This window comes from Procambarus clarkii, chromosome 90, assembly GCF_040958095.1.
Source record: "Procambarus clarkii isolate CNS0578487 chromosome 90, FALCON_Pclarkii_2.0, whole genome shotgun sequence".
Taxonomy (NCBI): domain Eukaryota; kingdom Metazoa; phylum Arthropoda; class Malacostraca; order Decapoda; family Cambaridae; genus Procambarus; species Procambarus clarkii.
In genome coordinates, this window is record NC_091239.1 from 19,285,691 (window position 1) to 19,429,869 (window position 144,179).

A 144,179-nucleotide genomic window follows, 5' to 3' on the forward strand; every position below is an offset into this window, starting at 1 on the left:
GCCCATATGTTAAGGTGGGCCTTAGTGTATAAACCATTATTAGTACAGGGCATCCATTTTACATGCTTGGTAACTTGCATTAAAGGAAATTCTATAATAATATTAAAAATGCTTTTACAATTTGTGACTGAAGAACCCTCAAATCAATTAGGCAAAAATTTTCAAACAAATGAATTAGTACAGCATTAGACATCTGGCTATATCTTACAGATCATTCATGATAAAGTAATTTTTTTTTGCCCTTATAGTATGTATCAATCTTCACAGGACTATTTTATAAATGATAATTGTCATTACAAAAACTGTTTCTAACTAATAATTTTCCAATGGTGTTCTCATATAATTAAACAGTAAATATGAATTAAATTCAAAGCCATATAAGAATTATTTGGCCAAGGCCAAATATGAATTAAATTCAAAGCCATTATAACATTTTAAAACCCAGGAAATTATGGGAACAACACATTTTTAAGGCAGATTTTTCAAGTAATGATTCTGTTATGATATGTTGCACAAAACTACAGCAAACTTCCAAATAACTAAATAGGTAGCAATTCCAACAGAATTAATATTTTCAACCATCTAAAAACTGAACTCAAAATGAAGAACTCTTAAGACACGTACAAGAAAAAAATTATTTTTTTATCATGTGCCCAGAAAAGTAGTGTACATGCGAGAAATTGATGGCAGGCTTTTATATACACTGTATTTAAGAGAAAAATCTTCCTTATGAATTACGATATCAAGAAATACCAAACATTTATCAATTTAAAATAAATTTTATAGAAAGGATTTTCTCATCTTGTAAGTACGGTCAGTTATAAGTCGAGATGCCACTGTAATTTTTGCTAAAAATTTGTCTGAACTTACAAATGACGATATTTTGTGTATTTGACTAAGTGTAAATATAGACTTTGAAAAATATTAGGGACCTATGTAATATTTGCTCAAGGATATACTGTAACTCCTTACAAGGCCAGGAGGCAGGCAGGAAATGCCAAATAGTCCTGTTGAAAAGCAGATGTGCATGCAATGGGTACACAGAATTTTATGAACATAGGGAACCAAGAATTTTCAACACCCCTTCCTCTGCACATAAGGGGCATAACTAGCTGACCTCTCTTGGTGTTGAAAATAGAATTTTGTAAAAACGCCTTGATACATGCCTGATGAGGTTCTGGGAGTTCTTCTACTCGCCAAGCTCGGCCTGAGGCTAGACTTGACTTGTGAGAGCTTGGTCCAACAGCCTGTTGCTTGGAGCAGCCCACAGGCCCACATATCCACAATAGCCCAGTTGGTCTGGAACTTCTTGAAGAAAACTATTTAGTTTCCTCTTGAAGTCCACTGTTGTTCTGGCTCTAGGGCCTACTGCAGATATCCTCCAAAGGATATCTGTTCACTTGTGTGGACCAGAGTGGTCCACACAAGTGAACGACTGAGTTTCAACGATTTTCATTCACTGATTTGTGGCACACGCATCTTTGTAAATTAATTTAAAGGCTGAATCGTGAATAGCTAGCTAATGTGTTGAAATCTTCTTATATACATTTTCTGTGATGAAACAAGATGAGTGAGGGTGGACAGATAAGGGAATACTGTACTGTAAACCTCACTTTACAGTGAGGTTTCACTCACTTTCGTCTGTGTCATCATAGTTCAGTGACCCATGACTTTGAACATTTCACATTAATAAATCATTTCTAAAACTGGTGTTTTAATAACTCTTTATTATCCTAATTAAACTAAACTAAATAAAACCAAAAATATACTGTAATATGATAGATATCTGCCATTTGAGAAATTATTCATGTTATTGGCAGCTCAAGTCCATCGCGAGTGGACAGGTCTAAACCATGTGCACACAACACCATGCTTGTTTTGTTCGATTTCGTCGCCACAGTTCAGTGACCTACGGCTTCAAAATAATAAAATTAATAACTCAGTTCTAAAGTATTTTTATAGCTCTTATTATCGTAATAATGTTGCTAAACTAAATATATAACCCAAAAATATATAATTTGATGAAAATCCAATATTTGAGAGAAATTTATGTTACTGGATCTGGCTTAAACACCAGCCTACTGTTGGGTGTACGTATAGACCTAGTCTGCGTTCGTACAGTATGCACCCGGTGCCCTTAGCTTTGTCTGCGATTGACATACAATATTTAACCACAGGTGGAAGAACAATCGTGGAATTTACAATTTTTTTACTACAGCTGTATTGATATACAACAAAATGTCTCAGGGGTTTACTAATAGTGCCTTATTAATGCCAAAAATGAAGCAATATTTTGCAGGAACTAGCAGCAGAAAATCAACCAGCATGAGCACAGCCGTACCCAGCACGAGAACAGCTGTACCCAGCACGAGAACAGCCGTATCCACCATGAGAACAGCCGTACCCAGCACGAGAACAGCCGTACCCAGCACGAGAACAGCCGTCCCCAGCACGAGCACAGCCGTACTCAGCATGAGTTTTAAGTGTGTAAATAATGTTAAAATTAAAGTTGCAGTAATTTTAGTGTACAATAGTTTTCATAAACTGTATTGTAGTACTCAACATACAGCAGAACTACTTAATCAATACAGTGCTAACGGCATAATACACTTCAGTACGTATTTACTGTACAGCATTCACAACTCTGAGACTTCAAGCTGAACATAACTCCAACAATAAGGTAAATAACAAATATAACAGTATTTTTTAGTAGGGTAATAATATATAGGTACGGTATATAATATGATAATGCATTTTTATTGTGTTCAAGAAAAAAAAACACACTGACACAAATGCCTCCTGAAGGTCACCTCTTGCAACACATCCAACGCATTGGGGTTGGTCCCATATAGTACATTGAATGGAGGTTGTACTGTATGATTTCTTATGTGCATTATTAGATACAGTTTTAGATTTGATTTGTCTTTTTTTTTTTACACATTTAACACTGATCTGGAATTTCTCCTGTATGAATCCTCATGTGCCTTGTTAGAGACAATTTACGGGAAAATTTTTTTGGACACTCTGAACAGTGATATGGTTTCTCTCCTGTGTGAATCCTTGTGTGCTTTGTTAAAGCTGATCGATATGAAAAATGTTTTAGACACACTGAACATTCGAATGGTTTATCTTCTGAATGAACCCTCATGTGCTCTACTATTTGTGATTTTTCTGCAAAGTCTTTTAGACACTCTAAACAGTGAAATGGCTTTTCTCCTGTATGAACTTTCATGTGTCTCGTTAGAAATGCTTTACGTGCAAAATCTCTTTGACATACAGAACACTGATATGGTTTCTCTCCTGTATGAATCCTCATATGCTTTGTTCGATCTGATTTACTATAAAAAAGTTTTTGACACTCTGAACATTGATATGGTTTCTCCCCTGTATGAATCCTCATGTGCTCCATTAGATGGGATTTTTGTGCAAAGTCTTTTTGACACACCGAACACTGATAAGGTCTTATTCCTGTATGAAGCCTTAAGTGCTTGTTTAGAACCGATTTACAAGAAAACTCTTTTTGACACTCTGAACATTGATAAGGTTTCTCCCCTGTATGAGTCCTCATGTGCTCCATTAGATGTGACTTTTGTGAAAAATCTTTTTGACACTCTGAACATTGATATGGTTTCTCTCCTGTATGAACTCTCTTGTGCTTTGTTAAATCTGAATTACATATAAAATCTTTAAAACACACTGAACATTGAAATGGTTTCTCTCCTGTATGAATCTTCATGTGCTCCATTAGATGTGACTTTTGTGCAAAAACTTTTTGACACTCTGAACATTGATATGGTTTCTCTCCTGTATGAACTCTCATGTGCTTTGTTAGTCCTGATTTGCATGATAAGTCTTTTAGACACACTGAACATTGATATAGTTTCTCTCCTGTATGAACTCTCTTGTGCTTTGTTAAATCTGAATTACATATAAAATCTTTAAAACACACTGAACATTGAAATGGTTTCTCTCCTGTATGAATCTTCATGTGCCTTATTAGATGTGATTTTTGTCTTAAGACTTTCAGACATATTGAACACTGATTTGGATTGTTTTCTAAATGAGTGCTCATTTTTAACATTTTGAATTTTTAAGTGTATTAAAACATTCCCAGGGTATTAAAATTAATTCAGCTATAAATTCTCACAGGCTACTTGAGTTTTCAGATATTGTGGTTTTAAACTTCAACACTGATGTGGTATTTTTTTTAAATAAATTCCTGCATAATTTACTTATTTGTTTTAATGTAAAGTTATTTTAGCATGTTATCAATGACATTTATTTTATTAGTAAAGTCTTAGTCATAATTATTTCTGTCCTAAATAGGTTTTTATTTGCTTTATTAATATTTGAGCAAAGGCTTAATACCCTCTATTTGTGTTATGCCTGACTACTTTGACAAGTTTTTGTACAATAATAAGGCAAATTTTGTTAAAGCTGCTGAACACTTGGAATGTGATACTGTATACCTAATATTACTTGGTGACCAGCATAGAGCAGCAAGTTATGAAGTTATGGCAAGTTATGACACCTCTGTTGTCAATAGAGGCAATGAAGCTCAAAAGAGCTACTTGAAAAGATCACATTTCCTTTGGCATCAATATATAGGAAATGGATTACTTGTTAACTATCTTGAGAGATAGATATGTTAAGACATACAAGAGCATATAAACGTTTAAAAATATATAAACCAGTTAAGTCACTGATTAATATTAGACAAGTATTTTTGTGATTTGTAACATTAGAGAATGTTAGACATACAATACTAGACAATAATGCTCATAAATAGTGTAAATGTATCTACACAACTACATACTCTGCCACATGTGGCTGTAGTCTCAAATTCAGGACATGAGCACAACTTTGTGAACACACTAGTCCAATATTAGGGTAAGATTATCTAAAATTTACACATGCCACCATTTAATTTTTAATTCTTTCAAAAGAAAAATATAGTAAATATTAAATATAGTTGCAGCACAAGTCAAGCACAACCAGGCCTTAAGTGGTTAGTCTTTTTTGAAAATGTGTTTGTGGTATTTATGTAAAGTATACATACAATGTACCATGTACAAAAAAAATACGTGCTATATATGTATTTTTTTGTAATCCTCTACACTTTTTTGTAAATAAATACAAAAAATATATATGCACATATGTACATTTTAAAAATGTCCTCTTTAACACTTGCAAGTTACCTGTTATATGAAGTATTTATTTTATTTGATGTTTTACAATGGAACTTTATATATTAATGTTTATAATATAAGCACTGAGAATACATTTACACTGTAAAAATAATTAATTTACATAACCTTCAAATGTTTCCTCCCAAAATAATAATATAAACTTAAAACACATACACAATATATTAACAAATATGAAATCTTAAAATAAAGAAGACACCAAATTTAATGTATATACATGCACATTTATCACTTGTTACAATGGTGCTACAGTGCATGAGCTGTTGTAAATACATGTACACTTTTCATATGAAATAATGTTTATTACAATGGGTGATAAGGCTGCACAGGACAATATTTGAAAAAGTGGAGTAAACATTCATCCACAAGGTGTTGAGGAAGAGATTGTAATAGTCAGGATTCTGAAATGTGCTCAACACACAAAGTGTTGCCACTGCATATGGAGTATTTCCGACACTATGATGTGCTTTATAACACTGCTGGTACTACCATGTATGAATTATTTCTGATACATGAGTTTCACAGCTGAGTGGACAGTGCTTCGGATTGGTAGTCCCGAGGTTCTGGATTCGATCTCCCGTGGAGGCGGAGACAAATGGGCAAAATGTTTCTTTCACCCTGATGACCCTGTTACCTAGCAGTAAACAGGTACCTGGGAGTTAGACAGCTGCTATGGGCTGCTTCCTGGGGGTGTGTAACAAAAAGGAGGCCTGATCGAGGACCGAGCAGCAGGGGCGCTAAGCCCAGAAATCATCAGCAAGTGTAATTCTTCTGGTGATAGCATGAGCTGGAAAAGAAAAAGAGAGAGAGAAATCATCAGTGCTTGATGTCAACTATACAATATATAACTGATATATCTAAAACAAGAATCCTAAAATACACACACAAATTTTAAGGTAGCATATAAACACTAGACAAATTTGGGTATTCCTGAAAATAGGCACTATAGATATTGTTCCTGAAAAACCATGTGAGTAAATAATTCACTTAAGTGGACATTAACCCTTTAACAGCACAAATTGTATTTATAAAATTTTTGGTTTATCTGCTTGCACGGCGCACATCGTATGTGAGGGAGTGGTCTCTCAAGAATCTCCCACAGCTGACTTGAATGGCTCATTGCAGTTGCCTTTTTGAGAGTAGGTTTGCAAGAGGAAGACTGTGATTTTACAAAATTTCTCTGGATAAAGGATCCTAGCGATCCTAATAGTGAAATCATCACATATAGATTCACGTCAGTCCTATTTGGAGCTACATCATCTTCATTTTTACTCCAAGTGACCTTGGATACTCATTTGAAGAAATCTATTAGTCCATACAAGACAGAAATTAGTAACAACCTATATGTCGATAACTTCCAAGGAACTACTTATGATGAAACCAAATTCGTGGAAATTTATAATGAGGCTAACCACGAGTTACTGGGAGCCAATATGCCTTTACAGTCGTGGGCCTCTAATAATCAACACCTGAATCAAATACAGGAGCACCTCGGTTTGCGAATTCAATCCGTTCCTGGAGACGGTTCATAACCCGAAAATTCATAAACCGAAGCGAATTTCCCCACAAGAAATAATGGGAAATGAATTAATCCTTTCCTAACTTCCCAAAAAATTCTCTTCAAAGTAAATTTTATACCTAATTCATCCAAATCTTCACTACAAAAGTATGTACAAGTTATTACTTACCTTTACTGATGACTCCTGTTGGCATATGGAAGACGGTGAGGAAAGGGGGTGGGGGGGTGGGGAGGAGAAGTGTTACTATTTAGAAGGGGAGTCCCCTTTCATTATAGCATCAGGCAGTGATGACTTCTCTGGGGTACACACTCTGGCACGTTTTGCCTGCATACCACTATGACCTGCTTCTGGCTCACTGCATGATTTTTTCATTTATTCTTGAAGATTGTTTTTCCCTTCTTTGTAACACTTGTCTGTAGTGAGACATCACATTGTCATTAATAAGTTCAATGCAACGGCCTGCTAAAGTTTTATCTGGGTGATTCTTCTCAGCAAAACTTTGCAGTTCATCCCTTACTGCACACATTTTCTTAATTAACCCTTAAATGGCGCATGGCTATATACCATTTGACACCCACAGGGGCATACCAAACAAAAAAAATCTTTTTTCTTCCTAACCTGTTAATTTGTGTTCACTGATCATGGGAAAAATAATTAAAAAATCCTAAATGGCATATATTGCCCGCTATAGGGCGGGGAAGTCTGGCAAAAAACAGGCGCTGACTCAGCGTGCGTCCCAGGCGGTCTGTTGCTCGCGAGCTGTCAGGCTGGAGTTGCCACAAAGAGATAATTACCTCATTATTTCAATGTCTTCTATTGATTTTTCGTAGTTTTTTGCTGTAATATTATTCAATAGTGTGTAGTGTGATATATTTATATAATAAAATGAGTGTGAATCATCGCTGTACTCACAATATGATGTGCATATTGTTGATTCAATTATGTTCATCAAGCAGTGAACAACTACTTTGTCGGTTATTACACTATATACACAGGTTATATATAAGTATCTGCATGTTTTGTTCACTATACCGAACCACTATGTTACTATTATGAGTCAAAAAGTAGTGAGGAGTGACCACTGTGTACCAGCCAGCCACTCCCTCCCTCAACACCTTACTCGCCCACATTCTCCTCCCACCATACTGTTTTTGCTTTTATTCACTATATACAGGCGTTATATAAAAGTATCTACATTCGTGTTCACCATAACGAACCACTAAGTTGGTATGCTGAGTGGCAGGCAGTGGCAGCCCGCCACTGGCTGCCACTCCCTCCCTCCCTCACCTCACCTGACTTGCCACCATTCTCCACCCACCATACTGTTTTTGCTTTTATATACAGACGTTATATATAAGTATTTACATGCTTTGTTCACCATAAATGTACATCTAAGCTTGTATGTTGAGTAAAGGCACAAAGACGTAGCTACTCACACAGTCAGTTGATGGCTACCGACCTCAAGGCCAGGCGCACTAATATTTCTCCTCCAACAATACTGTTTGTGGTGTTATTACGCTATATACACACATTATATATAAATATCTACCTGTTTTATTCACCATACTTGTACAAGTTAACTGGTATTGTGCCCACAGACCATCGTGGTCACTAGGAAACAACATGATAAATCGTGCAGACGATGCCACCGCACTCACCAAAATGGTGGCTCCCAACCTACTCCTCTTGCTGTTTATACCCTCTATACACACGTTATATACAAGTATCTACATTTGTGTTCACCATAGCGAACCACTAAGCTGGTATGGTGAGTGCAGTCAATAAAAGGTGGCCACACACAGTCAGAAGACAACGCCACCACCCTCCCTCCCACAGCATTACTCCTCCCTCCATGGAGCACAGTGCTAAATATCACCACAATCCTGCTATTATCAGAACCCTAGTCAGTTTTATCACAGTCAGGGGTCTTCTGTAATAATATCATCGGTACATAATAGCATGAACAAGTATATTATGGCATTTTTAGGCGATGCTGTGGTCACAATTTGAACAGCAGTGCTGTAAGCTAATGCTGCGTGCATCAGAATTGGTTGCTCACTCAATATTGAGGCCCCTAACACCCGGGAATTTGGCCCACAATTATTTTTTTAAATGGTGTCTGTTTACAAGAGCCCTGATGAAGGTGTGGCCCGTGTATCCGCGGGCCGTTTAAATCTTGCGTAGTATTCCAAAGCATCATATGATGCAATGCGCAATTTAAGGGTTAATGAGGAAGGGACATCCTCTACTGCCTCCTCTTTCCCTGAAGATTTATTATACTGCCTAGCTAGTTCAATAACACGTGTACCATTTTCATGTTTACAAATGATCTCTTGTTTTTCCTCTATGGTCATTCTCACAAGTGTTTTCTTGCCTTGAACCTTACCACTGGCTTTCTTGAGATCCATGGCGAGCTATATAATAACAACTTTGATGTTCAAATATCCAAAAATCCGAAAAGAAACTGTAAATCCTTGCAATGAATTCAGGCGGGATAGTAACTAGGCAGGAGGCACTGGGAAACTGAGGCGCGATTGCCGTGCCATCACACGCTTGGTTGGCCATACGCGTATCAACAAAATCAACAAACTTGTATCCCAAGGTAAAGTTCGTAACCCGATTCAAATTTTGCGAAGAAATCGAGCTCGTAACCCGAAAAGATCATAAAGAGGAGCATTCTTAAACCGAGGTACCACTGTAATCGAGGATGATTTCCCAGAGTATCAAGTACCACATAAATTGAAAGTTCTAGGCATGGAATGGAATACTTCCACTGACAAATTAAACATTAAGTCTGTGGAAACTAATAATTCTCCCTTAACCATGAGAAAATTACTCTCGTATGTCAGTAAACCATTTGATCCCTTAGGCTTACTTAGTCCGATTTTAATTAAGGGTAAGCTCCTCATGCAGGAGTGCTGGCAGACTAATATAGGTTGGGATGATGCATTACCTAACAATCTGCAAGATAAATGGCAGCAACTAACTACGGATTTCAACAAGCTTAGTATTCTGAAATTTCCTCTTAATGCTTTAGGACCCAATTTACCAACAACTTTGCATGTGTTTTGCGATGCCTCAGGCAAAGCATATGGCGCAGTAGCCTATTTAGTAAACACTAAGCAATCCTTTTTACTTACTTCTAAGGCTAAACTGGCCCCAAGTAAGAAAAGGTCATTACCCCAAATGGAGTTAACTGCTTTATTAGTAGGTGTAAGACTGGCTCAGTATCTGATAAAGACACTCGGTAATATTCACTTTGGTGACATAGTAGTGTGGTCAGACAATGAGGCATTCTTACAATGGGTAAAAAAAAAAAAAAAAACTCCCTACATCAGTAATAGAGTTAGGGAAATACGAGAACTAGCAGCTGATTATAAATTGAGATATGTCCACACCAAGGACAATTCAGCTGACTACTTATCAAGAGGATTAACCTTAAAACAACTAGTGAAAGCCGAGATGTGGTTTACAGGACCCCAATGGTTGGTCAGTAGGTCAGTGGCCCAAACAGAAGCCACTAGTCATAGTGACCAATATCACTGTACCCACTGTGGATCCAGAACCACCTCGACCTTTAGTGATTGATCCTAACCATTATTCTAGCTTAGGTAAATTACTAGGAGTTACTCAAGTTGTATTTGAATTCTTTAATAAGCTAGGAATTAAATATCACTTTCCTAGTCCCCTCAAATACTGGGTCAAACAAGCTCAAATGGAGACTTATGGAAGAAATTATGAACATCTTCCAGACAAATTAACCAAGTCCCTGTGCATTTGGTTTGATTCTGACAACATCATCATCTTATGGTGTGGAGGACGTCTGATTCATGCGGAAACTGACTTAAAAGCAAAGAATCCTATGCTTTTGCTTTGTCACCACATCATAACTAAACTTATAGTTCTACATCGCCATGAACATAATACATTGCACGGAGGAGTGCTAGACACTCAAACTGATTTACGACAGAAATTTTGGCTTCCCCAAGGTCGCCAAACTGTCAAATCCCTTTATTAAATCTTATGTGATCTGCAGGAGGTATGATGCTCGAGTGTGTCCTTTCCCAGGACCTACACCATTTCCTAAAGAGCGAGTTGTCCACCTTCATCTTTTTGAGACCACAGGTGTAGATTATACAGGAGCCCTTATTTTAACAGGCACTCCAAATAAAATTCCGGTGAAAGCCTATATATGCCTCTTCACGTGTGCAACCACACAAGGTTGCACTTAGAAGTAACTTCTGACATGAGTGCAGAAGTGTTCCAACAAGCCTTTCATATGTTTGCAGCACGTCGATCTTGTCCCAAACTGATGATCTCTGATAATGGATCTAATTTTGTGGCAGGAGAAGCTTGCTTGAGAAAAATATGGAATCATCCAGAGATATGTGCAGTCTTAAAGCAAAGACAGTGCCACTGGAAATTTATACCTCAACGAGCACCGCAGCAAGGAGGATTTTACGAGCGCATGGTAGGTACTGTGAAGAAATGCTTAAGAAACGCTTTACACAGACAGAAGATTAGCCTTACCAAGTTGCAAACCCTTGTCACATATATAGAAGTATGAGTCAACAACAGATCATTAACCTATCTTTCAGATGATTTCTCCCGAAGAAAACCCCTGAGTCCCTCTCATCTGATTCATGGTAGTCTTCTGAGCCCTCTGATATCTCTAGAGGATGAGGATCCAAAAGACCCCTCATGTGTTGGAAGAAGTGACTCAGTGGAAAGTTACAAACATCTCTCGAGAGTGATAGGCAAGTGGAATGAAGTGTGGACCCATGAATATCTAACTGCTATGAGAGAGTATCATTATTGAGCTACAAGCTCATATAACAAAGTTCACCTAAAACCAGGTGATCTAGTCATAGTTGATAGTGATGGATCCAGGTCAGATTGGCCTATAGGCAAAATTGTTGATGTCCATCCTGATTACCAATGTATATTAAGAAGAGTTAGGGTTCAGTGTCGAGGCACGACCACGCAAAAAACTCTAGAAAAACTAGTACCTCTAGAACTAGCAGAACATGAATATTCTTCAGAGGTAAATTCACCCCAAGTTTCAGAAAACAGCAGCCATGTCAACCTGAGCACAAGTCCATCCAGGATGCCTGCATAACAATGCAGGTTGAAACTGAAACAATTATTTGATTCTGCCCAAGTTGCAGATAACCTTCTCCTGATGTTAAGAAGATTTCTTGAGTCTGCAGACTGATTCAATGAACAAGCTACTTAACCAGTACAAGTCCTTGAGAGACAAATTTACTGTAGATTTAGAAATTTCTTAACCTTAGAAGATTTCATGTTTAGTATTTAAATTAAGATATGTACCTCTAAAGACTTAGAGTCACATCTGTTTCACAGATACGGGACTTCCATTATGTACCTACTAACAAACTAATCCAAGGAATCTACTTCAGAGTAGAGACAGGTACATCAGCATTGAACCAATGAACTGCGACCCCATGTTTTCACCCCCCGGAGTTATGTTGGAAATTTACAACACTTTATTACTAATAATTAGTACCTTAACCCTTAACATGCTCGGGGTCTAATATCCTGCCATCCGCACAGGCGCATGTCATTTTGAAAAAAAAAAAAAAAAATTTTTTTTTTTGCTAATCTGTTAAGTTCTGTTCACTGATCACGGGAAAAAAAAAAAAAAATTCTATTGTACTTACTTTTGTTGCAATAGAGCCGAGAAGCTCGGTGATGACGTCACAATCTGCATGTTCGCTCATGCAGTACACGCCTGGGAGGTGTTGCGCGCGGTCCTCAAACAGCCAGAGTTGCCACAAATATATTTTCGCGCTATTTATTTACAATGTCTAAGCGCATTTTATCTAATTTTATTTCACTAATTGTGTTTCAAATACTGTTTGAACATATTTTGTATCAATAATTGTTGCATATTTGAGTATACACAGGCGCACACAAATGTTTTCAATTACGGCAATATAATATGTCATTACAGTCTATTATATTGTATGTTCTGCTTATATTTGTATATATTTACACACACGCACACGCTATCTGCTTATATGTTTACATATTTACACACTCGCACACGCAATACACACTTTGAAGCACAATTTGAAGATTTCTAGACTGTGGTAGTCATTGAAGCAGTCCACAGCACATAATGGGATACCACACGTTTCACACCATGTTTGCACAAGCTTCCGTTTCTTGTCTCTACGTGTCGTTGTTTTACACACCAAGCAATCACGTTGGGCTATTGCACGCTTCACACCAGGTGGCAAATACTTAAGTTTGTGTGCTAGGAAGCCTTCAGTGTGAGCGAGGCGTGGAGTACCAGCATGCTGCAACAGTGGGTTTATGATGGGCCGCTGAATACCTGGGACATCTTTTGCAAACTTTCCTAATAACTGTATTGCAGCATCAAATACAAAGTCACGGAAAGTGGGCTTACGTCCAGTTCTCACAAGGTACATGTTGAAACAGTTCAGCATGCTCATGTCCACAAGATGGAAGAACACTTTTTTCGTCCACCTACATGTCTTCCGCACACACTCTGCAGTGCCAATCATCATGTCTGATTTATCAATCAACCGCATGTTGATATTATAGTCTAAAACACAATCTGGCTTATATAGTGGTGCGTTTGTTTTATGGCTCACTTTCCCACTGTTCACCATTGTTCCATCATGAATTGTTGTCAACAAGTTCACCTCTCTTTTGTCTTTCCACCGAACTGACAGAATGTTATCACTTTTCCTTCTCTGACACTCACCAACTGCAATGTCGTTGTCAAACACAGGCATTTCCCTTCGTTGTGGCTTTACTGTACCAACCAATCCGGTTCTATTTTCTAGCAAGAACCGAGCTAGCAAGGGACTTGTATAGTAATTATCTGTGTATAAAATGTGTCCCTTGTTCATCCACGGAGCCATGATGGTCTTCACTACACTCCCCGAGAATCCATGTTCGTCGTTACCGGGAATGTCTACATCACTAGCCGAGTACAGAATCATGTGTAACACGTATCCTGTCTCACAAAGAACAAAAAATTTCAGGCCAAATCAGTTTCGTTTTGAGGGAATGTACTGTTTGAATGGAACACGTCCCTTGAAAAGTATGAGAGATTCATCAACCACCAGCTTCTGTGCTGGTACGTAAAAATCTCTGAATTTTCCAATAACATTGTTCATGTAGTGCCTCACTCGCCACAGTCTATCATCAGGTGTTCGGTCCTGAACACTTCCAAAATGTAGACACCTGAGGAGTATTTGAAACCTGTCTCGTGACATATATTTCCCGAATAAAGGTGTTGGTATTGTCTTGTCCTTGCTCCAATAGTCATTTATTGCATGTTTGTGACAGTGCTTCATCAACAAACAGAGTGCCAAAAACACATACATTTCCGCCACTGTGGTATTTTTCCAACGCTGCAGTCGTGAAAATTCTGTGATTTCCCTCTCAATCAGGTAAGCAGCATGCAGGTTCGTTTGGTGTACAATGTATTCCATGAGTGGTTCAGCATAGAATGCTGTAAAATATTCCATCTCAGCCATGTCCTCACCTTGATTAGGGAAAAGGTTTGTAATCCCTACATCTTTATCGTCGAAGTGAGGAATATTAGGAATAAAATCGTCACCATCACTCCACTCAAGTACACCAGGCGTCCTGCGAGATGCAGAGGAAAGACGGCGAGGAAGCGATGCATACCGGCGACCAGGAGCTGAATACCGTCTGCGAGAAGCACGGCGGCTACGTGCACGTGAGGTGGGTGCACGTGAGGTGGGTGCACGTGAGGTGGATGCACTTGAGGTGGATGCACGTGAGGTGGATGCACGTGAACACGAGGGTCTTGGTCCCTCATGTGGTGCCATGCGGTGGCGCTTGGCCGGGCGAGATGCTGCTGACGCGACAATTTCTCGCCCAGTTACACCACTGGTACCAGCCACAGGCTCAATAAAACTTTGATCTGAGTCACTAAACCCAGAAAAGGAGTCACCTCCCTCTGACTCGTCACCCTCAAACAGAAAATATCCACAGGAACTGTGAGGTCGTGGTAGAATTGGGGTAGAAAATGGGCGAGGAGGCATGGGAGAGCGTATAGGCCTCGCCAATGCATGGCGGTCATTCTCACTTTCACTGCTGTTGCTACTATCACCCGACAACTGTGTATAATCCTCATCGTTGTCTGAATCGTCAAACACACTTTCTTCACCTTCAGAGAATAATTCGTGGGCTATTTGCTCTGGGGTGAGGGACTGAGTGGTGCGTGCCCGTGAGGCGTTTGACCGTGCGCTCGCCATGGTGACTCTCGCTAAACTGAGGCCTCCCATGCCTTCGGATCATGAGCGGGAATTTTTTTCAAAATGGCCGCTGTGCAACGTATGGGACCCCCAGCTACACCGCGGGCCATTCAAATCGTGCGCGGTACCCACACACTTCATATGAAGTGAAGCGCAGTTGACTGGTAAAACGATTTACACTTCATATGAAGTGATGCGCACTTTAAGGGTTAACATGCTAGGGGTATAATATCCTTTGTTCCCCACAGGTGCATGTAATTTAAAAAAAAAAAAAAAATCTTTTTTCTTCCTAACCTGTTAATTTGTGTTTACTGATCATGGGAAGAATAATAAAAAAATCCTAAGTGGCATATATTGCCCGCAATAGGGCGGGGAAGTCTGGCAAAAAACAGGCGCTGACTCAGCGTGCGTCCCAGGTGGTCTGTTGATCGCCAGCTGTCAGGCCGGAGTTGCCACAAAGAGATAATTACCTAATTATTTCAAAGTCTCCTATTGATTTTTCATAGTTTTTTTGCTGTAATATTATTCAATAGTGTGTAGTTTGATATATTTATATAATAAAATGAGTGAATCATCGCTGTACTCAAAAATATGGTGTGCATATTGTTGATTCAATTATGTTCATCAATCAATATAAGTATCTGCATGTTTTGTTCACCATAACAAGCCACTAAGTTGCTAATATGAGTCAAAATGTAACGAGGAGTGAAAGCCATGTACTGGCCAGCCACTCACGCCCTCCCTCAAGTCACCTGACTCACCACATTCTCCTCCCACAATACTGTTTTTGCTTTTATTCACTATATACAGACGCTATATATATGTATCTACATTCGTGTTCACCATAACGAACCACTAAGTTGGTATGCTGAGTGGCAGTGGCAGCCCGCCACTGGCTGCCACTCCCTCCCTCCCCCACCTCACCTGACTTGCCACCATTCTCCACCCACCATACTGTTTTTGTTTTTATATACAGACGTTATATATAAGTATTTACATGTTTTGTTCACCATAACTGTACATCTAAGCTTGTATGGTGAGTAAAGGCACAAAGACATAGGACCTCACACAGTCAGCTGATGGCTGCCAGCCTCAAGGCCAGACGCACTAATATTTCTCCTCCAACAATACTCTTTGTGGTGTTATTACACTATATACACACATTATATATAAATAGCTACCTGTTTCATTCACCATACTTGTACAAGTAAACTGGTATGGTGCCCAAAGACCATCGTGGTAACCAGTAAACAACACCGTCGTCTGCACGGTGGTGTCGTGCAGACGACGCCACCGCCCTCACCAACATGGCGGCTCCCAACCTACGCCTCTTGCTGTTCATACCCTCTATACACATGTTGTATATAAGTATCTACATTTGTATTCACCATAGCAAACCACTAAGCTGGTATGGTGAGTGCAGTCAATAAAAGATGGCCACACACAGTCAGAAGACATCGCCACCACCCTCCCTCCCACAGCATTACTCCTCCATGGCGCACAGCGCTAAATATCACCACAATCCTGCTATTATCAGAACCCTAGTCAGTTTTATCACAGTCAGGGGTCTTCTGTAATAATATCATCGCTACATAATAGCATGAACAAGTATATTATGGCATTTTTAGGCGATGCTGTGGTCACAAGCTGAACAGCAGTGCTAAGTGAGTGAGGCCCCCTAACACCCGGGAGTTTGGCCCACGATTTTTAAAAAAAATGGCGTCTGTTTACAGGAGCCCTGATGAAGGTGTGGTGAACCCCGTGTATCCACGGGCCGTTTAAATCTTGCGTTGTACTCCAACACGTCATATGACGTGATGCGCACTTTTTCGGTAAGTTACTCAACACGTCATATGACGTGTTGCGCAGTTTATGGGTTAAACTGCACAACACATCATATGATGTGTTGTGTAACTTGCTATAAATTGCGCATCACATCATATGATGTATTGGAGTACTACGCAAGCTTTAAGGGGGAGTTTGGTTCAAAAAATGCAATAAATGAAAACTCGTTCGATTTCAATCAAACTTTTTTGACAAGTTCTATATGAAAAGTGTTTCATCTGGTCAAAGTTTCAGCATCGTAGCATAAATAGGAAGGGAGAAAAAAAATATTGAAGTACAGTATTCAATCAATTTAACGGCCTATATAAGGCTGTACCCTGGTCGTTATTTCCGGAGCTTCAGTATTTTCGAAGTTAAGATGTCGGTAATTTTTCAAGTGACATTCAGGTAGGATATACTTTATACTGTATAACAAGTGGACCACACAACAAGTGGACCACATAACAAGTGAACCATATAAACCAAACACCACCTTCCCTCCCCTCCATCAATGTCTTCCCTCCCCTCCCTCATTATCTTCCATCCCCTCCCTCATTATCTTCCATCCCCTCCCTCACTGCGTTCCTCATAACATGAGAACAGCAGGCGATGGAGGAAGGAGCTACTAACGGGGTCAAGGGAGCTACTATAATGGGGTCGAGGCCTGGCTACCCGGACATCTGTCAGCTCCTGTTCGCAGATGCCAGCTGTGCATAATTCATAAATAAAACTATATTTGTTTAATTAACAAATAGGAAACTATAAAACATGTTATTGATTATTAATGTATAGTTATATATGAAAATTAACATATTTTGGCATAAATAAATATTTTACAACTAAGATTACAATATTTAATACAGTATGGGGTGAGAGGTTTGGCACCATCGCCTTGGTCAGCAATTCTGCCCTCCGCCTTCCTTACCACCACCCCTCTCCCTCACCACCACCACTCTCCCTACCTCCCTCAACACCACCCCCTCCCCCTACCTCCCTCAACACCACCCCTCTCCCTACCTCCCTCAACACCACCCCTCTTCCTGCCTCCCTCAACACACCACCACCCCTCTCCCTACCTCCCTCAACACCACCCCTCTCCCTGCCTCCCTCAACACCACCCCTCTCCCTGCCTCCCTCAACACACCACCACCCCTCTCCCTGCCTCCCTCAACACACCACCACCCCTCTCCCTACCTCCCTCAACACCACCCCACTTCCTGCCTCCCTCAACACCACTCCTCTCCCTCCCTCCCTCCCTTACTACCACCACCAATACTCTCCCTACCACCCTCACCACCAATACTCTCCCTACCACCCTCACCACCACCCCCAACACTCTCCCTGCCTCTCCCCCTCAATGCCTCCCTCCATCAATCACTGCCTCCCATCCCTCCCGCAAGGCCTTGGAGGTCGGTGAGCTGTTGCCACGTGAGGGGCCTCCGATGCCAAAACAAACTCAATACCGACCTTTGGTAATATCGACCGCCAGACTGGTATATGAGGGTCCAGATACCGATCTCCCAAACCGGTCGTTATTGCCGGCAGATCGGTATAAAAGAGGCCGTTAAATTGAGTGGATACTGTAGGTGTGAAAATTATGCCAAAATGGTCAAAAACGATTATCAAACAAAAGTGTCAACTGAAATCATAGCTATGACTCTTTGCTATCACAATAGCATATATTAAACAAATATTATAATTAGTTTAATTGGAAAAAAATGTGTTAATTTTTTTTCGGACGATTTGCATAAAACTTACACATCTGACTGCACGTAAGCCTATCTGTAAGGATGCCAATTTTGGAGAAAATGGGTTGATGTCAACCTCTGCCACAGATTTTAGAACCTTAGACTTTATTATTTGCTGTTTTTTTTTTTTAATTGACAAACGTTTACAAAACTGTTTCATTTTTTATTCAATTTACATGAAACTTGCACAGTATATGTGGAGGGCATGTCTCTACATTTGCTAGAGAGCTTTTTCTCTAAGTTCATTTATTGATTTTATAATAGCAATAAACATGCCATATTTGCATAATTTTTTGGGGGAACTTTGAAAATTTGTATTAGGAAAACTAAAGATGTTTTGGAAATTATCTAACTAACAATCCTTTATTATATGCTAATGTGTCAGAAAAGTGTCACAGAATAATTATATCTGAAACGTGTGTTCTGAAGTGTAGACTTGAAAATGTGTAAAAAACGTTGAAAAAAAATAAATAAATAAAATCTCCCTTTCTATTTACGCTAAACTTGGGACAATTTCAGCACTTTTCATATACAACTAGTCAAAAAATATTGGTTGATATTGAAATATTTTTCCAAAACGGTTCTATCGGCCCCTTAAACGGCCCGTGGATACACGGAGTTCACCTCACCTTCATCAGGGCCCTTGTAAACAGACGCCTTTTTTTTTTTTTTAAATCGTGGGCCAAATTCCTGGGTATGAGAGACTCAATATTGAGTGAGCCACCAAGCCTGACGCACGCAGCATGAGCTCACAGCATTGCTGTTAAGTTTGTGACCACAGCATCGCCTAAAAATGCCATAATATATATGTTCATGCTATTACAGTACAACCTCGATTCAACGTACCCCGATTCAACAAATCTCCGGCTAGTTCGCACACTTTTCAGGCCGGATTTACTCACCCGGTTCGACGAAGCGAGGATGTTCGGATTTACTTACGACGTCGAGACAGAGTTCACAGACTGGTGGGAAACTTTCACATTCTATCACAGATTACAATTATTAATTCCTACATATGACAAGTTCGATCACACAAGTGGACCGCACATGTGGTCCACAAGTGGTCCACAAGCTTACGATGTTGGGACAGAGTTCACAGTGGTAGAAAACTTTACCATACCATCACAGATTACAATTAATAATTCCTTCATATGACAAGTTGGATCACACAAATGGACCACACAAGTGGTCTTTGGCGCCTTAAAACCAGTTGCTTCAGGCAGATGGGACTCGTTAGCCTGGAAAGGCAGCTCATTTAGGGGAAGGAAAACCCCGAATTCAAACCTCCGCTGTCTTGTGGCTAAACCCACTCATGGGAAAGACTTCGGGAGTCAACCGTGAGGAAAAATCAGGAGTCGGAGTCCCTAAGGCAGTTTGCAGCTGTTTACAGCTACATTCTGGCAACTCCTGCGACGACACTGGTGCCAAGCGTATCGGCGCCTGCCCTTCCCTTGGATCACATCGGTGGTGTGGAGAGGGTGGATCTGCTGCATGGGCAACAGCTGATCCTCCATAATTACTGCCCAGGCCTGTACTCCATAACCCCACAGGATTGATGGATGCCTACTACTACTACTACTACTATACTAAAAAATACTGTATTATATTAGTTATTTACTTTATTGTTGGAGTTATGTTCATCTTGAAGTTTCGTGATGTTGTGAATGCTGTACAGTAAATACGTACTATAGTGTATTATGCAGTTAGCACTGTGTTGATTAAGTAGTTCTGCTGTATGTCGAGTACAACAACACAGTTTATGAAAACTATTTTACACTAAAATTTCTGTACTGCAACCTTAATTTGGACACTATCACTATGTACTTAAATTTAACACTTATTCTAACTGTACACTCCACACACGATGTTCTTAGATGTTTGCATCAGCTTTGCTGGTGCTTGCTGCTGCTGAGTTGTTGCTGGCTGTTGTTGTACCAGTACTGGGTACGGCTGTGCTCGTGCTGGGTATGGCAGTGCTCGTGCTGGGTACGGCTGTGCTCGTGCTGGGTATGGCAGTGCTCGTGCTGGGTACAGCTGTGCTCGTGCTGGTTGATTTTCTGCTACTAGTTCTTGCAAAATATTGCTTCATTTTTGCCATTAAAAAGGCACTATTAGTAAGCCCCTGAGATATTTTGTTGTATAACAATACAGCTGTATTCAAAAAATGGTAAATTCCACGATTATTCTTCCACCGGTGGATAAATATGTCAATCGCAGACAAAGCTAAGGGCACTGGGTGCCTACTGTACGAACGCAGATTAGGTCTATACGTACACCCTACAGTATGCTGGTGTTTAACCCTTAAATGGCGCATAGCTATATACCATATGACACCCACAGGCGCATACCAAAAAAAAAAAAAAAAAAATTATTTTTTCTTCCTAACCTGTTAATTTGTGTTCACTGATCACGGGAAAAATAATAAAAAAATCGTAAGTGGTATATATTGCCCACTATAGGGCGGGGAATTCTGGCAAAAATCAGGCGCTGACTGAGCGTGCGTCCCAGGCGGTCTGTTGATCGCCAGCTGTCAGGCCGGAGTTTCCACAAAGAGATAATTACCAAATTATCTCAATGTCTCTGATTGATTTTTTGTAGTTTTTTTGCTGTAATATTATTCAATAGTGTGTAGTGTGGTATATTTATATAATAAAATGAGTGAATCATCGCTGTACTCAAAAATATGGTTATCTTGAGATGATTTCGGGGCTTTAGTGTCCCCGCGGCCCGGTCCTCGACCAGGCCTCCACCCCCAGGAAGCAGCCCGTGACACCTGACTAACACCCAGGTACCTATTTTACTGCTAGGTAACAGGGGCATAGGGTGAAAGAAACTCTGCCCATTGTTTCTCGCCGGAGCCTGGGATCGAACCCAGGACCACAGGATCACAAGTCCAGTGTGCTGTCCGCTCGGCCGACCCCCTCCCCCTGGTGTGCATATTGTTGATTTAATTATGTTCATCAAACAGTGAACAAATACTTTGTCGGTTATTACACTATATACACAGGTTATATATAAGTATCTGCATGTTTTGTTCACCATAACGAACCACTAAGTTGGTATGCTGAGTGGCAGTGGCAGTGGCAGGCAGTGACTGGCTGCCACTGGCTGCCACTCCCTCCCTCACCTCACCTGACTTGCCACCATTCTCCACCCACCATACTGTTTTTGCTTTTATATAAAGACATTATATATAAGTATTTACATGTTTTGTTCACCATAACTGTACATCTAAGCTTGTATGGTGAGTAAAGGCACAAAGACGTAGCTACTCGCACAGTCAGCTGGTGGCGGCCGCCCTCAAGGCCAGACGCACTAATATTTCTCCTACAACAATACTGTTTGTGGTGTTATTACGCTATATACACACATTATATATAAATATCTACCTGTTTTATTCACCATACTTGTACAAGTAAACTGGTATGGTGCCCAAAGACCATCGTGGTCATCAGTAAACATCATGGTAAGTCCTGCAAATCCTTCCTCACCAAAATGGCGGCTCCCAACCTCCTACTCTCGCTGTTATCTCACACTATACACACGTTATATATAAGTATCTACATTTGTGTTCACCATAGCGAACCACTAAGCTGGTATGGTGAGTGCAGTCAATAAAAGGTGGCCACACACTCAAAAGACAATGCCACCATCCTCCCTCCATGGCCCACAGCGCCAAATATCACCACAATCCTGCTATTATCAGAACCCTGGTCAGTTTTATCACAGTCAGGGGTCTTCTGTAATATCATCATCGCTACATAATAGCATGAACAAGTATATTATGGCATTTTTAGGCGATGCTGTGGTCACAAGCTGAACAACAGTGCTGTGAGTTCATGCTGCGTGCGTCAGGCTTGGTAGCTGACTCAATACTGAGGCCCCTAACACCCGGGAGTTTGGCCCACGATTTTTTTTTTAAATGGTGTCTGTTTACAAGAGCCCTGATGAAGGTGTGGTGAACCCCGTGTATCCGTGGGCCGTTTAAATCTTGCGTAGTACTCCAGAGCATCACATGATGCGATGCGCAATTTACTGCAAGTCGGTCAAAGCATCATATGATGCGATGCGCAATTGAAGGGTTAAGCCAGATCCAGTAACATAAATTTCTCTCAAATATTGGATTTACATCAAATTCTATATTTTTGGGTTAGATATTTAGTTTAGCAACAGTATTACGATAATAAGAGCCATAAAAAATACTTATTTTAGAACCGATTTATTAATGTTATTAATTCAAAGCTGTAGGCCACTGAACTGTGGCGACGAAATCGAACAAAAAACACATGGTGTTGTGTGGACAAGGATTAGATCCGTCCACTCGCGCCTGAGTTGTGCCGCCAATAAGATGAATAATTTCTAACACTTTCGCACTCCCGGCAAACATTAAAAAAACTATCGCATTGTGCGCGCGGCGTTTTGGGCTCTTCAGCGGTAACACCGAAAGTGTATACTCTTTTCACTGTCCTGACATTAATTCTCGAGGTACGTATTTCATTTTGGTAGCAATGTGTTCGCAATAAAATTCTCTAGAAGAACATATGTATAACATGTCACCAAAGCATAAGGTATACCACCACAAAATAAAGAACTATGTAGATCACTCACCGTGAGCGCTAAACAGCAACAAAATGTTTCTACTCTTTTTATGGCTGTAGGACTTTTCCTTGTGAAATGGTAATACTTTACCATTTGATCGAAGTGGTCCACACCTTTCATAAACTTATTGTAATCGCAAATTACAGTGGGTTTTTTCACTGTTACCTGTTCTAGTGCAGTTGTTCCGTCACGTTTGCGAATTCGTTTCCTTCGTTGAACTTCCTGAATGTCTGCATTGCGGACGTTAGTAATGATTGAGACCACTCGCTTGTCTTTCCACAGTAGAACGAATGTGTTATCTTTGTTGCAGTACACGGTGGTATCCACTGGAAGTTTACCCTTGGCTATATCTTGCAGTTCCTTTGAGGCACCATATATTAGTCTAAGTGTGCCACATGTGTAGACCCAAGTTCTCTCAACTTCTCTGTTAGGCTAACTGAGTTGTAGTAATTGTCCATGTACAGATGGTGACCCTTGTTCACTAGTTTCCGAATCAACCCCGTGACTGTTTCGATGATCGTTTTTCCAATACCACAATATACATCAAAGCCATATATGTAGCCAGATGTTGATTCAGCCAGCATATATAGTTTCACACCATATTTGTCGGGTTTGTTTGGATTGTACACCTTGAACGAGTCAGCCATGCCATGCCATTGTACCTTCATCCAAACACAACTCTTTCTTTGGCCAGTAAACTTCTGCAAACTTTTGTTTCAAATAATCCATCAGTATTGTTCAAGGGAACTGCATTGTTATTGAAAGTATGGAAAAACTGGCCAATATGCTGGAAACATTTCGTCGACATAAACATATTGAAGAACCGAGCATGCCATGGTTTTGTTGTTTGCCAATACATCCTCATAGTTGGGAGCCTGTTTATCCCCATCAATATGCACAGTCCCAAATATCTGGCCATTTCTTTTACCTCGACTGGTTTCCAAGTATCATCGACATTTTTAGAGGCCATCCGGAATCTGTGAGGCATACATACAAATTTGTTTCCTTGGTCAAGAACTCAATCAAACCACGTGTAAAAAATAATTGAATATATGCGAGTGGACTCGTAGGTTGGGGAATGGTCAGGCCAGGGGTTCCAGTAAAATCATCAACAATTGGGGGATTGTTGCTACGACTCCAGCCATCTCTAGCCATAGGCTGGCGAGTACGTACTGGACGTGTTCGCTTTCGAGGAGGCTGGGCTGGTCCATCTTCCTCACTTGTAAATTTGATGCTAGAATCACTGACACTTTCCACAGTTGGTGGTGTTTTCCTACGACGAGAAACATTACGTGTACTTAGCCTTGGTTGTGGTTTACAGACACCAAGTGTGGGCCTGGTGGTAAGAGGCGGCGGTGCCGGTGCCCCTCCTCCTCCTCGGTAATGTCCTCAGTCTCTTCCTCACTCGTCATTGCCTCATATGCTCCTGGTCCCCGAATGTCACAATCCTCGTTGAAATCGTCATCATCAGGTTCAATGCCCTCAATATCATCACCATGGGGTCTATGGGGAGCCGGTCAGCCGAGCAGACAGCACACTGGACTTGTGATCCTGTGGTCCTGGGTTCGATCCCAGGCGCCGGCGAGAAACAATGGGCAGAGTTTCTTTCACCCTATGCCCCTGTTACCTAGCAGTAAAATAGGTACCTGGGTGTTAGTCAGCTGTCACGGGCTGCTTCCTGGGGATGTAGGCCTGGTCGAGGACCGGGCCGCGGGGACACTAAAGCCCCGAAATCATCTCAAGATAACCATCATCAACGTCCGATAAAGCTTCCACGAGGCCGGGAATCTTTATTGGTGTTAGCTTCACTCGACTGTACTTCCTGTAGATCATACTTATTTTGTCCTCTTTTGATGAACTGGACGCTCCCTTGGGTGTAGCACTACTTGGGCCTTGAGCAGGATCCATTGTAAATGAATATATTGGGTCAAATACACATGGGACGGGTAAATACGGCTGAAAACCGATCAAGTTTGGCTTGCGAGGGGAGAGCGGTCCGGGCACTACTCGAGACAACAAAACAATGGGTCGATCACGTGACTGCATAGGCCGTGGTGCCATGTGGCCTAGTGGGAAGAACGGGAATTTCATGGCGCGCGTTTTGAAACCAACCCCAAGTAAATCGGATTTAAATTAGATTTTATACAATTATTTTTTCATAGGACGCCAAAACACGACGGATGTGTGGAATCAAGAGAAAAATATCGGTCGGCGAAACACGACCAAGGAGCACGAAAAAGCTAATAGCAGATATCTATGATATTACAGTATATATTTGGTTTTATTTAGCTTAGTTTAATTAGGATAATAAAGAGTTCTCAAAACACCAGTTTTAGAAATCATTTATTAATCTGAAACGTTCAAAGTCATGGATCACTGAACTATGACGACACAGACGAAAGTGAGTGAAACCTCACTGTAAAGTGAGGTTTACTGTACAGTATTCCCTTATCTGCCCATCCTCACTTATCTTGTTTTATCACAGAAAATGTATATAAGAAGATTTCAACACATTACCTAGCTATTCACTCTTTAGCCTTTAAATTAATTTACAAAGATACGTATGCCACAAATCAGTGAACGAAAATCATTGAAACTAAGTCGTTCACTTGTGTGGACCACTCTGGCTGGTGTTTGGTTAATATGCGTCACTTGTTGTGTGGACCATTCTGGCTGGAGTTTGGTTCATATGGTTCACTTGTTGTGTGGTTCACTCGTGTGATCCAACTTGTCTATGAAGGAATTATTAATTGTAATATGTGATAGAAAGACAGTTTTCCACCACTCTGTGAACTCTGTCCCAACATCGTAAGCTTGTGGACCACTTGTGGACCACGTGTGCGGTCCATTTGTGTGGGGTTCACTTGTGTGATTGAACTTGCCATATGAGCGAATTATTAATTGTAATCTGTGATAGAATGGGAAAGTTTTCCACTAGTCTGTGAACTCTGTTTTGACATCGTAAGCAAATCCGAATATCCCCCGCTTCGGCGAACCGGGTGAGTAAATCCAGCCTGAAAAGTGTGCGAACTAGCCGGAGATTCGTTGAATCGAGATTGTACTGTAAGACGATAACTTCCTCGACGCTCACGAGTTCCTAGAAGTACAGTAGCCTGATGAAACACGTTTCTAGGCGAAGAGTATACGGGCTTACGGATCATTTACGTCTATTCTTCCAACAGCTAAGCTGTCTTTATAGTTTTTCGTGGACAGACTGTAATACCAATTTATTTCATTAATATCACTTTCTTGCATATTAATTATATATGTGAATATTTGACTAATGTATATTATTTCATTATCTTATATATTATCAATTCTATTTCTAATTAAATCGCCAAAGCTTGTGGAGGGATTTAATAATAATTAAATAATTATAATTATTTAATTATAATTAAATATCTGTTGTAATTCTGAATAATTGTAAATTCGTAATAACTGAACTGTCGTAATTCATAATAACGACAGTTCATTTATTATACAGTAATAGATTTCATTTATATTTATACTGTACAAGATATCCACAGGCACTGGTTCTCCAATTTATTTCCTTTTTATTAAGGATTGTCCTTTGAATGATTTATAAGATTTATTAGTATTATTTTGGAACCAGATTTCCCACAATCAGGCGCCCATGTGTCAGTAGGAACCCATACCAAGTTGCTACAAAATCCCAGCTGAGAAGCCAGCCACCATTGACCAATAGCAAATTCGGGTCCTATGATAATACCAGCCATATAAGAACTTATTCCCCAGCCTGTCTGCTCCCAAAAGCTAGTCTGAAGTTGCATACAAGACTATGAGATGTCAAATTCAAAGTGAGTTCTACTGTCCTTGTAATCCTTACCACCTTATGAAGGCACCATTACTCCTTTTTGACCTCCCACATCTCTTCATCAAGGTCACACCCATTTCCACAGTGGGACTGGTACACAATAGCATCATCTTCCCTACCATCAATTGGACTGGTACCCCCAAAGCAACCTCTTCGCCGTCCAAGTAGTTGGGCACCATTTCTTCCCCCCATCCCATCCTAGTTCCTTATCCTGATCCCTTCCCAGTGCTATATAGTCGTAATGGCTTGGCGCTTTCATGATAGTTCCCTTCCTTCGCCACCACAATGAGACTCCCCCCCAAAGCAACCTCTCCCCCACCACAAAAGTGAGACTGGTACCCCACAGCAACCTCTCCCCTCCACCAAAGTGGGACTGGTACCCCACAGCAACCTCGTCCCTACCCCCAAAGTGGGACTGGTACCCACAGCAACCTCTCCCCACCACCAAAGTGGGACGGGTACTCCACAGCAACTTTTCCCCTACTACCAGTGAGACTGGCACACCCCAGCAACCTCTGTGGAATAAATTCCACAATTTTACAAAATATTATAAAAATAATAAAAAAATTAACACTATCGATAACTTTGGACCGGACTCTCGTCCATTATTTTTCTCTTGAATCCTAACTTTGGACCGGACTTCTGTCCACTACAAAAACATTTGTATAAAATTCATTTTTTATCCAATCGACCTAGGGATAGTATCAAAATAAGCACCTTTAGAATGCGCACAATTTGATACCAAAATGAAAAATGTAACATGAAACTTGATGTCCGAACACTTATATGATTATAAATAGGTTTTTGGTCAAAATGTTAAAATATTTGTTAAAATTCTATTTATTGTGCTATTATGTTGGGACTAGTTTTAAAATGCGCACCTTTACGTCACAAACAATTTGATGCCAAAATGAAAGATGTAACACAAAAATTTTTCAGAACACTGGAAAGATATAAATAATTTTGTGATGATGAGCTTCCAGAATTAAAGTATTTGTTAAAATTCCAGTTATTGCTCTATTATTATGGGACTAGTTTTAAAATACGCACCTTTTTATTGCGAACATTTTGATACCAAAATGAAATACGTAACATGAAAATTGATGTTATCAAACTGAACGAGTATAAACATTAGGTTGCAGTGTACAAATTGGTGCTCGTTCACGGGTAACTTTAGGCTTTTCTGCGGGGAGGCAGTCCAGGCTTTTGTACATTATATTCATACACATCTGTAGGGAATTTAATTGCGAACACAATGATACCAAAACGAGCGACGTAGCATGAGAATTAAGGTGAGAAAAAACCAGCGTTGAATGTAATGAAACGCCATTTTCTGGGTGAGTCCCGGAGGCTCCCCGGAGCTATCCCAGGCTGATATGCTAATGTCAGACTTTGGCATCAGTCATGTGTATGGAGTTCTTAGGCCTACCGGGGATAGCGGCCAGAACCGGGCCCCCTCAGAGAGGCAAGGGGAGCAATGGCCTATAGAAGCCCCCGTGTAGTTGGAAGCATTCTATGTCTGCCATCGACCGGAACAGGCACCCAGAAAGGTAAGCGCCCCAAAACAAACCCCTATTCTGGTTAAAATTGCTACCTAAAACCGAACTAGTGGATAGAACTCCCCAACCGAAAACAAGCAAACTAGTGTGACGTCACACACTGCCGCGCCGCTGTCTGCGCAGCTCCCCCCTCCCCGGGAGGGGGAAGGGGGAGCCCCAGACCCCCCGCGCCGGCTACCCACACCTCAGTTCTTGAGGCTGGATGTCAAAAACGCGAAAAACCGCCGACCGGAGGGAGGGAGGGATGCCGGGGAGCCTCCGGGACTCACCCAGGAAATGGCGTTTCATTACATTCAACGCTGGTTTTCTGGGGGGAGCCCCGTCGGCTCCCCGGAGCTAACTACCCACAGACAGAAAAAGAGGGACTTACCCGGGAGGCGGTCGTCGCTCACCCCTCAACTCGAAGCCGAGACAACTGGCTGCAACCGCCGACCCAAAGCAACACAGGCCCGACGAGGCCCAGGGACATTCACAAGGTAACAAGCAGCCAGGACCCTGTTCGACCGCCAAAATCCCCGCGCCCGAATATCAGACCAAGACATATTCCCAAAGACGGCAGCAAGAGCCGCGAACTTACGAACGTCATGGGCACGGGGATAGACCGCAGGCTGGCTGGACCTAATAACCCTGCGGACGACCTGAGAGACCCGAACCCGCGAACAGGGAAGAAGGGAAACAGGATCAACCCACAGCGCGTCCCCGGACACAGAAGCTGTGGCGCGCAAATAACGGCGAAGCGCCGCAACCGGACACAAAACATGATGCACCCCCGGCCTGACCAACCAAGCATCAACCACCCATGGACCCCTCCGGAACGCAGCAGTCTCATTCTTCGCCAGAAAAGAAGGAGACGGCTGCAAACGAACAAAACTATCACCACGACCAAAAGAGCAGAAACCCCTGCGCCGGAGGAGAGCATGAAGCTCCCCTACCCGACCCCCAGAGGCCAAAGCCAACAAGAAAAGTGCCTTGGAAAAACAATCCTGGACCGAAGGGGCCACAACGAAACGAGGAGACGAAAGGAAAGCGAGCACTCTGTCCAAAGACCAGGACGGCTCAGGCGACGCATGAGCAGGCCGGAGGTGAAACAATGCACGAGACAGCTTGCGAAACGGCGCAGACGTAACATCGATACCGAAAGCAAGCTGAAGCGGCTCCGCCAGCGCCGCACGATACGAAGCGACAGTGTTAGGCATAAGATGACGGTCCTGAAACAACCACGAGAGGAAGGACAAGACCACCCGAACAGACAAGGAGCTAACACGACGAAGACGCAAAAAGAAACGGAAGGACCGCCAGGAAACTTCATACTGCCGCCGAGAAGAAGCCCTCAGGTGGGACACCAACAAGGAGGCCACCTGATCACCATAGAGATGATGATAGACTCGAGTCATAAAAACCATACGCGAAGACTCGAGGAGAAGATCGAACCAGCTACGTGACGTACCGGCCCGATCTGCTGAAAGAGGCTGAGCCGCGGGAAAACCCTCGGGTTCGGACACCGAGCAACCAGCGCCTGAAACCAAGGCTGGGCCGGCCACCAAGGGGCCAGAAGGACAACTCTCCCCCGGTAAGTCTCTAAGCGAGTCAGGACCTGGAGCAACAGCCGAACCGGGGGAAAGAGGTACAGGAACCCCCACCTCGACCAGTCGAGCCGAAAGGCATCGACCCCGACGGCCTCGCAATCGGGGAAGGGCGCCGCATAAACGGGAAGACGCCGCGACCACGCCGACGCGAAGAGGTCCACCTCGGGGCGCCCGAACGTCTGGCAAAGCCAACGGAAGGACTCGTCGTCGACCGTCCACTCCGTGGAGAGGGGAACGAAGCGAGACAGGGCGTCGGCCAAGACGTTGGACACGCCCCGTACGTGAACCGCCAGGAGAGCCAAACCCCGAGAACTCAGCAGACGAGTCACCCGAAGCGACCAACCCCAAAGAGACAAGGACCGCATTGAACCCCCGCGGTTCAGGCAATGAACCACCGGAGAGCAGTCCGAATGGAGCCGAATCGTCGATCCGCGGGCCACCCGAATCCTCCCCAGAGCAAACCACACTGCCGCGAACTCCCGCACCGTACTGTGAGCTCGACGGAAGGACGGATCCCAACGCCCCTGGCCGGCCTGGTGAGCACTGGTCACAAAACCCCAGCCGAGAGACGACGCATCCGTGTACACATCGAGCGAGGGCTCGGGTAAGCGCCAAGGCACCGAACCCCGAAAAACCCGAAGAGGAAGCCGGTGACGCAGCAACCGACGCAAGTCCCCCGGGGGTCGAACTCTGCGATCGCGAGAGAGGCGGAAGGGGGAACCCCGAAGGAACCAGAACAGCCGTCGAAGCCAAACCCGACCCGGCGGGTAGACCACCATCGCGAAGTTCAGGCTCCCGCACAGCCCCTCGAGCAACCGCCGGGTGACCCGAGGGCCCTCCAGAAACAGACGAAGGCGGGACCGCAGCCGCAGGAGAGACTCCGGAGGGAGAGACAAGGAGGCGGTTCGAGAGTCCCACACGAGACCCAGCCAAGTCCGAACCTGAGAGGGAACCAGATGGGACTTCCTCCAGTTCACCAAGAACCCGAACCCGGCGAGCTGGGAAAGAACCAAATCCCTGGCTAGCAAGCAAGCTGACTGGCTGGGAGCCCAAACCAGCCAGTCGTCGAGGTAGGCCAACACCCGAACACCAAGGAGACGCAAACGAGCCACCACAACCCGTGTAAGGCGTGTGAACACGCGAGGTGCCAGGTTCAACCCGAACGGGAGACAACGAAAGCGGTAACTCAGACGCCCCACTACAAAACCGAGCCAGTCCCTGAACCGCGGATGAATCGGGACATGCCAATAAGCGTCCCGGAGGTCCAGGGACACCATCCAAGCTCCCGGCTCCAAGAGGAGCCGAACCTGAGACAGCGTAGTCATCCGAAAGGAGGGGCAATGAACCCAGGGGTTCAGACGGGACAAGTCCAGAATGAACCGCAGGTCCGCGCAGTCCCGTTTCGGAACCGGAAAGAGACGGGAAACCCATCTGAGGGACGACGTCGTTTCGACGACGCCCAAGCGTACCCACTCCAAGACGACTCGACAGAGCGCAGGGGAAGAAGCCTGCCCTGCCAGCCCCGACCCCCCAAAGGGGGGAGGGGCCACCCAACGCCACAGCAGGCTGCGAGACACGACCCGAAAGGCCCACGAATCGTGGGACCAGGCGCGGGCGAACAGCGCAAGCCGCCCCCCCATCGCCCCGTCAAAGGGGCAAACCGCGAAAGGGCCGGCGACCCTTACGAGACCCAGAACCCTGCACAGCGCGAACACCGCGCCGACCAGATGAGGGAGGGTCCGCAGGAGGAGCCAACCCCAAACCTGAAACCAGAGGCCTACCACGACGAGAGGAACCCCGAGCCCTGGCACGACCTCTCCGGGAAGACCCACCCCGGGACCCCCGGAAAACCAACAAGTCCGACATCGGACGACAAGCCGCCGACGCAGCCTGAATAAACTGCGCCACGGCCGACTCCCCAAACAGGAGAGGACAAAAAGGTGAAGAACGCCTAAGAGCCAGAGCCCAAGCAGATTCCACGGAGGAACCCAGCACCGCCTGCCGACACGCGAGACGGGAAGCATAGAACAGGGAAACCGCATCCCGCAAAATCGGCGTGAACAGCTTCAACAAGGCAGCCGACGAACGCGCAGCCGAGGACAAGGTGCCGGACCCCGGGACGGACCCAAGCGTCCCCACATCCTCCACGAGCCAATCCGAAGACAGCTCCAGGAGGGAAAAGAACCGCAAGGCCGAACACAAAAGGCCCCGAGCGCGCAAGTCCTCCGCCACGAGCGCTGCCGAAAGGGAGGGAACCTGCACATGGAGCGGAATAACGCCCACATCGCGGGGAAGGGCAGGGGCAAACAAGCACTCATTCAGGTACTCAAGTGCACCCCCCAGGAAAACCTGAAGCACCGTGGAAGCTTCCCGCCACTCCAGCGTGCGGGAACGACAGAAGGAATGCCAGGAATCCAGACCAAACAAGGGGCAGTCTGCTAGCCAGGACGACTCCGGAACCTCGTAACGGAGCCAGAAAGGGAACGAAGTCCCAAACCTGAACGTGGACGGATCCATTTCCGAGGCATAATCCGGGTCACGCAGGAGGTAAGCTGCAAAGGCCGCTCGCACCACACCAGGTTGGATGCGATAAGCCGAAAACCTCCGGAAAGACGGAACCGACGTACCCGGGGGAACACGGAACCGTACCCGGGGAGGGGCCGACACCAAATCCAACTCGTACGCAGAGGGGGGGAAAGAAAAACCCCACTCCTTGTAACAATAAGCCCCGCTCAGTGGGAAGAAAAACCCAGGCGGGGTCCAGCGGGGCCCAAGGCCCCCTAGTCAGCCCCTCCCCAGCCTCGAGGTCCGTCACCACAGGACCCGAGGCCGAGTCCTCTCCCCAAGCCCCGACCCCACAAGACAAGGACGGAGCAGCCGGAAAAGCTGGAGGAAGGGGGGCCCACTGGTCAGACCCTGAAGCTTCGGCCGGGAGACAAGACTCGAATGCCTCTGCCGCCCCCCCGGAAGGGGCAACCCCCGAAGCTGCCCGAGTCTCGAGATCAAGTAACCCCTGCTCCGACCCCGAAACCCTTCGGGGCCGGAAGCAGGGGCGGGGGACCAGAACGAACAGAAGGGGAAGGACGAGGAGGTGCGGACTGAACCAGGATCGAAGCGACCCCCACCCCCAAGTCCGGGTCTCGAAAAGCAAAGCGGGGCAGCCCCGGGGCATCCGGGGAAGCAACCAACCGAGCGCGTTGCAACAGACGAAACCTAGACTGCAACGCACGTGCCGCCTGTACCCGAATAGAATCATCAGAGGATTGGGTAAATTGAGTCACAAGCAAGCAGCAACACTCACAGGACTCAGGGTCGAAAGTATCACCGACCCAACAGGCAGCGTGGCAGAGGCAAAAACAATGAGGGTCACCCTGAGACAAGGGGACCGAGCAACCCTCAAACTCGCACACAGCGAGTGGGGACTCCGGGGTCACATCCATCGGACCCACGCGCCCCCTAGGGGATTCCCAGGGTCCTGAGCGTTTACTTTAAGAGGACTCGCGCTCAGGTAGTCCCAGGCAGGGTGCTGCAAACCGGCGCCCAAAACTACCAAGCAAACTTCTAAAGCTGAACCCCAGGGACGTGTACACTCACGGGGACCTAGCAGGGGGCGCCACCGAGGAGAACAGTGGAAGGGCAAAAACAAACTGAAGAAAATGACAGAACCCCCCACCAGGCAAAAACAAAAAGAAAAACAAAACCCCGCAAGAGGACAGCGAACCCCAAGGAACAGAGCCGGCCGCGATGTCGGGAAATACAAGCTGAGCAGCACCCTGCGCCCCTACCAGTGCAAACTGCCTCTTACCTGCCGGTAACAAGGGAGAACAGAACACCCAAAAGCCCAACAGGCGGCCGAAAAACCGAAAGGTAAAACGGACCAGCAGAGGCAGACCCCGAGGAGCCTGTGGAAGGTGGCCCCAAGCCCCAAGGGCAGTACTTACAGGGCACCTAGGGAAGGCAGCCCTAGGCGCATGCAGCCCGAGTACTGAAGATAACTCCTGGCTCTCGCACCCACAAAACTAACACCACACGCAAAGCACAGTGCAGTAGCGACACCGGAGCCAGAGCACACGACCATCGCCTATAGCATCAGCCTCAAGAACTGAGGTGTGGGTAGCCGGCGCGGGGGGTCTGGGGTTCCCCTTCCCCCTCCCGGGGAGGGGGGAGCTGCGCAGACAGCGGCGCGGCAGTGTGTGACGTCACACTAGTTTGCTTGTTTTCGGTTGGGGAGTTCTATCCACTAGTTCGGTTTTAGGTAGCAATTTTAACCAGAATAGGGGTTTGTTTTGGGGCGCTTACCTTTCTGGGTGCCTGTTCCGGTCGATGGCAGACATAGAATGCTTCCAACTACACGGGGGCTTCTATAGGCCATTGCTCCCCTTGCCTCTCTGAGGGGGCCCGGTTCTGGCCGTGGTCCCCGGTAGGCCTAAGAACTCCATACACATGACTGATGCCAAAGTCTGACATTAGCATATCAGCCTGGGATAGCTCCGGGGAGCCGACGGGGCTCCCCCCAGAAATGGAACGAGTATGCACATTTTACTAATTTTGTGTGCTTACGGGTAACTTTTGCCGAATTTAGGCTTTGCTACTGGGAGTCACGCCAGGCTTTTGGACATTATATTTATACACACCTGTAGGGAATTTAATTGCGAACACAATGATACCAAAACGAACGACGTAGCACGGGAATTAAGGTGAGAAAGCTGAAGCGAGTATACACATTTAGGTGTCACTGCGCGCTTACCCACACGCTTGCCTGCACGTTGGGTGCATGACCCGTAAGTTGACCGCGCGCATGCCCAGTGACCGAGTGTTAACCAGTCATTGATATAACACACGTGGTTATTTCATCAGTCAGCCTCCAAGAATATATTAGAAGCATTTTTTAGACATCAAGTAAGCAATATATATTGTCGCTTCCAATTAAGATGCCCGACTCAATTAAAAAACCCAGTATTGAATGTAATGAAACGTCAGTTTCTGGGCGAGCCCTGTAGGCTTCTTGAAGCTATCCCACTGATATAGTGTTAACCTATTTGGGATCATCAGTCACAGAGTTCTTGTTACCTATCAGGAGCCAGAGCCTGAACCCGGCCTCCTCAGAGAGGTGCAGGGGAGCATTGGCTTATGAGCACTTAGAACTCCCCCAGAAAAAGAAAAAAACAAGCAACACTTCATCCAACTAGCCCCCGACTCAGTAGCACTACAACACACACACAGTAGTTTCAAAGCGTTATATGACAAAGAGTGCTGGGAAGACGGGACACCACGAGCGTAGCTCTCATCCTGTAACTACACTTAGGTAATTACACACCACGAGCGTAGCTCTCATCCTGTAACTACACTTAGGTAATTACACACACACAACTCTCAGGGGGAGGGGGAGCCAGCAACCCACCAATTCAATTCTTGACTGATGTGCTTAGTGGTCGGATGTCACCTCAGGCCGCAATTTGTTATCTGTTTTTTTTTTTTGCCTTGACAGCTATATCTATACTTGTCGTGTGCAGTGTCCTGGAGTTCAGAGTACCGGAGCTGCATGCATCTAGGGAATCCTTCCCTAGGTGATCCGTGAGTACTGCCCTTGCGTGGACAGGGTTGTCTTCCCTAAGGCGAGATCTATCTACCTTGACTGGGCCTCAACCCAGTCAGCCTTTGTACCAATTAATACTGTTCATCTGTACATTACTATGTATCCTTATTCATATTAATAAACTGTTTACTATTTTATTGTTATTATTAGTTGCAGTTTATATCAATGTAACTGTTGATATGAAACACATATCTATTCCATGATTTTAAATTGAGCCTGCAACAAGGCTAGCATGGGTGAACAGTGAATAGGTTGATAGTTTGTTAAATGTGCTGTCAACAAATGCGATAGTGCTCTCTAGAGTGGAATACTGCTGCGCAATGACAGCCCCTTTCAAAGCTGGAGAAATTGCTGACCTGGAGAGCGTGCAGAGATCCTTTACTGCTAGAATCCACTCAGTAAAACATCTAAACTACTGGGACCGACTAAAGAGCCTAAATCTGTATTCTCTTGAGAGCAGGCGGGAGAGATACATAATAATTTACATGTGGAAAATAGTAGAGGGGCTGGTCCTAAACCCGCACGCAGAAATAGCATCACATGAGACCAGAAGGCATGGTAGGATGTGCAGAATACCATCACTGAAAAGCAGAGGTGCAACAGGTACTGTGAGGGAGAACTCTCAACATCAGAGGCCCGAGGCTGTTGAACACGCTTCCACTTCACATAAGGGGCATAACTGGCCGACCCCTCACAGTATTCATGAGAGAACTTGACAAACACTTCCAAAGGATACCTGATCAACCAGGCTGTGAATCACATGTCAGGCTGTGAGCAGCCGCGTCCAACAGCCAAGCAAAAACCACTGCCAGTATTGGACCTATTCGCACAAGTGAAGGTTCATACACGGAGGATGACAAAGAAATTAGTGAAATCATAAAAAAGCAGTATGAGGACATGTTTAACACTCCAATAAACAGCATGAAAGTGGAAGATCCAGACGATTTCTTTATGCGGGATATCCAAACCCCTGTAAATATAACTGATATCAACACAAGCGTACTAGACTTTGAAAGAAATATTGAAAACATGCCCATGCACTCGGCCCCGGGTCCAGATTCATAGAATTCAATATTTATAAAGAAATGCAAAGTGCCGGTAGCACAGGCACTCAGTATAGTGTGGAGGAAGAGCTTGGACACGAGGAAGATACCAGATGCACTTAAAGTAGCAGACATAGCCCCTCTACACAAAGTAGGGAGCAAAGCATTGGCAAAGAACTTTAGACCAGTTGCACTAACGTCGCACATAATGAAAGTATTTGAGAGAGTGATTAGGAATCGGGTCACCAATTTCATGGAGACCAATGACCTTCACAACCCAGGCCAACATGGATTTCGAGCGGGAAGATCATGCCTCTCACAGCTACTTGATCACTACGACAAAGTCACTGAGGCATTAGAAGAAAAACAGAATGCTGATGTGATATACACGGACTTCGCAAGAGCTTTCGAAAAATGTGACCATGGCATGATAGCACACAAAATGAAATCAATGGGAATAACCAGTAAAGAAGGACGCTGGATACTAAGTTTCTGTCAAACAGGACTCAGCGAGTAATAGTCAACCATATAAAATCTAGTCCAAGCGCAGTTAAAAGCTCTGTACCTCAGGGTACAGTCCTTGCACCGCTGGTTTTCCTGATTCTCATATCAGATATAGACAAAAATACAAGTTACAGGTTCGTATCATCTTTTGCAGATGACTTTACGGTTGGAACAAGTTAGGTGAGGTGGTGGTGGAGGCCAAGACCGTCAGTAGTTTCAAAGCGTTATATGACAAAGAGTGCTGGGAAGACGGGACACCACGAGCATAGCTCTCATCCTGTAACTACACTTAGGTAATTACACAAAAATCAGTATGAAAATTACGTCTGTTGAAGACATTGAAAAACTTCAAGCTGATATTAATAAAGTTTTCGACTGGGCATTAGAAAATAACATGATGTTTAACAGTGATAAATTCCAGGTACTCAGGTACAGTAAAAATGAGGACAAACATAATACAGGGTACAAAACACAATAAAATGTGCCCATATTAGGAAAACAGCATGTAAAGGATTTGGGAATAATGATGTCTGACGACCTAACGTTTAGGGAGTATAACCAAGCAAATACTGTAGCAGTCAGAAAAATGATCGAATGGATTACGAGAACTTTCAAATCCAGGGATCCCATCACAATGGTTGTACTCTTCATGTCACTTGTGTTGTCCCGTCTTGAGTACTGCTCAGTACTCACTTCCCCCTTCAGAGCAGGAAAGATTGCTGAAATAGAGGGAATACAGAGAACATATACGGCACGCATAGACGCGATAAAGCACCTAAATTATTAGGATCGTCTCAATGCCCTCCAAATGTACTCACTAGAAAGAAGACGAGAGATATATAAAATAATATACACGTGGAAGATACTGGAGGGCCAAGTACCAAATCTACACAGTAAAATAACAACGTACTGGAGTGAACGATAGGGAAGAAAATGCAGAATAGAACCAATGAAGAGCAGGGGTGCCATAGGCACAATCAGAGAACACTGTATAAACATCAGAGGTCCATGGTTGTTCAACACCCTCCCAGCGAGCATAGGAAATATTACCGGAACAACAGTGGACATCTTCAAGAGGAAACTAGATTGTTTCCTCCAAGGAGTGCCGGACCAACCGGGCTGTGGTGGATATGTGGGCGTGCGGGCCGCTCCAAGCAACAGCCTAGTGGACCAAACTCTCACAAGTCAGGCCAGGCTTGGGGAGTAGAAGAACTCCCAGAACCCCATCAACCAGGTATCAACCAGCCTAGTTGACCAGTCCAGCCAAGAGGAGGCCTGATGACCGGGCCGCGGGGTCGCTAAGCCCTGGAATCACCTCAAGGTATGCTTAAATGCCACGAGTCAATTGAGAGATGTTATTGTCAATTATCACATTATTTGGACCGTAATTTGCCTGTTTCATTAGCAAGTTATCATACTGGAGCAATTATAATGCTGAAGATTGTGGCATATTTTAAATACCTGTAGTTGGAATACATTTCCATTTGAGAAAAAAATTGACAACACATGGGGAGCTGGTCGGCCGAGCGGACAGCACGCTGGACTTGTGATCCTGTGGTCCTGGGTTCGATCCCAGGCGCCGGCGAGAAACAATGGGCAGTTTCTTTCACCCTATGCCTCTGTTACCTAGCAGTAAAATAGGTACCTGGGTGTTAATCAGCTGTCACTGGCTGCTTCCTGGGAGTGGAGGCCTGGTCGAGGACCGGGCCGCGACGACACTAAAAAGCCCCGAAATCATCTCAAGATAACCTCAAGATAACCACATGGTGTAGCCCTCCTGGCATGACAACACATGGTGTAGCCTTCCAGGCATGACGACACGTGGTGTAGCCCTCCTGGCATGATGACACATGGTGTAGCCCTCCAGGTATCATGACACGTGGTGTAGCCCTCCTGGCATGACGACACGTGGTGTAGCCCTCCAGGTATCATGACACGTGGTGTAGCCCTCCTGGCATGATGACATGTGGTGTAGCCTTCCAGGTATGATGACACGTGGTGTAGCCCTCCTGGCATGACGACACGTGGTGTAGCCCTCCTGGCATGACGACACGTGGTGTAGCCTTCCAGGTATGACGACACGTGGTGTAGCCCTCCTGGCATGACGACACATGGTGTAGCCTTCCAGGCATGACGACACGTGGTGTAGCCCTCCTGGCATGACGACACGTGGTGTAGCCTTCCAGGTATGATGACACGTGGTGTAGCCCTCCTGGCATGACGACACATGGTGTAGCCTTCCAGGCATGACGACACGTGGTGTAGCCCTCCTGGCATGACGACACGTGGTGTAGCTCTCCTGGCATGACGACACATGATGTAGCCCTCCTGGCATGACGACACATGATGTAGCCCTCCTGGCATGACGACACATGATGTAGCCCTCCTGGCATGACGACACATGATGTAGCCCTCCTGGCATGACGACACGTGGTGTAGCCCTCCTGACATGACGACACGTGGTGTAGCCCTCCTGGCATGACGTCACATGGTGTAGCCCTCCTGGCATGACGACACATGGTGTAGCCCTCCTGGCATGACGACACATAGTTTAGCCCTCCTGGCATGATGACACATGATGTAGCCCTCCTGGCATGACGACACATGATGTAGCCCTCCTGGCATGACGACACGTGGTGTAGCCCTCCTGACATGACGACACGTGGTGTAGCCCTCCTGGCATGACGTCACATGGTGTAGCCCTCCAGGCATGACGACACATGGTGTAGCCCTCCTGGCATGACGACACATAGTTTAGCCCTCCCGGCATGACGACACGTGGTGTAGCCCTCCTGGCATGACGACACGTGGTGTAGCCCTCCTGGCATGACGACACGTGGTGTAGCCCTCCTGGCATGACGACACGTGGTGTAGCCCTCCTGGCATGACGACACGTGGTGTAGCCCTCCTGGCATGACGACACATGGTGTAGCCCTCCTGGCATGACGTCACATGGTGTAGCCCTCCCGGCATGACGTCACATGGTGTAGCCCTCCTGGCATGACGACACGTGGTGTAGCCCTCCTGGCATGACGACACATGGAGTAGCCCTCCTGGCATGACGACACATGGAGTAGCCCTCCTGGCATGACGACACGTGGTGTAGCCCTCCAGGCATGACGTCACATGGTGTAGCCCTCCTGGCATGACGACACATGGTGTAGCCCTCCCGGCATGACGACACATGGTGTAGCCCTCCTGGCATGACAACACATGGTGCAGCCTGGAGCATACCTGGAGAGGGTTCTAGGGGTACTACTCCCCAAGCCAGGCTCGAAGCTAAGCTTGACTTGTGAGAGCTTGGTTCACCAGGCTGTGCTTGGAACGGCCTGCAGGCCCACATACCACATGTTTAGCTAGATTATATCTATGACCTCTTGTTCTTAAAGTTCCAGGTCTCAGGAAATCTTCCCTATTGATTTTATCAATTCCTGTTACTATTTTGTATGTTGTGATCATATCACCTCTTTTTCTTCTGTCTTCTAGTTTTGGCATATTTAATGCCTCTAACCTCTCCTCGTAGCTCTTGCCCTTCAGTTCTGGGAGCCACTTAGTAGCATGTCTTTGCACCTTTTCCAGTTTGTTGATGTGCTTCTTAACACTTTCGCTCACCCCGCGCGCCACCCCTCAACTATGCGATATGGGACCCAGGGTGTCACGGGAGCACGCGTAAATTCTGATAAGTGTATACTCTCTTCAACTTTGTCACCTTAATTCTCGTCCTACGAGATTAAATTTGGTATCATTGTGTTCGCAATAGAATTCTCTACAGCACTAAATGCATATAAACTCCAAAAGCACGGCTAATTACCCGCAGCAAACAGAGAAAGTGTGAACGAGTTACCCAGGAGCGCGCAAACACGATAAAATGTTTTTACTATTTTCACTCTGGTCACCTCAATTTTCGTCCTAGGTCTTTCATTTTGGTCTCAATGGGTTCGCAATAGAATTCTCTAGAGGAACATTAGCATATAAAAGAAAAAAACCTGGTCACGCTCCAACCGCCGACGAGTTGAAGACGGGCCATGCGTTAGCCGCAAGTGAGAGCTCAGATGCCTTCCAGCTACACTCCCAATTCCCGCCCTTTTCAAGCCTTTCTTTCGCAATTTTCTTCCTGGAAGGGCCTTGTTCATGATCACTATCCATCGTGGAGTAAGCGTAGATAGTTTCTAAAGCCGCAGCAAGAAATATAGCCACGGAAAATAGCCGAAATGTTCACACGTTTGAGATGCGAGGGGAGGCAACATGGGTCACAACAGTGGAGCGAAAACAATGGGCCCACAGCGTGTGCCAAGCCGCCTGAGGGCCACGAGGCTCAACAAAGAAAATGGGAAGACATCGGCGTGCATTTTAAAACAAGTCCCAAAAAATTCGGATAAAAACCTGATTTTTGGCAATTATTTAAAGTGGATGACGCAATGCTGCGTCATCCCCGGCATTACCGACAGTAAACGGATGACGCAATGCTGTGTCATGCCCGGGCGAAAGTGTTAAGATATGGGCACCACACAACTGCTGCATATTCTAGCTTTGGCCTAACGAAAGTCGTGAACAATTTCTTTAGTATATCGCCATCCATGTATTTAAAAGCAATTCTGAAGTTAGAAAGCGTGGCATAGGCTCCTTGCACAATATTCTTTATGTGGTCCTCAGGTGATAGTTTTCTATCTAGAACCACCCCTAGATCTCTTTCTTTATCAGAATTCTTTAAAGATTTCTCACATAATATATAGATTGTGTGGGGTCTATGTTCTCCTATTCCACATTCCATAACATGGCATTTATTAACATTAAATTCCATTTGCCAAGTGGCGCTTCATGTGCTTATTTTGTCCAGGTCTTCTTGAAGGGCATGACAATCATCTAAGTTTCTTATCCTTCCTATCATCTTAGCATCATCAGCAAACATGTCCATATAATTCTGTATACCAACTGGTAGATCATTTATGTAGACAATAAACATCACTGGTGCAAGAACTGAACCGTGTGGTACTCCACTTGTGACATTTCTCCAGTCCGATACATTGCCTCTGATCACAGCCCTCATTTTTCTATCAGTCAGAAAAATTTTCATCCATGTTAGTCACTCCTCCAATATTTTCCAGTTTCCAGAACAACCTCTTATGTGGAACTCTGTCGAAAGCCTTTTTTAGGTCCAGATAGATGCAGTCAACCCAACCATCTCTTTCCTGTAATATCTCTGTTGCTCGATCATAGAAACTGAGTAAATTCGATACACAGGATCTTCCAGATAGAAAACCATACTGTCTGTCTGATATTCTATCATTTCTCTCCAGGTGTTCTACCCATTTAGATTTAATTATTTTTTCCAATATTTTGACTATGACACTTGTCAATGATACCGGTCTATTACTAAGGTGGTCTTCCCTGCTTCCACTTTTGTAGATTGGAACTATGTTAGCCTTTTTCCACACATCAGTGGGAAAGGTGGTGTGTCCATGGTGTTATTGCACATAATATGCGTTCAAAAGGAATTACCGGAAATATAGCCAGATGGATCTACAATTTCCTGGTTGATAGAACCCAATGTGTAATAGTGAACAAAATAATATCCAGTCCGTCAACCATGAAGAGCTCAGTCCCCCAGCGTACTGTGCTTGATCCAGTACTTTTTCTCATCGTCATATCGGACATAGACAAGGACACAATCTATAACACTATCATGCTTTGCAGACGACACTAGGATTTTCATGAGAGTAGGCAACATAGAGGACACAGCAAACCTCCAATCAGATGTATATCATGTCTTTCTATGGGCTACAGAAAATAATATGGTGTTTAATGAAGTTCCAGCTCTTGCACAACGGAAAAAATGAAAATATAAAAACGGAAACCACGTACAAAACTCGGTCAATTCATAACAGAGCAAAAAGACAATGTAAAGGATTTGGGTGTACTCATGTCGGAAGACCTTACCTTTAACCACTGCACTGCACAAAGTGTATTTAGGTGCTCTGAGTTGTACTTCTTTTTTAATTAGCTATACAGTGGTACCTCGGTTTAAGAGTTTAATCCGTTCCTGGAGACAGCTCGTATTCCGAAAACTCATAATCCGAAGCTAATTTCCCCATAAGAAATACTCTAATGGGAAATGAATTAATCCGTTCCTGACTACCCAAAAACCTCACTTCAAACTAAATTTTATACCTAATTCATCTAAATAAACCTACAAAACTATGTTCAAGTTATTACTTACCCTTGCTGATGAATGCTGTAGGCGTATGGAAGATGGTGAGGAGGGGGGGGGAGGAGGAGAGGTGTTACTGTTTGGAAGGGGAGTCCCCTTCCATTATAACATCAGGCAGTGAGGACCTTTCTGGTGTGAACTCCCTGGCATGTTTTGCCTGCATACCATTAGGTCCTGGTTGTGGCTCACTGCTCGATTTTCTCACAACAAATCTGTTCATGGAAGCTTGTTTTTTCCTTCTTCGCAAGCTGTCTCTGTAGTAAGGCATCACAGTGTCATTGAAAAGATTAAGGCAATGGCCTACTACAGCTTTCTCTGGGCGAGTCTTTGCAATAAAAGTTTGTATCTCTTCCCACATCTGACACCACTTCCTAATTTCTGCAGAAGAGACATTCTGTACTGCCTCATCCTCCTCCACTGGAGAAACATCCTCAGCTGGGTCTTCTTGCTGTGCCTTTTGAAGGGCTTGGAGTTCTTTGGTGGTCAGTTCTTTGTTGTGTTCTTCCCCCAACTTCTCCACATCATCACCATCCAATTCCAAGCCCCTTTGCCGGCCCAGAGTAACAATTTCCTCAACAATAGGCGCATCATTTACAGGCTCAAACCCCTCAAAGTCTAGTTCTGTCACACATTCAGGCCACAATTCTCCAGCCAGAGATCAAGGTTCTTTGAGTCACTTCTTGCCAGGCTTTGTCAACGAGTTTTAAAGAACTACAAATGTTAAAATGGTTTTTACAGAACTCTTTGAGAGTGAGGTTTGTGGCTTCAGTCACTTCAAAACATTTCCGGAAAAGTGCCCTTTCATAAAGTTTCTTAAAATTCGCTATGATTTTCTGGTCCATGGGCTGAATTAGAGGAGTGGTGTTAGGAGGAAGGAACTTTATTGTGAGAAATGTACTGTATCTGTGCATCAATTCATCTTCCAAGCCTGGAGGATGAGCAGGAGCATTGTCGAGGAGAAGCAGGGCCTTGAGTGGCAAATGTTTCTCCTGCAGATATTTTTCTATGGCAGGGCACACCACTTCATTCACCCACTCCGAAAAAAAAAAAATCCTAGTCACCCATGTCCTTTTATTAGCCTTCCACATCACACACATTTGGTGTTACTGCACTTTATACTGTTTGAAAACCCTTGGATTTTCAGAATGATACACAAGCAAGGGTTTAATTTTCAAATCGCCACTCGCATTTGAACACAGCACAAGCATAAACCTATCTTTCATAGGCTTGTGTCCGGGCAAGGATTTTTCCTCATTGGTAATGTATGTCCTCTTAGGCAATCTTTTTCCAGAACAGTCCTGTCTCATCACAATTAAAAACTTGTTGCAGTAGGTATCCCTCAGCCTCTGCAAACTCTTTAAATTCTTCAATAAATCGTTCAGTTGCTGGTTTGTCTGAACTGGCTGCCTCCCCATGCCTCGCAACACTATGGATACCACTTCTTTTTTCCAAATTTTTCAAATCATCCCCTGCTTGCTGTAAAGTCTATTGTATCTGCACTCGTTCCAGGGGTTTTCTTTACACGGTCTACGTGCAATACCCTGGCTTTCTCACAAATGATGGACTCCGAAACACTATCACTCGCTAACTCCTTGTTGTGTATCCAAATTAATAACTTTTCCACTTCAAGTATTTTTGTGGTCTTTGTTTCCTGATTGTTTTTACGCCTTTTGCCACTTTAGCACTCATAATGTCCATTTTCTTTCTAAGTTCATATTGTTGACGTGGCTTTGTTGTACTGCCTACAAAGTTCAACAACACGTGTACCATTTTCATGCTTCAGAATGATCTCTTGTTTTTCCCCTATTGTCATCCTCACATGCGCTTTCTTGCCTTGATCCTTACCACTGGCTTTCTTGGGACCCATGTGAGATATATAATAACAACTTTTATGTTCAAATGACCAAAAATCCAACAAAACACTGAAATTCCTGGTGAAGAATTGACGCGGGATAGTCACTGCTAAACTGAGGGGCGAGGGGCGACGATCACCGTACCACCACGCGCTAGGTCGGCCTGTATGCGTATCAACACACTCGCCTTCCGGGCACATTTTCCAAGCAAATCCTGCTCGAATTCCGAAAAACTCGTATACAGGGACACTCGCATTCCGAGGTACCACTGTATTTTAATATTTTTTAAATATTTTCATTACTTTTTGTGTTTTGAAATGGAAATAGTTAAGTTTGGAAATATTTTGACATTAACCTTACCTGAATATTTACAAACACAACAAAAATATGTTCTTGACAATTACACCAACACGTTTTTGCCGAAACCAGGTGCGGAGTGCATTGGTTAACCCTTAACATGCTTTTTAATATCCTGTCATCCCCACAGGCACATGTCATTTTGAAAAAAAAAAATTATTATTTTTTCTTCGTAACCTGTTAATTTGTGTTCACTCATCACGGGAAAAATAATCGTAAGTGGCATATATTGCCCGCTATAGGGCGAGGAAGTCTGGCAAATTATAGGCGCTGACTCAGCATTCGTCCCAGGCGGTCTGTTGCTCGCCAGCTGTCAGGCCGGAGTTGCCACAAAGAGATAATTACCTAATTATTTCAATGTCTCTGATTGATTTTTCAGTTTTTTTGCTGTAATATTATTCAATAGTGTGTAGTTTGATATATTTATATAATAAAATGAGTGAATCATTGCTGTACTCAAAAATATGGTGTGCATATTGTTGATTCAATTATCTTAAGTCTCTGATTCAATAGTCTAGCCGATTCAATTCATTAGATTCAATAGTCTTTAGTCTCCGTGGTGTAGTGGTAAGACACTCTCCTGGCGTTCCGCGAGCGCTATGTCATGGGTTCGTATCCTGGCCGGGGAGGATTTACTGGGCGCAATTCCTTAACTGTAGCCTCTGTTTAACACAACAGTAAAATGTGTACTTGGATGAAAAAACGATTCTTCGCGGCAGGGGATCGTATTCCAGGGACCTGTCCGAAACGCTACGCGTACTAGTGGCTGTACAAGAATGTAACAACTCTTGTATATATCTAAAAAAAAAAAAAAAAAAAAAAAAAAAAAAAAAAAAATTATGTTCATCAATCAGTGAACAAATACTTTGTCCGTTATTACACTATAAGCACAGGTTATATATAAGTATCTGCATGTTTTGTTCACTATAACGAACCACTAAGTAGCTATTATGAGTCAAAAAGTAATGAGGAGTGACTGCCGTGTACCAGCCAGCCACTCCCGCCCTCCCTCCAATCATCTGACTCACCCACATTCTCCTCCCACAATACTGTTTTTTCTATAATTCACTATATACAGACGTTATATATAAGTATCTACATGTTTTGTTCACCATAACTGTACATCTAAACTTGTATGGTGAGTAAAGGCACAAAGACGTAGGACCTCACACAGTCAGCTGATGGCTGCCGCCCTCAAGGCCAGACGCACTAATATTTCTCCTCCAACAATACTGTGTGGTGTTATTACGCTATATACACACATTATATATAAATATCTACCTGTTTTATTCACCATACTTGTACAAATTAACTGGTATGGTGCCCAAAGACCATCGTGGTAACCAGTAAACAACACTGTCGTCTGCAAGGTAACGACGCCACCGCCCTCACCAAAATGGCGGCTCCAAACCTTCTCTTGCCGTTTATACCCTCTATACACACGTTAAAAATAAGTATCTACATTTGTGTTCACCATAGCGAACCACTAAGCTGGTATGCTGAGTGCAGTCAATAAAAGGTGGCCACACACAGTCAGAAGACATCGCCACCATCCTCCCTCCCACAGCATTACTCCCTCCATGGCGCACATCACTAAATATCACCACAATCCTGCTATTATCAGAACCCTGGTCAGTTTTATCACAGTCAGGGGTCTTCTGTAATAATATCATCGCTACATAATAGCATGAACAAGTATATTTTGGCATTTTTAGGCAATGCTGTGGTCACAAGCTGAACAGCAGTGCTGTTAGCTCATGCTGCGTGTGTCAGGCTTGGTTGCTCACTCAATACTGAGGCCAATAACACCCGGGAGTTTGGCCCATGATTTTTTTTTAAAATGGCGTCAGTTTACAAGAGCCATGATGAAGGTGTGGTGAACCCCGTGTATCCGCGGGCCGTTTAAATCTTGCGTAGTACTCCAACACATCATATGACGTGATGCGCAGTTGACGGGAACAACGTCCAACACGTCATATGACGTGATGCGCAGTTGACTGGAACAACGTCCAACACGTCATATGACGTGATGCGCACTTTAAGGGTTAAAGAACACAATAAAGTAGCTGTCACAACTGCTAGAAAAATGACAGGTTTTTGATAACAAGAACCTTTCACACTAGAGATGCTATACCGATGATGATACTTTTCAAAAACGCTACTGGTCTCTAGAGTGGAGTACTGCTGCACAATGACAGCCCCTTTCAAAGCTGGAGAAATTGCTGCAACTGGAGAGCGTGCAGAGATCCTTTACTGCTAGAATCCACTCAGTAAAACATCTAAACTACTGGGACCGACTAAAGAGCCTAAATCTGTATTCTCTTGAGAGCAGGCGGGAGAGATACATAATAATTTACATGTGGAAAATAGTAGAGGGGCTGGTCCTAAACCCGCACGCAGAAATAGCATCACATGAGACCAGAAGGCATGGTAGGATGTGCAGAATACCATCACTGAAAAGCAGAGGTGCAACAGGTACTGTGAGGGAGAACTCTCAACATCAGAGGCCCGAGGCTGTTGAACACGCTTCCACTTCACATAAGGGGCATAACTGGCCGACCCCTCACAGTATTCATGAGAGAACTTGACAAACACTTCCAAAGGATACCTGATCAACCAGGCTGTGAATCACATGTCAGGCTGTGAGCAGCCGCGTCCAACAGCCAAGCAAAAACCACTGCCAGTATTGGACCTATTCGCACAAGTGAAGGTTCATACACGGAGGATGACAAAGAAATTAGTGAAATCATAAAAAAGCAGTATGAGGACATGTTTAACACTCCAATAAACAGCATGAAAGTGGAAGATCCAGACGATTTCTTTATGCGGGATATCCAAACCCCTGTAAATATAACTGATATCAACACAAGCGTACTAGACTTTGAAAGAAATATTGAAAACATGCCCATGCACTCGGCCCCGGGTCCAGATTCATAGAATTCAATATTTATAAAGAAATGCAAAGTGCCGGTAGCACAGGCACTCAGTATAGTGTGGAGGAAGAGCTTGGACACGAGGAAGATACCAGATGCACTTAAAGTAGCAGACATAGCCCCTCTACACAAAGTAGGGAGCAAAGCATTGGCAAAGAACTTTAGACCAGTTGCACTAACGTCGCACATAATGAAAGTATTTGAGAGAGTGATTAGGAATCGGGTCACCAATTTCATGGAGACCAATGACCTTCACAACCCAGGCCAACATGGATTTCGAGCGGGAAGATCATGCCTCTCACAGCTACTTGATCACTACGACAAAGTCACTGAGGCATTAGAAGAAAAACAGAATGCTGATGTGATATACACGGACTTCGCAAGAGCTTTCGATAAATGTGACCATGGCATGATAGCACACAAAATGAAATCAATGGGAATAACCAGTAAAGAAGGACGCTGGATACTAAGTTTCTGTCAAACAGGACTCAGCGAGTAATAGTCAACCATATAAAATCTAGTCCAAGCGCAGTTAAAAGCTCTGTACCTCAGGGTACAGTCCTTGCACCGCTGGTTTTCCTGATTCTCATATCAGATATAGACAAAAATACAAGTTACAGGTTCGTATCATCTTTTGCAGATGACTTTACGGTTGGAACAAGTTAGGTGAGGTGGTGGTGGAGGCCAAGACCGTCAGTAGTTTCAAAGCGTTATATGACAAAGAGTGCTGGGAAGACGGGACACCACGAGCATAGCTCTCATCCTGTAACTACACTTAGGTAATTACACAAAAATCAGTATGAAAATTACGTCTGTTGAAGACATTGAAAAACTTCAAGCTGATATTAATAAAGTTTTCGACTGGGCATTAGAAAATAACATGATGTTTAACAGTGATAAATTCCAGGTACTCAGGTACAGTAAAAATGAGGACAAACATAATACAGGGTACAAAACACAATAAAATGTGCCCATATTAGGAAAACAGCATGTAAAGGATTTGGGAATAATGATGTCTGACGACCTAACGTTTAGGGAGTATAACCAAGCAAATACTGTGGCAGTCAGAAAAATGATCGAATGGATTACGAGAACTTTCAAATCCAGGGATCCCATCACAATGGTTGTACTCTTCATGTCACTTGTGTTGTCCCGTCTTGAGTACTGCTCAGTACTCACTTCCCCCTTCAGAGCAGGAAAGATTGCTGAAATAGAGGGAATACAGAGAACATATACGGCACGCATAGACGCGATAAAGCACCTAAATTATTAGGATCGTCTCAATGCCCTCCAAATGTACTCACTAGAAAGAAGACGAGAGATATATAAAATAATATACACGTGGAAGATACTGGAGGGCCAAGTACCAAATCTACACAGTAAAATAACAACGTACTGGAGTGAACGATAGGGAAGAAAATGCAGAATAGAACCAATGAAGAGCAGGGGTGCCATAGGCACAATCAGAGAACACTGTATAAACATCAGAGGTCCATGGTTGTTCAACACCCTCCCAGCGAGCATAGGAAATATTACCGGAACAACAGTGGACATCTTCAAGAGGAAACTAGATTGTTTCCTCCAAGGAGTGCCGGACCAACCGGGCTGTGGTGGATATGTGGGCGTGCGGGCCGCTCCAAGCAACAGCCTAGTGGACCAAACTCTCACAAGTCAGGCCAGGCTTGGGGAGTAGAAGAACTCCCAGAACCCCATCAACCAGGTATCAACCAGCCTAGTTGACCAGTCCAGCCAAGAGGAGGCCTGATGACCGGGCCGCGGGGTCGCTAAGCCCTGGAATCACCTCAAGGTATGCTTAAATGCCACGAGTCAATTGAGAGATGTTATTGTCAATTATCACATTATTTGGACCGTAATTTGCCTGTTTCTTTAGCAAGTTATCATACTGGAGCAATTATAATGCTGAAGATTGTGGCATATTTTAAATACCTGTAGTTGGAATACATTTCCATTTGAGAAAAAAATTGACAACACATGGGGAGCTGGTCGGCCGAGCGGACAGCACGCTGGACTTGTGATCCTGTGGTCCTGGGTTCGATCCCAGGCGCCGGCGAGAAACAATGGGCAGTTTCTTTCACCCTATGCCTCTGTTACCTAGCAGTAAAATAGGTACCTGGGTGTTAATCAGCTGTCACTGGCTGCTTCCTGGGAGTGGAGGCCTGGTCGAGGACCGGGCCGCGACGACACTAAAAAGCCCCGAAATCATCTCAAGATAACCTCAAGATAACCACATGGTGTAGCCCTCCTGGCATGACAACACATGGTGTAGCCTTCCAGGCATGACGACACGTGGTGTAGCCCTCCTGGCATGATGACACATGGTGTAGCCCTCCAGGTATCATGACACGTGGTGTAGCCCTCCTGGCATGACGACACGTGGTGTAGCCCTCCAGGTATCATGACACGTGGTGTAGCCCTCCTGGCATGACGACATGTGGTGTAGCCTTCCAGGTATGATGACACGTGGTGTAGCCCTCCTGGCATGACGACACGTGGTGTAGCCCTCCTGGCATGACGACACGTGGTGTAGCCTTCCAGGTATGACGACACGTGGTGTAGCCCTCCTGGCATGACGACACATGGTGTAGCCTTCCAGGCATGACGACACGTGGTGTAGCCCTCCTGGCATGACGACACGTGGTGTAGCCTTCCAGGTATGATGACACGTGGTGCAGCCCTCCCGGCATGACGACACATGGTGTAGCCCTCCTGGCATGACAACACATGGTGCAACCTGGAGAGGGTTCTAGGGGTACTACTCCCCAAGCCAGGCTCGAAGCTAAGCTTGACTTGTGAGAGCTTGGTTCACCAGGCTGTGCTTGGAACGGCCTGCAGGCCCACATACCACATGTTTAGCTAGATTATATCTATGACCTCTTGTTCTTAAAGTTCCAGGTCTCAGGAAATCTTCCCTATTGATTTTATCAATTCCTGTTACTATTTTGTATGTTGTGATCATATCACCTCTTTTTCTTCTGTCTTCTAGTTTTGGCATATTTAATGCCTCTAACCTCTCCTCGTAGCTCTTGCCCTTCAGTTCTGGGAGCCACTTAGTAGCATGTCTTTGCACCTTTTCCAGTTTGTTGATGTGCTTCTTAACACTTTCGCTCACCCCGCGCGCCACCCCTCAACTATGCGATATGGGACCCAGGGTGTCACGGGAGCACGCGTAAATTCTGATAAGTGTATACTCTCTTCAACTTTGTCACCTTAATTCTCGTCCTACGAGATTAAATTTGGTATCATTGTGTTCGCAATAGAATTCTCTACAGCACTAAATGCATATAAACTCCAAAAGCACGGCTAATTACCCGCAGCAAACAGAGAAAGTGTGAACGAGTTACCCAGGAGCGCGCAAACACGATAAAATGTTTTTACTATTTTCACTCTGGTCACCTCAATTTTCGTCCTAGGTCTTTCATTTTGGTCTCAATGGGTTCGCAATAGAATTCTCTAGAGGAACATTAGCATATAAAAGAAAAAAACCTGGTCACGCTCCAACCGCCGACGAGTTGAAGACGGGCCATGCGTTAGCCGCAAGTGAGAGCTCAGATGCCTTCCAGCTACACTCCCAATTCCCGCCCTTTTCAAGCCTTTCTTTCGCAATTTTCTTCCTGGAAGGGCCTTGTTCATGATCACTATCCATCGTGGAGTAAGCGTAGATAGTTTCTAAAGCCGCAGCAAGAAATATAGCCACGGAAAATAGCCGAAATGTTCACACGTTTGAGATGCGAGGGGAGGCAACATGGGTCACAACAGTGGAGCGAAAACAATGGGCCCACAGCGTGTGCCAAGCCGCCTGAGGGCCACGAGGCTCAACAAAGAAAATGGGAAGACATCGGCGTGCATTTTAAAACAAGTCCCAAAAAATTCGGATAAAAACCTGATTTTTGGCAATTATTTAAAGTGGATGACGCAATGCTGCGTCATCCCCGGCATTACCGACAGTAAACGGATGACGCAATGCTGTGTCATGCCCGGGCGAAAGTGTTAAGATATGGGCACCACACAACTGCTGCATATTCTAGCTTTGGCCTAACGAAAGTCGTGAACAATTTCTTTAGTATATCGCCATCCATGTATTTAAAAGCAATTCTGAAGTTAGAAAGCGTGGCATAGGCTCCTTGCACAATATTCTTTATGTGGTCCTCAGGTGATAGTTTTCTATCTAGAACCACCCCTAGATCTCTTTCTTTATCAGAATTCTTTAAAGATTTCTCACATAATATATAGATTGTGTGGGGTCTATGTTCTCCTATTCCACATTCCATAACATGGCATTTATTAACATTAAATTCCATTTGCCAAGTGGCGCTTCATGTGCTTATTTTGTCCAGGTCTTCTTGAAGGGCATGACAATCATCTAAGTTTCTTATCCTTCCTATCATCTTAGCATCATCAGCAAACATGTCCATATAATTCTGTATACCAACTGGTAGATCATTTATGTAGACAATAAACATCACTGGTGCAAGAACTGAACCGTGTGGTACTCCACTTGTGACATTTCTCCAGTCCGATACATTGCCTCTGATCACAGCCCTCATTTTTCTATCAGTCAGAAAAATTTTCATCCATGTTAGTCACTCCTCCAATATTTTCCAGTTTCCAGAACAACCTCTTATGTGGAACTCTGTCGAAAGCCTTTTTTAGGTCCAGATAGATGCAGTCAACCCAACCATCTCTTTCCTGTAATATCTCTGTTGCTCGATCATAGAAACTGAGTAAATTCGATACACAGGATCTTCCAGATAGAAAACCATACTGTCTGTCTGATATTCTATCATTTCTCTCCAGGTGTTCTACCCATTTAGATTTAATTATTTTTTCCAATATTTTGACTATGACACTTGTCAATGATACCGGTCTATTACTAAGGTGGTCTTCCCTGCTTCCACTTTTGTAGATTGGAACTATGTTAGCCTTTTTCCACACATCAGTGGGAAAGGTGGTGTGTCCATGGTGTTATTGCACATAATATGCGTTCAAAAGGAATTACCGGAAATATAGCCAGATGGATCTACAATTTCCTGGTTGATAGAACCCAATGTGTAATAGTGAACAAAATAATATCCAGTCCGTCAACCATGAAGAGCTCAGTCCCCCAGCGTACTGTGCTTGATCCAGTACTTTTTCTCATCGTCATATCGGACATAGACAAGGACACAATCTATAACACTATCATGCTTTGCAGACGACACTAGGATTTTCATGAGAGTAGGCAACATAGAGGACACAGCAAACCTCCAATCAGATGTATATCATGTCTTTCTATGGGCTACAGAAAATAATATGGTGTTTAATGAAGTTCCAGCTCTTGCACAACGGAAAAAATGAAAATATAAAAACGGAAACCACGTACAAAACTCGGTCAATTCATAACAGAGCAAAAAGACAATGTAAAGGATTTGGGTGTACTCATGTCGGAAGACCTTACCTTTAACCACTGCACTGCACAAAGTGTATTTAGGTGCTCTGAGTTGTACTTCTTTTTTAATTAGCTATACAGTGGTACCTTGGTTTAAGAGTTTAATCCGTTCCTGGAGACAGCTCGTATTCCGAAAACTCATAATCCGAAGCTAATTTCCCCATAAGAAATACTCTAATGGGAAATGAATTAATCCGTTCCTGACTACCCAAAAACCTCACTTCAAACTAAATTTTATACCTAATTCATCTAAATAAACCTACAAAACTATGTTCAAGTTATTACTTACCCTTGCTGATGAATGCTGTAGGCGTATGGAAGATGGTGAGGAGGGGGGGGGGGGAGGAGGAGAGGTGTTACTGTTTGGAAGGGGAGTCCCCTTCCATTATAACATCAGGCAGTGAGGACCTTTCTGGTGTGAACTCCCTGGCATGTTTTGCCTGCATACCACTAGGTCCTGGTTGTGGCTCACTGCTCGATTTTCTCACAACAAATCTGTTCATGGAAGCTTGTTTTTCCCTTCTTCGCAAGCTGTCTCTGTAGTAAGGCATCACAGTGTCATTGAAAAGATTAAGGCAATGGCCTACTACAGCTTTCTCTGGGCGAGTCTTTGCAATAAAAGTTTGTATCTCTTCCCACATCTGACACCACTTCCTAATTTCTGCAGAAGAGACATTCTGTACTGCCTCATCCTCCTCCACTGGAGAAACATCCTCAGCTGGGTCTTCTTGCTGTGCCTTTTGAAGGGCTTGGAGTTCTTTGGTGGTCAGTTCTTTGTTGTGTTCTTCCCCCAACTTCTCCACATCATCACCATCCAATTCCAAGCCCCTTTGCCGGCCCAGAGTAACAATTTCCTCAACGATAGGCGCATCATTTACAGGCTCAAACCCCTCAAAGTCTAGTTCTGTCACACATTCAGGCCACAATTCTCCAGCCAGAGATCAAGGTTCTTTGAGTCACTTCTTGCCAGGCTTTGTCAACGAGTTTTAAAGAACTACAAATGTTAAAATGGTTTTTACAGAACTCTTTGAGAGTGAGGTTTGTGGCTTCAGTCACTTCAAAACATTTCCGGAAAAGTGCCCTTTCATAAAGTTTCTTAAAATTCGCTATGATTTTCTGGTCCATGGGCTGAATTAGAGGAGTGGTGTTAGGAGGAAGGAACTTTATTGTGAGAAATGTACTGTATCTGTGCATCAATTCATCTTCCAAGCCTGGAGGATGAGCAGGAGCATTGTCGAGGAGAAGCAGGGCCTTGAGTGGCAAATGTTTCTCCTGCAGATATTTTTCTATGGCAGGGCACACCACTTCATTCACCCACTCTGAAAAAAAAAAATCCTAGTCACCCATGTCCTTTTATTAGCCTTCCACATCACACACATTTGGTGTTTCTGCACTTTATACTGTTTGAAAACCCTTGGATTTTCAGAATGATACACAAGCAAGGGTTTAATTTTCAAATCGCCACTCGCATTTGAACACAGCACAAGCATAAACCTATCTTTCATAGGCTTGTGTCCGGGCAAGGATTTTTCCTCATTGGTAATGTATGTCCTCTTAGGCAATCTTTTTCCAGAACAGTCCTGTCTCATCACAATTAAAAACTTGTTGCAGTAGGTATCCCTCAGCCTCTGCAAACTCTTTAAATTCTTCAATAAATCGTTCAGTTGCTGGTTTGTCTGAACTGGCTGCCTCCCCATGCCTCGCAACACTATGGATACCACTTCTTTTTTCCAAATTTTTCAAACCATCCCCTGCTTGCCGTAAAGTCTATTGTGTCTGCACTCGTTCCAGGGGTTTTCTTTACACGGTCTACGTGCAATACCCTGGCTTTCTCACAAATGATGGACTCCGAAACACTATCACTCGCTAACTCCTTGTTGTGTATCCAAATTAATAACTTTTCCACTTCAAGTATTTTTGTGGTCTTTGTTTCCTGATTGTTTTTACGCCTTTTGCCACTTTAGCACTCATAATGTCCATTTTCTTTCTAAGTTCATATTGTTGACGTGGCTTTGTTGTACTGCCTACAAAGTTCAACAACACGTGTACCATTTTCATGCTTCAGAATGATCTCTTGTTTTTCCCCTATTGTCATCCTCACATGCGCTTTCTTGCCTTGATCCTTACCACTGGCTTTCTTGGGACCCATGTGAGATACATAATAACAACTTTTATGTTCAAATGACCAAAAATCCAACAAAACACTGAAATTCCTGGTGAAGAATTGACGCGGGATAGTCACTGCTAAACTGAGGGGCGAGGGGCGACGATCACCGTACCACCACGCGCTAGGTCGGCCTGTATGCGTATCAACACACTCGCCTTCCGGGCACATTTTCCAAGCAAATCCTGCTCGAATTCCGAAAAACTCGTATACAGGGACACTCGCATTCCGAGGTACCACTGTATTTTAATATTTTTTAAATATTTTCATTACTTTTTGTGTTTTGAAATGGAAATAGTTAAGTTTGGAAATATTTTGACATTAACCTTACCTGAATATTTACAAACACAACAAAAATATGTTCTTGACAATTACACCAACACGTTTTTGCCGAAACCAGGTGCGGAGTGCATTGGTTAACCCTTAACATGCTTTTTAATATCCTGTCATCCCCACAGGCACATGTCATGTTGAAAAAAAAAAATAATTATTTTTTCTTCGTAACCTGTTAATTTGTGTTCACTGATCACGGGAAAAATAATCGTAAGTGGCATATATTGCCCGCTATAGGGCGAGGAAGTCTGGCAAATTATAGGCGCTGACTCAGCATTCGTCTCTAAAGTGCTGACTCAGCACTTTAGTCTCTGATTCAATAGTCTAGCCGATTCAATTCACTAGATTCAATAGTCTTTAGTCTCCGTGGTGTAGTGGTAAGACACTCTCCTGGCGTTCCGCGAGCGCTATGTCATGGGTTCGTATCCTGGCCGGGGAGGATTTACTGGGCGCAATTCCTTAACTGTAGCCTCTGTTTAACACAACAGTAAAATGTGTACTTGGATGAAAAAACGATTCTTCGCGGCAGGGGATCGTATTCCAGGCACCTGTCCGAAACGCTACGCGTACTAGTGGCTGTACAAGAATGTAACAACTCTTGTATATATCTCAAAAAAAAAAAAAAAAAAAAAAAAAAAAAAAAAAAAAATTATGTTCATCAAACAGTGAACAAATACTTTGTCCGTTATTACACTATAAGCACAGGTTATATACAAGTATCTGCATGTTTTGTTCACTATAACGAACCACTAAGTAGCTATTATGAGTCAAAAAGTAATGAGGAGTGACTGCCGTGTACCAGCCAGCCACTCCCGCCCTCCCTCCAATCATCTGACTCACCCACATTCTCCTCCTACAATACTGTTTTTTCTATAATTCACTATATACAGACGTTATATATAAGTATCTACATGTTTTGTTCACCATAACTGTACATCTAAGCTTGTATGGTGAGTAAAGGCACAAAGACGTAGGACCTCACACAGTCAGCTGATGGCTGCCGCCCTCAAGGCCAGACGCACTAATATTTCTCCTCCAACAATACTGTGTGGTGTTATTACGCTATATACACACATTATATATAAATATCTACCTGTTTTATTCACCATACTTGTACAAATAAACTGGTATGGTGCCCAAAGACCATCGTGGTAACCAGTAAACAACACTGTCGTCTGCAAGGTAACGACGCCACCGCCCTCACCAAAATGGCGGCTCCAAACCTTCTCTTGCCGTTTATACCCTCTATACACACGTTAAAAATAAGTATCTACATTTGCGTTCACCATAGCGAACCACTAAGCTGGTATGCTGAGTGCAGTCAATAAAAGGTGGCCACATACAGTCAGAAGACATCGCCACCATCCTCCCTCCCACAGCATTACTCCCTCCATGGCGCACATCACTAAATATCACCACAATCCTGCTATTATCAGAACCCTGGTCAGTTTTATCACAGTCAGGGGTCTTCTGTAATAATATCATCGCTACATAATAGCATGAACAAGTATATTTTGGCATTTTTAGGCAATGCTGTGGTCACAAGCTGAACAGCAGTGCTGTTAGCTCATGCTGCGTGCGTCAGGCTTGGTTGCTCACTCAATACTGAGGCCAATAACACCCGGGAGTTTGGCCCATGATTTTTTTTTTAAATGGCGTCAGTTTACAAGAGCCATGATGAAGGTGTGGTGAACCCCGTGTATCCGCGGGCCGTTTAAATCTTGCGTAGTACTCCAACACATCATATGACGTGATGCGCAGTTGACGGGAACAACGTCCAACACGTCATATGACGTGATGCGCAGTTGACTGGAACAACGTCCAACACGTCATATGACGTGATGCGCACTTTAAGGGTTAAAGAACACAATAAAGTAGCTGTCACAACTGCTAGAAAAATGACAGGTTTTTGATAACAAGAACCTTTCACACTAGAGATGCTATACCGATGATGATACTTTTCAAAAACGCTACTGGTCTCTAGAGTGGAGTACTGCTGCACAATGACAGCCCCTTTCAAAGCTGGAGAAATTGCTGCAACTGGAGAGCGTGCAGAGATCCTTTACTGCTAGAATCCACTCAGTAAAACATCTAAACTACTGGGACCGACTAAAGAGCCTAAATCTGTATTTCCTTGAGTGCAGGCAGGAGAGATATATAATAATTTACACATGGAAAATAGTAGAGGGGTTGGTCCCAAACCAGCACACAGAAATAACATCACATGAGACCAGAAGGCATGGCAGGATGTGCAGAATACCCCCATTGAAAAGCAGAGGTACAACAAGTACTCAAAGAGTGAGAACTCTATCAATATCAGAGGCCCGAGACTGTTCAACACGCTTCCACTACACATAAGGGGCACAACTCTCTCGCAGTGTTCAAGAGAGAACTGGAAAGGAATCTCCAAAGGATACCTGATAAACCAGGATGTGATTCGTACGTCAGGCAGCGAGCAGCTGCGTCCAACAGCCTGGTTGACCAGTCCAGCAACCAGGAGACCTGGTCGACAACCGGGCCGCGGGTACACTACGCCCCGGAAGCACCTCAAGGTAAGATGTCCACGGTTGTTCCAGCAATATTTCTTATGCTCGCTGGGAGGATGTTGAACAACCGCTGACCTCTGATGTTTATACGAAGAAGGAATACAAAGGAATTCCTTCTACAAAGAAAGAATAATTTAAATAGGGAGATGGAAGAAACTGAGCGGAAATTTAAACACCAATATCAGACTAAAGAAAGGAAGTTAGAACAGAAAGCAGTTCAGGAAATAAAGAAAAATCCAAAATACTTCTTCACATATGCAAAATCAAAAGAAAAACCACTGCCAGTATTGGACCTATTCGTACGAGTGAAGGTTCATACATGGAGGATAACAAAGAAATTAGTGAAATCCTAAAAAAGCAGTATGAGGACATGTTTAACACTCTAATAAACAACATGAAAGTGGAAGATCCAGACAATTTCTTTATGCGTGATATCCAAATCCTGTAAATATAACTGGTATCAACACGAGCGTACTAGATTTTGAAAGATAAATTGAAAATATGCCCATACACTCAGCTATGGGTCCAGATTTATGGAATTCAGTATTTATAAAGAAATGCAAGGTGCCAGTAGCACAGGCACTCAGTATAGTGTGGAGGAAGAGCTTGGACACGGGAGATACCACTTAACCCTTATACCGTGCAAATCATATATATATGCTTTCAGTGGCAAAACCGAAACCGCGCATGTCATATATAGTGGACCAGTATCCACTCAATTTAACAGCCTATATGGGGCTGTACCCTGGTCATTATTTCCGGAGCTTCGGTATTTCCGAAGTTAAGATGTAGGTAATTTTTCAAGTAACATTCAGGTAGGATATACTTTATACTGTATAACAAGTGGACCACACAACAAGTGAACCATATAAACCAAACACCACCTTCCCTCCCCTCCCTCATTATCTTCCATCCCCTCCCTCATTATCTTCCATCCCCCTCCCTCATTACCTTCCATCCCCTCCCTCATTATCTTCCATCCCCTCCCTCATTATCTTCCATCCCCTCCCTCATTATCTTCCATCCCCTCCCTCATTATCTTCCATCCCCCTCCCTCATTATCTTCCATCCCCTCCCTTATTATCTTCCATCCCCTCCCTCATTATCTTCCATCCCCTCCCTCATTATCTTCCATCCCCTCCCTCATTATCTTCCATCCCCTCCCTCATTATCTTCCATCCCCTCCCTCATTATCTTCCATCCCCTCCCTCACTGCGTTCCTCATAACATGAGAACATCAGGCGATGGAGGAAGGAGCTACTAACGGGGTCAAGGGAGCTACTATAATGGGGTCGAGGCCTGGCTACCCTGACATCTGTCAGCTCCTGCTCGCAGATGCCAGCTGTGCATAATTCATAAATAAAACTATATTTGTTTAATTAACAAATAGGAAACTATAAAACATGTTATTGATTATTAATGTATAGTTATATATGAAAATTAACATTTTGGCATAAACATTTTACAACTAAGATTACAAAATTTAATACAGTATGGGGTGAGAGGTTTGGCACCATCGCCTTGGTCAGCAATTCTGCCCTCCGCCTTCCTTACCACCACCCTCTCCCTGCCTCCCTCAACACCACCCCTTTCCCTGCCTCCCTCAACACCACCCCTCTCCCTGCCTCCCTCAACACCACCCCTCTCCCTGCCTCCCGCAACACCACCCCTCTCCCTGCCTACCTCAACACCACCCCTCTCCCTGCCTCCCTCAACACCACCCCTCTCCCTGCCTCCCTCAACACCACCCCTCTCCCTGCCTCCCTCAACACCACCCCTCTCCCTGCCTCCCTCAACACCACCCCTCTCCCTGCCTCCCTCAACACCACCCCTCTCCCTGCCTCCCTCAACACCACCCCTCTCCCTGCCTCCCTCAACACCACCACTCTCCCTACCTCCCTCAACACCACCACTCTCCCTGCCTCCCTCAACACCACCACTCTCCCTGCCTCCCTCAACACCACTCCTCTCCCTGCCTCCCTCAACACCACCCCTCTCCCTGCCTCCCTCAACACCACCCCTCTCCCTGCCTCCCTCAACACCACCACTCTCCCTACCTCCCTCAACACCACCACTCTCCCTACCTCCCTCAACACCACCCTCTCCCTGCCTCCCTCAACACCACCCCTCTCCCTGCCTCCCTCAACACCACCCCTCTCCCTGACTCCCTCAACACCACCCCTCTCCCTGCCTCCCTCAACACCACCCCTCTCCCTGCCTCCCTCAACACCACCCCTCTCCCTGCCTCCCTCAACACCACCACTCTCCCTACCTCCCTCAACACCACCCCTCTCCCTGCCTCCCTCAACACCACCCCTCTCCCTGCCTCCCTCAACACCACCCCTCTCCCTGCCTCCCTCAACACCACCACTCTCCCTACCTCCTTCAACACCACCACTCTCCCTGCCTCCCTCAACACCACCCCTCTCCCTGCCTCCCTCAACACCACCACTCTCCCTACCTCCTTCAACACCACCACTCTCCCTGCCTCCCTCAACATCCCCCCTCTCCCTGCCTCCCTCAACACCACTCCTCTCCCTACCTCCCTCAACACCACCCCTCTCCCTACCTCCCTCAACACCACCCCTCTCCCTGCCTTCCTCAACACACCACCACCCCTCTCCCTACCTCCCTCAACACCACCCCTCTCCCTGCCTCCCTCAACACCACCCCTCTCCCTGCCTCTATCAACACCACCCCTCTCCCTGCCTCCCTCAACACCACCCCTCTTCCTGCCTCCCTCAACACCATCCCTCTCCCTGCCTCCCTCAACACCACCTCTCTCCCTACCTCCCTCAACACCACCCCTCTCCCTACCTCCCTCAACACCACCCCTCTCCCTACCTCCCTCAACACCACCCCTCTCCCTGCCTTCCTCAACACACCACCACCCCTCTCCCTACCTACCTCAACACCACCCCTCTCCCTACCTCCCTCAACACCACCCCTCTCCCTGCCTCCCTCAACACCACCCCTCTCCCTGCCTCCCTCCCTCACTACCACCACCAATACTCTCCCTACCACCCTCACCACCACCCCAAACACTCTCCCTGCCTCTCCCCCTCAATGCCTCCCTGCCTCTCCCCCTCAATGTCTCCCATCCCTCCCGCAAGGCCTTGGAGGTCGGTGGCCTGTTGCCACGTGAGGGGCCGCCGATGCCAAAAACTCAATATCGACCTTCGGTAATATCGACCGCCAGACTGGTATGAGGGTCCAGATACCGATCTCCCAAACTGGTCGTTATTACCGGCAGATCGGTATAAAAGAGGCCGTTAAATTGAGTGGATACCGTATATGATTTCATGTCTAGCGCTATAATTTAAACGCCCCGCCTGGGATAGGGGCAGCTATAGTGCAGCAACGACCGATAGTTGCCAGATGCCACCTAGAAAAAAAATCCAGGCCAAAATTCTTGGGTGTTAGAGCGTCAGTACTGAGCAAGCCACCAAGGCTGGCGCACACAGCACAAGCTCACAGCACCACTGTTCAGCTTGTGACCACAGCATCGCCTACAAATGCCATAATATATATGATACTGCTATTATTTAGCAGTAATAGTATTACTGAAGCCCCCTGACTGTGATAAAACTGACCAGGATTCTGATAATAGCAGGATTGTGGTGATATTTAGCGCTGTGCTCCATGGAGGGAGGAGTAAGGCTGTGAAGGGAGGGTTGTGGCGTCGTTTTCTGACTGTGTGTGGCCACCATTTATTGACTGCACTCACCATTCCAGCTTAGTGGGTCTCTATGGTAAACACAAATGTAGATACTTATATATAACGTGTGTATAGAGTGTGATAACAGCAATAGGAGTAGGTTGGGAGCCGCCATTTTGGTGAGGGAGGTGCGTTGTCTGCACGACTTAACACTTTCGCGCTATCTGGACGCGCCGGCGCGTTCGGTTTCGTCTAACGTAAACGCATAGTGGACATAAAGTTATGTCAACTTTTAAAATATTTGTATAAAATTCAATTTTTATCCGATTTACTTTGGGTTTGTTTCAAACTGCGCGCTATGAGGCTCTCTTTCTCACCACTAGGCTGCATGGTACAATAAGTTCATGAAAGGTGTGGATAACGTCGATCAAATGGTATTTTGTCCCAAACGGGTTGCAGGTGGGTGACTTTAGCCGTTTATACTGGTAATTCTTCCCCCATATCATGTATTATATGCATATGTCTGTTTAGGGAATTTTATTCCGATCAATATACAACCAAAAATAACTGTGTGCAACAAGTATAATCTTGACAAACATAACAAAAGTAAAAATATTTCGTGTGTGTTTGACGCTCACTGATATGTTCCAGCGTTGTTTTATATTTGTCGCTATTCTAACTTACGCTTTGTTGATATTTTTTACCTATGGGCACATAGAACATTCTATTGCGAATACATTGACATGAAAATGAATGACGTACATAGAAAATTAATGTCATGAGAGTGAAATAAGTATAAACTTTCAAAGCGCTGTGCGTCGTCCCGTCACCGATACCGGGTAACAATTTCACCACTTCCCACACTCTTGCGGGCGGGCTGCATCAATATTCAACGCTTATATTCATATCACCGTGTTGGGAATTTCATTGCGAGTCCATTGATACCAAAATTAACGCTGTAGAACAAGTGTGGAGGTGATTATAATCCCAAGAGTAAAAACATTTTGTTGCTGATGGGCGCTCACGGCGAGTCATCTACGTAGTTATTTATTTGGTGCTGGTATCCCTATATGTTTCGTGACTTATTTTACTAATGTTCTTCTAGAGAATTTTATTGCAAACACGTTGGTGCCAAAATGAAATACGTAGCATGAGAACTAAGGTCAGGAGAGTAAAAAGAGTATACACATTTTTGTTTTTACGCTTAAGCGATAAAAACGCAGCGCGCACATTCGGTTGGCTGAGTGACCTTTGCGGAGAGCGCGAAAGTGTTAACATGCTGTATACTGGTGGCCACTATGGTCTTTGGGCACCATACCAGCTTATTTGTACAGGTATGGTGAATGAAACAGGTAGATACTTATATATAATGTGTGTATATAGCGTAATAACACCACAAACAATATTGTTGGAGGAGAAATATTAGTGCGTTTGGCCTTGAGGGCGGCCGCCACCAGCTGACTGTGTGAATAGATACGTTTTCCTGTCTTTACTCACCATACAAGCTTAGATGTACAGTTATGGTGAACAAAACAAGTAAATACTTGTATATAACGTCTGTGTATAGTGAATAAATGCAAAACCAGTATTGTGGGAGGAGAATGAGGGCGAGTGAGGTGTTATTGAGGGAGGGAGTGGCAGCGAGTGGCTGGCTGGTGTGTGGCGGTCACTCCTCGTTGCTTTTTGTCTCACAAGACCAACTTAGTGGTTCGTTATGGTGAACAAAACATGCAAATACTTATATGTAACCTGTGTATATAGTGTAGCAACAGCAAAACTATTTGTTTGTTGTTTTATGAATATAATAATTGAATCACTAATATGTACACCATAATTTTGAGTACAGCGATGGTTCACACATTTTATTATATAAATATATCACAATTCACTATATTGAATAATATTACTGCAAAAAAACTAAGAAAAAATCAAACAAAGACATTTAAATAATTAGGTAATAATACATTTGTGCCAACTGCCGCCCGACAGCTCAAGCGGAGTAGACCTCGTCTGGTGAAGTCTCTGTCAACGCCCCTTTTTTGTCAGACTTCCCTACCCTATTGCGGCTAAAATATGCTACCTATGATTTTTTTATTATTTTTTTCCGTGATCAGGGAACAAAAATGAACACTTCTATAAGACGAAAGAATTTTTTTTTTTTTTTTTTTTTTTTTTGCGCCTGTGGGTGTTAAATCCATTTGGGCCCCTAGCGGTTTAAGGGTTAAAGTACCAGACATAGCCCCTCTACACAAGGGAGGGAGCAAAGCATTGGCAAAGAATTATAGACCAGATGCATTAACATCCCACATAATAAAAGTATTTGAGATAGTGATTAGGAGTGAGGTCACCAATTTCATGTAGATCAATGACCTTCACATGGATTTCGAGCGGGAAGATTGTGCCTCCCACAGCTACTTGATTGCTACGACAAAATCACTGAGGCATAGGAAGAAAAACAGAATGCTGATGTGGTATATACAGACTAGGCAAAGGCTTTCGATAAATGTGACCATGGAGTGATAGCACACAAAATGAGGTAAATAGGAATAAACGGTAAAGTAGGACGCTGGATACTAAGTTTTCTGTCAAACAGGACTCAACGAGTAACAGTCAATCATATAAAATTGAGTCCAAGTGCAGTTAAAAGCTCTGTACCTTAGGGTACAGTCCTTGCACCACTGCTTTTCCTTATTCTCATATTAGATATAGACAAAAATACAAGTCACAGCTTCGTATCATCCTTTGCAGATGACAAAAACCAGCATGAAAATTACCTCGGCTGAAGACATTGAAAAACTTCAAGCAGATGTTAATAAAAAAACTTCAAGCAGATGTTAATAAAAAACTTCAAGCAGATGTTAATAAAAAAACTTCAAGCAGATATTAATAAAGTTTTTGACAGGAACAGAAAATAACACGATGTTTAACAGTTATAAATTAGAAGTACTCTGTACGGTAAAAAGGAGGACCTTAATCCTTCTGTTGCTAAGGGCTAATTACTAATTAGCCTTCGTCTCCCACAGGCACATACCAAAAAGAAAAAAAAAATTCATCCTATACCTGTTGTGTTCCCTGACCACGAGAAAAATAATAAAAAAAAATACTGTCTCCACTCGATCATCCGGACTATATGGGAAGGACCCCCAGCCGGATTATCACATTTTTCGGATAATGGTACTTTTTCACCTACGAGTCCAAAAGTGACCATTTCCAACTATTTTTATACTACAAACAACATAATTTGAATTGCCTTGCCACATACAATTATTAAATATTCAACTAGAAACCTCAACTTACCTTGTTGGTGTTCGTCTTCTTGATTGATGCCACACATCTTGAAGTTAAAAATTCTTAACAATTTACGTAACCTATACTAACACAACACTAAAATTAACACTTAAAATTACTGTTCAGTTCATTAAGCTAAGTTAGTTTTGACTGCCAGCTGCTGAAACCTCACTGGTTGAGGGCATTTGGGTTGCCTGTGAGGCCTCACTTGTTGAAGGTGCTTGCTTGCACCTCACTTGTTGAAGCGCTTGCATGCCCTCACTTGTTGAAGGCGCTTGGCTTGCCTGTGACGCCTCACTTGTTAAAGGCGCTTGCTTGCGCCTCACTTGTTGAAAGCGCTTGGCTTGCCTGTGGGGCGTCACTTGTTGAAAGCGCTTGGTTTGCCTATAATGCCTCACTTGTTGAAGGAGCTTGGCTTGCCTGTGGCGCCTCACTTGTTGAAGGCGCTTGGCTGCCTGTGACGCCTCACTGTTTGAACAACACGTAACTTGTCTTTAATTGTTAGGACAATCTTCTTCCTCTTAACACTTCCAGAACGATTGATGCTGCTACCAGACATATTCTTGGCCAAAAATGTTCAAAATTACTATGAAAATTAAGAAAGTTATTTAAAAAAATATTTCACTAATGGCGCAACACTGAGGCCGCACTGGTTGAGGTGTATAACTGTGACTTGTCTTTTATTGTTAGGACAACTTTCTTCCTCTTAACACCTCCAGAACGATTGATGCTGCTACCAGACATAGTCTTGGCCAAAAATGTTCAAAGTTACTATGAAAATAAAAAAGTTATTTAAAAAAATATTTCACTAATAGCGCAGCACTGTGTATAACACGAGGGACGGACGCACATGGGTTGACCAGTGTTGGACAGGTCCACTTGGGGCAGCCATAGCGTTACGTAGGCCGCCAGGAGGAAAAAAATTCACAATATTTTTTAAGGAAACCTGTGCACAATGCTTTTAGGAAACTTATTTATTTGTTATTACATAATTACTAGTAGTTATTTTATTTGTTTTTGGCTATGATTAATTGTTCTAAAATTAATGGTAATTCCTGTACCCAGGTAGTCCCTCCTGACGCACCCCTCCCACCCTCCCAACACCACCCACCCACCCCACCCCCACCTACACCTACACCATGCGCCTCGAGTCTCGGGCAGACGGGATTAATACCGTATGGCCCGCCTCATGTTTTCATATACAGACAAAGGCACGATTATCCGGGGGACTGACCGGATAGTGTAATTTCTGCAGAAAACCTGCTTTAATCCGGTCCCTGTGGCTATTTTGGCCGGATATTGTGATAACTTTATCCGTTCACGATTTTGGCCGTATAAGGGCGTTTTTCGGATGTTCGAATCCCGGATAATCGCGGGGTTACAGTAATTGTACTTACGAATGACGTAATTGAACCGACAATATGGGCGATGACGTCACAACCTGCACGATCGCTCATGCACGGTGCGTCCCAGAGGCGTAGCGCGCGGTTTTCAGGCAGCCATAGTTGCCACGAATTTATTTTCGCGGCATTATTTACGGTGTCTAGGCATATTTTATCACTGATATTATTCACTAATTGTGTTGCATATAATGTTACATCATGGGCAATGGCAATAAATGTTGCATACATCGAGTATACACATGCGCACACAAATGTTTTCCATTACGCAAATATAATATGTATTTACATTATTCATTATTATATTTACTCACATGCACGCACTATTTACAGGTTTTTGCACAATTAGAGCACATTTAGAAATCTTGGAGAGAGTGGTAGTCGTTGAAGCAGTCGACAGCACACAAAGGGACTGCACACGCTTCACACCATGTATGCACTAGTTTACTTTTCTGATCTCTCCTTTTTGTTGTTTTACAAACAAAGCAATCACGTTGGCCTATTGCACGCTTTCCAGCTGGTGGCAAATGTTTTAGTCTGTGTGCTTACAAGGCCTCCATGTGAGTGAGCCTGGGTGTAGCAACATGCTGCAACACTGGGTTCATGATGGGTCTTTGTATGCCAGGAACATCTTTGCCAAACTTTGCTAATAACTGTGTCCCAAGTGTAAAAGCAAACGAACAGAAACTTGGTTTACGTCCAGTTTTCACCAATTACATATTGTAGCTGTTTAGCATGCTCATGTCAACAAGATGAAATAAAAACCCTTTTTCGTCCATTTAAATGTTTTCCGTACATACTTGACGGTGCCCACCATCATGTCTGATTATCAACCAAACGCATGTTGATATTATAGTCAAGAACACAATCTGGCTTATATACTGGTTCTTGCATTACTCGGTTCACCTTGCCACTGTTCACCATTGTACCATCATGAATGGTTGTCAGCAAGTTCACTTCTCTCTTGTCTCTCCACCTAACAGAGTATTGATCACATTTTCTTAGCTCGCAGTCACCAACTTCAAGTTTATTATCAAACACTGGCATTTCCCTTCTTCTTGACTTTACTGTGCCAACCAATCCAGTTCTATTTTCAATCAGGAACCTAGCTAGCAAGGGACTTGTATAGTAAATATCCGTGTACAAAATGTGGCCCTTGTTCATCCGTGGTGCCGTCAATGACTTCACCACACTACCTGAGAAACCATGTTAGTCGTTTGCGGAAATGTCTACAACGCTAGCAGAATACAGAATCATGTGTAACATGTAACCTGTTTCACAGTCACAAAAAACAAAGAATTTCAATCCAAATCTGTTGCGTTTGGAGGAAATATACTGTTTGAAGACAACACGTCCTTTGACAAGCACAAGGGATTCGTCAATCACCAACTTGTGCTGTTACGTAGAAATCTCTGAACTTTCCAATCACTTCTTTCATATAGTGCCTGACTTGCCAAAGTCTATCATCCTCTGTCCGGTCCTCATTATTTGCAAAATGTAGACACCGGAGGAGTATCTGAAACCTGTCTCAGGACATATATTTCCCGAAGAAAGGTGTTGATTATTGTCTTTGCTCCAATAATCAGTGATAGCGTGTTTGACACAATGCTTCATCAACATTCATATTGCTAAAAATACATACATTTCACATACAGTTTTGTTTTTCCAATGGGGCAATCGTGAATATTGTTATCTCTTTTCCAATGAGATGAGCCACATGAAGGTTCGTTTGGTGTACAATATATTCCATGAGCGGCTCATCATAAAATGTTGTAAAATATTCCATTTCACACATGTCCTCCCCATTATCCGGGAAAAGGTTTGTAATCCTAACGTTTTTATTGTCAAAGGCAGGAATTGGAGGAAAAAAATTGTCACCATCACTCCACACAAGTACACCTGATGTCCTGTGAGACGCAAGAGCGGCACGATGGCGAGGAAGCGTTGCAGACCGTGGACCAGGAGCTGAAGCCCTTCTATGCAAAGTACGGCCCTTACGTACAAATAAACCAAGTACAGCCCTTAAGTAGCAAATAAACCAAGACTTCACAGAAATAAACTGGGAAGAACGGCTAGAAAATGCAAACCTGAACCAGTGCATGGAAAAAATAAGCTCAGTAGCACTAGAAATATGTTCAAACCGCATACCTCCAAGAAAAAAGAGGAAGAGATGCAGATTGGAACGGAACCGTCGTTCCCTCTATAAGCGAAGAAAACGAATCGCGGGACAACTTGAGTCGCACCCTATCTCAAGAACGTCAAAGAAAGTTAGGTGGAGAAATAGAAACAATTGAACTAAAGCTTCAAGAATCATACAAAACCCAGGAAAGGCAGAGAGGAAAAGGCCATCAGTGAAATAGAAAGAAATCCAAAATATTTTTTCTCCTATGCAAAATCAAGATCAAAAACCACATCTAGTATCGGGCCCCTGTGAAAGGGAGATGGAACTTTCACCGATGAGAACAAAGAAATGAGTGAGTTACTGAGGAAGCAGTACGACTCTGTTTTCAGCGAGCCACTAAACACACTAAAGATTGATAACCCAAATGAATTTTTCATGGATATGATACCAACATCAAATCAAATATCAGACGTCACCCTATCCCCATTGGAGTTTGAGGAAGCCATAAACAGTATGTCTATGCACTCTGCACCTGGCCCTGGGTCTTGGTACTCCATATTCATCAAGAACTGTTAAAAACGACTATCGCAGGCCCTTCACATTCTTTGGAGACAAAGCCTAGACACTGGCGTTATCCCTGACATACTAAAAACAGCAGAGATCGCATCACTCCATATAGGAGGAAATAAGGCAGAGGCAAAAGACTACAGACCAATAGCACTAACATCGCACATCATAAAAAATTTTGAGTTTTAACAAGTAAGATCACAAAATACATGAAATCACAGCATCTGGTTGATACCCGGTTGATGGGGTTCTGGGAGTTCTTCTACTCCCCAAGCCCGGCCAGATGACAGGCTCGACTTGTGAGAGTTTGGTCCACTAGGCTGTTGCTTGGAGCGGCCTGCAGGCCCACATACCCACCACAGCCCGGCTGATCTGGAACTTCTCTGAGAAAACTGTCCAGTTTTCTCTTGAATGTCCATGGTTGTTCCGGTAATATTTCTTATAGTTGCTGGGAGGACGTTGAACAACCGTGGACCTCTGATGTTTATACAGTACAACCTCGATTCAACGTACTATATGGGACCACCCCCAGTTCGTTGGAGCGTTGGATTCGTTGCAAGAGGTGACCTTCAAGAGGCGTTTGCGTCAGTGTCTTTTTTTTTTCTTGTACACAATATAAATGCATTGTATCATATTACTTACTGTACCTATATTTTACTACTCTACTAAAAATACTGTAATTCATGTATTTACCTTATTGTTGGAGTTATGTCCATCTTGAAGTTTTGTGAAGTTGTGAATGCTCTACAGTAAATAGGTACTGCAGTGCATTATGCCGTTAGCACTGTATTATTAAAAGTGGTTTTGCTGTATGTTGAGTACTACAATACAGTTCTTGAAAACTATTGTACATTAGAATTATTGCAATTTTAATTTTAACACTATGTACACACTTAAATTTAACACTTATTCTAATTGTTCACTTCACACACGATGTTTTTAGATGTTTGCATCAGCTTTGCTGGTGCTCGCTGCTGCTGTGTTGGCTTCAGCTGCTTTTGTGCTGGTGCTGGGTACGGCTGTGCTGGTGCTGGGTACGGCTGTGCTGGTGCTGGGAACGGCTGTGCTGGTGCTGGGTACGGCTGTGCTGGTGCTGGGTACGGCTGTGCTGGTGCTGGGTACGGCTGTGCTGCTGCTGGGTACAGCTGTGCTGGTGCTGGGTACGGCTGTGCTGGTGCTGGGAACGGCTGTGCTGGTGCTGGGTACGGCTGTGCTGGTGCTGAGTACGGCTGTGCTGGTGCTGGGTACGGCTGTGCTGGTGCTGGGAACGGCTGTGCTGGTGCTGGGTACAGCTGTGCTGGTGCTGGGTACGGCTGTGCTGGTGCTGGGTACGGCTGTGCTGGTGCTGGGAACGGCTGTGCTGGTGCTGGGTACAGCTGTGCTGGTGCTGGGTATGGCTGTGCTGGTTGATTTGCTGCTAGTTCGTGAAAAATATTGACTCATTTTCATTTGTTTCTTTCTTTGTGTCATGTCCTTGAGACAAATACCTTTCATCGTCCTTAGGTGTTGATAAAAGCCTGGTAGCCCTGGATTGTCAGTTTGTGAAACAATATCAAGGAGTTTTTCAACATAGAACAATGCGTCAGCACACGTAGCAGATTGTAAACTGCTATCATTCTCATCCTCATCTTCCTTTCCGTCGTCGTCAACAGTGCCAGTAACATTTTGTATAATCTCATCATCTGTTAAATGACCATTGATTAAATGATTTATTAATTTTATTATTTCGAAGCCGTAGTCACTGAACTGTGGCGACGAATTGAAACGAGAAACGCATGGTGTGTGTGTACAGGGATTAGACCCGTCCACTCGCTCACGCTGGAGTTGTTCCAATAACAAATAATTTCTCAAATAGCAGATGTCTACAGAGCACCACTTGGTTTCCGAACCCCTTGGGGACGAGACCCGTCGGTTAACATGTAAGTTCGTATACGAGAAATAGAGGGGAAAAAATAAACTAGAAATGTAAAAAGAAATTTTTCCGAAAAATTTACGAAAAAACTCTAGGGGAAAAAATCGACAGGTTCATAGCGTAAATGCGACTGTGTTTTGTTTGTACTCACCAATAAGTGAAGTCCTGATCCGCTTTATAAAAGTCCTTAATTGTTCCTAACTGATTATTAAGACGTCTGGCAAACATCCTCTGGATGTTTCCTGCCAGCCTGCAGGCACATCCTGCCTAAAATATACGATGATGTACTGTACATTTAAGAAACAAATCTGGGTCACAGGTCTGTGGAGTGTGGTTAGGCTTACAGAGTCAGCCGGTCCCTCCCCCACCACCGATACACCTCCCCCTCTCCCCCCACCCCAAACCCATACACACACACACACACTCAAAGGTCACGTGGTTCATGGTTCACTTCAACACCCATATATCGCTTCCTGCCTGCCTGCCTCCTTCCCAGCCTGCAAGCCTGCCTGCCTGCCTGCCTCCTTCCCAGCCTGCAAGCCTGCCTGCCTGCCTGCCTCCTTCCCAGCCTGCAAGCCTGCCTGCCTGCCTGCCTCCTTCCCAGCCTGCAAGCCTGCCTGCCTGCCTGCCTCCTTCCCAGCCTGCAAGCCTGCCTGCCTGCCTGCCTCCTTCCCAGCCTGCAAGCCTGCCTGCCTCCTTCCCAGCCTGCAAGCCTGCCTGCCTGCCTGCCTCCTTCCCAGCCTGCAAGCCTGCCTGCCTGCCTGCCTCCTTCCCAGCCTGCAAGCCTGCCTGCCTGCCTGCCTGCCTGCCTCCTTCCCAGCCTGCAAGCCTGCCTGCCTCCTTCCCAGCCTGCAAGCCTGCCTGCCTCCTTCCCAGCCTGCAAGCCTGCCTGCCTGCCTGCCTCCTTCCCAGCCTGCAAGCCTGCCTGCCTGCCTGCCTCCTTCCCAGCCTGCAAGCCTGCCTGCCTGCCTGCCTCCTTCCCAGCCTGCAAGCCTGCCTGCAAGCCTGCCTGCCTCCTTCCCAGCCTGCCTGCCTCCTTCCCAGCCTGCAAGCCTGCCTGCCTGCCTGCCTCCTTCCCAGCCTGCAAGCCTGCCTGCCTGCCTGCCTCCTTCCCAGCCTGCAAGCCTGCCTGCCTGCCTGCCTCCTTCCCAGCCTGCAAGCCTGCCTGCCTGCCTGCCTCCTTCCCAGCCTGCAAGCCTGCCTGCCTGCCTGCCTCCTTCCCAGCCTGCAAGCCTGCCTGCCTGCCTGCCTCCTTCCCAGCCTGCAAGCCTGCCTGCCTCCTTCCCAGCCTGCAAGCCTGCCTGCCTGCCTGCCTGCCTCCTTCCCAGCCTGCAAGCCTGCCTGCCTGCCTGCCTCCTTCCCAGCCTGCAAGCCTGCCTGCCTGCCTGCCTCCTTCCCAGCCTGCAAGCCTGCCTGCCTCCTTCCCAGCCTGCCTGCCTGCCTGCCTCCTTCCCAGCCTGCAAGCCTGCCTGCCTGCCTGCCTCCTTCCCAGCCTGCCTCCTTCCCAGCCTGCAAGCCTGCCTGCCTGCCTGCCTCCTTCCCAGCCTGCAAGCCTGCCTGTCTGCCTGCCTCCTTCCCAGCCTGCAAGCCTGCCTGCCTGCCTGCCTCCTTCCCAGCCTGCAAGCCTGCCTGCCTCCTTCCCAGCCTGCAAGCCTGCCTGCCTGCCTGCCTCCTTCCCAGCCTGCAAGCCTGCCTGCCTGCCTGCCTCCTTCCCAGCCTGCAAGCCTGCCTGCCTGCCTGCCTCCTTCCCAGCCTGCAAGCCTGCCTGCCTGCCTGCCTGCCTCCTTCCCAGCCTGCCTGCCTGCCTGCCTCCTTCCCAGCCTGCCAGCCTGCTTCCTTTCCAGCCAGCCTGCCTCCCTCCCTGCCATCATGCTAACGGGTAGTGTGTGTTAGGCTTATCTTCGGGAATGAGCCGGTCTCGCCCCCACCACCAACAAACCACCCGCCCCCCTACATCCCATCTCTCAAGGTCACGCGGTTCAACCGCGTGACTACCACTCACTCCCTGCTGCGCCTGCCTGCCTGCCTGTGCCTGCCTGCCTGTGCCTGCCTGCCTGTGCCTGCCAGCCTGCCTTTCCCTCCCTAATTCTCACTACTTCCATCCCTTCCTGCCTACCTCCTAGCATCTCTCCCTACCTCCCCCTCCCTCTTAGCATCTCTCCCTACCTCCTAACATCTCTCCCTACCTCCCCCTCCCTCCTAGCATCTCTCTCTCCCCCTCTCTCACTGATTCTACCCCCCCCCCTCATTCATACTGCCTCCCACCTAAACTCCATCGTCCATCCACCCACCAGTCAGCCATCACTGATGCAATGCGTGCATTTGGAGCCAACATGGTGCACAGATGTTTCTTGATTGTGCAGATATGTAAAACAAAAGCACAGAATGAACATTCCAGCCTTATGGCAATTCAAAATAATAGGAATAATAGGCCGTGAATCTGTGAAGTCACAGCGGGCAAACTGGACCATCTCCCACCCACCACAACAAACCTGCGTGACGCTTGGCGGACCCCTTCCTACCCGAACTTTGTTCGGGTAGCATGACTCCCCAACCCCAATCGGGAAACTGGAAGTTTCGGATAACTAAAGTTCGGAAACCAAGTGGTGCTCTGTATCATATTACAGTATATTTTCGGTTTTATTTAGTTTAGTTTAATTAGGATAATAAAAAGCTATTAAAGCATTGGTTTTAGAAATAATTTATTAGTCTGAAACTTTCAAAGTCATGGGTCACTGAACTATAACGACACAGACGAAGGAAAACCAAGTGAGGTTTACAGAACAGTATTCCCTTATCTGTCCACCCTCACTCACCTTGTTTTATCACAGAAAATGTCTATAAGGAGATTTTACGACATGTAGCTAGCTAATCACGCTTCAGCCTTTAAATTAATTTACAAAGATACGTCTGCCACAAATCAGTGGGAGGTTGGGAGGGAGGTGGGCAGGCAGAGATTGTGAGGGAGAGGCAGGGAGGGAGGCAGGCATGGAGGGAGACAGGCACGGAGGGAGGCAGGGAAGGAGAGGATGGAGATGGATTGATGGTAGGATGGAGGGAGGGATGGAAGGATGGATGATTTGAGGGTGTGTGTGTGTGTATGGGCTGTAGGGGTGGGGGGGGGGAGGTGTGTCGGTGGTGGTGAAGGGACCAACTCGCTGATAACCCTAACTCTGACCCAGTTAACTTTTTTTTTAACTTGATTTGTTTCTTCAATTCTGGATGGATGGAGGGAGAAAGGGGATGGATGAATGGATGGAGGGGATGGATGGATGGATGGAGGGAGGGGATGGATGGATGGATGGATGGAGGGAGGGGATGGATGGATGGATGGATGGAGGGAGGGGATGGATGGAGGGAGGGGATGGATGGAGGGAGGGGATGGATGGAGGGAGGGGATGGATGGAGGGAGGGGATGGATGGATGGAAGGAGGGGGGGATGGATGGATGGAAGGAGGGGGGGATGGATGGAGGGGATGGATGGATGGATGGAGGGAGGGAGGGGATGGATGGATGGATGGAGGGAGGGGATGGATGGAGGGAGGGGATGGATGGAGGGGATGGATGGATGGAGGGGATGGATGGATGGACGGATGGATGGATGGTGGGAGGGAGGGGAATGGATGGATGGAGGGGATGGATGGATGGAGGGAGGGGATGGATGGATGGAGGGAGGGGATGGATGGAGGGAGGGGATGGATGGAGGGAGGGGATGGATGGAGGGGATGGATGGATGGAGGGGATGGATGGATGGAGGGGATGGATGGATGGACGGATGGATGGATGGTGGGAGGGAGGGGAATGGATGGATGGAGGGGATGGATGGATGGAGGGAGGGGATGGATGGATGGAGGGAGGGGATGGATGGAGGGAGGGGATGGATGGATGGATGGAGGGGATGGATGGATGGAGGGAGGGGATGGATGGAGGGAGGGAGGGGATGGATGGATGGAGGGAGGGGATGGATGGATGGATGGAGGGGATGGATGGATGGAGGGAGGGGATGGATGGAGGGAGGGAGGGGATGGATGGAGGGAGGGGATGGATGGATGGATGGAGGGGATGGATGGATGGATGGAGGGAGGGGATGGATGGATGGATGGAGGGGATGGATGGATGGATGGAGGGAGGGGATGGATGGATGGATGGATGGAGGGAGGGGATGGATGGATGGATGGAGGGAGGGGATGGATGGATGGATGGATGGATGGGATGGATGGATGGATGGATGGGATGGATGGATGGAGGGAGGGGATGGATGGATGGAGGGAGGGGATGGATGGATGGATGGAGGGAGGGGATGGATGGATGGAGGGAGGGGATGGATGGATGGATGGGAGGGGATGGATGGATGGAGGGGATGGATGGATGGGAGGGGATGGATGGATGGAGGGGATGGATGGATGGATGGAGGGAGGGGATGGATGGATGGATGGGATGGATGGAGGGAGGGAGGGGGATGGATGGATGGATGTATGGATGGAGGGAGGGAGGGGGATGGATGGATGGGATGGATGGAGGGGGATGGATGGAGGGAGGGAGGGGGATGGATGGATGGATGGAGTGAGGGGATGGATGGAGGGAGGGGGATGGATGGATGGAGTGAGGGGATGGATGGAGGGAGGGGGATGGATGGATGGATGGGAGGGGATGGATGGAGGAAAGAAAGAAAGAAAGACACACACACACACAGAGAGAGAGAGAGAGAGAGAGAGAGAGAGAGAGAGAGAGAGAGAGAGAGAGAGAGAGAGAGAGAGAGAGAGAGAGAGAGAGAGAGAGAGAGAGAGAGAGAGAGAGAGAGAGAGAGAGAGAGAGAGAGAGAGAGAGAGAGAGAGAGAGAGAGAGAGAGAGAGAGAGAGAGAGAGAGAGAGAGAGAGAGAGAGAGAGAGAGAGAGAGAGAGAGAGAGAGAGAGAGAGAGAGAGAGAGAGAGAGAGAGAGAGAGAGAGAGAGAGAGAGAGAGAGAGAGAGAGAGAGAGAGAGAGAGAGAGAGAGAGAGAGAGAGAGAGAGAGAGAGAGAGAGAGAGAGAGAGAGAGAGAGAGAGAGAGAGAGAGAGAGAGAGAGAGAGAGAGAGAGAGAGAGAGAGAGAGAGAGAGAGAGAGAGAGAGAGAGAGAGAGAGAGAGAGAGAGAGAGAGAGAGAGAGAGAGAGAGAGAGAGAGAGAGAGAGAGAGAGAGAGAGAGAGAGAGAGAGAGAGAGAGAGAGAGAGAGAGAGAGAGAGAGAGAGAGAGAGAGAGAGAGAGAGAGAGAGAGAGAGAGAGAGAGAGAGAGAGAGAGAGAGAGAGAGAGAGAGAGAGAGAGAGAGAGAGAGAGAGAGAGAGAGAGAGAGAGAGAGAGAGAGAGAGAGAGAGAGAGAGAGAGAGAGAGAGAGAGAGAGAGAGAGAGAGAGAGAGAGAGAGAGAGAGAGAGAGAGAGAGAGAGAGAGAGAGAGAGAGAGAGAGAGAGAGAGAGAGAGAGAGAGAGAGAGAGAGAGAGAGAGAGAGAGAGAGAGAGAGAGAGAGAGAGAGAGAGAGAGAGAGAGAGAGAGAGAGAGAGAGAGAGAGAGAGAGAGAGAGAGAGAGAGAGAGAGAGAGAGAGAGAGAGAGAGAGAGAGAGAGAGAGAGAGAGAGAGAGAGAGAGAGAGAGAGAGAGAGAGAGAGAGAGAGAGAGAGAGAGAGAGAGAGAGAGAGAGAGAGAGAGAGAGAGGGGGGGGGGGGAGGGAGGGGGGGAGGGAGGGGGGGAGGGAGGGGGGGGGAGGGAGGGGGGAGGGAGGGGGGGAGGGAGGGAGGGAGAGGGAGGGAGGGAGAGGGAGGGAGGGAGAGGGAGGGAGGGAGAGGGAGGGAGGGAGGGAGGGAGGGAGGGGGAGGGAGGGAGGGGGAGGGAGGGAGGGAGGGAGAGGGAGGGAGGGAGAGGGAGGGAGGGAGGGAGGGAGGGAGGGAGAGGGAGGGAGGGAGGGAGGGAGGGAGGGAGGGAGGGAGGGAGGGGGAGGGAGGGGGAGGGAGGAAGGGAGGGGGAGGGAGGGGGAAGGAGGGAGGGAGGGGGAAGGAGGGAGGGGGAAGGAGGGAGGGAGGGGGAAGGAGGGAGGGAGGGGGAAGGAGGGAGGGAGGGAGGGGGAGGGAGGGAGGGAGGGATGAAACAAGCATGGTGTGTGTACAGGGATTAGACCCGTCCACTCACGCTAGAGTTGTTCCAATAACATACAGTAATTTCTCAAAGAGCAGATGTCTATCATGTTACAGCATATTTTCAGTTTTATTTAGTTTAGTTTAATTAGGATAATAAAAAGCTATTAAAACACTGGTTTTAGAAATTATTTATTAATATGAAACTTTCAAAAGTCATGGGTCACTGAACTATGACGACACAGACGAAAGTGAGTGAAACCTCACTGTAAAGTGAGGTTTACAGTATAGTATTCTCTTATCTGTCCACCCTCACTCATCTTGTTTCATCACAGAAAATGTCTATAAGGAGATTTTACCACATGTAGCTAGGTAATCACGCTTCATCCTTTAAATTAATGTACAAAGATACGTGTGCCCCAAATCAGTGAACGAAAATCATGGAAACTCAGTTGTTCACTTGTGTGGATCACTGGCTGGTGTTTGTGTGGACCATTTTGGCTGGTGTTTGTGTGGACCATTTTGGCTGGTGTTTGGTTCGTATGGTTCACTTGTGTGATCCAACTTCTTATGAAGGAATTATTAATTGTAATCTGTGATAGAATGAGAACGTTTTCCACCACTCTGTGAACTCTGTCCCAAAATCGTAAGCTTGTGGACCACTTGTGGTCCACATGTGTGGTCCATTTGTGTGGTCCATTTGTGTGGTCCACTTGTGTGATCCACTTGTGTGATCCAACTTGTCATATGAGAGAATTATTAATTGTAATCTGTTATAGAATGGGAAAGTTTTCCACCAGTCTGTGAACTCTGTCTGGACATCGTAAGCAAATCCGAACATCCCTCGCTTCGGCGAACCATTGTTCGTCGAACCGGGTGAGTAAATTCGGCCTGAAAAGTGTGCGAACTAGCCGGAGATTCGTTGAATCGGGGTACGTTGAATCGAGGTTGTACTGTACAGTATTCTCTGATTGTGCCTATGGCACCCCTGCTCTTCATTGGTTCAATCCTACATTTTCTTCCATATCGTTCACTCCAGTACGTTGTTATTTTACTGTGTAGATTTGGGTCCTGGCCCTCCAGTATTTTCCATGTGTATATTATTTGGTATCTCTCTCGTCTTTTTTCTAGAGAGTACATTTTGGAGAGCTTTGAGATGACCACAATAATTTAGGTGTTTTATCTCGTCTATGCGTGCTGTATATGTTCTCTGTATTCCTTCTATTTCAGCAATCTCTTCTGCTCTGAAGGGGTAAGTGAGTACTGAGCAGTACTCGAGACGGATCAACACAAGTAACTTGAAGAGTATAACCATTGTGATGGGATCCCTGGATTTGAAAGTTCTCGCAATCCATCCTATCATTTTTCTAGCTGACGCAATATTTGCTTGGTTATGCTCCCTAGACGTTAGATCGTCGGACATCATTATTCCCAAATCCTTGACATTCTGTTTTCCTACTATGGGCAGATTTGTGTTTTGTACCCTGTATTATGTTTCAGATCCTCATTTTTCAAGTACCTGAGTACCTGAAATTTATCACTGTTAAACATCATGTTATTTTCTGCTGCCCAATCGAAAACTTTGTTGACATCTGCCTGTAATTTTTCAATGTCTTCAGCAAAGGTAATTTTCATGCTGATTTTTGTGTTACCTGCAAAGGATGACACGAAGCTGTGACGTGTATTTTGGTCTATATCAGATATGAGAAGAAGGAACAGTAGCGGTGCAAGGACTGTACCTTGAGATACAGAACTTTTAACTATGCTTGGATTCGATTTTATTTGATTGACTGTTACTCTTTGAGTTCTGTTCGACAGGAAATTGAGTACCCAGCGTCCTACTTTACCAGTTATTCCCATTGACCATATTTTGTTTGCTATCACCCCTGGTCACATTTGTCGAACGCCTTTGCAAAGTCTGTGTATATAACATCTGCATTTTACTTTTCTTCTAGAGCTTCTGTGATTTTGTCATAGTGGTTGAGTAACTGTGACAGACAGGATCTGCCCGCTCTAAATCCATGTTGTCCTGGATTGTGTAGCTCATTATTTTCCATAAAATTAGAAATTTGATTCTTAATCACTCTTTCAAACACTTATTATGTGTGATGTTAGTGCAACTGGTCTATAATTTTTGGCAAGGCTTTACTACCCCCCCTTGTGCAGAGGAGCTATATCTGCAGATTTAAGTGCAGCTGGTATCTCCCCTGTATCCAGGCTCTTTCTCCATATTACGCTGAGTGCTCGCGCTACTGGTACTTTACATTTCTTAATGAATATTGAATTCCATGAGTCAGGCCCAGGAGCTGAGTGCATGGGCATATTGTCAATTTCCCTTTCAAAATCTTACGAGTTCGTGATAATATTCTTCATATTATCTGCAGCTTGAATGTCATTCATAAAGAAGCTGTCTGGGTCATCAACTTTCATGTTGTTTAACCATTAACTGCGCCAACCGAGTATTCTCGGTCAGCGGGAAACTGTGCCAACCAAGAAAACTCTTTTTGATTTTTCGGTACCAATTCTAAAGTGTACGAGGTTGGTTGTGTACGAAAAGGACTCTTAGGACCTCCAGTGAGAGGCAGCCATCTTGGAAAAAATTCCCAGAATGCCCTAGGGCTGCTGGCTGAGTTAGTACTGAATGAGCAACCATGGGTGGCGCACGTGCCTCTGGCTCCCAACCACCTGTCCAATGCAGTGTTGAAAGATAATTAACAGTCTCAGTGGTGTAGTGGTAAGACACTCGCCTTGCGTTCCGCGAGCGCTATGTCATGGGTTCGTATCCTGGCCGGGGAGGATTTACTGGGCGCAATTCCTTAACTGTAGCCTCTAACACTTTCGCGCTTTAGATTAGAGATAACTCGTCACCGTTTTTTCTTACGATTCCGCATAACAGCCTACTTTTCTAGTCCATCGAAAAAATATTTCTATAAATTCCATTTTTTAACCGAAATGGATGGGGATACTCTCAGATTTTTCTCCATGAAATTCCCGTTCTCCCTCACCGAACACATGGCATCAGGATCAGAAGCCTGAAGATGGTGGAGTGAAGAAAAAATGCTCAACTGTTGATCTTCAATCAACATAGACAGGGTAAGTACACCTATTTGGAATTTTTTATCATCTGTAAGAAGTTATATTATATACGTTTTGTAGAGAATTTATTTGCAAATTTTTTGGAATCAGAATGAATATTATATCACATAAACTTCTATGAGTAAAAAAAAAAAACACAAAGTATGTTTGGGGGTGTGGCGGGTGTGGCTCTGGGTGTGGCGGGCGTGTGGCAGTGGGTTCCCTTTAGCCGTTGATATATCCAACACGTGGGAAATATTTGTATGTGTTATGTATATGTCTGTGTAGGGAATTTTACTGCGATCACTGTCATACAAATTATAAAATGTTTCAACAAGTATAAACATGACAAACATCAAACGAACGAAAACAATGCGTTCGTTTCTGCCGCGAACACATACTGAGCGACGTGGTTCTATATTTGGCGCTTCTCTTACACATGCTTTGTACAAATGTTATACATTTCATCCTATAGAAAATTTTATTGCGAACACATTGGTATAAAAAAGAAATACGTACATAGAAAAGTAGGGTCAGGAAACGTATAAATGTATAAACTTTCCAAGCATGATTTCCCCCCTGTGTTTTCGCCAGTGCGCTCGCAGCTAACTACTCTCCACTTCACACACTCTTGCGGGTGGGCAATTACCTATATTAAACATTCATATGCATATGTCTGTGTAGAGAATTTTATTGCGACTCCAATGATACCAAAATTAGCGATGTAGGACAACTGTAGGCTTCGCAACCATTAAGAGAGTGGAAACATTTTGTTGCTGTTTGGCGCTCTCGGCGAGTGATCTGCATAGTTTTTTATTTGGTGTTGATACTCCTTATGCTTGGGCGGCATTTTATAGGTATGCTCTTATAGACAATTTCATTGCGAACACAGTGATACCAAATTTAAATACGTGCGCCTTCAATTATTGTCAGGACAGTCAAAAGAGTGTACACTTTTTCAGTCTTACCGCGTAGGCGCGCGAAGTGCCGAAAGCATCTGGGGTATTGATTTTTTTTGAGCGCCGAGAGCGCGAAAGTGTTAACGCAACAGTAAAATGTGTACTTGGATGAAAAAACGATTCTTCGCGGCATGGGATCGTATTCCAGGGACCTGCCCGAAACGCTACGCGTACTAGTGGCTGTACAAAAATGTAACAACTCTTGTATATATCTCCAAAATAATGCTCTGTCGGTGAAATTCAAACCTTATTGTTTTTAGAACATACGGGTCATAATATTGGTGAAGCTAGGCGCAATAAGGACCTAACACAAAGGTCGGATGCAAGTGATATAGCACCTATGAGGACGATACAGCGAGCGTTGTAGCTCTGAGCGTCACCCTTGCAATCCTATGCTATCTACAATTTATTTAGATGATACATAGATGAATCGTTTTCTGCATTCAGTGATGATGCATCTGATACAAACAGCATAGATGAACAGTGTTAGCAGCTTCCATGGTGGTGTTTTCCATAGATATTTTCAAGAATACCTGAATCTCTTCCTAATTGACAGACACTCTTTGAGGCTAGCTGAATCTCTTTCTGACTGACGGACACTCTTGAGGTAAGCTGAATCTCTTCCCGTGTGGGACCATACAAAGCGATCCTTTCAAGACTACCTTACAAATTGATCTTTTCCTATAATCTTTTCAATACTACCTTATGCTTTACAAGCTTGGCTACATACAACCTACAAGTACTAAAGCCAAGGGTGTACGCGAGTGCGTTATTTGCATGCACACAGAATGAAGAAACAGGAAGCAAAAATTTATATGTACCTGGTGCACTGAGAGCGAAGTCGCGCTGTGTACCATGGGCTACTTCGTTGGCGATGGTGAGGGTTCGCAGGAGAGGGGACGGACGTGTCGTCGTTGCGCTCCGAGAAAACACTGGAATAAACCGGGCTTTTTTAAGATTACAACCATGGATTATGGCCCACAGTGATCAAGTGCATAGTGACCCGTAGGAAAGTTGAAGACAGAAATTAACAATGGAGCATTGAGTTAAATACAGAATAAACTTGGGACCACGTGGTGAGCCAATGCCACCAGGCTCATGTGTTCAGGCATATAGGCGATATATATCAAATATAGTGAGCAGTGATACGTTGAACAGTGAAGTGGAACGTGTAACACAACACATAAATTAGTGGATAGTGTCAGAGAATTGTATATAGAAAAAGTATAAATGTAAAGTTGTGGCAGGAGGCATCACACTAGGCTGTTACACCACATCCATGAGGCCTACACAGTGTAGGGACGTCCCTCAGTGATAGTATACTCCCTCAGTGATAATATACTGGCAATATATATTGTAATACGGGAAAGTGGATTTAGGAACTAGTAATAGAGTCAGTGAACAACATTGCAAGCCGGAAGAAAGCAGAAAATCCCTTAGGGTATTACAGGCAAATAATCAGTGTATAAATCAAGTAACTGGCAACCGGTGGCATCCTGTCCCCGACCTGGGACAAACAACGGTCAACTATACGGTCCCCAAGAGGACCATATTTCTCCACAAGGTGATAAGTATCCCCACATAAACTTGAACAAATAAACATATGTAATATTATAAATATACTGTATACATATTATATATACAGTGCTTCCTCAGTCTAACGAACCCCGCTCTATCGAATTCCCGGAAGAGCCAAACAAATTGAATTCGGTACCAAATGTTCAGTGGAACATACAAATGTTCGATTAAGCGAGGAATGTTCGTCCAAGCGGTCACCGAGGCCGAGCGTCGGAGCTGGCTGTCATCAACTATGATTCACTAGAGTGTAAACAGTTATACATGTTTAGTGTTTTATTATCCTTACCCATTGTTTCTAGTGAGAAATGGTGATAAAAATGGTGTCAGAGGGGCATTGGTGAGAGAGTTGTTGTCAGGAGGCAAGTGGTGTCAGTAGTTAGGGTTTTTTGTTAGCCAGGCAGCTGACAACCAGCTGAAATGGTGATAAAATGGTGTCAGGGGGAATTGGTGAGACTTGTTGTTGTCAAGAGACAAGTGGTGTTAGTAGTTAGGGATTTTTGTTAGGAGGCAGGTTGTCAGCCAGGCACCTGACAACCAGCTGAAATGGTGATAAAATGGTGTCAGGGGGGGCATTGGTGAGAGAGTTGTTGTCAGGAGACAAGTGGTGTCAGTAGAGGCTGGTTGTCAGTGGTAGAAGTTGTCAAGAGAAGCTGGAGTAAGTGTTGTCAGTAGAGGCTGTAGAGGCAACATATGACTGGTGCCTCCATGCTCCCCCTCCAGCCCCCCACCCTCCTTCCTGCTTCTGACCACCAAAGACCAGCCACTACCTCACTCTCCTCTCCTCGTCAGATGCCAAGAGTCAATTTAATAATAATTATCGCATTATCTACACTGAAAATAGCCTTTTTATTAGAAAAATGTCATATTGGAGCAATAATAATGGTGAAAATTGTGATATATACAGTACATATTTTAAACAGTTTGAACACATTTCATTTTCACAGAACTTTTAATACAATTGGGGTGTTGATATCATCGCTCTTTGAGCCATTAGCGGGGTGGGTTGGAGCGGGGGGGTTTCCTGGATGCCTCCATCCCTCCCTCTAATAGCATACGTACTGTCCTGTAATACATTGGGTATTAATACAGTACTGTACTGTATAAAATGAATAAAAGTTCAAAACAGACAATATTTTATTAATTATAACAAACAATATTATTTGAAAACAATTTGTAAGTCTATTTAGATTGCATTGTGGTGGTGTGTGTGGCCGGGTATACCAGTGTGTTGCTCCTCAAGTCATTGGGGGTGGGGGGGGGGGGGGGTCCTGGACGTGTGAGAGGAGACCTGTCAACCAATACTGCCCGAAACGCTTTGCGTAATAGTGGCTTTAAGCATTGTATGTACTAGCTCTTATCTATAAAGCCAACAAACTTTGTAAAATCTCTTTATGTATGTACCTTTGCCTAAATAAAAATTATTATTATTATTATTATTATAATACCTGGTTGATGGGGTTCTGGGAGTTCTTCTACTCCCCAAGCCCGAACCAAGTGAGAGTCTGGTCCACCAGGCTGTTGCTTGGAGCGGCCCGCAGGGCCACATACCCACCACAGCCCGGCTGATCCGGAATTTCTCTTAGAAAACCATCCAGTTTTCTCTTGAAGATGTCTACGGTTGTTCCGGCAATATTTCTTATAGTCGCTGGGAGGACGTTGAACAACCGCGGACCTCTGATGTTTATACAGTGCTCTCTGATTGTGCCTATGGCACCTCTGCTCTTCACTGGTTCAATCTTGCATTTTCTTCCATATCGTTCACTCCAGTACGTTGTTATTTTATTGTGCAGATTTGGGACCTGACCCTCCAGTATTTTCCATGTGTATATTATTTGGTATCTCTCTAGTCTCCTTTCTAGAGAGTACATTTGGAGAGCTTTGAGACGATCCCAATAATTTAGGTGTTTTATCTCATCTATGCGTGCCGTATACCATCAATTATTTTTTTTTGTCGGGCGAGTTGAATAAGACACTTCCAAGCTGCTGCTTCAATACACCCCATGGATGGTGTGGGTGGTGTGGTGTGGGTGGTGTGGGTGGTGTGGGTGGTGTGGGTGGTGTGGTGTGGGTGGTGTGGTGTGGGTGGTGTGGTGGGTGGTGTGGGTAGTGAGTGGTGTGGGGGATGATGTGGGTGGTGTGGGGTGTGGGGGGTGTGGGTGGTGGGGCAAATGGTGTTAGTGGCATGGGGGATGCTGTGGGTGTGTGGGTAGTGTGGAGGATGGTGTGGGTAGTGTGGAGGATGGTGTGAGTGGTGGGGGGATGGTGATTCCCGCATCTCAGATTATTATCGACACCTAAAGAGAGTGAAAGATATTATAATGAAGCACTGCACAACGAAGAAACAAACTAAAATTCAAAAGTTTTTGGTACGGTTTCACAGTAGGCCTACAGGACCAGCACTAGCAAGGACTCCCTTCATGAGTCAGGTGCAATGTTTCCTAATGCTAATGTGTCCTGGCATATGTATAAAAAAAAAAAATTAAGAAGGTTGTTGGGGCTGGACGGATGGAACGAATTCCGCACTGGAACGAATCGGCTTCGCCTCATATAGTTCGTTCAAGTGAGGACACACTATATGCTTTCAGTGGCAAAACCGAAACCGCGCATGTCATATATATATGATTTCGTGTCTAGCGCTAGAATTTAAACGCCCCACCTGGGATAGGGGTAGCTATAGTGCAGCCACGACCGATACTTGTCAGATGCCACCTAGAAAAAAAATCCAGGGCCAACATTTTTGGGTGTGAGAGCGTCAGTATTGAGCAAGCCACCAAGGCTGGCGCATGCAGCACGAGCTCACAGCACCGCTGTTCACCTTTTGACCACAGCATTGCCTACAAATGCCATAATATATATGATCATGCTATTATTTAGCAATGATAGTATTATAGAAGACCCCTGACATAATAAAACTGACCAGGATTCTGATAATAGCAGGATTGTGGTGATATTTAGCATTGTGCTCCATGGAGGGAGGAGCAAGGCTGTGGGAGGGAGGGTGGTGGCATCATCTTCTGCCTAGTGTGGCCACCTTTTATTGACTGCACTCACCATACCAGCTTAGTGGTTCGCTGTGGTGAACACAAATGTAGATACTTGTATATAACATGTGTATAGAGTGTGATAACAGCAATAGGAGTAGGTTGGGAGCCGCCATTTTGGTGAGGGAGGTGCGTTGTCTGCACGACTTAACATGCTGTATACTGGTGGCCACTATGGTCTTTGGGCACCATACCAGCTTATTTGTACAGATATGGTGAATAAAACAGGTAAATACTTATATATAATGTGTGTATATAGCGTAATAACACCACAAACAATATTGTTGGAGGAGAAATATTAGTGGGTCTGGCCTTGAGGGCGGCCGCCACCAGCTGACTGTGTGAGTAGCTACGTCTGTGTCTTTACTCACCATACAAGCTTTACAGTTATGGTGAACAAAACAAGTAAATACTTGTATATAACATCTGTGTATAGTGAATAAATGCAAAAACAGTATTGTGGGAGGAGAATGAGGGCGAGTGAGGTGTTATTGAGGGAGGGAGTGGCAGTGAGTGGCTGGCTGGTGTGTGGCGGTCACTCCTCGTTGCATTTTGACTCATAATACCAACTTAGTGGTTCGTTATGGTGAACAAAACATGCAAATACTTGTATAGGCTCTGTCAACGCCCCTTTTTTGTCAGACTTCCCTACCCTATTGCGGCTAAAATATGCCACCTACGATTTTTTTTGTTATTTTTACCATGATCAGGGAACAAAAATGAACACTTCTATAAGACGAAAAAAAAATTTGTATTTTTTTTTTTTTGTTGCACCTGTGGGTGTGAAATCCATTTGGGCCCCTAGTGGTTTCAGGGTTAAACCAGCAAATAGTAGAACCAACTAGGAAGGAGAACACGCTGGACCTCATTTTCACCAATAATGATAAATTGATCAAGAACATAATGATTACAAATACCTGTTATTCAGATCACAACTTTATTGAAGTTCTGACAAGCATGGGGAATAGACCTTCAAAACCAGTCCCGATTCCTGGTGGAGGTGATTTCAGCAAATTCAACATCAATAATAAAAAGATAAACTGGGAGCAAATAAACCAAGACTTCACAGAAATAAACTGGGAAGAACAGCTAGAAAATGTAAACCTGAACCAGTGTCTGGAAAAAATAAGCTCAGTAACACTAGAAATATGTTCAAACTGCATACCCCTAAGAAAAAGCGAGGAAGAGATGCAGATTGGAATGGGAACGTCGTTCCCTCTTTAGGCGAAGAAAACGAATTGCCGAACAACTTGAGAATCGCACCCTATCTCAAGAACGGCGAAGAAGGTTAGGTAGAGAAATAGAAACAATTGAACTCAAGCAACAAGAATCATACAAAACCTAGGAGAGGCAAAAAGAGCAAAAGGCCATCAGTGAAATAGAGAGAAATCCGAAATATTTTTTCTCCTATGCAAAATCAAGATCAAAAACCACATCTAGTATCAGGCCCCTGCTTAAGGAAGATGGAACTTTCACCGATGACAACCAAGAAATGAGTGAGTTACTGAGGAAGCAGTACGACTCTGTTTTCAGCGAGCCATTAAATGCACTAAAGATTGATAACCCAAATGAATTTTTCATGGATATGATACCAACATCAAATCATATATCAGACGTCGCCCTATCCCCACTAGATTTTGAAGAAGCCATAAACAGTATGACTATGCACTCTGCACCAGGCCCGGATTCTTGGAACTCCATATTCATCAAGAACTGTAAAAAACCACTATCGCAGGCCCTTCACATTCTGTGGAGACAAAGCCTAGATACTGGCGTTATCCCTGACATACTAAAAACAGCAGAGACAGCACCACTCCATAAAGGAGGAAATAAGGCAGAGGCAAAAAATTACAGACCGATAGCACTAACATTGGACACCATAAAAATTTTTGAGAGAGTGCTAAGAAGTAAGATCACAAAATACATGGAATCACAGCATCTCCATAACCTCGGACAACATGGTTTCAGAACAGGGCGCTCTTGCCTGTCGCAGTTGCTGGACCACTATGATATGGCATTAGATGCTATGGAAGACAAACAAAACGCTGATGTAATTTACACAGATTTCGCAAAAGCTTTTGATAAATGTGACCATGGTGTTATTGCACATAAAATGCGTTCAAAAGGAATTACCGGGAAAATAGGCAGATGGATCTACAATTTCCTGACTAACAGAACCCAATGTGTAATAGTCAAATAAATAAAATCCAGCCCATCAACCGTGAAGAGCTCAGTCCCCCAGGGTACTGTGCTTGCTCTAGTACTTTTTCTCATCCTCATATCGGACATAGACCAGAACACAACCTATAGCACTGTATCATCCTTTGCAGATGACACTAGGATTTTCATGAGAGTTGGCAACATAGAGGACACGGCAAACCTCCAATCAGATGTAGATCAGGTCTTTCTATGGGCTACAGAAAATAATATGGTGTTTAACGAGGACAAGTTCCAGCTCATGCGCTACGGAAAAATTGAAAATATAAAAACAGAAACCACGTACAAAACAGGCAAATCATAACATAGAACGAAAAGGCAATGTAAAGGATCTGGGTGTACTCATGTCGGAAGACCTTACCTTTAAAGAACACAATAAAGTAGCCGTCACAACTGCAAGAAAAATGACAGGTTGGATAACAAGAACTTTTCACACTAGAGATGCTATACCGATGATGATACTTTTCAAAACGCTTGTGCTCTCTAGAGTGGAGTATTGCTGCACAATGACAGCCCCTTTCAAAGCTGGAGAAATTGCTGACCTAGAGAGCGTGCAGAGATCCTTTACTGCTAGAATCCACTCAGTAAAACATCTAAATTACTGGGACCGACTAAAGAGCCTAAATCTGTACTCCCTTGAGTGCAGGCGGGAGAGATACATAATAATTTACACGTGGAAAATAATTGAGGGGCTGGTCCCAAACCTGCACACAGAAATAACACCACATGAGACCAGAAGACATGGCAGGATGTGCAGAATACCCCCGTTGAAAAGCAGAGGTGCAACAGGTACTCTGAGAGAGAACTCTATCAACATCAGAGGCCCGAGACTGTTCAACACGCTTCCACTACACATAAGGGGCATAACTGGCAAACCCCTCACAGTGTTCAAGAGAGAACTGGATAAGCACCTCCAAAGGATACCTGATCAACCAGGCTGTGACTCATACGTCAGGCTGCGAGCAGCCGCGTCTAACAGCCTGGTTGATCAGTCCAGCAACCAGGAGGCCTGGTCGACGACCGGGCCGCGGGGACACTAAGCCCCGGAAGCACCTCAAGGTAGCCAAGGTAGCCTCCTCCTCTTGCTAAAAAATTATCCCGGTCGATGGAGTAGTGGCTGTTTTCATAGTGGTAGTCTGTCGGTTTTATTCGTCTGGTACCTCTTATATGAAAAGCTGGACATTCAGCATTGAAGCACTCTTTCCTGTCCAAAGAGTTCTTGCAAATTTCTGGGTGAAAGAATTCACAGCTTTTGGTACATTTACCTGTATTGAGGAGGTTTCTGCACTTTCTAGGGTGATCGTATTTACATGTTCTATTTGTTCTTCCCGATTCCCCCATGCTTACAGGTAGCCCATTTGTAATACAAACAGATTTTGGGGCCTTGTTTTGTTTGTTTCCCTTTGCCAGGGACTGGACTCTGCTGCAGCATCCCCGACACTGTGCCCTGCTCCGGGGCCTGTGACACCGCGCTCTGCTCCGTTGCCTGTGACACCGCGCTCTGCTCCGTTGCCTGTGACACCGCGCTCCGCTCAGGGGTCCCCGACTCCGCACCCTGCTCAGGCGCTCTCCCTGCCAAGCTCTACCTGTCTGCCTCCCTCCCAGCCTCTTCCTGCCTGCCTCCCTCCCAAGCATTGCCTGCCTCCCTGCCTCCCTCCCAAGCTCTGCCTGCCTCCCTCCCTCCCTGCCCACATCCCAGCCTCTTCCTGCCTGCCTCCCTCCCAAGCTCTGCCTGCCTGCCTCCCTCCCATGCTCTGCCTGCCTGCCTGCCTCCCTCCCAAGCTCTGCCTGCCTGCCTGCCTCCCTCCCAAGCTCTGCCTGCCTGCCTGCCTCCCTCCCAAGCTCTGCCTGCCTGCCTGCCTGCCTCCCTCCCAAGCTCTGCCTGCCTCTTCCTGCCTGCCTGCCTACATTTCAGCCTCTCCATCCCTGCCTCCCTGCCCATCCACCCACCAGTCAGCCATCACTGACACAATGAGTGCATTTGGAGCTGACATGGTGCACAGATGTTCCTTGATTGTGCAGATATGTCCAACAAAGTCAAGGAATGAACACTCCAGCTTCTTGACAAATTAAAACAGTTAAAATTAAAGTTGCAGTAATTTTAGTGTACAATAGTTTTCATAAACTGTATTGCACTCAACATACAGCAGAACTACTCAACACAGTGTTAACGGCATAATACTCTACAGTATGTATTTACTGTACAGCATTCACAACTCCATGAGACTTCAAGATGGACATGACTCCAACTAACTCTACAGGTAAATGACAAATGTAACACAATATTTGTTAGTAGAGTTATAATATATAGGTACAGTATATAATATGATAATACATTTTATTGTCTACAAGAAAAAAAAACCAGCGTTGAATGTAATGAAACGCCATTTTCTGGGTAAGACCCGGAGGCTCCCCGGAGCTATCCCAGGCTGATATGCTAATGTCAGACTTTGGCATCAGTCATGTGTATGGAGTTCTAGGGCCTACCGGGGACCACGGCCAGAACCTGGCCCCCTCAGAGAGGCAAGGGGAGCAATGGCCTATAGAAACCCCCGTGTGGTTGGAAGCATTCTATGTCTGCCATCGACCGGGTCAAGCATCCAGAAAGGTAAGCATTCCAAAACAAACCCCTATTCTGGTGAAAATTGCTACCTAAAGCTGAACTAGTGGATAGAACTCTTCAACAGAAAACAAGGAAACTAGTATGACGTCATACGTCACCGCGCCGCTGTCTGCGCAGCTCCCCCCTCCCCGGGAGTGGGAAGGGGGAGCCCCAGACCTCCCACGCCGGCTATCCACCCATCAGTTCTGAGGCTGGATGTCAAAACACGCGAAAAACCGCCGACCGGAGGGAGGGAGGGTTGCCGGGGAGCCTCCGGGTCTCACCCAGAAAATGGCGTTTCATTACATTCAACGCTGGTTTTCTGGGGGGAGCCCCGTCGGCTCCCCAGAGCTAACTACCCACAGAGGAAGGTCAAAGTGACAGAACCGGGAGGCGGACACCACGCACCCCCCAAGGAGGCGAGACAACCGGCAGCAAACGCCAACCCAACGTGCCACAGCCCCGAAAAATCCCGGGAACAACACGAGAACGAGCAGCAAGGCCCCTGCACGAACACCAAAAATCCACACCCGAAAGACTGCAAGGCCACGTCGCCCAGACGGCAGCGAGAGCAGCGAAGCCACGAACGCCACAGGCATGAGGGAAGAACACAGGCAGCGTAGCCGCAAGAACACGGCTGACCACCCGGGACACTATCACCCGCGAACCGGGAAGAACAGAACCGGATCAACGCAAAACGCGCTCCGGACCCAAACACCGTGGCACGCAAACAACAGCGGAGGGCCGCCACTGAACACAAAAAACGACACACCCCCAGCCCGACCAACGAAGCACCAACAACCCTGGACCCCTCCAGAACGCAGCAGCCCCACCCCGCGCCAGCAAAGATGGAGACTGCTGCCACCGAACAACCAAAACGCTAAAACCGAAGGAGCAAGAAAACTCAGCGACTCGACCCCCAGAGGCAAAGGCCAAAAGGAAAGACCCGACGAAAAACACACCGGAACCGAAGGGGCACTACCAACTGAGGAGAAGACAGAGCACGCTGACCAGAGACCAGGATGGTGCAAGCGGCGCACGAACAGGCCGGAGGTGAAACGACGCACAAGACAGCTGACTAACGGTGCAGAAGCAACACCAAGACCGAAAGCAAGCCAAAGCGGCTCCACCAGCGCCGCACGAAAAGAGGCGACAGTATGTGGCAAGACGACGGCCCCCAACCCCCACCAGAAAACCAAGCCGAGAGTAAACCAAGCTAACAAGAGGAACCACCTAAGAAGGGACAGGAAAAGGAAGGACCGCCAAAATACCCCATACTGCCGCCAAGAGAAGCACGCAGGTGGGACACCTACCACGAAGCCACCCGACCACCAACCGGAGGCGAGACCACGAGGCAGAACATAAGCAGCCCCGACAAGGCCCCTCCGAGCCCAGGAAAAGGCGGAGCCGCGGGAAGATCTCGGACGCGACCACCGAAACTCAGGGGGCACAAGGAGATGGAACGTCTGCCGAACAGAAAAACTCCCCAAAGCATGCAAGCCCGCCAGGAGTTCAGAAACGACGGGTCCGACGCGAGACATCGCAAGACCCCAAAAAAAACAACCGGCAGGGCAAGCTAGGAAACCAAAGAAGGCGGAAGGGTCGCCGCCAGAACAGTACCCGAACCAAGGGGTACGAACAACTGCAATAGACCGAGATAAAGAAGCACATCACAGGACACAGGCTGACAAACGCCTAAGAACACACGCAGAACACCCCTGCTGCAGAGGAGGCAGGAAGAAAGAGCAGAAGCACAAAAACCCCAGGAGAACAACCAGGGGTGGACAATCAGGCAGGGACAGAAAAACCCCCATGCAATCTCCAGGCACAAAACGGCACCTAGAGAACAGACACCACACTCTAGGTACAGTGCTGAAACAACCACTGGAGCCGGAGCACATAACTGTTGCCTATAGCATCAGCCGAAGAACTGATGGGTGGATAGCCGGTGTGGGAGGTCTGGGGCTCCCCCTTCCCCCTCCCGGGGAGGGGGGAGCTGCGCAGACAGCGGCGCGGTGACGTATGACGTCCTACTAGTTTCCTTGTTTTCTGTTGAAGAGTTCTATCCACTAGTTCGGCTTTAGGTAGCAATTTTCACCAGAATAGGGGATTGTTTTGGAATGCTTACCTTTCTGGATGCTTGACCCGGTCGATGGCAGACATAGAATGCTTCCAACCACACGGGGGTTTCTATAGGCCATTGCTCCCCTTGCCTCTCTGAGGGGGCCAGGTTCTGGCCGTGGTCCCCGGTAGGCCCTAAAACTCCATACACATGACTGATGCCAAAGTCTGACATTAGCATATCAGCCGGTAAAGCTCCGGGGAGCCGACGGGGCTCCCCCCAGAAAAAAGACACAAACGCCTCCTGAAGGTCACCTCTTGCAACGAATCCAACACTCCAATGAACTGGGGCTGGTCCCATATAGTACTGACAAAATATTAAACAATCCATGGCTCACAAGTGGCATTCTCAACTCAATCGACAAGAAACATATATATGAAAAGAAACTTAGGATTGGCCTAGTTTCAAAGGAAGTAGCTAAAAGGTACTCATCAATGCTTACCAGTATCATAAGAAAGGCAAAACTTGCATATTATGTGAATAGATTTAATGAAGCAAAAGGCAACATGAAAAGCACTTGGAAAACAATCTCTAGTATCCTAGGAACTAAACAACACTCACATAACCAAATAAACTCTACAAGGATGAGGATATACCATCAACTGATTTAGAAATGGCAAATGAATTTAATAGTTTCTTTTCATCGGTTGGTGCTAATCTTGTCAGTAAAATCCCACAGACTCAGACACATATTAACACATATCTCTCAGGCAGCTATCCAAACTCTCTTCTCCTTTCACCAATCAGCCTGGCAGATGTTGTGTCCATCATACACTCTCTAAAAACCAAGCCAGGGAACACCAGTGAAATTCCGTCCATTGTATACAAGAGAGCCTCCCATGCCCTTGCCCCACCCATAGCCCTACTGTTCAACAAATCACACCTTCCCTGATATCCTCAAAAAAGCAAGAGTAACGCCAGTCCATAAAGGAGGCAATCCGGCGGACATAAACAATTATAGTCCAATATCAAATCTACCCATTCTATCAAAAATATTTGAAAAAATTATTTACAAACAGCTCTATTCCTACCTCATAAAATTCGACATACTCGGCCCCTGCCAGTTTGGCTTCCGGTCCCAAAAGTGCACCAACGATGCAATCATTAGTCTCCTTGACGTAATCTACTCAGCCCTTGACAAAAATGAGTTTCCGATTGGACTAAGAAAAATTGGACTTTCCTAAGAAAAGCCTTTGATACTGTTAATCACAACTACCTCTTACTTAAACTCCAGCATTATGGAATCCAAGGCCTTGCCCTTGACTACATCGATCCTATCTTAGTGACAGACACCAATATGTAACCATCAATGATACAACTTCTTCCACTCTACCAATTACCTTTGGAGTGCCACAGGGCAGTATCTTAGGACCTCTTCTATTTCTTATATATATAAACGATCTGCCTAATGTCTCTAATATTCTCAAACCTATATTGTTTGCTGACGATATTACCCTTATCTATTCAGACCTCAACCCACATACACTAAATAATGTGAATAATGAATTAAAAAAAGCCCACTTATGGATGTCAACGAACAAACATTAAACATCAAAAAGACTTACTACATCTTATTTGGAAGCAAATCATCAAATGCAATTCAGCTACAGATAGACAACATTAACATCAGTAATAAAAATGATGGCAAGTTTCTTGGCCTATTCCTAGAAAAGAGACTCAACTTCAGCACCCAGATTCAACACATAACTAAGAAAGTCTCCAAGACAGTTGGCATACTCTCCAAAATCAGATATTATGTTCCTAACTCTGCTCTCCTCTCACTATATTACGCACTAATCTGCCCCTATCTTAACACTTTCGCGCTCTCCGCAAAGGTCACTCAGCCAACCGAATGTGCGCGCTGCGTTTTTATCGCTTAAGCGTAAAAACAAAAATGTGTATACTCTTTTTACTCTTCTGACCTTAGTTCTCATGCTACGTATTTCATTTTGGTACCAACGTGTTCGCAATAAAATTCTCTAGAAGAACATCAGTAAAATAAGTCACGAAACATATAGGGATACCAGCACCAAATAAATAACTACGTAGATGACTCGCCGTGAGCGCCCATCAGCAACAAAATGTTTTTACTCTTGGGATTGTAATCACCTCCACACTTGTTCTACAGCGTTAATTTTGGTATCAATGGACTCGCAATGAAATTCCCAACACGGTGATATGAATATAAGCGTAGAATAATGATGCAGCCCGCCCGCAAGAGTGTGGGAAGTGGTGAAATTGTTACCCGGTATCGGTGACGGGACGACGCACGGCGCTTTGAAAGTTTATACTTATTTCACTCTCATGACATTAATTTTCTATGTACGTCATTCATTTTTATGTCAATGTGTTCACAATAGAATGTTCTATGTGCCCATAGGTAAAAAATATCAACAAAGCGTAAGTTAGAATAGCGACAAATATAAAACAACACTGGAACATATCAGTGAGCGTCAAACACACTCGAAATATTTTTACTTTTGTTATGTTTGTCAAGTTTATACTTGTTGCACACAGTTATTTTTGGTTGTATATTGATCGGAATAAAATTCCCTAAACAGACATATGCATATAATACATGATATGGGGGAAGAATTACTAGTATAAACGGCTAGTCACCCACCTGCAACCCGTTTGGGACAAAATACCATTTGATCGAAGTTATCCACACCTTTCATGAACTTATTGTACCATGCAGCCTAGTGGTGAGAAAGAGAGCCTCATAGCGCGCAGTTTGAAACAAACCCAAAGTAAATCGGATAAAAATTGAATTTTATACAAATATTTTAAAAGTAGACATAACTTTATGTCCACTATGCGTTTACATTAGACGAAACCGAACGCGCCGGCGCGTCCAGATAGCGCGAAAGTGTTAATTATGGTATCTGTGCATGGGGGTCTACCACTGCAAACCACCTTAAGCCCATCATCACGCACCAAAAATCTGCTATCAGAATAATAACTAACTCTGCTTTCAGACAACACTCAGCTCCCTTGTTTAAATCCTTAAACTTGCTAAATATTAACTCCCTCCACACATTCTCCTGTGTCAACTACATTTACAAAACCCTGTTCTTAAATGCAAACCGTGCTCTGAAACTCTCCCTACCCAGATGTAATAGGACCCATTATCATGACACCAGAAATAAATATCTCTTTGATATCCCCAGGGTCAAACTTAATCTGTGTAAACACTCTATGCAAATTAAGGGACCTAGTCTATGGAACTCACTCCCTAGTGAATTGAAAAACTGTAAAACTTTTCCCTTATTTAAAAGCAAAACCCAAAAGTACCTAATTTCATCTTCTTAGTTTCCTACACTGAGCTTTAAATTTGCTCTGTACCTAGTGCTACCCAATCTCCTAATTTTTATGTATTTAACCCAAACAACCTTATCATTGTGTTCATTGCTGTCTTCTTTTATGTGCTAGCCATATGCTGTATTGTGCCTACCAATTTTTGTCAACTACCATTCAAGCTGTCATTGCAATCAATCTTAGCTACCTATGTGCTTTAATATACTGTACCTACAATTTTCTCTTTTTTTTTTCTTGCCATGTAACTGTTATCATTTTTTTTTATAAATTTTGCAAGTATTTACCTACTTAAAATTTTCTTAGATTAAGAACCTGCCCGAAACGCTGCGCGTACTAGTGGCTTTACAAGACTGTAATTACCATTTTATGTATCCTCACATTCCCAATGTACCTTCTTGTATATGCATAAATAAATAAATAGTACGTTGAATCAAAGTTGTACTGTATATATGATGTGCGCGGTTTCGGTTTTATCACTGAAATCATATATATATATGATTTGGGCGGTTTAAGGGTTAAATTGAGTGGATACTGTACAAGTGATTTGAAAATTACAATTATTGTGATGGGATCCCTGGATTTGAAACTTCTCGTAATCCATCCTATCATTTTTCTGGCTCACACAATACAATATTTGCTTGGTTATGCTCCCAAAGCGTTAGGTCGTCGGACATCATTATTCCCAAATCCTTGACATACCGTTTTCCTACTATGGGCAGATTCGATTGTGTTTTGTACCCTGAATTATATTTCAGATCCTCATTTTTGCCGTACCTGGAATTTATCACTGTTAAACATCATGTTATTTTCTGCTGCCCAATTGAAAACTTTGTTAATATCAGCTTGTAGTTTTTCAATGTCTTCAGCAGAGGTAATTTTCATGCTGACTTGTGTCATTTGCAAAGGATGACACAAAGCTGTGACTAGTATTTTTGTCTATATCTGATATGCGAATAAGGAAAAACAATTGTTCAAAGACTGTACCTTGAGGTACAGAGCTTTTAACTGCGCTTGGACTCAATTTTATTTGACTTATTCTTTGTGTTCTATTCGACAGGAAATTGAGTATCCAGCGTCCTACTTTACCAATTATTCCCATTGACCTCATTTTGAGTGTTATCACTCCATGGTCACATTTGTCGAATGCCTTTGCATTCGACAAATGACACAGAATGACACAGAATGCGTCACAACAATAGACTCAAGAAATCACTTGTGTAATAATGAACAAAATTGTGCAGCAGACCACAGTTACACTAGAAATAGACAGTCTGAGACAACCCTCCAAACACACCGAAACTACGACATTGGTACAACGTTCGAACACGTTTTAACACCTCCTAACCCGTTATGACAACCAATATAGCAAGTTGTAACGTTCTAATACGTCATAAACACATTAAGCCAAGATGTAACAACTTTATTACAAGTTGTATCAAGCGGAAAAGAGACAGTTTCAGTTTGTGTTTCCAGGGAAGACGAAGCACAAGAGGACAAACAACGTGACATGGACATAAAGATTACCAACATCAGTCGGGTAGTTAAGACTCCAGACCATCAATATTCACAAAAGCAACTGCAAGAAGCAGTGACCACTCAAGATCAACAGAATCTTACAACACAAGAGACAGACAAGAGCCAATGCAGTCTGATATGCAACAACACCAACAAAGAAGTATTGAACAGCAGTGATGCACAGGTTCCAACAACACAAGAGGCAGACATGAACAATCAATGCAGCCCAATATGCAGCTACATCAACTACGAAACACTCGATGGCAAAGATGCAGAGATTCCGACAACACAAGAAACGGCCACGAGCAATCAATGTAGTCCTTTGTGCAGCAATACCAACAGCAAAGCAATAGACCAGTTATGCACAGATTCCAACAATGCAGGGGATGACCATGAGCAATCAGTGCAGTCCGGTTTGTAGTGACACAACTTGCGAGGTGTATAGAGAATTGAACTTGAAAACTTCATCCTAAAATTCTGAGTGTTTTAACAGAAAATGAGGAGAATAAATGGGGGAAGTAAATGTAACCCATGGAGAATATAGACGTCGATTCGGAAGAGGAGTACTATTAGAACAAGCAACACCAACCGAAACTGTCGTCTGGCCATTACGAATACTGCAGTGGAACATTCAAGGTCTTGGAAATAAAAACCACACTCTACAGGAAGCTTCAATCAGTACGAAAGCAGATATAATCATTTTGGAAGAAACTTTTTCCAACCACGAAGTCCTTCAGATTAGCTGGATATCAGCACTAGCTGCAACCCATCCTCCAAATTGACAGTATGGTTTAATACTTAGTGTAGTAAGTTGATTTCCTGATAGTTAGGAATAATACATAATTACACTTACTTGTGCTGTTACATTTACTTCCCCCATTTATTCTCCTCATTTTCTGTTAAAACACTCAGAATTTTAGGATGAAGTTTTCAAGTTCAATTCTCTATACACAAGTTTTAAATATCAGGAATTTCTTTTTTAGTTTTATTAACCACTTAACTGCACCAACCGAGAAAACTCTGATTTTTCGGTACCAATTCTAAATGTATACGAGGTTGGTTTTGTATGAAATGGACTCTTAGGACCTCCAGTGAGAGGCAGCCATCTTGGAAAAAATTCCCAGAATGCCCTTGGGCTGCTGGCTGGGTTAGTACTGAATGAGCAACCATGGGTGGCGCACACGCCTCTGGCTCCCAAACACCTGTCCGACGCAGTATTGAAAGATAACACACTGTCGGTGAAATTCAAACCTTATTGTTTGAAGAACATAAGGGTCATAATATTGGTAAAGCTAGGTGCACTAAAGACCTAACACAAAGGTCGGATGCAAGTGATACAGCAACTATGAGGAGGATACAGCGAGCGTATCCAGTTGTAGCTCTGAGCGTCACCCCTTGCAATCCTATGCCATCTCCAATTTATTTAGATGATACATAGATGAATCGTTTTCTGCGTTCAGTGATGATGCATCTGATACAAGTAGCATAGATAAACAGTGTTAGCAGCTTCCATGGTGGTGTTTTCCATAGATATTTTCAAGAATACCTGAATCTCTTCCTAACTGACGGACACTTTTTGAGGGAAGCTGAATCTCTTCCTGTGTGGGACCATACAAAGCGATCTTTTCAAGACTACCTTACAAATTTATCTTTTCCTATAATCTTTTCAATACTACCTTATGGTTTACAAGCTTGGCTACATACAACCTACAAGTACTAAAGCCAAGGGTGTTCGTGAGTGCGTTATTTGCAAGCACACAGAATGAAGAAACAGGAAGCGAAAATTTGTCTGTACCTGGTGCACTGAGAGCGAAGTTGCGCTGTGTACCATGGACTACTTCGTTGATTATCACTCACTTCCAAAGTACTGAGTGTGTAATACAGTGTGTTACTGTGTAAATAGTGTGTGAAACTGTACATATTGTAATTTAAGGGAATTTTTAACATTATCGCCGGCGCCATGCACGCACCGCAGACTATGATGTCATGGAGCCAAAGGTGTAGGCGAGCATGCGGCGACGCCTAAATGTGTATACTCGTTTCAGTTTTCTCACCTTAATTCTCGTGCTATGTCGTTCGTTTTGGTAACATTGTGTTCGCAATTAAATTCCCTGCAGAAGTATATGCATATAATGTCCAAAAGCTTAACAAGATTCCCCGCGGCAAAGCCTAAAGTTACCAGTGAACGAGCACCAATTTGCACACCACAACCTGTGTATACTCGTTCAGTTTGATAACATCAATTTTCATGTTATATCACTCGTTTTGGTAACAAATTGTTCACAAAATAAAGTCGCGCATTTTAAAACTAGTCCCATAATGATAGAGCAATAACTAGAATTTTAACAAATATTTTAATTTTGGGCGCTCATCATCAAAATTATTTATATATTTCCAGTGTTCAGACAAAATTTCATGTTACATTGCTCACTTTGGTATCAAATTGTTCACAATATGAAGGCGCGCATTTTACAACTAGTCTCATAATATCACCATAAATAAAATTTTAACAAATATTTTAAAATTTAAAATTTAGACCCAAAAACGTATTTATAATCTTTCAAGTGTTCCGACATCAAGTTTCGTGTTACAGCTATCACTTTGGTATCAAATTGTGCGCATTTTAAAAGGCACTTATTTTGAAACTGTTCCGAGGTCAATTGGATAAAAAATGAATTTTATACAAATATTTTTGTAGTGGACACAAATTTTGTCCACGGCTAGGATTCAGTAGAAAAAAAAAATGGACGTGATCTATGTCCAAAGCGAGCAATAGTGTTAACAGGTAATATTGCGACAACAAACATTTATTGTGGACACATTACTGACACATGTATCACAGTTATAGAGCCCACATGATAGAGCCCAGTAGGCTCAGGAATCTGTACACCAGTTGATTGACAGTTGAGAGGCGGGACCAAAGAGCCAAAGCTCAACCCCCGCAAGCACAATTAGGTGAGTACAATTAGGTGAGTACAGTTCCATGGAACATTATGAATGTTCTACTGTATACATATTGTAAAGGACACAAATATGCAGCATATACGATAAAAAAAACAAATAAAACCGCATTGTTATTACATAAAACAAATAACAAAATATATTTGTGGCAACACCCAGTGCTTGAATGGCCCGCGCGACCGTGTCTGGGTTATCACGCACGGGCGACCAGGACCTGATGGACTGGTACCCCACAGCAAAGCCTCCCCCACCATCACAGTGGGACTGGTACCCCACAGCAAAGCCTCCCCCACCATCACAGTGGGACTGGTACCCCACAGCAAAGCCTCCCCCCATTATCACAGTGGGACTGGTACCCCTACAGCAAAGCCTCCCCCCACCATCACAGTGGGACTGATACCCCACAGCAAAGCCTCCTCCGCCATCACAGTGGGACTGGTACTCCACAGCAAAGCCTCCTCTGCCATCACAGTGGGACTGGTACCCCACAGCAAAGCCTCCTCCCACCATCACAGTGGGACTGGTACCCCACAGCAAAGCCTCCTCCGCCATCACAGTGGGACTGGTACTCCACAGCAAAGCCTCCTCCGCCATCACAGTGGGACTGGTACCCCACAGCAAAGCCTCCTCCCACCATCACAGTGGGACTGGTACCCCACAGCAAAGCCTCCTCCGCCATCACAGTGGGACTGGTACTCCACAGCAAAGCCTCCTCCGCCATCACAGTGGGACTGGTACCCCACAGCAAAGCCTCCCCCACCATCACAGTGGGATTGGTACCCCCACAGCAAAGCCTCCCCCCACCATCACAGTGGGACTGGTACTCCACAGCAAAGCCTCCCCCCACCATCACAGTGGGACTGGTACCCCACAGCAAAGCCTCCCCCCCACCATCACAGTGGGACTGGTACTCCACAGCAAAGCCTCCCCCACCATCACAGTGGGACTGGTACCCCACAGCAAAGCCTCCCCCACCATCACAGTGGGACTGGTACCCCACAGCAAAGCCTCCCCCCACCATCACAGTGGGACTGGTACCCCACAGCAAAGCCTCCCCCACCATCACAGTGGGACTGGTACCCCACAGCAAAGCCTCCCCCACCATCACAGTGGGACTGGTACCCCACAGCAAAGCCTCCCCCACCATCACAGTGGGACTGGTACCCCACAGCAAAGCCTCCCCCACCATCACAGTGGGACTGGTACCCCACAGCAAAGCCTCCCCCACCATCACAGTGGGACTGGTATACTACAGCAAAGCCTCCCCCCACCATCACAGTGGGACTGGTACCCCACAGCAAAGCCTCCCCCCACCATCACAGTGGGACTGGTACCCCACAGCAAAGCCTCCCCCCACCATCACAGTGGGACTGGTACCCCACAGCAAAGCCTCCCCCACCATCACAGTGGGACTGGTACCCCACAGCAAAGCCTCCCCCCACCATCACAGTGGGACTGGTATACCACAGCAAAGCCTCATCCCACCATCACAGTGGGACTGGTACCCCACAGCAAAGCCTCCCCCCACCATCACAGTGGGACTGGTACCCCACAGCAAAGCCTCCCCCCACCATCACAGTGGGACTGGTACCCCACAGCAAAGCCTCCCACGCCGCCAAAATGCTCATTCGGAAAGATTGCGTAGCATAATCTTGATATATAAAAGTGAAGTATAAATGTGACTGTTAACTAAGCAGCCAGCAACACAGTACTGGGGGCACATCATAAGGTTGAGCGTTCACTGTCAAGTGACCAACGACGGCCCTGGTGAACAAGACCCCAGAGGGACGCCGCCAGACTCCACTTTCTGGCGCCATAATACAACATTATCTGCTTCTACCAATGAAAGAGGAATACACTGACATTGCCACTTACCTCACTTGTCAGTCTGTCCACCATAAATCTGCATACAGTGAGGGGTAAGTACCAAAAATCTCTCAGGCAAGCCAGCCGGCACAGCTGTTGTTGATATCCACGGCAGCGTGGATACGTGGACGGATCGCATACACAGATTTGGACTATTTCGCACACAAAATGTTTACGTTTCGTACATATTTTTGTAAAAAAATATACATATTTTTAAAACAGTATAAACAGTATAAAATGTTTCAAATTCAAAAAGACTAAAACTTACAAATACAAATACAAATATTTATTCAGGTAAAGTACATACATACAAGGTGAAATACTAAAGTTGATGGATTTATAGATAGACCTACTAGAATCACTGATAGCACTGCCACGACGCTCGATCACATCTGGACAAACATAACCTCTCCGCTTACTTCAGGTATAATCACCGATAGCACTACAGATCATTACCCCACATTTCTCTTAACTAACATTAGCAAACCACCTCTTGAGTCAAGAGTGATACGTTTTAGACTACACAATGAAACTGCTATAGACAATTTTATAACTGCTGCTGATAATGTCAACTGGGAGTCCGAGTTAGGTAACATAGTGGACATCAACCTAGCAGTGCAATCTTTTCTTCAAAAAACTCTTAGCCTTTATAATACCCACTGTCCTATGCTTACAAAACAAGTCACAACCAAAAGGCTTAACAATCCCTGGCTTACAAAGGGAATACTTAAATCTATTAATAAAAAACATGACCTTGAGAAGAAGTATAGGTTAGGAATTGTCTCCAAAGAATTCTCAAAGAATTACTCATTATTGCTGTCTAAGATAATTAGACGAGCCAAAACTAAATACTACGAAGATAAATTTACCCAAATAAAGAGCAACATTAAACAAACTTGGAGAACAATTTCTCAGATATTGGGATCAAAGAAGTCTTTAAATAACAAACCGACTCTCCTGTCTAATAACGATGGTCAGCTTTCAGCCTCTGATTCTGCTATTGAGTTCAATAGATTCTTCTCTTCCATTGGTTCATCCCTTGCAAATGATATTCCATCTTCCAGTACAGACATTAATGACTATCTTTCAGGTAACTATCCACAGTCTCTGTACCTAAAGCCTATTAATTCCACTGACGTCAATGAGATAATCCTTTCCCTTAAAACCAAGTCTGGTGCCCTTGAGGAGATACCAACTTTAATTTACAAAAAAGCCTCCAGATCTTTAGCCCCTGCTATTGCTTTGCTCTTCAACAAGTCACTTGAACTCCAAACCTTCCCAGATATTCTAAAAAAAGCGAGAGTAACGCCTGTCCACAAATGTGGTGATCTCACAGATGTTAACAACTACAGACCTATATCTATCCTGCCAAACTTGTCAAAAATTTTTGAAAAACTAATCTATAAGCAGCTTTACTCATATCTAGCCAAACTCAATATACTTAGCCCTTGCCAATATGGCTTCAGACACAAAAAAAGCACTAACGATGCACTTATTAGTATGCTTAACTCGATTCATACAGCTCTTGATAAAAATGAGTTCCCTGTTGGGTTGTTTGTGGACCTGCGTAAAGCTTTTGACACTGTCAACCACCAAAACCTTCTTCTTAAATTACATCATTATGGAGTCAGAGGACACTCCCTACAATACCTCAAATCCTACCTTACTGACAGGCTCCAATATGTTTCTGTGAATAATACAATTTCTCCCACCCTACCCATCAACATTGGTGTTCCCCAGGGCAGCATACTTGGCCCTCTCCTCTTTCTCATCTACATTAATGACCTTCCAAATGCCTCCCAACACCTCAAACCAATTCTATTTGCTGACGACACTACCTTCATTTACTCCAGTCCTGATCCCCTTGCTCTAAATGCCACAGTAAATACTGAGCTAAATAAAGTCCATCTGTGGCTAACTGCCAACAAACTCACCCTTAACATTGATAAAACCTTTTATATTCTGTTTGGCAATAAATCTTCTAATCAAATAAATCTCAAAATAAACAATACCCAAATTTGTAACAAATTAGATGGCAAATTCCTTGGCATTCTCATTGACCACAAGCTTAATTTCCAGGGACACATTCTAAACATATCAAAAAAAGTTTCAAAAACTGTAGGCATTCTTTCTAAGATCAGATATTATGTACCACGCCCTGCCCTGGTGACTCTCTATTACTCCCTTATCTATCCATATCTCAACTATGGTATTTGTGCTTGGGGCTCTACTACCCAAAATCACTTACGTCCTCTAATTACTCAACACAAAGCTGCTATTAGGACAATATCCAATTCTGGCCCCAGACATCACTCGGTACCCCTACTTAAATCTCTGAATATGTTAGACATTAAGTCACTGCACATTCTCTCATGTGTATTATACATATATAAAACGCTAAACTATAATGCCAATCCTGATCTCAAAAGCTTCATAGAAGGTTGTATCAGATCCCATGAGCATCACACCAGAAATAAATACAGTTTTGAAATTCCTAGAGTACGACTTAATCAAACTAGAAATGCTCTACAAATCAAGGGGCCCAGAATGTGGAATGACCTTCCCAACCATGTTAAAGACTGTACCTCTCTCAACCAGTTTAAGTTAAAAACGAAGCTATACCTAATAAATTCCCTGTAATCTACCTCACTCCTCTATTGTCAACCCATGTCTGTTATTTTCTTTCTTTTTTTTTTTTTTTAATCAACACTGTTTGTCAACCTATTGTATTTGTGCTGCTTTTTCAGTCATGTTCCCCCTTTTTTTATCTTTATTTGTATTTGTTCTCAACACTTTTTATTCTTTATGCTCAATTAGTATTAAGTTCTAGATATTAATGTTTTTCTTGCCCGAAACGCATTGCGTAATAGTGGCTTTAGGCATTGTATGTACTAGCTCTATCTATATATCAATCCATTAATGTAACATCACTTGTATGTATATACCTTACCTGAATAAACATCTGAATCTGAATCTGAATCTGAATCTAATAAATTCCCTGTAACCTACCTTACCCTTCTATTGTCAACCAATGTCTGTTTTTTTTCTTTAAAGAGCGCTGTTTGTCGACATAATTGTATTTGTGCTGCTTTTTCATCTATGTTTTCATTTCTTGTTTTCATTCTACTCATTATGCTCAATTAGTATTAAGCTTGTCATTTAAGTTTATCATGCCCGAAACGCTTTGCGTAATAGTGGCTTTAGGCATTGAAATTGAAATTGAAATTGAAATAAGTTTATTGAGGTAAAATACACACAAAGGGATGAGGTAGCTCAAGCTATTCTCACCCCATTCAGTACAATGTGTTAATATATACATAGACACACATCACAAATAAACACATTACCAAACATTCTGAGAGGTAAAAATATACATTTCCTCCCTCACAAGTAGTATGGTATCAGACGTACACACAAATACTTTTATGACCTAGGTATACTGTATAGACAATTTGCAAGACACCTGCAGATAATTCAACAAAATATTACAATCTTGGTGCAAAATTCTTATATCTCTCAAGAATATCATCAACCTTTCCGTTGTGACACATCCATGCTATTTGTTCAGGAACAGTCCTTATCTCAGTGTTTCTATATACATTAATCAACGGACAATCAAGAATATAATGGGCAAGGGTGTGAGACCTTAACATACCACATAGTTTACACTTCGTGTCATTACCATGAACATCTATCCCATATTCCCAGTAATATTTGTACCCAAGCCTGAGCCGCATGTACACAGAGTCACTCCAAGCATTTCTCCTTTTACCATAAGTGAAATGGGTGTTTTGACTCACATACATGTAGTGTTGCATGGTTTGACTTCTCTCATACATTATCTCTCTCCTCTCCACTCCCGCCTGTGCCTGAATATTTCTGATTTTGCTTCTTATTTGTCTCATTGTGAATTCACATTCAATGTCAACTTGTGGTTTTGATGTGGCACTTTTGGCCAAGTCATCCGCCACCTCGTTGAGCACTATTCCAACATGAGACGGAATCCACATGAATTTCACACTATAACCTTTCAGCTGTATCTCAGTTCTTCTTCTCTTACAGTCCTCCACTATAGACATGAAGACTGGGTTTCGACTGTTTAAGGACTCCAGTGCTCCTCGGCTATCGACAAATACAAAAACATTTTTGTCGTCATGACGTACTTCCTCCAAACACGCCAGAATGGCCTGCAGTTCAGCTTGTGTGGATGATATATAATTACTAAGCCGGAGTTCAATTATCCTGTCCACAGTCCCAAACTCCGTATAATCCCTTATTAGGACACCACTTTAGGCATTGTATGTACTAGCTCTACCTATAAGTCCAACAATCCTTGTAAATATTTATTGTATGTATGTACCTTACCTAAATAAAATTGTATTGTATTGTATTGTATTGTATAGAGCTCCATGTCAGTCTCCGTGGTGTAGTGGTAATTCAATTTCTTTCTTTATTATGCACCCCATACTCATCCCGTGGGCGGTGGTGTAAAGGATTACAGAGGCACATAATCGGTTCAGGAACTGCGACACTCGCCTGGCGTTCCGCGAGCGCTTTGTCATGGGTTCGTATCCTGGCCGGGAAGGATTTAAATCAAATCAAATCAAAATCAAATGTTTATTTCGGTAAGGTACATACATACAAGAGATTTTACAAAGAGTGATGGATTTATAGATAGAGCTAGTACATACAATGCCTAAAGCCACTATTACGCAAAGCGTTTCGGGCATGAAAAACTTAAATGACTAAAGCTTAATACTAATTGAGGATAAAGAGTAAAATGAAAACATGGAATGAAAACATAGCTGAAAAAGCAGCACAAATACAATTCTGTCGACAAACAGCGCTCTTTAAAAAAAAAACAGACATTGGTTGACAATAGAGGGGTAAGGTAGGTTACAGGGGATTTATTAGGTATTGCTTCGTTTTTATCTTAAACTGGTTGAGAGAGGTACAGTCTTTAACATGGTTGGGAAGGTCATTCCACATTCTGGGTCCCTTGATTTGTAGAGCATTTCTAGTTTGATTAAGTCGTACTCTAGGAATATCAAAACTGTATTTATTTCTGGTGTGGTGCTCATGGGTTCTGTTACAACCTTCTATGAAGCTTTAGAGGTCAGGATTGGCATTACAGTTTAGCGTTTTATATATGTATAATACACATGAGAGAATGTGCAGTGACTTAATGTCTAACATATTCAGAGATTTGAGTAGGGGTACCGAGTGATGTCTGGGGCCAGAGTTGGATATTGTCCTAATAGCAGCTTTGTGTTGAGTAATTAGAGGACGTAAATGATTTTGGTTTATCTTGAGGTTATCTTGAGATGATTTCGGGGCTTTTTAGTGTCCCCGCGGCCCGGTCCTCGACCAGGCCTCCACCCCCAGGAAGCAGCCCGTGACAGCTGACTAACACCCAGGTACCTATTTTACTGCTAGGTAACAGGGGCATAGGGTGAAAGAAACTCTGCCCATTGTTTCTCGCCGGCGCCTGGAATCGAACCCAGGACCACAGGATCACAAATCCAGCGTGCTGTCCGCTCGACCAACCGGCTCCCTACTCCCTACTCCCGGCTGGGTAGTAGAGCCCCAAGCACAAATACCATAGTTGAGATATGGATAGATAAGGGAGTAATAGATAGTCACCAGGGCAGGGCGGGGTACATAATATCTGATCTTAGAAAGAATGCCAACAGTTTTTGAAACTTTTTTTAATATATTTAGAATGTGTCCCTAGAAATTCAGCTTGTGGTCAATGAGAATGCCAAGGAATTTGCCATCTAATTTGTTACAAATTTGGGTATTGTTTATTTTGAGATTTATTTGATTAGAGGATTTATTGCCAAACAGAATATAGAAAGTTTTGTCAATGTTAAGGGTGAGTTTGTTGGCAGTTAGCCAAAGATGGACTTTATTTAGCTCAGTATTTACTGTGGCATTTAGAGCAAGGGGGTCAGGACTGGAGTAAATGAAGGTTGTGTCGTCAGCAAATAGAATTGGTTTGAGGTGTTGGGAGGCATTTGGAAGGTCATTAATGTAGATGAGAAAGAGGGGAGGGCCAAGTATGCTGCCCTGAGGAACACCAATGTTGATGGGTAGGGTGGCAGAAATTGAATTATTCACAGAAACATACTGGAGCCTGTCAGTAAGGTAGGATTTGAGGTATTGCAGGGAGTGTCCTCTGACTCCATAATGATGTAATTTAAGAAGAAGGTTTTGGTGGTTGACAGTGTCAAAAGCTTTACGCAGGTCCACAAATAACCCAACAGGGAACTCATTTTTATCAAGAGCTGTATGAATCGAGTTAAGCATACTAATAAGTGCATCGTTAGTGCATTTTTTGGGCCTGAAGCCATATTGGCAAGGGCTAAGTATATTGAGTTTGGCTAGATATGAGTAAAGCTGCTTATAGATTAGTTTTTCAAAATTTTTTGACAAGTTTGGCAGGATTGATATAGGTCTGTAGTTGTTAACATCTGTGGGGTCACCACATTTGTGGACAGGCGTTACTCTCGCTTTTTTTTAGAATATCTGGAAAGGTTTGGAGTTCAAGTGACTTGTTGAAGAGCAATGCAATAGCAGGGGCTAAAGATCTGGAGGCTTTTTTTGTAAATTAAAGTTGGTATCTCCTCAAGGGCACGTACTAGACTTGGTTTTAAGGGAAAGGATTATCTCATTGACGTCAGTGGAATTAATAGGCTTTAGGTACAGAGACTGTGGATTTACTGGGCGCAAATCCTTAACTGCAGCCTCTGTTCAACGCAACAGTAAAATGTGTACTTGGTTGTAACAACGATTCTTCGCGGCGGGGATCGTATTCCAGGGACCTGCCCGAAACACTACGCGTACTAGTGGCTGTACAAGAATATGTAACAACTCTTGTATATATCTCAAAAAAAAAGCTAGTACATACAATGCCTAAAGGAACTATTACGCAAAGCGTTTCGGCCAGGAAAAACACTAAGACTGAAACTTAATACTAACTTAGATTAAAGTATAAATTGTGTTGAGGAGGAGCGTCATGGCGTCTGGTGGAGGTTCACGCAGCGTCTCTCCTACAAATATTGACGATACCTTTGAGGACACTGGGGAACCACTGTTGCATACCACACATTTTTATTTATTTATTTATTTATTTATTTATTTATTTATTTATTTATTTATTTATTTATTTATTTATTTATATATATACAAGAAGGTACATTGGGTTTGTGAGAATACATTGGATAGTACAGTATTTACATTCTTGTAAAGCCACTAGTACGCGCAGCATTTCGGGCAGGTCCTTAATCTAGCAGATAATTTTAAGTAGGTAATTTCTATCAGAATTGATAAATGATAAAGATACATTGCAAGAGAAAAATGAGATGAGAGAGCTTAGTAAGTATATTAAAGCACATTGTTATATTAAAGCTCTGATTGATTACATTGACAGCTTGATTAGTATTTTAAACAAGATTAATAGACACCATACAGCAGATTGACAACACATATAAGACAGCAATGATCACAATGGTAAAGAAGTTCAGATTGGGTACATAAAGATTGGGAGACTGGGTAGCAAAAGATACAGATAAACAAGATTAATAAACACCATACAACAGATTGACAGCACATATAAGAAGACAGCAATGATCACAATGGTAAAGATGTTCAAAATGGGAACATAAAGGTTGGGAGATTGGGTAGCAATAGATACAGTGCAATTTTAAGGCAAAAAGTGAAAAACTATGAAGATGAAATTAGGTACTTTTTAGTATTGATTTTGAATGATGTAAAAGTTGGACAGCTTTTCAATTCAATAGGGAGTGAGTTCCATAAACTGGGTCCCTTTGTTTGCATAGAGTGTTTACACAGATTAAGTTTAACTCTGGGGATATCAAAGAGATATTTATTTCAGGTGTGGTGATAATGGGTCCTATTACATCTGTCCAGGAAGAGTTTCAGAGCAGGATTTGCATTTAAGAACAGGGTTTTGTAAATGTAGTTGACACAAGAGAATTTATGGAGTGAGATTATGTTTAGCATGTTTAGGGAGTTAAACAAGGGGGCTGTGTGTTGTCTGAAAGCAGAATTTGATATTATTCTGATAGCAGATTTTTGCTGGGTGATGATGGACTTGAGGTGGTTTGCAGTGGTTGAACCCCATGCACAGATACCATAGTTGAGATAGGGATAGATTAGTGCATAATATAGAGAGATGAGAGCAGAGTTAGGTACATAATATCTGATTTTGGAAAGTATACCAACTGTTTTAGAGTTACAAATGTATAGCATTGCAGTAGCAGGAGCCACCCACATCTTCACAGACGGATCGGTGGACACAGAATATGAGAGTGCTGGCGCTGCTCTTTGCACGACCAGCGTACAGGCATATTGGAGACTGGGAGGACTAGTATCATCAACCCAAACTGAGCTGTTTGCCATACAACAGGCATTCGCATATGTGATTGCACAAAACACTCAAAATGCAATCATACACACAGACTCAAAAGCTGCACTTCAAATACTAGGACAAAAACAGTGGAAAGATAACGTGGAAATAATTACCACCATTTTGTATCTTGGAGCAGTCGCTAAAGGCAAAGGACTCAACATAACTTTAAACTGGATCCCATCCCATATTGGAATCCCATTAAATGAAAAAGCTGATGAAATTGCTAAATTGGCAACTCGTCATCCAGTGATACATAAAACAATTCAACCCAGCCTAGAGAACATAAAAAACATCATCACCAAAAAACTCTCACATCTCAACAAAGCCTACCTGCACCAGAAAATAGCTGAAGGTTCGCCCTCTGCAACATGGTATCTTCAGGCAACCAAAGTAAAAAGGTTAAATATCCCAAAAGGAATCCACAGGGAAATAGCAGTTAGGTTATATAGACTACGTCTTGGTTACAGATGCAGGCAACCAGGTTTGCAGAGAGAGCAGCCAGCAATCAACTTCCACAAGATGTATTAGCAGTACAGACCGGACTAGAGGAAGAAAGGTGGCACAGAATCCTTACGGCATGTGAAGAAGTCTCTGACACTAATGCCCCCTTCACACTGGATGAGCTCAATCGGGCTAAGAAAAACTCCAAGGATACATCCCCTGGAGCCGACAAAATAACCTATAAAATGATTAGAAACCTCGGCCCAGAGGGAGACGCTGCATACCTAAGGTTAATTAATTTAGCCTGGACTTCTCAAACTAGACCTTCTGCTTGGAATAGAGCAGACATAGTGCCGATCCCAAAACCCAAAGATCCAGCTAATCCCAGGCCCATCTCTCTCCAAAGCTGTGCAGCCAAGACGGCTGACAGAATGGCACTCAACAGACTGGAGTGGAAAATGCCTAAACTGCACCATGATATGTATGCCTATAGAAGAGGGGTTGGCACAGTGGAATGTATTACAACTCTGTTAGCCCACTTGAATGACAGACCAGGAATGCTGATATTCCTGGACCTCGAAAAAGCCTTTGAACTGGCTAGCGCCCCAGCTATTCTCTGCTGCCTCATTGACAAAGAGGTCAGAGGCAACCTGCTCTCCTGGACCAAAAACTGTCTCATAAACAGAGAAGCAAGAGTAAAACTTCATGGCACAGTCTCTGAGTACAAAAGACATGAAAAATGGTACACCGCAAGGAGGTATTCTCAGCCCTCTTCTCTTCAACTGTTTAATGGAAAGAATAATGAGGTTGAAACTTCCACATCACTGCAGGCTGCTAAACTACGCGGACGACTTTGTCATCATCATAAAAGGAAGGGATGCGGCGCGCCTTGCACCCAAATGCTTAGACTGCATCAGTAAAGAGGCAAAACAGATTGGGATCAAACTCAACCCCTCAAAGTCAAAGGCCATGCCCATAAAAATAGCGAAGCCCAACATCCAACTCACAGTACAGGGTCAACCAATAGAATGGGTCGACACCTATCAGTATCTAGGAATCATCCTGGACACACACATGAATTTTAATGCTGAGGTCACATACTTGAGAGAGCGAACTGCGGCCCGGACGGCAATCCTCAGGTCGCTAACCTCCCTTTCTGGAGGAGCCAATCTGCAAGTCCTTCGCACATACTATGTACAGGCAGTCAGATCAGTGATCGATTATGCCGCACCTGCACTCACAAATCTATCACACCAACAGTGGAAAAAACTTGAAGTTGCCCAAAACAATGCTATGAGAGCTGCACTGGGAGCCCCCATGTGGACCAGGCTTGAAACTCTTAGACTGGAGACGGGTTTACCCTCTCTACAAGAAAGAATATCACAAAGGACAGCTACAATTATCAGTAAGATAATTATTTCTTCTGATCCAATCCCAGTACGGCAGGCCTTGGTGGTTGGACTAGGCCAAAACAATGGAAACTCTTGGGTTGCAAGAGCAGGAAAAGTCCTAAACAGACTACATTTAAAAAACATGATTCTTGATAGAGAGGGTGATCATCCACATCCAAATTACACTCCTTCCGCACCGTGGGAAGAGCCTACTTTCAAAATAGTAATAGAAAGTCTCCCAATGAAAAAGGCTGCCTATGATCCGACAATCCTAAGGCGCATAATAGAAGAGCAAATGTATAGCATAGCAGTAGCAGGAGCCACCCACATCTTCACAGACGGATCGGTGGACACAGAAAATGAGAGTGCTGGCGCTGCTCTTTGCACGACCAGCGTTCAGGCATATTGGAGACTGGGAGGACTAGTATCATCAACCCAAACTGAGCTGTTTGCCATACAACAGGCATTCGCATATGTGATTGCACAAAACAATCAAAATGCAATTATACACACAGACTCAAAAGCTGCACTTCAAATACTAGGACAAAAACAGTGGAAAGATAATGTGGAAATAATTACCACCATTTTGTATCTTGGAGCAGTCGCTAAAGGCAAAGGACTCAACATAACTTTAAACTGGATCCCATCCCATATTGGAATCCCATTAAATGAAAAAGCTGATGAAATTGCTAAATTGGCAACTCGTCATCCAGTGATACATAAAACAATTCAACCCAGCCTAGAGAACATAAAAAACATCATCACCAAAAAACTCTCACATCTCAACAAAGCCTACCTGCACCAGAGAATAGCTGAAGGTTCGCCATCTGCAACATGGTATCTTCAGGCAACCAAATTAGAAAGGTTAAATATCCCAAAAGGAATCCACAGGGAAATAGCAGTTAGGCTATATAGACTACGTCTAGGTTACAGATGCAACTGGGAGATTGGTGAACCCCGACAGAGAGAGTGCATCTTCTGCCAAACGGTCACAGAAAAGCCATTACTTCACTATCTTCTGGAATGTGAAGCAACCAATGACCTTAGAAGAGCTTTAAGAGTTCCTGAATCAGGCAGTGGCCACCCTGAAACCATCAACACAGCCACTCTCTTGGTCAACAAAGGTGTCCAGCAGCTGGACACCCTCATAAAGACTGTCAAGCAGTATTCTCCCCCGCGATAACAGCTTGATGGTTAAATGCAACCTCAGAATACTGAGAAAAAAAAATTGTACCACCTACGGGCTATTCATGCCCGTGCCACCTCTTGGGTGGCTTAATCTTTATCAATCAATCAATCTTACAGATGCAACTGGGAGATTGGTGAACCCCGACAGAGAGAGTGCATCTTCTGCCAAACTGTCACAGAAAAGCCATTACTTCACTATCTTCTGGAATGTGAAGCAACCAATGACCTTAGAAGAGCTTTAAGAGTTCCTGAATCTTGCAGTGGCCACCCTGAAGCCATCAATACAGCCACTCTCCTGGTCAACAAAGGTGTCCAGCAGCTGGACATCCTCATAAAGACTGTCAAGCAGTATCCTCCCCAAGATAACAGGTTGACGATTAAATGCGACCTCAGAATACTGAAAAAGAGTTATTGAACAAAAAAAAAAATTGTACCACTTACGGGCTATTCATGCCCGTGCCACCTCTTGGGTTGCTTAATCTTTATCAATCAATCTTACAACTTATCCCAGAAACTCAATCCCCAATGCTCTGTAAGTTCAATTACAGCTTCATTATCTCAATTATAGTATTTCTATGAGCATCCTAATGTTAGTCTCATGGTTTTCTTTTGTACCTTTTCAAGTTTGTTTAGTCTACCTTGGCCGAAACATTGAAATGTGAGGGGCACTTGTACCCCTCTAATCTAACTCTCAAGGGATGTCAATCTGTTGTTCCAATAGAACATCAGAACATGAGAATGAAGGTATTACCATTACCTCTTTTTCCACGTCGTAGCTCAGTCGATTAAGGCAGCGTCTGGGATGCTCACAGACGTAGGTTCGAATCCTCATCACGGCCCTTGTGGATTTGTTCATGAGAATGAAGGTAATTGCCTTTTGGCCCATACGAGGCAGCTCCTATTTATATCCACCCAATCTTATTCATATATATGTCTAACCTACGCTTGAAACATTCAAGGGATCCTACTTCTATTATATCCACTTTGTTATGTCCGTTCATCCACTTGTACACCTCTATCATGTCACAAGTAAATTTTGGATACTTCGTTAATATTCCTGGCAGCACATCATTATGAGTGAAGCACTTACACACCAAACAAATTTATTAGACCGAATATTATGGACCAGAAATGGAAAGCAATAGATGTGAAGAATCTTATAGTTAAAAATAGAGTTTAGTACAAAAGGATTAAGAATGGGAAAGTCAATCTTGAACAAGAATTCGTCCAAGTGGTTAGAAATATTAAAAAAGAGAGATAACGAGGGCACAATGAAACTATGAAGTTCGCATAGCAGGGTAAGCAAAGACAAATCCTAATCGTTTTTTTCAGATATAGAACAAAGATTAAGGGAAAGGATAGATCCATTAAAAACTGAGACAGGTCAGATACCTTATTATGACGAAGAGATGAATAGTATTTTAAATCAATATTTTATCTAAATTTAGTAAAGAAGAACTTAATCATGAACAAATCCGCAAGGGCCGTGACGAGGATTCGAACCTACGTCTGAGAGCATCCCAGAAGCTGCCTTAATCGACTGAGATAAGACATGGTCAAAAGAATTTCAACCGGGAAATCATTCTGATTTACCGACGGATCCTTCAGTCTCTCCGAGACACAAACCAATTTTACGTTTGGTTTGTTTTACGCAATTTCTTTTGACCATGTCGTAGCTCAGTCGATTAAGGCAGCGTCTGGGATGCTCTCAGACGTAGGTTCGAATCCTCGTCACGGCCCTTGTGGAGTTGTTCATTTGATGCATCACATTTTTGTAATTTCTGTGTGTAACTTACCATTATGTCTTCAGCTGAACAAGTCTATATTGGTGGGAAGAAGACAGGTTGACTAGTTTAGTAGTTACCAGGGTGGATGTTATTAAACAAATAGTACAACTCAAGCCTGGTATTACTGTGCATTTCGTTCCTCTTCCGTCGTTGTTGGATATATCTGGAAGAAACCTTAAGCGCTTTCTTTCTTTCTTTTCTGACAAGCTATACACAACTTAAAAATTCCTTTTATCTCTCAAATTTGTTTATAACTGTTCTTGACAGCGTGATAAATTGAGCAAATCTACAAGGGGCCGTGATGAGGGTTCCAACTTACGCCCGGGATGATCCCAGACGCTGCCTTAAGTCGACTAGGACAAGACATGGACAAAAGAATTGCAACTGGGAATTCCACTGACTTCACAATTGTTGCTCCCCATTTTAAATGCGCTTATTTATAGCTCTGTAAAATAAAATGCTTAACTCCCATGTTCATCCGTTCTGTGTTATTATTATTCTATGACAAAGTTAATCCCAGGAATTAGAAACGTTTCATATTACGAGAGATTTAAAAACCTTTCTTTTCAAAAAGCGAAGATTTAAGGTGACGTGACTGAAGTATTCAGATGGACAACAGCGTATAACAAAGTAGATATGATAAAGGTGTTAAATATATCAACACAAAATAAAACACGAAACAGTGTATCATATGAATTGGATACATTTAAATACACAAAGTACCTGGGTAATACTAGTATGGGAATACAGAATATGAACTGCGATACCAAATATCAGGTACCATTATAGACCTTAGATTATGGGCATCTTTCAAGCAGAAGAGAGACATATGTATACATGAGTTTTGGTGGATATAAACAGTAGCCGCGCCGAAGATAACGATAGGCCTTCTGCAGCTTCCTAATGTATTAATATGTTCCTCCTCCTCCAATGCCTATTATCGTCCCGAGACAACCATGTCAGTAATTCATTGATGACGCGCCGCCTCACTCGACCGTGAGGTGACGAGCGGGGAATATATGGCCAGGAGACGGCTGTAGAAACTTCACAATTGTGTCTTCAGCAGAAGCAGCAAGGATGAAGGTCCTCGTCCTATTGGTCCTGGTGGCTGTCAGCTCCGCCATCCCATTACGTCTGGGAAGGCGAGTTGAATATCAAATAAATGCAGCAGTTTTGCAGGATGCTGTATTGTCCTCACCCCAAGCAGACCCAGAGCCTCACATGTCATCACAGCCAGCAGACCTAAAGTCCCAGATGTCCTTGAAGCCAGCAAAGTCCAACGTGACTTTGCAGCCAGCAGACCCAGACTTCAACGTGACTTTGCAGCCAGCAGACCCAGAGTTCAACGTGACTTTGCAGCCAGCAGACCCAGAGTTCAACGTGACTTTGCAGCCAGCAGACCCAGAGTTCAACGTGACTTTGCAGCCAGCAGACCCAGAGTTCAACGTGACTTTGCAGCCAGCAGACCCAGAGTTCAACGTGACTTTGCAGCCAGCAGACCCAGAGTTCAACGTGACTTTGCAGCCAGCAGACCCAGAGTTCAACGTGACTTTGCAGCCAGCAGACCCAGAGTTCAACGTGACTTTGCAGCCAGCAGACCCAGAGTTCAACGTGACTTTGCAGCCAGCAGACCCAGAGTTCAACGTGACTTTGCAGCCAGCAGACCCAGAGTTCAACGTGACTTTGCAGCCAGCAGACCCAAAGTTCAACGTGACTTTGCAGCCAGCAGACCCAAAGTTCAACGTGACTTTGCAGCCAGCAGACCCAAAGTTCAACGTGACTTTGCAGCCAGCAGACCCAAAGTTCAACATGTCGGCGCAACTTGTCCCAGAATTCATCAAATCGAAGCAGCGAGTGGTCAGAAAGTTATTAGAGTTTTCCATTAGCCCCGGAAGGAAAGGCTTGTGGGACATTGTCCTGAATGCGAGATCAGTACATCTCTCTGAGGCATCAGTCCCCAAAACTGTCCAAAATGCGACGACATCAGTCCCCAAAACTGTCCAAAATGCGACGACATCAGTCCCCAAAACTGTCCAAAATGCGACGACATCAGTCCCCAAAACTGTCCAAAATGCGACGACATCAGTCCCCAAAACTGTCCAAAATGCGACGACATCAGTCCCCAAAACTGTCCAAAATGCGACGACATCAGTCCCCAAAACTGTCCAAAATGCGACGACATCAGTCCCCAAAACTGTCCAAAATGCGACGACATCAGTCCCCAAAACTGTCCAAAATGCGACGACATCAGTCCCCAAAACTGTCCAAAATGCGACGACATCAGTCCCCAAAACTGTTCAAAATGCGAGGTCATCAGTCCCCAAAACTGTCCAAAATGCGACGACATCAGTCCCCAAAACTGTCCAAAATGCGAGGTCATCAGTCCCCAAAACTGTCCAAAATGCGAGGTCATCAGTCCCCAAAACTGTCCAAAATGCGAGGTCATCAGTTCCCAAAACTGAACTTTAAGCTTCGCAATAATGGTCTTTATTGGTATAAAGTGCAGCGGACTTATTGAATTCCATAAATCATGTATTTTGTCTATTACTTTATGTTAAATAGTACAATAAATGTTATAAGAAAGTATTATCGTGTAATCTCCCTGATATCTTGCCTGGACCAAATTACTCTGAATTTTGTCAACCAGTCCAACTACTTGGACTACAATAAATTTTTCAACCCAATTTATTGTTTTAAAACCTCCATTATTTTACCTAATTCTTCAGCACCTCTAATTATTCGCCTTGCTAGTGAATGTAATTTAGGCTTTGTCAATCTTCATATGACAGGCTTCTAATTTGGGGGATTAACTAGGCTGTTAATCTTTATATCCATTTTATAGTACGGCGACCCAAACTGAACCACATAATCTAAATGGGACCTAACCAGAGCAAGATATAGCTGAAGAACAACACCAGGTGTCTTGTTACTAACGCTTCGATGAATAAATCTCAGTGTCCTGTTTGCTATATTACGAACATTTGTACATTGATTTTTTTTGGTTTTAAATTCTTACTGATCACAACTCTCAGATCCCTTTCGTAGTCCTAGGATCCGGGGATCAATCTCCGGGGGAGGTGGAAACAAATGGAAAGTTTCTTTCACCCTGATGTACCTGTTCACCTATCAGTAAATAGGTACGTGGGAGTTAGACAGCTGCTGCGGGTTGCTTCCTGGGAGTGTATGTGTGTTATATAAAAAAGATGATTGACAGTTGAGAGGCGGGCCCAAAGAGCCAGAGCTCAACTCCCACAAGCACAAACACAACTGGTTGTTCACAACAAACACGAGTACACAAACAGTCTGACAGTTACTGATTACGCCACTGACTGATAGCCTTTTGTTTTTAATTCTGGAGTTTGTGTCGTGAGGGGAATCCATTAAGGGAACAGCCAGCGTCATTACAGGGTGTCAGATATGGCTTATCCATCACTGTGCTCTGTCTGTTGTTCACTTCCATCATGAACTCTTTCACTAGAGCCACCAGACTCTGTTCAGTCTGTTGTTCATCTCCATAATGAACGTATGTATATTACAGTTAATTCGCCTGCAACTGGATCGCTTTGACAAATTCTTGTTCTGCCTGATTAATGTCTTCGGGAAGATCATAGTTTCTATGCCACTCTGAAATGATTTTGAAATCGGTCCCAGTCCCGGATTAGGGCATGGCTATACCAAAGGAAACAAATAACATAAATGGAGTTAAGGCAGAATGACTTATAGGAAAATGTTGTAGGTGGAGTGCCAGCAATATTTGCAAATATGCCAATGAGAAACAGGGAGAGAAATAAACACGGAAAGAGACTTACTATCACTTCAAGACGATCTAAATAGGGTTTTGAAATGGTAACAAAATTGGCAGATGCAGTTTAATGCTGACAAATGTAAGGTTTTGAGGCTAGGTAATGATGATTGGGTTACAAGATAAGAGCGAGATGGTGTAGAGATTGCGAAAGGGATCTGGGAGTTATAATTAGTAAGAAAAGTCCACACCCCAGAAGGATTCGAACCCAGACAGCCAGGAGCACACACACACACATATTCAAACCTATGACTGACAGGGGCAGTGTCTAATATGAAGTCTATTGTGGGAAAGTTACTCGAATCTATAATTGCAAATAAAATTCGTCTTCATCTTGAAAAACATAAATTAATAATTGACTCGCAACATGGTTTTACAAATGGTCGTTCATGTTTAACAAATTTGCTATCTTTTTATTCTAGCATAGTTAAGGCAGTTGATAGTGGTAAGGATTGTGATGTTGTGTACCTTGACTTTACCAAAGCTTTTGATACAGTGCCACATGAAAGACTGATTAAAAAGATTGAGGCTCATGGTATTGGGAGTGCTATATTAAGCTGGATTAAGGCATGGCTATACCAAAGGAAACAGAGAGTTAGTATAAATGGGGTTAAGTCAGAGTGGGAAAATGTTGTAAGTGAAGTTGACCAGACCACACTAGAAGTTGAAGGGAAGACGACGTTTCGGACCGTCCTGGACACAATCGACTTGAGAATGGTCCAGGACGGACCGAAACGTCGTCGTCCCTTCAACTTCTAGTGGGTGGTCTGGTCAACATACTTCAGCCACGTTATTGTGACTCATCGCCTTGTAAGTGGAGTGCCTCAGGGCTCTGTCCTGGGACCTCTGCTGTTTGTAATATATATAAATGATTTAGATTCAGATTTGAGTACCAACATTTGCAAATTTGCCGATGATACAAAAATCGGTTGGGAAATTAATACGGAAGAAGACTCACTATCACTTCAAGTTGATCTAAATAGGGTTTTGAAATGGTCAAAGGATTGGCAGATGCAGTTTAATGCTGATAAATGTAAAGTTCTGAGGCTAGGTAATGTTGATGCTTTATTAATCTTTCTTCATATGAAAGATTTCTAATTTGGGGAATTAACTTTGTCATCCTACACTGGACACGTTCAAGCGAATTTATATCCATTCTATAGTACGGCGATCAAAACTGAACTGCATAATCTAAATGGGGCCTAACCAGAGCAAGATATAGCCGAAGAACCACACCAGGTGTCTTGTTACTAACGCTTCGATTAATAAATCCCAGTGTCCTATTCGCCTTATTACGAACATTCATGCACTGATTCTTTTGTTTTAAATTCTTACTAATCATAACTCCCAGATCCCTTTCGCAATCCGACTTCGCAATCTCAACACCATCTAGCTCGTATCTTGTAACTCTATCATCATTACCTAGCCTCAAAACTTTACATTTATCAGCATTAAACTGCATCTGCCAATCCTTTGACCATTCTAAAACCCTCTTTAGATCAACTTGAAGTGATAGCGAGTCTTCGTTCGTGTTGATTTCCCTACCGATTTTTGTATCATCTGTAAATTTGCAGATGTTGGTACTCAAACCTGAATCTAAATCATTTATATATATTATAAACAACAGAGGTCCCAGGACAGAGCCCTGAGGTACTCCACTAACAACATTATCCCACTCGGACTTAACCCCATTTATACTAACTCTCTGTTTCCTTTGGAATAGCCATGCCCTAATCCAACTTAATATAGCACCCCCAATACCATGAGCTACTATTTTTTTAATTAGTCTTTCATGTGACACTGTATCAAAAGTTTTGCTAAAGTCAAGGTACAAAACATCACAATCCTTACTACTATCAACTGCCTCAACTATGCTGGAATAAAATATTAGCAAATTTGTTAAACATGAACGGCCGTTTGTAAAACCATGTTGCGACTCATTTATTAATTTATGTTTTTCAAGATGGAGACGAATTGTATTTGCAATTATTGATTCAAGTAACTTTCCCACAATAGACGTTAGGCTTATTGGCCGATAGTTTGACGCAAGTGATCTATCTCCTTTCTTAAAAATTGGTACCACATTAGCTACCTTCCATGACTCTGGCACTCTGCCTGACTATTGATTTATTAAATATGGTAGACAGTGGCTCGGAAAGCTCCTCTTTCCATTCTTTAAGCACCCTGGCAAACACTTCATCCGGCCCTGGGGATTTGTTTGGTTTTAGTTTTTCTAATTGTTTAATTACATCCTCCTTGGTAACTGCTAAACTAGTCAACCTGTCCTCATCCCCACCCACATAGACTTGTTCGGCTGAAGGCATATTGTTAAGTTCTTCTTTAGTAAATACAGATATAAAATATTTGTTAAAAATACTACTCATCTCCTTGTCATTATCCGTTATTTGACCTGTCTCAGATTTTACTGGACCTATCTTTTCCCTAGTCTTAGTTCGATATAACTGAAAAAAACCTTTAGGATTTGACGTTGCTTGCTCTGCTATGCGAACTTCATAGTTTCTTTTTGCTTTCCTAATCTCTTTTTTAACATTTCTAACCAGTTGTATGAATTCCTGTTCTAACCTGACTTCCCCATTCTTAATCCTTTTGTACCAAGCTCTCTTTTTACCTATAAGGTTCTTTAAATTATTTGTTATCCACTTTGGGTCATTAGTATTCGATCTATTCAATTTGTATGGTATACTACGTTCCTGTGCTTTGTTTAGAATATTCTTAAATAAGTTATATATGAAATCCACATCGAAATCCCCTTTTACGTCACCTGTCGCTGGGTTCATGTCTCGCTCTAAGACCGGCCCACACCCCATACCCAAGACTTTCCAATCTATTTGACCCAAAAAATTTCTTAGGCTATTAAAATCAGTTTTTCGAAAATCTGGCACTTTTACCAGAATTTTCTCCTACAGGTCTATTCCATTCTCTGCTAAATCTGATAACTTTGTGATCACTGTTCCCTAGCTCACTCCCTATTTCGATGTCATTAATTTGTGTTTCCTTGTTAGTTAACACTAATTCTAAAATATTATTTACCCGCGTTGGTTCCTTAATGTGTTGCGTAAGAAAGCAATTGTCATTTAATTCTAGAAAATCTTCTGCTTCACTATTCCCTGTTTTGTTCACCCAGTTTATTCCACTAAAATTAAAGTCACCCATGACATAAATACTGTTAGATCTAGATGCTCTAGATATTTCATCCCATAGTTGCTTTGCTTCAATTCTGTCTAAATTTGGTGGCCTATATATAGCTCCTATTATAATATTATTTGCTTTTTCGTTTAATTCTATCCAAATAGTTTCTGTGTGTGGCTGAGTTTTGATTCCCTCTTTGAGACTACATTTCAAATTGTCCCTAACATATATGGCTACTCCCCCTCCTCGTCTAATATATCTATCTGTGTGAAATAGTTTAAATCCATTTATCTGATATTCAGCTAATAGTTCTCTATTTTCTACATTCATCCATGTTTCGGTAAGTGCAATAATATCTATTTTTCTGTGCAGACAAGAGCATTTAATTCATTAACTTTATTTCTTAGACTTCTACTATTAGTGTAATATATCCTAAGTGAATTGTTTTTTTGAGGCCCTTTTCTTTCCCTGATCATTTTGCCAATTCTTTTCTCCCACGAACACATACTTTTATTACCTCCTTCCTCCAAATCAATTCCCATACCACTATCTACTAACAGTTTAAACCCAAACAAACACCTCTAACCACTTCTTCCAACGAGTTCGCAACAGCAACAACCCCAGCCCTCGATAGATGCACCCCATCACGAGCATACATTTCATTTCTTCCATAGAAGCGTTCCCAGTTGTCTATGAAAGATATTGCATTTGATTTGCAATATCTTTCCAGCCGGCAATTGACACCAAGTGCCCTCGACATCCATTCATTTCCCACTCCCTTTCTTGGAAGAATGCCACATATGATCGGGATTCCTCCTTTGCTCCTAACTAATTCAATGGCTGGTTATCTTGAGATGATTTCGGGGCTTTTTAGTGTCCCCGCGGCCCGGTCCTCGACCAGGCCTCCACCCCCAGGAAGCAGCCCGTGACAGCTGACTAACACCCAGGTACCTATTTACTGCTAGGTAACAGGGGCATAGGGTGAAAGAAACTCTGCCCATTGTTTCTCGCCGGCGCCTGGGATCGAACCCAGGACCACAGGATCGCAAGTCCAGCGTGCTGTCCGCTCGGCCGACCGGCTCCCTAAATCCCTGTCCTAAATCTCTGTAATTAGTTCCTCACTCCTAACTCGCCCAACATCATTACCCCCATGTTGTCGCAGCCAGTAGACCCAGAGTCCCACATGTTGTCGCAGCCAGCAGACCCAGAGTCCCACATGTTGTCGCAGCCAGTAGACCCAGAGTCCCACATGTTGTCGCAGCCAGTAGACCCAGAGTCCCACATGTTGTCGCAGCCAGCAGACCCAGAGTCCCACATGTTGTCGCAGCCAGTAGACCCAGAGTCCCACATGTTGTCACAGCCAGCAGACCCAGAGTCCCACATGTTGTCGCAGCCAGCAGACCCAGAGTCCCACATGTTGTCGCAGCCAGCAGACCCAGAGTCCCACATGTTGTCGCAGCCAGTAGACCCAGAGTCCCACATGTTGTCGCAGCCAGCAGACCCAGAGTCCCCCCATGTTGTCGCAGCCAGTAGACCCAGAGTCCCACATGTTGTCGCAGCCAGTAGACCCAGAGTCCCACATGTTGTCGCAGCCAGTAGACCCAGAGTCCCACATGTTGTCGCAGCCAGTAGACCCAGAGTCCCCCATGTTGTCGCAGCCAGCAGACCCAGAGTCCCACATGTTGTCGCAGCCAGTAGACCCAGAGTCCCACATGTTGTCGCAGCCAGTAGACCCAGAGTCCCACATGTTGTCGCAGCCAGTAGACCCAGAGTCCCCCATGTTGTCGCAGCCAGCAGACCCAGAGTCCCCCATGTTGTCGCAGCCAGTAGACCCAGAGTCCCACATGTTGTCGCAGCCAGTAGACCCAGAGTCCCACATGTTGTCGCAGCCAGTAGACCCAGAGTCCCACATGTTGTCGCAGCCAGTAGACCCAGAGTCCCACATGTTGTCGCAGCCAGCAGACCCAGAGTCCCCAATGTTGTCGCAGCCAGCAGACCCAGAGTCCCCCATGTTGTCGCAGCCAGTAGACCCAGAGTCCCACATGTTGTCGCAGCCAGTAGACCCAGAGTCCCACATGTTGTCGCAGCCAGCAGACCCAGAGTCCCACATGTTGTCGCAGCCAGTAGACCCAGAGTCCCACATGTTGTCGCAGCCAGTAGACCCAGAGTCCCACATGTTGTCGCAGCCAGTAGACCCAGAGTCCCACATGTTGTCGCAGCCAGTAGACCCAGAGTCCCACATGTTGTCGCAGCCAGTAGACCCAGAGTCCCACATGTTGTCGCAGCCAGCAGACCCAGAGTCCCCCATGTTGTCGCAGCCAGCAGACCCAGAGTCCCACATGTTGTCGCAGCCAGCAGACCCAGAGTCCCACATGTTGTCGCAGCCAGTAGACCCAGAGTCCCACATGTTGTCGCAGCCAGCAGACCCAGAGTCCCACATGTTGTCGCAGCCAGCAGACCCAGAGTCCCACATGTTGTCGCAGCCAGTAGACCCAGAGTCCCACATGTTGTCGCAGCCAGTAGACCCAGAGTCCCCAATGTTGTCGCAGCCAGCAGACCCAGAGTCCCCCATGTTGTCGCAGCCAGTAGACCCAGAGTCCCACATGTTGTCGCAGCCAGCAGACCCAGAGTCCCCAATGTTGTCGCAGCCAGCAGACCCAGAGTCCCCCATGTTGTCGCAGCCAGTAGACCCAGAGTCCCACATGTTGTCGCAGCCAGTAGACCCAGAGTCCCACATGTTGTTGCAGCCAGTAGACCCAGAGTCCCACATGTTGTCGCAGCCAGCAGACCCAGAGTCCCACATGTTGTCGCAGCCAGTAGACCCAGAGTCCCACAAATCATTGCCACATGTCACAGAACTCAACATATCGTTGCAGATCCCAGAAATCCTCAAGACGACGAAACCCGCAATCAGAGAGTCATTAGAGTCTGAATCATTTGTCTCTGAAATCATTCGCCTTGGAAGGAAAGTCTTGTGGGACATTGTCTTGGATGCGAGGTTGGGGCATCAGTCCCGAAAGCTGAACTCTGAGCTACACGATAATGGACTCGTTGAATCCTAATGGACATAACAAAGGGGATATTAATAGGGTCTTAAAAGTATCAACGCAAGGCCGGACACGAAACAATGGATATAAATTGGATAAATTTAGATTTAGGAAAGACTTGGGTAAATACTGGTTCGGTAAAAGGGTTGTTGATTTGTGGAACCAATTACCGCGTAACGTGGTGGAGGTGGGTCCCTCGATTGTTTCAAGTGTGGGTTGGACATGTATATGAGTGGGATTGGGTGGTTATAAATAGGAGCTGCCTCGCACGACATTCACGGGAGACATCTCCCGTCAAGCAGGGTGCAGTTGCACCTCCACAGATCTCCAGTATCAGCTCTTGATACTGGTAATGGCTCAAAAGGGCCACCACTTACGGGCTATTCGTGCCTGTGCCACCTTTTGGGTGGCTTAATCTTCATCAATCAATCAGCTGCCTCGTATGGGCCAATAGGCCTTCTGCGGTTACCTTTGTTCTTATGTTCTAAGTATTCAGATGGACAACAGCGTATAACAAAGGAGATATTACCAAAGTGTTAAATATATCGACAGAAAATATAACATAAAATGATAATAGAACACGAAACAATGAATCATATGAATTGGATACATTTAAATACACAAAGTACCTGGGTAATACTAGTATGGGAATGCAGAATATGAACTGCGATACCAAATATCAGGTACCATTATAGACCTTAGATTACGGGTATCTTTCAAGCAGGAGAGTGACATATGTATACGAGTTTTGGTGGATATAAACAGTAGCCGCGCCGAAGATAACGATAGGCCTTCTGCAGCTTCCTAATGTATTAATATGTTCCTCCTCCTTCAATGCCTATTATCGTCCCGAGACAACCATGTCAGTAATTCATTGATGACGCGCCGCCTCACTCGACCGTGAGGTGACGAGCGGGGAATATATGGCCAGGAGACGGCTGCAGAAACTTCACAATTGTGTCTTCAGCAGAAGCAGCAAGGATGAAGGTCCTCGTGCTATTGGTCCTGGTGGCTGTCAGCTCCGTCTTCACACGACGTCTGGGCATGCAGGATGATGCCTTGTTCTCAAACCCACAGTCCAAGATGTCCTTGCTGCCAGCAGACCCAGAGTCCAAGATGTCCTTGCAGCCAGCAGATCCAGAGTCCAAGATGTCCTTGCAGCCAGCAGACCCAGAGCCCAACATGTCGCAACTCTTCCCAGAACTCATCAAATCAACGGAACACGCAGTCGGAGAGTTATTTAAGTCTGAATCATTTACCAAGAAAGTCATTCGCTTCGGAAGGAAAGTCTTGTGGGACATTATTCAAGATGCGAGGTCATCAGTCCCCAAAACTGAACTCTAAGCCACACAATAATGGACTTTATTGTCTGATATAGTTTGCACTTTATTGATATAAAGTGCAGCGGACTTATTGAATTCTTTAAATCTTGTATTTTGTCTATTAATTTATGTAAAATAGTAAAATAAATGTCATAAGAAAGTATTTTCGTGTAATCTCCCTGATATCTTGCCTGGACCAAATTGAACTTCCAAGTTACTCCGAATTTGCTCCACCAGTCCAACTACTTGGACTACGATAAATTCGTCTACCCAATCTATTGTAGCATCCATTATTTGTGAAAAACACAAATTAATAAATGAGTCGCAACATGATTTTACAAATGGCCGTTCATGTTTAACAAATTTGCTATCTTTTTATTCCAGCATAGTTGAGGCAGTTGATAGTGGTAAGGATTGTGATGTTGTGTACCTTGACTTTACCAAAGCTTTTGATACAGTGCCACATGAAAGACTGATTAAAAAAATAGAGGCTCATGGTATTGGAGGTGCTCTATTAAGTTGGATTAGGGCATGGCTATTCCAAAGGAAACAGATTTAGTATAAATGGGGTTAAGTCAGAGTGGGAAAATGTTGTAAGTGGAGTGCCTCAGGGCTCTGTCCTGGGACCTCTGTTGTTTATAATATATAACACTTGATGCGAACAAGCCTGAATGGTCCCCAGGACAATATGCAACTGAAACACTTGATTTATACAACCACTAACAATGATTTAGATTCAGATTTGAGTAGCAACATTTGCAAATTTGCCGATGATACAAAAATCGGCAGGGAAATTAACACGGAAGACTCACTATCACTTCAAGTTGATCTAAATAGTGTTTTGAAATGGTCAAAGGATTGGCAGATGCAGTTTAATGCTGATAAATGTAAAGTTTTGAGGCTAGGTAATGATGATAGAGTTACAAGATACGAGCTAGATGGTGTTGAGATTGCAAAAGGAATCTGAGAGTTATGATAAGAAAAATTTAAAACAAAAGGATCAATGCCTGAATGTTCGTAATAAGGCAAATAGGACACTGGGATTTATTAATCGAAGCATTAGTAACAAGACACCTGGTGTGGTTCATCAGCTATATCTTGCTCTGTCTTATATCTTGTTAGGCCCCATTTAGATTATGCAGTTCAGTTTTGGTCGCCTTACTATAGAATGGATATCAGTTGACTTGATCGTGTCCAGCGTAGGATGACAAAGTTAATTCCCCAAATTAGAAACCTTTCATATGAAGAAAGATTAACAAAGCTTAAATTAAATTCACTGGAAAGGCGAAGAATTAGGGGTGACATGATAGAGGTTTACAAGTGGATGAATGGACATAACAAAGGAGATTAATATCTCCAATAACAATAGGAGATTAATTAATAGGGTATTAAAAGTATCAATACAAGCCAGAACACGAAACAATGTGTATAAATTAGAGACCCATCTTTCCTAAATCCCATAAGTTTAGATTTAGGAAAGACTTGGGTAAATACTGGTTCGGTAACAGGGTTGTTGATTTGTGGAACCAATTACCGCGTAACGTGGTGGAGGTGGGGTCCCTCGATTGTTTCAAGCGTGGGTTGGACAAGTATATGAGTGGGATTGGGTGGTTATAGATAGGAGCTGCCTCGTATGGGCCTTCTGCAGTTACCTATGTTCTTATTTAACATAGTTCTTCTCTTTTTTGTAGAATGTAATTTAAGCGTTGTCAATCTTCACCTGGCAGGCTTCTAATTTGGAGGATTAACTACGCTGGACGCGTTCTAGTGAATTTTCAACGTTGTAGTGAATTTTATATTACGGCGACCCAAACTGAACTGCATAATCAAAATGGGTCCTCTATATCTAACTGAAGATCAACACCAGGAGTCTTATTACTAACGCTTCGATTAGTAATCTCTCTCACTCTGATGTTCACCTAGCAGTAAATAAGTACCTGGGAGAAAGACAGCTGCTGCGGGCTGCTTCCTGGGTGTGTGTGGAAAATAAGATGATTGACAGTTGAGAGGCGGGCCCAAAGAGCCAGAGCTCAACTCCCACAAGCACAAACACAACTGGTTGTTCACAACAAGCACGAGTACACAAACAGTCTGACAGTTACTGATTACGCCACTGACTGATAGCCTTTTGTTTTTAATTCTGGAGTTTGTGTGGTGAGGGGAATCCATTAAGGGAACAGCCAGCGTCATTACAGGGTGTCAGATATGGCTTATCCATCACTGTGCTCTGTCTGTTGTTCACTTCCATCATGAACTCTTTCAATAGAGCCACCAGACTCTCTTCAGTCATCTCCATGATGAACATACAGTATGTCTATTACATTCGCCTGCAACTGGACTATGGTTGCAAATACTATTCGTCTTCATCTTGAAAAACATATATTAATATAATTCGCAGCATGGTTTTACTAATGTATCTTCATGTTTAACAAATCTGTTATCCTTTTATTCCAGCATAGTTGAGGCAGATGATAGTGGTAAGGTTTGTGATGTTTTGTACCTTGACTGCAGTGAACCCATTGAGTTAATATATATTCAGATATGAAACAGTAATCACATATGGGGGTCAAAGATATTAACTGATGATTGCTTTCTCAAGCAACACATTAAGGAACCAATGCAGGCAAATAATATTTTAGACTTAGTGTTAACTAACAGGTAAACACAAATTACATAAACACATAAATTTAGTTAGTTCCTTAACTCACTCCTTATTTCGATGTCATTTGTTTATGAACTTGGACCTGCACGAAGCGAGTCCGTCGTTCTACCGTTCAGCCAAAGTGGTCCCCGTTATCAATGAATGACACTGTATTGGATTTGCACTATTTATGTGGTCGGCCGTGGACTCATAGTGCCCCAAACAACCATTTGTTTCCAACTCCCCTTCTTGGAGTTGGACTCTTCCAGGGACGTGAGGAAGTTCCCGGAGCCTTTCCTCGTAGCTCATACCCCTCAGCTCTGGTACTCGCTCGCTCCTTAGCGATTACATTCAAATGTAATCACCGGCCTTCCCATCAGATAATGTGGTCTGCGGGACGGTGGTTGGGTCGTTAGCTGGCTCACGGCGAGCACGAACGACCACTAGCTTGTTAAAACACCATTCTGGAGATCGTTGGGGGTAGTTAGGTGGTGACACACGACTCCCACTCGAAACTGAAACAATGTACTCGGTCTTGAAGTCGGGGTTTCAAGGTCCATGAGTCAGGTTAGTGTTGTTCTTGTCACATTTTGAAGGTCAACTGCGGTGAAAATATTTATTTAGGCTTTATAAATATAAAGCCTAAATATGTTTAGGCTTTAGGCTAAATATGTTTAGGCTTTATAAAGTACTACTTCTCAAACTGGCGTCTCTTCAGGTTTGTAAGACTTTACGTTTTCCGTAAACAGTCTAGTTTGGTTATAATGGTCTTTTGCCTCTTGTAATTGTGTTATTTATGTAAAGCAAGAACAACTGGCGCCATTATTGACCCGTGTGACCTCACATCTCATCTTTGTGACCCCATGTATGATATCTTTGACCCCCATATGTGATTTCTGTTTCATATCTGAAAATGTCTCTAACATTCTGAAACCTATTTTGTTTGCTGATGATACTACCCTCATCTACTCCCACCCCAACCCACATACACTAAATGGTGTTGTTAATAATGAACTAAAAAAAGTCCACTTATGGATGTCAACCAACAAACTAACACTTAACATAGAAAAGACCTACTACATCTTATTCGGGAGCAAATCTACAAATGCAATTCAACTTCAGATTAACAATGTAAACATTAGCAATAAAAATGATGGAAAGTTTCTTGGCATATTCCTAGACAAGAGACTCAACTTCAGTACCCACATACAACACATAACTAAGAAAGTCTCTAAAACAGTTGGTATACTTTCCAAAATCAGATATTATGTACCTAACTCTGCTCTCATCTCTCTATATTATGCACTAATCTATCCCTATCTCAACTATGGTATCTGTGCATAGGGTTCAACCACTGCAAACCACCTCAAGTCCATCATCACCCAGCAAAAATCTGCTATCAGAATAATATCAAATTCTGCTTTCAGACAACACACAGCCCCCTTGTTTAACTCCCTAAACATGCTAAATATAATCTCACTCCACAAATTCTTTTGTGTCAACTACATTTACAAAACCCTGTTCTTAAATGCAAATCCTTGTCTGAAACTCTTCTTGGACAGATGTAATAGGACCCATTATCACCACACCCGAAATAAATATCTCTTTGATATCCCCAGAGTTAAACTTAATCTGTGTAAACACTATATGCAAATAAAGGGACCCAGTTTATGGAACTCACTCCCTACTGAATTGAAAAGCTGTCCAACTTTTACATCATTCAAAAACAATACTAAAAAGTACCTAATTTCATCTTCATAGTTTTTCACTTTTTGCCTTAAAATTGCACTGTATCTATTGCTACCCAATCTCCCAACCTTTATATGTTCCCAATTTGTACATCTTTACCATTGTGATCATTCTGTTTTCTTATATGTGCTGCCAATCTGTTGTATGGTGTTTATAAATCTTGTTTATCTGTATCTTTTGCTACCCAGTCTCCCAATCTTTATGTACCCAATCTGAACATCTTTACCATTGTGATCATTGCTGTCTTATATGTGCTGTCAATCTGCTGTATGGTGTCTATTAATCTTGTTTAAATTACTAATCAAGCTGTCAATGTAATCAATCAGAGCTTTCCTTATCTCTTAAAAAAGAGATAAGGAAAGCAAAAAGAAACTATGAAGTTCGCATAGCAGGGCAAGCAAAGACAAATCCTAAAGGGTTTTTTCAGTTATATCGTACTAAGACTAGGGAAAGGATAGGTCCATTAAAAACTGAGACAGGTCAAATAACAGATAGTGATGAAGAGATGAGTAGTATTTTTAATAAATATTTTGTATCTGTATTTACTAAAGAGGAACTTAACAATATGCCTTCAGCCGAACAAGTCTATGTGGGTGGGGACGAGGACAGGTTGACGAGTTTAGCAGTTACCAGGGAGGATGTTCTTAAACAAATAGTAAAACTCAAACCAAACAAATCCCCAGGGCCGGATGAAGTGTTTGCCAGGGTGCTTAAAGAATGCAAAGAGGAGCTTTGTGACCCACTGTCAACCATATTTAATAAACCAATAGAGTCAGGCAGAGTGCCAGAGTTTTGGAAAGTTGCTAATGTGATACCAGTTTTTAAGAAAGGAGATAGATCACTTGCGTCTAACTATCGACCAATTAGCCTAACGTCTATTGTGGGAAAGTTACTCGAATCCATAATAGCAAATAAAATTCGTCTTCATCTTGAAAAACATAAATTAATAATTGAGTCGCAACATGGTTTTATAAATGGCCGTTCATGTTTAACAAATTTGTTATCTTTTTATTCTAGCATTGTTGAGGCAGTTGATAGTGGTAAGGATTGCGATGTTGTATACCTTGACTTTAGCAAAGCTTTTGATACAGTGCCACATGAAAGACTGATTAAAAAGATAGAGTCTCATGGTATTGGGGGTGCTATATTAAGCTGGATTAGGGCATGGCTATACCAAAGGAAACAGAGAGTTAGTATAAATGGAATCAAGTCAGAGTGGGAAAATGTTGTAAGTGGGGTGCCTCAGGGCTCTGTCCTGGGACCTCTGTTGTTTATAATATATATAAATGATTTAGATTCAGGTTTGAGTAGCAACATTTGCAAATTTGCCGATGATACGAAAATCGGTAGGGAAATTAATTCGGAGGAGGACTCACTATCACTTCAAGTTGATCTAGATAGGGTTTTGAAATGGTCAAAGGATTGGCAGATGCAGTTTAATGCTGATAAATGTAAAGTTCTGAGGTTAGGTAAGGATGATAAGAGTTACAAGATACGAGCTAGATGGTGTTGTGATTGCGAAGTCGGATTGCGAAAGGGATCTGGGAGTTATGATTAGTAAGAATAAGAAGAAGAACATAAGAACATAAGAACAAAGGTAACTGCAGAAGGCCTATTGGCCCATACGAGGCAGCTCCTATTCTATAACCACCCAATCCCACTCATATACTTGTCCAACCCGTGCTTGAAACAATCGAGGGACCCCACCTCCACAATGTTACGCGGCAATTGGTTCCACAAATCAACAACCCTGTTACTGAACCAGTATTTACCCAAGTCTTTCCTAAATCTAAACTTATCCAATTTATATCCATTGTTTCGTGTTCTGTCCTGTGTTGATACTTTTAATACCCTATTAATATCCCCCCGGTTATGTCCATTCATCCACTTGTAAACCTCTATCATGTCACCCCTAACTCTTCGCCTTTCCAGTGAATGCAACTTAAGCTTTGAATTTAAAACAAAAGGATCAATGCATAAATGTTCGTAATAAGGCAAATCGGACACTTGGATTTATTAATCGCAGCGTTAGTAACAAGACACCTGGTGTGGTTCTCAAGCTATATCTTGCTCTAGTTAGGCCCCATTTAGATTATGCAGTTCAGTTTTGGTCGCCATATTATACATAAGAACATAAGAACATAAGAACAAAGGTAACTGCAGAAGGCCTATTGGCCCATACGAGGCAGCTCCTATTCTATAACCACCCAATCCCACTCATATACTTGTCCAACCCGTGCTTGAAACAATCGAGGGACCCCACCTCCACAATGTTACGCGGCAATTGGTTCCACAAATCAACAACCCTGTTACTGAACCAGTATTTACCCAAGTAAGAACATAAGAACATAAGAACAAAGGTAACTGCAGAAGGCCTATTGGCCCATACGAGGCAGCTCCTATTCTATAACCACCCAATCCCACTCATATACTTGTCCAACCCGTGCTTGAAACAATCGAGGGACCCCACCTCCACAATGTTACGCGGCAATTGGTTCCACAAATCAACAACCCTGTTACTGAACCAGTATTTACCCAAGTCTTTCCTAAATCTAAACTTATCCAATTTATATCCATTGTTTCGTGTTCTGTCCTGTGTTGATACTTTTAATACCCTATTAATATCCCCCCGGTTATGTCCATTCATCCACTTGTAAACCTCTATCATGTCACCCCTAACTCTTCGCCTTTCCAGTGAATGCAACTTAAGCTTTGTTAATCTTTCTTCATATGAAAGATTTCTAATTTGGGGAATTAACTTAGTCATCCTACGCTGGACACGTTCAAGTGAATTTATATCCATTCTATAATATGGCGACCAAAACTGAACTGCATAATCTAAATGGGGCCTAACTAGAGCAAGATATAGCTTGAGAACCACACCAGGTGTCTTGTTACTAACGCTGCGATTAATAAATCCAAGTGTCCGATTTGCCTTATTACGAACATTTATGCATTGATCCTTTTGTTTTAAATTCTTACTAATCATAACTCCCAGATCCCTTTCGCAATCCGACTTCGCAATCACAACACCATCTAGCTCGTATCTTGTAACTCTATCATCATTACCTAACCTCAGAACTTTACATTTATCAGCATTAAACTGCATCTGCCAATCCTTTGACCATTTCAAAACCCTATCTAGATCAACTTGAAGTGATAGTGAGTCCTCCTCCGAATTAATTTCCCTACCGATTTTCGTATCATCGGCAAATTTGCAAATGTTGCTACTCAAACCTGAATCTAAATCATTTATATATATTATAAACAACAGAGGTCCCAGGACAGAGCCTTGAGGCACTCCACTTACAACATTTTCCCACTCTGACTTGATTCCATTTATACTAACTCTCTGTTTCCTTTGGTATAGCCATGCCCTAATCCAGCTTAATATAGCACCCCCAATACCATGAGACTCTATTTTTTTAATCAGTCTTTCATGTGGCACTGTATCAAAAGCTTTGCTAAAGTCAAGGTATACAACATCGCAATCCTTACCACTATCAACTGCCTCAACAATGCTAGAATAAAAAGATAACAAATTTGTTAAACATGAACGGCCATTTATAAAACCATGTTGCGACTCAATTATTAATTTATGTTTTTCAAGATGAAGACGAATTTTATTTGCTATTATAGATTCGAGTAACTTTCCCACAATAGACGTTAGGCTAATTGGTCGATAGTTAGACGCAAGTGATCTATCTCCTTTCTTAAAAACTGGTATCACATTAGCAACTTTCCAAAACTCTGGCACTCTGCCTGACTCTATTGATTTATTAAATATGGTTGACAGTGGGTCACAAAGCTCCTCTTTGCATTCTTTAAGCACCCTAGCAAACACTTCATCCGGCCCTGGGGATTTGTTTGGTTTGAGTTTTACTATTTGTTTAAGAACATCCTCCCTGGTAACTGCTAAACTCGTCAACCTGTCCTCGTCCCCACCCACATAGACTTGTTCGGCTGAAGGCATATTGTTAAGTTCCTCTTTAGTAAATACAGATACAAAATATTTATTAAAAATACTACTCATCTCTTCATCACTATCTGTTATTTGACCTGTCTCAGTTTTTAATGGACCTATCCTTTCCCTAGTCTTAGTACGATATAACTGAAAAAACCCTTTAGGATTTGTCTTTGCTTGCCCTGCTATGCGAACTTCATAGTTTCTTTTTGCTTTCCTTATCTCTTTTTTAACATATCTAACCAGTTGTACGAATACCTGTTCTAAAGTGACCTCCCCATTTTTAATCCTTTTGTACCAAGCTCTCTTTTTACCTATAAGGTTCTTCAAATTCTTTGTTATCCACTTTGGGTCATTAGTATACGATCTATTCAATTTGTATGGTATACTACGTTCCTGTGCTTTGTTTAGAATATTCTTAAATAAGTTATATATTGAATCCACATCGAAATCCCCATTTAAGTCACCTATCGCTGGGTTCATGTCTCGCTCCAAGACCGGCCCACACCCCATACCCAAGCCTTTCCAATCAATTTGACCCAAAAAATTTCTTAGGCTATTAAAATCAGCTTTTCGAAAATCTGGCACTTTAACAGAATTTTCTCCTACTGGTCTATTCCATTCTATGCTAAATCTGATTTCTTTGTGATCACTGCTCCCTAGCTCACTCCCTATTTCGATGTCATTAATTTGCGTTTCCCTGTTAGTTAACACTAAATCTAAAATATTATTTTCCCGTGTTGGTTCCTTAATGTGTTGCGTAAGAAAGCAATCGTCAATTAATTCTAGAAAATCTTCTGCTTCACTATTCCCTGTTTTGTTCAACCAGTTTATTCCGCTAAAATTAAAGTCACCCATGACATAAATACTGTTAGATCTAGATGCTCTAGATATTTCATCCCATAGATGCTTTGCTTCCATTCTGTCTAAATTTGGTGGCCTATATATTACTCCTATTATAATATTATTAGCTTTTTCGTTTAATTCAATCCAAATAGTTTCTGTGTGTGGCTCTGTTTTGATTCCCTCTTTGAGACTACATTTCAAATTGTCCCTAACATATATGGCTACTCCACCTCCTCGTCTAATATATCTATCTGTGTGAAATAGTTTAAATCCATATATTTGATATTCAGCTAATAGTTCTCTATTTTCTACATTCATCCACGTTTCGGTAAGTGCAATAATATCTATTTTTTCTGTGCAGACAAGAGCATTTAATTCGTTAATTTTATTTCTTAGACTTCTACTGTTAGTGTAATATACCCTAAGTGAATTGTTATTTTGCGGACCTTCTCTTTCCCTGATCGTTTTGCCAATTCCTTTCTCCCACAAACACATACTTTTATTACCTCCTTCCTCCAAATCAATTCCCATACCTCTATCTACTAACAGTTTAAACCCAAACAAACACCTCTAACCACTTCTTCTAACGAGTTCGCAACAGCAACAACCCCAGCTCTCGATAGATGCACCCCATCACGAGCATACATTTCATTTCTTCCATAGAAGTGTTCCCAGTTGTCTATGAAAGATATTGCATTTGATTTGCAATATCTTTCCAGCCGGCAATTGACACCAAGTGCCCTCGATATCCATTCATTTCCCACTCCCTTTCTTGGAAGAATGCCACATATGATCGGGATTCCTCCCTTGCTCCTAACTAACTCTATGGCTGTTTTATACCTCTGAATCAGTTCCTCACTCCTGACTCGACCAACATCATTTCCTCCCACGCTAATGCAAATAATGGGATTGTTCCCATTACCAGCCATAATATCATTCATGTTGTTTATAATATCACCAATGCCAGCTCCGGGATAGCAAACCCTTAACCTGTTCCCCCTATCTCTAGCACAAAACGTTCTATCCAAATACCTTATCTGGGAATCTCCCACAACTAATGTTTGCTTAGGTACTTCCTTTACTTTCTGAGGGGCCTGCGCTTCCTTTCTCTTCGTTGCTTTCCCTTTTGCGCGATCCACAGTTTCTCCACAGCACTCGTCCTCCAAAACGTCAAATGAATTTGAAGTTGCTATGGCGTTTGAAGGCGGCTTTATCAAAGTCTTCTTAAGGCCCCTGTCTTTCGCAACTCTCCAAGACGAGGTCCCTTTACTGCTGGTCTCCTCCTTCGTTACTTCTCGTTGTTTTTTAAGCTGACGCACCTCCTCCCGCAGAGAGTCCAACTCTGTCCTCAGGGCTCCCACTAGAGTCACCAGGTCCTTCACTACAACTTCCATATTGCTATGATAATATAACACTCAGGAGCTCCGGTTAACACAACCTCTCACTGTGACTTCACCTGACCGACTTGACTTCACCTGACCGACTTCTACTTCACCTGACCGACTTGACTTCACCTGACCGACTTGGTCAGGAAGTCTTTAGGAAGTCTTTCCTAAATCTAAACTTATCCAATTTATACCCATTGTTTCGTGTTCTGTCCTGTGTTGATACTTTTAATACCCTATTAATATCCCCCCGGTTATGTCCATTCATCCACTTGTAAACCTCTATCATGTCACCCCTAACTCTTCGCCTTTCCAGTGAATGCAACTTAAGCTTTGTTAATCTTTCTTCATATGAAAGATTTCTAATTTGGGGAATTAACTTAGTCATCCTACGCTGGACACGTTCAAGTGAATTTATATCCATTCTATAATATGGCGACCAAAACTGAACGGCATAATCTAAATGGGGCCTAACTAGAGCAAGATATAGCTTGAGAACCACACCAGGTGTCTTGTTACTAACGCTGCGATTAATAAATCCAAGTGTCCGATTTGCCTTATTACGAACATTTATGCATTGATCCTTTTGTTTTAAATTCTTACTAATCATAACTCCCAGATCCCTTTCGCAATCCGACTTCGCAATCACAACACCATCTAGCTCGTATCTTGTAACTCTATCATCATTACCTAACCTCAGAACTTTACATTTATCAGCATTAAACTGCATCTGCCAATCCTTTGACCATTTCAAAACCCTATCTAGATCAACTTGAAGTGATAGTGAGTCCTCCTCCGAATTAATTTCCCTACCGATTTTCGTATCATCGGCAAATTTGCAAATGTTGCTACTCAAACCTGAATCTAAATCATTTATATATATTATAAACAACAGAGGTCCCAGGACAGAGCCTTGAGGCACTCCACTTACAACATTTTCCCACTCTGACTTGATTCCATTTATACTAACTCTCTGTTTCCTTTGGTATAGCCATGCCCTAATCCAGCTTAATATAGCACCCCCAATACCATGAGACTCTATCTTTTTAATCAGTCTTTCATGTGGCACTGTATCAAAAGCTTTGCTAAAGTCAAGGTATACAACATCGCAATCCTTACCACTATCAACTGCCTCAACAATGCTAGAATAAAAAGATAACAAATTTGTTAAACATGAACGGCCATTTATAAAACCATGTTGCGACTCAATTATTAATTTATGTTTTTCAAGATGAAGACGAATTTTATTTGCTATTATAGATTCGAGTAACTTTCCCACAATAGACGTTAGGCTAATTGGTCGATAGTTAGACGCAAGTGATCTATCTCCTTTCTTAAAAACTGGTATCACATTAGCAACTTTCCAAAACTCTGGCACTCTGCCTGACTCTATTGATTTATTAAATATGGTTGACAGTGGGTCACAAAGCTCCTCTTTGCATTCTTTAAGCACCCTGGCAAACACTTCATCCGGCCCTGGGGATTTGTTTGGTTTGAGTTTTACTATTTGTTTAAGAACATCATAAGAACATAAGAACATAAGAACAAAGGTAACTGCAGAAGGCCTATTGGCCCATACGAGGCAGCTCCTATTCTATAACCACCCAATCCCACTCATATACTTGTCCAACCCGTGCTTGAAACAATCGAGGGACCCCACCTCCACAATGTTACGCGGCAATTGGTTCCACAAATCAACAACCCTGTTACTGAACCAGTATTTACCCAAGTCTTTCCTAAATCTAAACTTATCCAATTTATATCCATTGTTTCGTGTTCTGTCCTGTGTTGATACTTTTAATACCCTATTAATATCCCCCCGGTTATGTCCATTCATCCACTTGTAAACCTCTATCATGTCACCCCTAACTCTTCGCCTTTCCAGTGAATGCAACTTAAGCTTTGTTAATCTTTCTTCATATGAAAGATTTCTAATTTGGGGAATTAACTTAGTCATCCTACGCTGGACACGTTCAAGTGAATTTATATCCATTCTATAATATGGCGACCAAAACTGAACTGCATAATCTAAATGGGGCCTAACTAGAGCAAGATATAGCTTGAGAACCACACCAGGTGTCTTGTTACTAACGCTGCGATTAATAAATCCAAGTGTCCGATTTGCCTTATTACGAACATTTATGCATTGATCCTTTTGTTTTAAATTCTTACTAATCATAACTCCCAGATCCCTTTCGCAATCCGACTTCGCAATCACAACACCATCTAGCTCGTATCTTGTAACTCTATCATCATTACCTAACCTCAGAACTTTACATTTATCAGCATTAAACTGCATCTGCCAATCCTTTGACCATTTCAAAACCCTATCTAGATCAACTTGAAGTGATAGTGAGTCCTCCTCCGAATTAATTTCCCTACCGATTTTCGTATCATCGGCAAATTTGCAAATGTTGCTACTCAAACCTGAATCTAAATCATTTATATATATTATAAACAACAGAGGTCCCAGGACAGATCCTTGAGGCACTCCACTTACAACATTTTCCCACTCTGACTTGATTCCATTTATACTAACTCTCTGTTTCCTTTGGTATAGCCATGCCCTAATCCAGCTTAATATAGCACCCCCAATACCATGAGACTCTATCTTTTTAATCAGTCTTTCATGTGGCACTGTATCAAAAGCTTTGCTAAAGTGAAGGTATACAACATCGCAATCCTTACCACTATCAACAACCTCAACAATGCTAGAATAAAAAGATAACAAATTTGTTAAACATGAACGGCTATTTATAAAACCATGTTGCGACTCAATTATTAATTTATGTTTTTCAAGATGAAGACGAATTTTATTTGCTATTATAGATTCGAGTAACTTTCCCACAATAGACGTTAGGCTAATTGGTCGATAGTTAGACGCAAGTGATCTATCTCCTTTCTTAAAAACTGGTATCACATTAGCAACTTTCCAAAACTCTGGCACACTGCCTGACTCTATTGATTTATTAAATATGGTTGACAGTGGGTCACAAAGCTCCTCTTTGCATTCTTTAAGCACCCTAGCAAACACTTCATCCGGCCCTGGGGATTTGTTTGGTTTGAGTTTTACTATTTGTTTAAGAACATCCTCCCTGGTAACTGCTAAACTCGTCAACCTGTCCTCGTCCCCACCCACATAGACTTGTTCGGCTGAAGGCATATTGTTAAGTTCCTCTTTAGTAAATACAGATACAAAATATTTATTAAAAATACTACTCATCTCTTCATCACTATCTGTTATTTGACCTGTCTCAGTTTTTAATGGACCTATCCTTTCCCTAGTCTTAGTACGATATAACTGAAAAAACCCTTTAGGATTTGTCTTTGCTTGCCCTGCTATGCGAACTTCATAGTTTCTTTTTGCTTTCCTTATCTCTTTTTTAACATTTCTAACCAGTTGTACGAATTCCTGTTCTAAAGTGACCTCCCCATTTTTAATCCTTTTGTACCAAGCTCTCTTTTTACCTATAAGGTTCTTCAAATTCTTTGTTATCCACTTTGGGTCATTAGTATACGATCTATTCAATTTGTATGGTATACTACGTTCCTGTGCTTTGTTTAGAATATTCTTAAATAAGTTATATATTGAATCCACATCGAAATCCCCATTTAAGTCACCTATCGCTGGGTTCATGTCTCGCTCCAAGACCGGCCCACACCCCATACCCAAGCCTTTCCAATCAATTTGACCCAAAAAATTTCTTAGGCTATTAAAATCAGCTTTTCGAAAATCTGGCACTTTAACAGAATTTTCTCCTACTGGTCTATTCCATTCTATGCTAAATCTGATTTCTTTGTGATCACTGCTCCCTAGCTCACTCCCTATTTCGATGTCATTAATTTGCGTTTCCCTGTTAGTTAACACTAAATCTAAAATATTATTTTCCCGTGTTGGTTCCTTAATGTGTTGCGTAAGAAAGCAATCGTCAATTAATTCTAGAAAATCTTCTGCTTCACTATTCCCTGTTTTGTTCAACCAGTTTATTCCGCTAAAATTAAAGTCACCCATGACATAAATACTGTTAGATCTAGATGCTCTAGATATTTCATCCCATAGATGCTTTGCTTCCATTCTGTCTAAATTTGGTGGCCTATATATTACTCCTATTATAATATTATTAGCTTTTTCGTTTAATTCAATCCAAATAGTTTCTGTGTGTGGCTCTGTTTTGATTTCCTCTTTGAGACTACATTTCAAATTGTCCCTAACATATATGGCTACTCCACCTCCTCGTCTAATATATCTATCTGTGTGAAATAGTTTAAATCCATATATTTGATATTCAGCTAATAGTTCTCTATTTTCTACATTCATCCACGTTTCGGTAAGTGCAATAATATCTATTTTTTCTGTGCAGACAAGAGCATTTAATTCGTTAATTTTATTTCTTAGACTTAGACTATTTCTTAGACATCCTCCCTGGTAACTGCTAAACTCGTCAACCTGTCCTCGTCTCCACCCACATAGACTTGTTCGGCTGAAGGCATATTGTTAAGTTCCTCTTTAGTAAATACAGATACAAAATATTTATTAAAAATACTACTCATCTCTTCATCACTATCTGTTATTTGACCTGTCTCAGTTTTTAATGGACCTATCCTTTCCCTAGTCTTAGTACGATATAACTGAAAAAAACCCTTTAGGATTTGTCTTTGCTTGCCCTGCTATGCGAACTTCATAGTTTCTTTTTGCTTTCCTTATCTCTTTTTTAACATTTCTAACCAGTTGTACGAATTCCTGTTCTAAAGTGACCTCCCCATTTTTAATCCTTTTGTACCAAGCTCTCTTTTTACCTATAAGGTTCTTCAAATTCTTTGTTATCCACTTTGGGTCATTAGTATTCGATCTATTCAATTTGTATGGTATACTACGTTCCTGTGCTTTGTTTAGAATATTCTTAAATAAGTTATATATTGAATCCACATCGAAATCCCCATTTAAGTCACCTATCGCTGGGTTCATGTCTCGCTCCAAGACCGGCCCACACCCCATACCCAAGACTTTCCAATCAATTTGACCCAAAAAATTTCTTAGGCTATTAAAATCAGCTTTTCGAAAATCTGGCACTTTAACAGAATTTTCTCCTACTGGTCTATTCCATTCTATGCTAAATCTGATTTCTTTGTGATCACTGCTCCCTAGCTCACTCCCTATTTCGATGTCATTAATTTGCGTTTCCCTGTTAGTTAACACTAAATCTAAAATATTATTTTCCCGTGTTGGTTCCTTAATGTGTTGCGTAAGAAAGCAATCGTCAATTAATTCTAGAAAATCTTCTGCTTCACTATTCCCTGTTTTGTTCAACCAGTTTATTCCGCTAAAATTAAAGTCACCCATGACATAAATACTGTTAGATCTAGATGCTCTAGATATTTCATCCCATAGATGCTTTGCTTCCATTCTGTCTAAATTTGGTGGCCTATATATTACTCCTATTATAATATTATTAGCTTTTTCGTTTAATTCAATCCAAATAGTTTCTGTGTGTGGCTCTGTTTTGATTCCCTCTTTGAGACTACATTTCAAATTGTCCCTAACATATATGGCTACTCCACCTCCTCGTCTAATATATCTATCTGTGTGAA

The 144,179-nt window shown here is 43.5% G+C and overlaps 2 protein-coding genes across 2 annotated transcripts; one reads left to right on the top strand and one right to left on the bottom strand.

The window, feature by feature from the left end:
• Positions 1-2,733: 2,733 nt before the first annotated feature.
• Positions 2,734-103,588, bottom strand: LOC123746511 (zinc finger protein 271-like). The gene is made up of 3 exons (XM_069318426.1): positions 103,453-103,588; positions 83,045-83,155; positions 2,734-5,994 (listed from the first exon to the last, which is right to left on the bottom strand). Exon 3 carries the CDS (start codon positions 4,079-4,081, stop codon positions 2,942-2,944), a length of 1,140 nt encoding a protein of 379 aa, XP_069174527.1. The 5' UTR covers positions 4,082-5,994; positions 83,045-83,155; positions 103,453-103,588; the 3' UTR covers positions 2,734-2,941.
• A 14,173-nt stretch (positions 103,589-117,761) lies between these two features.
• LOC123759796 (uncharacterized) lies at positions 117,762-119,153 on the top strand. The gene has a single exon (XM_045745053.2). It carries the CDS (start codon positions 117,762-117,764, stop codon positions 119,151-119,153), a length of 1,392 nt encoding a protein of 463 aa, XP_045601009.2.
• The last annotated feature ends 25,026 nt before the right edge of the window (positions 119,154-144,179 follow it).

Coding starts and splice junctions, on each gene's coding strand:
- LOC123746511 (XM_069318426.1), bottom strand. CDS start 4,081: ATGTTAAAAATGAGCACTCATTTAGAAAACAATCCAAATCAGTGTTCA.
- LOC123759796 (XM_045745053.2), top strand. CDS start 117,762: ATGAAGGTCCTCGTCCTATTGGTCCTGGTGGCTGTCAGCTCCGCCATC.